The sequence below is a fragment of the Ursus arctos genome, unplaced genomic scaffold (genome assembly GCF_023065955.2).
Source record: "Ursus arctos isolate Adak ecotype North America unplaced genomic scaffold, UrsArc2.0 scaffold_22, whole genome shotgun sequence".
NCBI lineage: Eukaryota > Metazoa > Chordata > Mammalia > Carnivora > Ursidae > Ursus > Ursus arctos.
The window spans coordinates 43,909,497-44,053,675 of record NW_026622897.1 but is presented as its reverse complement, the minus strand read 5'-3'; the positions used below and the strand labels follow the sequence as shown (position 1 = coordinate 44,053,675).

General features: G+C 36.0%; 1 protein-coding gene across 1 annotated transcript; it reads left to right on the top strand.

Annotated features, from left to right (window-relative positions):
* Window positions 1-61,862: 61,862 nt before the first annotated feature.
* LOC113269470 (ferritin light chain 1-like) lies at window positions 61,863-116,604 on the top strand. The gene is given in 4 exon segments (XM_044390884.3): window positions 61,863-62,210; window positions 62,212-62,308; window positions 74,919-74,982; window positions 116,268-116,604. Coding segments are annotated over 4 exon segments (846 nt in total).
* The last annotated feature ends 27,575 nt before the right edge of the window (window positions 116,605-144,179 follow it).

The following is a 144,179-nucleotide window of genomic DNA, read 5'->3' as shown; positions in this document are numbered from 1 at the left end:
AGTCTAAAATATTTGTGCATTACATGATAGAAAAATAAAGCAAACTCCAAGTTCATTGTTAAGAAAGCACCTTTTTGAAATATAAATTGTGGATAGGAATAGATGTTATATGAAGGAGAAAAGAATAAGTCAGCTAGGGAAAGATTCAACAGAAGGCATTAGATTTTATACATATAAATGTTTTATATATTTCATTAAAAATATGTATTATATATAAATTCTTTATATAATGTAGATATAGATCTTAATTTTATCAAATTTCAAAAAATGGTATGTCTTAGCTCAGATCCCCTAGAAAACAAAGCTTGAGAAAAATTAAAGTGCTCATTTTTTTTTCTTTTTTTTAGAAAATAGAAGCTATAGGGAAGAAAATTTTTTTCTCTGTCATTCTAGGTTCTTTTGCCTGGTCTATTAATTAAATATGCTAAGCAATGCAGTGCAATGTATAATTACACTAGCTTCATGAAAAGCCATGAAGAGCTCCAGCAGGTTTCTCAGTACAGGCTACTGTTTGGAAGATTTGCAAGGAGAAACTGTACCTGGAGCAGTTCATGGAGGGGAAAAAGGAAAACCCCATCTCCCATCTCACTCCCATGTGGAACTAATTCCCCCGTATTTTGGTCCCTAGTGGTTACTTCAGAAGCCATATCCCACACTCCCTGTGTATCATTTCATCTAGGCTTGGGAAGTGAGAGATGACTCAGGGTACTCGGGATTGGCACATGAGGCTTACAGACGTGTAGGTCTGGGGCTACATTCTTTTAGTGTTGTTGTGAGGATTTGAAGCATATATAAAGGGTATGGATAAAACATGCAAAATATAAGACTTCCAATCTGGAAAAGACAGGGGAATTAGAGTAATTTATCACTGGCAACAAAACAAGTCCCTGGTAGCACTATCACTGACCTACCACCTTTCAAAGTGCTTTCTTCTACTCCAAAATATCCCACAGCAGCACTATTTTTTCTTAAGTTTTTATTTAATTATTTATTTAATACAGTGTTATATTAGTTTCAGGCATACAATACAGTAATTCAACACTTCCATACATCATGCTGTGCTCATCACAACAACTGTACTCTTTAATCCTCATCACCTATTTCACCCATCCCCCTACACACCTCCCCTCTGGTAATCATCAGTTTGTTCTATATAGTTATGAGTCTGCCCCTTGATTTGTCTCTCTGTCTTATTTTTTCCCTTTGCTTGTTTGTTTAGTATCTTAACTTCCAAATATAAATGAAATCATATGGTATTTGTCATTGACTGATTTATTTCACAGAGCATTATACTTCTAACTCCAATCATGTCATTGCAAATACCAAGATTTCATTCTTTCTTTATGGCTGAATAATATTCCAGTGTGTGTGTGTGTGTGTGTGTGTGTGTGTGTGTGTATCTCATCATCTTTATCCATTCATCTAATGATGGACAGTTGGACTGCTTCCATATCTCGGCTATTGTAAATACTGTTGCTATAAACGTAAAAGTGCATGTATCCCTTTGAATTAGTGTTCTTGTATCCTTGCGGAAATAGCCAGGAATATGATTGCTAGATCATAAAGTAGTTCTACTTTTAACTTTTTGAGGAAATTCCATACTGTTTTCCACAGTGAATGTAAATTTACATTCCCACCAACACTGCACAAGTGTTCCTTTTTCTCTACATCCTCACCAACACCTATTGTTTCTTCTTTCGTTGATTTTCACCATTCTGACAGGTACAAGGTAGTTTATTGTAGTATTTTTTTGTTTTTTAAGTAGGCTCCACACCCAGGTTGGAGCACATTGTGGAACTTGAACTCATGATCCTGAGAGGGAAACCTGAACTGAGATCAACTGACTGAGCCACCCAGGTGACCCCGACTGTAGTTTTGATTTGCATTTCCCTGATGATGAGTGATGCTGAGTATCTTTTCATGTGTCTGTTGGCCATCTGTATGACTTTTCTGGAGAAATATCTGTTCATGGCTTCTACTCATTTTTTAAAATTTTTTTAAAGATATATTTATTTATCTGACAGTGAGAGACTGTGACGAGGGGGAGGGACAGAGGAAGAGGGAGAGAATCTCAAGTAGACTCCCTGCTGAGTGTGGAATCCCCCCCACCCCCACCCTGCAACTCAGGGCTCAATCTCACCACCCTGAGATCATGACCTGAGCTGAAACAAAGAATCAGACACTCAACTGACTGAGCCACCAAAGCACCCCAGCCCATTTTTTAATTGGATTTTTTGTTTTTTGGTGTTGAGTTGTATAAGTTCTTCATATATTTTGGATACTAACCCTTTATTGTTTATGTCTTTTGCAAATTTCTTCTCCCACTCCCACTTTTAGTTTTGTTGATTGCTTCCTTCACTGTGCAGAAGCTTTTTATTTTGATGTAGTATCAATAATTTATTTTTGCTTTTGTTTTCCTTACCTCAGAAAACATATCTAGAAAGAAGCTGCTACGGTCAATGTCAAAGAGGTTACCACCTGTGTTCTCTTCTAGGTTTTCTAGTCTCCCATTTAAGTCTTTAATCCATTTTGATTTTATTTTTGTATAAGGTGTAAGAAGTGGTCCGGTTTCATTCTTTTGCATGTTGCTATCCAGTTTTCCCAACATCATTGGTTGAAGAGACTATCTTTTTCCGATTGGATATTCTTTCTTGCTTTGTTGAATATTAATTGGCTGTAGAGTTGTGTGTCCATTTCTGGGTTTCTATTCTGTTCCATTGATCTATATGTCTATTTTTATGCTGGTACCATACTGTTTTGATCACAATAGCCTTGTAATAAAACTTGAAGTCCAGAATTGTGATGCCTCCAGCTGTGCTTTTCTTTTTCAGGGTTGCTTTGGCTATTTGGGGCCTTTTGTGGTTCCATACAAATTTTTGGATTGTTTGTTCTAGATCTGTGAAAAATGCTGTTGGTATTTTCATAAGGAATGTGTTAAATGCATATATTGCTTCGGATAGCATAGACATTTTAACAATATTTATTTCTCCAATACAGGAACACGGGATGTCTTTCCATTTCTTTATGTAGTCTTCAATTTCTTTCATCAGTGTTTTATAGTTTTCAGAGTACAGGTCTTTTGCCTTCTTGGTTAAGTTTATTCCTAGGTATTGTATTGTATTGTATTTGGTGCAATTGTAAATGGGATTGATTTTTTATTTTCTCTTTCTGCTGCTTCATTATTGGTGTATAGAAATGCAACAGATTTCTGTACATTGACTTTGTGTCTTATGACTTTACTGGATTAATGTATCAGTTCTAGTAATTATTTGGGGGAGTCTTTTGGGTTTTCTACATAGAGTATCATGTCATTTGCAAATAGTGAAAGTTCTGACTTCTTCCTTGGATGAAGGATGTCTTTTATTTCTTTGTGTTGTCTGATTGCTGCAGCTAAGATTTCCATTACTATGTCAAGCAACAGCAGTGAGAGTGAACATCCCTTTCTTGTTCCTGATCGTAGGAGAAAAGCTCCAATTTTCCCCACTAAGAATGATATTAGCTGTGGGGTTTTTGTATATGGACTATATTATGTTGAGATATGTTCCCTCTAAACCTACTTTGTTGAGGATTTTTATCATGAATGGATGTTGTATTTTGTCAAATGTTTTTTCTGAATATCTTGAAATGATCATATGGTTCTTATCCTTTTTTATTAATGTGGTTGATTGATTTGCAAGTACTGAATCACCTTGGAGCCCAGGAATAAATTCCACCTCATCATAATGAATGATTCTTTTAATGTATTGATGAATTCAATTTGCTAGTACTTTATTGAGAATTTCTGCATACATGTTCATCAGGGATATTGGCTTATAGTTCTCTTTTTTAGTGGATTCTTTGTCTGGTTTTGGTATCAGGAAAGTGCTGTCCTCATAAAATACATTTGGAAAATTTCCTTCCTCTTCTACTTTTTGGAATAGTTTGAGGAGAATAGGTATTAACTCTTCTTTAAATGTTTGGTAGAATTTTCCTGTGAAGCCATTTGGCTCAGGATTTTTGTTTGTGGGGATTTTTTTAAATTTCTGAGTCAGTTTCTTTGCTGGTTATTGGTCTGTTCAAATTTTCTATTTCTTCTTATTTCATTTTTGATACTTCATATGTGTCTAGAAATTTACCCATTTCTTCCAGGTTGTCCAACCTGTTGGCACATGGTTTTTCATAATGTACTCATAATTGTATTTCTGTGGTGTTGGTTGTTATTTCTCCTCTCTCGTTTCTGATTTTATTTATTTACTTGGGTCTGTCCTCATTTCTTTTTGATAATTCTAGCTAGAAGTTTATCAATTTTATTAATTTTTTCAAAGAACCATCTCCCCATTTCATGATGTGTTCTATTGTTTTCTAGTTTACTTCTGCTCTAATCTTTATTATGGCCTTCCTTCTGCTGGCTTTAGGCTTTGTTCATTGCTCTTTTTCTAGCTCCTTTAGGTGTAAGATTAGGCTGTTTGAGATTTTTCTGGCTTCTTGAGGTAGGCCTGTATTGCAATAAGTCTACCTCTTAGGATCACTTTTGCTGCATCGCAAAGATTTGGGACCATTGTATACTCATTTTCATTTCTTTCCATGTACTGTTTTTTATTTCTTCTTTGATTTCCTGGTTGACCCATTCATTCCCTAGCAGCATGTTGTGTAACCTCCATGTAGTTGTGGTCTTTCCAGATTTTTTTCTTGTGGTTGACTTCAAGCTTCATAGCATTACAGTCAGAAAAGATGTATGGTACGATCTCAATCTTTTTGCATTTGCTGAGGCCTGATTTGTGACCTCATATGTGATCTATTCTGGAGAATGTTCCATGTGCATGTTAAAAGAATGTGTATTCTGCTGTTTTAGGATGGAATGTTCTGAATATATCTCTTAAGTCTATCTGGGCCAGCGTGTCATTCAAAGCTATTGTTTCCTCATTGATTTTCTGTTTAGATGATCTGTCCATTGATGTTAGTGGGTGTTAAAGCCCCCTACTGTTATTGTATCATTATCAACGAGTCTCTTTAAGTTTATTATTAATTGTTTTATATATTTGGGTGCTCCCATGTTGGATGCATAAATATTTACAATTGTTTCATCTTGTTGTTGGATTGTCCCCCTTATTATGATATAGTGACCCTCTCCATTTCTTGTTACAGTCTTTGTTTTAAAGTCTATTTTTTCTGATATAAGTACTGTTACTTCAGCTTTATTTTGACATCCATTTGCATACTAAATGTTTCTCCACCCCTTCACTTTCAATCAGCAGGTATCTCTAGGCCTAAAAAGAGTCCCTTGTAGATAGCATATAGATCAGTTTTGTTTTTTTTTCATCCAGTCTGACACCCCATGTCTTTTGATTGAAGAATTGTCTGTTTACATTCAGAGTAATTATTGACAGATATGTGTTTATTGCCATTTAATTATTTTATTTACAGTTGTTTCTGAAAATTTTCTTTAATCCTTTCACAACTTTCTTTCTTTCATGTTTTACTGATTTTCTTTACTGATATATTTGGATCTCTTGCTCTGTATTCTTTGCATATTTATTGGTGTTTTTTGATATATGGTTACTATTAAGTTTGTATATAACTTCTTCTGCAAAATGCAGTCTATATTAAGTTGATGGTTGTTAAAGTTTGAACCCATTCTTCTCTCCTCTCCTCTCTAGATTTTATTTAAATGTTATTTTTTTATCCCTTTTTTGTGAGTTCCTTGACTGATTTCTTAAAGAAATATTGTGCAAACTGTCATTGTTAATTTGCTTCTCCACACCAGCTGCTGTCTCTTTAAGGGCAGCAACCCAGCTATCCCTCACCCGCCCTGGCTAGCCCAATGCTGAGTCTCAGTAGACTTTTAATGCTCCAGGTTCTAAGTACCACTGGTTTCATAAACTACAGAATTAAGCCCCTCTGGTTTTTAAAGTCAAACATTATGAGGATTAGTTTTCCCCATGTGAACTCCCTGGTGTGAGGGTCCATTTCTCTGCCTTCTCTGAGCACACAGCTCCATCCCTCCTGTGGGCAGCCTCCCTCTGCCTTTCTGACCTTCCTAACCTTTACATTGCAGCTTCTTTATATTTAGTTGTGGAGTCTGTTCTGCCAGACATCGGATTGCGCTCCATTTGTTGGCTTAAATGTGGACAATGGGGATGGGGTGAGTTCCAGGTCTTCCTTCTCTACCATCTTCCCAAGCTCCCACTCAAATACCATTTTAAATCATTAATTATGATGTCTGAGAAGTCCCAAGATCGATGGCCAATAAGCTGGAAACCAAGAAGAACTAATGGTGTAATTTCAGTCAGAGTCTGAAGGCCTGGGTACCAAGGGAGTCAGTGGCATAAGTTCCAGTAGAAAGTCTACAGGTTTGAGACCTAAGAACAGGCCAGAAAAAACCCAGCAGCACTACTGATTCTGCCAATTTCTAGCTTCTCCTGTCTTAGTATGTTTTGAGTCTTTCCTCATCCAACCCTGTCTTAACATCATCCTGCTGTGTTTCACAGCATCTTTGGTCAGGTTGGTAAATCACTACAGCTGTGATGACTGCCAAGGTACAATCAATTCTGAGATAGCATCATAAAAGTCTCTGCTCTGCTGAATATTAGGAATGGGGCCAGTAAAAGGACTCAGTAGTGTCATGACGCTGGAGTCTTAATAACCTGGGATAAGATTACAATACACCACCACTTCATATTCTTGTGCACTACACTAATATAGGCTCAGCCTCCAACACACGGACCAATAGGGAGCACCATATATCAGGCCACGCAAAGGAGATGTCAGCATCTTAACCCAAGATAGGGACAGACACCTCACTAAGGCAGCTCTCATGTTTCTTTAAAGCCAAAATTGCCTAACTGAGCTTCTTGCTCTACAGCTACCTTATTAGGGTGCCAATTCTCTAAGCCTCAATCCACAGAAGGGTGAGGCCATTTTGTTTCCTATTTCCTCCAGGAGGCTACACAGAATATTTGCAAACTGGCTCCTTCCACAATCAGAAGAGCAGTGCCAGACTTTTAAAAACATAGGGGTTAATAAAATGTTCCCAGTCACAGAGTGGAAGGCTCTCCTGCTTCTCTTCAGCTTATATCCCACTTGACTTTTCTGTCAATTCCCAGTGTCCCTTCCTCTCCAAGAAATATTTGGCCCCAATGAATACAAGAAAAATCTTTTAAATAAAGAATCAAGTTACTATTCATCACTTATTAGCTTGGCTAGAGCTATGAATAGGTCCAATAAGAAAGGGCATATAAAAAAAAAAAAAAAAACCTCTGTGAATCCAGTCAGATACACCTATAAATAGATTTAAAAAACTATTATTATTTATCAGATAATTGTTTTTTATTAGTTGAATCTTTGTTCTAAAATGGCTATTCTCAATTCACTAGCACAGTTAATTCAATGTCACTACTATTTACAAATAGTTCTTCATAAACTAGAAGAGTTGACTTCTAAAATCTAAGTACACTCCCCTACCCCTCAGCATAAATACAGAGCCACCTGAGAGAAGCAGCTCAGTGCAGACACTGGTTATCTAACTTGCTTACACCAAGTCCCACCCCACTGTGATCTGCCAGGGCTGCCCTTCTCAGTCAAGCTTGCCTCAATCCTAAGGCAGCAAGACCCTCCCCCAGAAGATCAGCAGAAACTGCTGCCCACACCATGTCTCCTAACCAGAGAGTTCTGTAGGGCCTCAGTTCAGGTGGAGTTGGATATCAGGTCTCATTTCACAAGCAGACCAGAGCACACCTAGTTAAAAGTCACAACATACAGGCTAGCGACCAAACACTGTTCATAGCAGGCAAAGGTCTCTGCAGATGACTGGTCCAAGGGATAGAGCAGCCAATACACAACAGCAGAGCACATGCAGCACACACCAGAGACACTTCCTGAAGTGCCAGACTCTGGCCAATACATGACCTCTTCTTCATAAGGTCATTACCTTCAGGAGCAGGAGACATAACAGGCTTTCCCAACACAGAGAAGAAGGCACAGAATTAGACAAAAATGTTATGATGGAGGAATTTCTCCCAAATGAAGGAACAACATAAGGCCACAACAAGAGATCTAAGTGAAACACATAAAAGTAATATGCCTGATGGATAATTTAAAGCAACAATCATAAGGATACTCATTGCACTTGAGAAAAGAATGGAAGACATCAGGGAGACCCCAAAACAGCAATAAAGGAGTTAAAAAAGAATCAGAGATGAAAAATACAATAAATGATATTGGAAACAGGCTTGATGCAATGGATAGCAAGCTGGAAAAAGCAGAGGAAAGAATTAGTGATTAAGAACACAAAATAATGGAAAACAATGATGCTCAACAAAAGAAAGAAGAAGAATTATGCAGCACTAAAATAGACTTAGGGAATTCAGTGACTCCATCGAATGTAATAACATCTGTACTATAGAGTCCTAGAAGAAAAAAAAAGAGAGAAAAGGTGGTAGAAAACTTATTTCAAGAAAGTAATAGCAGAAAACCCCCTGAACTGGTGAAGGAAACAAATATCCAGATCCAGGAGGCACAGAGAATTCCCATCAAAATCACCAAAAGCAGGCCAACACCAAGACATATTATAATTAAATTTCCAAAATACAGTGATAAAGAAAAAGTCTTAAAAGAAGCAAGACAAAAGAAATCTTTAACTTACAAGGGAAAACCCATAAGGCTAGCTGGAGATTTCAAAACAGAAACGTGGCAAGTCAGATGGGAGTGGCACGATATATTCAAAATGCTGAATGGGAAAAATCTGCAGTGAAGAATACTCTATCTAGCAAGGCTATCATTCAGAATGGAAGGAGAGATAAAAAGTTTCCCAAATAAACAAAAACTAAAGGAGTTCATGACCACTAAACCAGCCCTGAAAGAAATAAAGGGGACTCTTTGAATACAAAGGAGAGAACAAAAGTGACAAAGAAAGGATCAGAGGAAATCTCCAGAAACAATGACAAAACAAGTAATAAAATGGCAATAAATATGTATCTACCAATAATTACTTTGAATGTAAATGGACTAAATGCTCCAATCAAAAGACAGATGTCAGAATGGATTTAAAAAAAAAAAAAAGAAGACCCATCTATATGCTGCCTACAAGAGACTCATTTTAGACCTTAAGACCCCTGCAGATTGCAAGTGAGGGGGTGGAGAAACATTTATCATGAAAATGGATGTCAAAAGAAAGTAGGAGTAGCAATACTTACATTGGACAAGCTAGACTTTTTTGTTCTTATATTGTTTTAGTCCTGCTTTGATATCAAGGTAGTATTGGTCTCATGGAATGATTTTGAATGCATACCCTCTGTTCCATTATTTGTAAGATTTTTGATAAAGATTGTCATAATTTTTTTTTAAATGTTTGGTGTGGTTTGCCATGAAATCCTGTGGTCTTGGACTTTTCTGTGCTGGGAGATTTTTGATTCTTAATTCAGCTTTCATTCTTGTTATTGGTCTAAGATTTCCTACCTCTTGGATTTAAGATTTATGATTCATTCTTGGTAACTTGTGCATTTTTTAGGAATTACCTGGATTTTTTCCTAAGTTATCTGATTTGTTAGTATGTAATTGTTTATAGTTATCTGTTATGACACTACGTATTTCTATGGTTATCTGTTAATCTGTTTTCTCTTCCATGTCTCATTTTGGTTTTTGAGTCTTTTTTTTTTCTTAGTTAATGTAGTTAAAGCATTACCAATTTTGTTTATTATTTGTAGAAAAAGTGGTCACTACTTTCAATGTTATGTTACTGTTGATTCTAGTCTCTATTTTATTTATTTCTGATTTTTCTTTGTTCCTTTCCTCTACTTAATATCACCTACATTTCAGCTGAGTTTCTTCTTTTTCTGGTTTCTTGTGGTGTGGTGTTGTTTATTTGAACTTTTTTTTTCTTAATACAAGAATTTATAACATAAATGTCACTCTAACATCTGCTTTTGCTGTATCCCATAAATTCTGTAATAATGTGTTGCTGGCAATCCAAATGTTGATCACTGGACAATTTCTCATCTATCACAGGGATATTTAGTAAATGGTTTCTCCCAGGATCCAATCCATTCACTCCTGCTATTTGTCCTGAAAAGTCTGGGATGCCTGGGTGGCTCAGTCAGTTAAGCATCTGCCTTCAGCTCGGGTCATGATCCAGGGTCCTGGGATCAAGCCCCATGTCAGGCTCCTTGCTCAGCAGGGAACCTGCTTCTCCCTCTTCCTCTGCCTGCCACTCCCCCTGCCTGTGCTCTCTCTATCAAGTAAATAAATAAAAAATCTTAAGAAAAATTTTGAGCTATCCTGATGTTCATTTATTTGCACTTGAAGTGGTCAGAATTGTTAAGATTTCAATATCAAAATATCTGGTAATGTCTCCCACCAGGCGGGAGCAATATTGGAGTTGGGACATTAACTTGAAGCCTCAAAGTGGCATAATTACGGAGCAGAATAGATAGTAGATAGTAGACAGTAGATAGCAGGAAAGAAGAGGAATAAGTGAAAATTATAGATGATGCAATAAATAAGGAAGAAAAAATATTTCTTCTTCCTGTGCCTATTTGCTGCTTGAAGCTAAGGTCTCTGACATGCAAAGATTAAAGCAGATACAGCTAGGGATTTGGAAAGAGTGGCTGGAATGAATTCAGCTCTGTCTTTATTTTTTTTCACATTTTTTAAATTATATTATGTTAGTCACCATACAGTAGTTCATTAGTTTTTGATACAGTGTTCCATGATTCATTGTGTGTAACACCCAGTGCTCATTGCAATACGTGCCCTCCTTCATACTCATCACCAGGCTAACCCATCCCCTCAACCCCCTTCCCTCTGAAACCCTCAGTTTGTTTCACAGAGTCCATAGTCTTTCATGGTTCATCTCCCCATTTGATTTCCTCCCCTTCATTTTTCCCTTCCTTCTCTTAATGTCCTCCATGCTATTCCTTATGTTCCACATGTAAGTGAAACCGTATGATAATTGTCTTTCTCTGCTTGACTTATTTCACTTAGCATAATCGCCTCCAGTTCCATTCATTTCTATGCAAATGGTGGGTATTCATCCTCTCTAATGGTTGAGCAATATTCCATTGTATATATGGACCACATCTTCTTTATCCATTCATCTGTTGAAGGGCTTCTTCCACAGTTTGGCTATTGTGGACATTGCTGCTATGAACATTGGGGTACATGTACCCCTTCTTTTCGCTACATCTGTATCTTTGGGGTAAATACCCAGTAATGCAATTTTGGGGTCACAGGGTAGCTCTGTTTCAACTTTTTGAGGAACCTCAACACTGTTTTCCAGAGTGGCTATATCAGCTTGCATTCCCACCAACAGTGTAAGAGATTTCCCCTTTCTCCACATCCTCGCCAACATTTGTTGTTTCCTGCCTTGTTAATTTTTGCCATTCTAACTGGTATAATGTTGAATCTCATTGTGGTTTTGATTTGAATTTCCCTGATGATAATGATGTTGAACATTTTTTCATGTGTCTGTTTCATATGCCTTCTTTGGAGAAATGTCTGTTCATGTCTTCTGCCCATTTTTTGACTGGATTATTGTTTTTTTGGGTATTGAGTTTGAGAAGTTCTTTATAGATCTTGGATATCAGCTCTGTCTTTAGAGAGGGCTTCCCCACTCATATGAAAAATATAAAATCTGCTTTTCCAGGAAAAAAAAAAAAACAAAAACAAGACAAAACAGGTAGGCCAGAACAGATTTTATTTTTTCAACAAATTTTGGTAAGTGTTTCTCCTGGGCCAGAGACTAAGCAAGACACAGAGGATACAGTGATAAAATAAAGCATAGTCCTCACCTACCTGGAACTTAAAGTATTGTGGGAGAAACAAAAATAATCAAATACATATGTAAATAAATAACAAACATAGTAAGTGCAATGAAGAAAAGATAAAACAGCACAACTAGGGAACAGGACCTCTTCTGGGCCATCAGGAAAGGCTTCCCTGTTCCCAGATGAGATCTGAACAATGAATGTCAGTTACCAAGGTAAAGGATAGCAGGATGGGGAGAGTGAATACAGAAGAATTATATTCCAGGCAGGGGCAATAGCAAGGACAAAGACTGTGAAGGTAAAAGGTACACAGTTTATTTAAGGACGAAAAAGAAGGCCAGTGACCTAACAGCAAGTTAGAAGAGCATGGAGATAAAAGCTGCAGAAGTAGAAGGAGCCACATTTTGGCCTTTATTGTGAAATTATGTAAAGCCAAAGAAAGGGTTCAGTATTAATCCTTTACTCTAACTAAAAATCACTGAGCAAACAATATCCCACTTTCTCCACTTTTGAATTATAGGTGCTACAAAGAACTGACAAGGATCACCATCCACGAAACTTCTAAAATAAATCATAGGAGCCCTGTGTCAGGAGGTAGAAAGGATCATAGCATTGAAGTAAGACTGATGATATAGCTTTGTGCTTTAAAAATATTTGTTTCTTTAGTATGTAGCAGACCCTGGATAAGAAGAAAATGAGTGAAGGAGAATTCAAGGATCTGCTCTCAAGGATTTCATGGCCTGGTGGTAAAGATAGGCTCTTATTTGAAGAAAATATTGGGATTGCAAAAATAGTGGTATGTAGTGGATCCTATGAAAATACAGTCTCTTCTTTTTCTTCCTTTTTCTTCTTGCAGGGGGAAGATTACATTTGGGAAGCTCTCATTCACTTCCCAGTACTTCTAGAGACTCAACAAAGAATCAAGTAAATAAACAATAGTGGAAGCATGATTTAATTCAAATGGATTATCAATAACTTTCCAGTTTTTTAAATGTATAGTTTTAAGATCATATGAACTAAGCCAGCATGTTGGCATCCCTAAATTATCACTGAATCATAAAACTAATTCTTCCCATGCTACATGGAGTCCTAGTAGACTTAAAGCTAATGCAGGTTTTCAGAGGAGCCAAATAAATCCCCCAAAATTATAGTGTGAGAACCAGAAGCTCCTGATCAACATTTATCAAGTGCTTAAAACAAACACATACACAAGAAACAACACATAATCAAGCACCAGAAACCCAATAGACTTGTGATATAAATAGCTCACAATGCCAATAACTAGGGAAAGAATGGAAGTACATTCTGGATACACTGGAATAACAGCACAGAAGTTAGGCAGCCTTACCTTGGCCAAGTTTTCACTTTTCATCATCTATGAGCTCATAAAATGTTTCCTAAAAGGCTTTGTAGCCTATTCTTGGTTGAGATACAAGAACAAAGAAAAGGGGGATAAATATGAAGTCAACTGAACTAGAAAAAAATAGAGAGGAGGAAGTCTGGCAGAAAGCAAATGGAAGAAAAATTTCTAAGAAAAATAATTTCAAGATTGAGAATGTAAGGGGAGACCATAAGAAAACATCAAAGTTGAACACTGTTGCAATGTCTTTACCTTCCACCTCTTTCCTTTCTCCCTTTTCTCCTCCTCCCACCACCCCATCTGGCAACCCTCTAAATCCTTCTGCCAATTAAATACATTGTTGAGGTTAAGAACCCATGACAACTTCAGATTCAAGATATTAAGGTTTATCACATTATGCAAATGATTACATAATCATTTACCACTGTTTATTTTACCCACAAATAAAGCCAGCATGAACAAAAGCAATACAAGCTAATCTCCACCATTCTGTAGAGGGTATCAAGTTATTTTAAACAAGGAACATCTCAAATGACTAATTACATTTAATTTTTTAATAAAAATGTTATTTTTTAAATGATTCTATCTGTAACTTAATGATCTGTTTCTTTCAGGATAATGCACAGCTAAGCAATTCCTTTAAGCCCAAAATAAAACCATATAATATGTTATTTCTTAATAGTCACAAACAATAAAGGCTTATAACCTTAAAGAGTAATTTAAAAAAATCAAGAATGTCTTAAAATCTTTCCTTTTACCAAAATTAAGTTAGAAATAGCAATTTCTCATCCAAACCCTGAAACTGTTAATATTGAAGTTTCAACAATAGTGAACTTGAAGCATATTCTTATGGGCCACTAATTCTATTAAATGTTCTAATAAATGCTTCCTTCATTGTGATTTTCTCCACTGCTTTATAAAAGTACAAATATTTATTCAATAATTCTGGGACTGTTGCTATATAAATGTTTTTATTAGGGCTACAAGATACAATCTATTTAAACACTATCCTCTGAATCTCAAAGAAAAGCCTTTTAAGGTGCAGTTTCAATGGAACTTTACATCAAAAACTAGGGATGTACCATATGTACTGTATGGTGACTAACATAATATAATAAAAATGAGGTGCAGTTTCAGCAATTTATATTGAATTATGAAGCTCATATAAGAAGATATCATCTGTAAAGTGCTGTAGACAAGAGAAATGGAACACGGTATCCAAGTGGCTTGAAAATTGTTAAGAAGCAACCAGCTTGCCAGGAGAGTTCACTGAAGCACCTTTGGAGAAAGTCCAATGTGGATTAAATAACATATTCAACACAGTTTAACACTACTTGTACTCTCTAGCTCTTCAGGTGTTAGGGTTTTAAAATTTACGCCTTTGATGACCTTCTCAACTTGAAATCTAGAGAGTTTACACTATCAATTTTGTTTATTTATAAGTAGTTGTGGTTTTAAATCATTCCTAAGTCAAAGTGCATAGCTTGGCAATATTAGTTGTAAAACAAAAAAAGGCATCGTTTTTGGCACATTCAATCATGTTTCATTCCTTCATATCAGGAAAAGCCCATGACACTGATGTAGGTACAAAATGTTTTTAAACCATGTTCTGAGAGCTCCTCATGTATTTTACAGATGCTTGAACAAAGAAGCTGTGTATTACCAGCACATGCCACCTTACAGAGTGCCTCCTTAACCTCATCCTGCAAACATCTCACCATATGCTATGACCAAAACATCTAAGAAAGAACACAAAGAAAAGATTTATAGGATCATGGCTATTGTTTGGGCATAGAAAAGTCCTTAAAAATCACATATAGTCTAGCTGCCATGTTTTACAAATAACAAAGCTGAAGCTCAGAGAAATTAAATGGCTTATCTAAATTTCCAGAGCCATAAGTACCAGAGCTGGGCTGAGAATTCAGACCCATCTTACTTTGGGTTCAGGATTTTTACTTTGGTATGATGTAGCCTAGCCTCTCAATAAAAAGAGACATTTATCCATGCAACAAAAATTTATCGAGCAGCACAGGGATTATAGCAGTGAATGAAAAATAATAGATATTATTCTATTCTAATGGACCTTACCTTCAAGTGTCAGGGAAAAAACAAAAATTACACAAAAAATAAATATATGATATATGTCAGGTGGTGTACTATGGAGAAAAATTAAGTACGGTAAAGGGATAAAGAGTAAAGAAAGACATTATTTCATATCAAGTAATCAGTAGTGAGGCGAAACTTAAGCAGACACCTGAAAAAAGGGATGGAGCAAGCCACGTACTTATCCATGGATAAAGTATTCCAGGAAAAGAGAACAGAGAGTAAAAAAAAACGTCTTAAGGAAGGAATGTGCTATACGTGTTCAAGAATCAGCAAAAAAAGCCAGAGCGGAGTGAACAAAGGTGAATTCTGATAGAGGATGATGTTGAAAACATAGTGTGGGGTATATTATTTAGGACTTAGGCTTTTTTTTAGAGAGAGGGAAGACACTGGAAGGTTTTGAGTAGATAAATATCATGATTTAGCTCCATTTTAAAGTGTCCTTCTGGCCACTGTGTGGAGAGCAGGAAACTATTGAACAGTCGAGGTAAGAGATGATAGTGGCTTAAATTAAGGTAATAATAGACAAGGTCATAAGAAATTGTTGGATGTATTTTGAAAGCAAGAGATTTTGCTGATGTACTAAATGAAAGCTATGAGGAAAATAAATTGGGATGTTTTTTAGCCTAAGCAATTGAAAAAATGGAGTTGCTATTTATTAAAATGGAGAGGATTGCAGGAGAAGCAGACTTGGAGCACAGCATAAAGAATTCCGTATGGAATGTGGTAAATTTGAGATGTTTCTTAGATATCCTATGGTAAATATTGGGTAATATTCGGTTTTGTAAGTCTAGATTTCAAAGGAAAAGTCATGGATGGTGAAAGGCAAATCAAAAGGCTGTGGCATCCCTGAAGCCAAGTGAAGTTAAGTGTTTCAAGGAGGAAGAAGGGATCCACCATGTCAAAGGCTGCTGAAACGTCAAGTACTGTGACGTCTAGGACTAGGTCAATGCATGGTCATTGGTGACACAGATGGGATCCTGCAGGACCGCTGTGGTGGAGTGGTAGGCAAGAAGACTGAGCTCAAGAGAGGGATTGTAGGAGAGGAAGTGTAGACGGTAAGTGTATATAATTCTTTTCATGAGTTTTGAATGAAGGAAAGCAGAAAACCAGGATTGAAGAAGTGAGAGAAGAAAAGGGATTAAAGAAGATATTATTTAAAAAAAAGAAGAGATTATATCAAGATTGTAAAAATGAAACAAGTATAGCAGCGGTTCTCTATTTTCCACTATATTGCACTTCATTATATTCAACAGTATTCTTCCTCCACTCCAGCTCTGTACTCATTCCCCAAACCCTGTCATCCCCAAAAACTGCTCTATTGTGTCAAAAATAGATATACTCTATCCTCTGGCCACAATATATCTGTACTTTGACTCCATGGGCACCTGCAGTGCATTGATTCCTCTACTTCACTGCCACCCTTAAGCCCCTTTTTATATTAACTTTCCTCTCCATCCAGCTTTTATTTCTTGGTTCATCACTTCAATCACGCTCTTGTCTATGAGATCATAAAATCTTTCCCACATTATCATTCCATCAAGTTCAGAAAATCTCCAACACTGGATAAAAATTATTTGCCTAACCTATACCAGCATCTTGGCTACTGAACAGTTTAAGTAAAATCACACAACAGGAAAGATTTGCATTACTATAGATTAGCAATTGGCTCAGGTGGGCCCTCAACACTAGCTGGTAATATTTCTCTATCCAGATTGTGTTCCCATTTTACAAAGGAAATTTTTTAAAATGCCCACTCTTCAATTTGTTAACAACAAATAAGCAATCAAAAAAACAAAGCCCCAACTTAACCCCACTCCTTACCCTTCCTTACTCTTGAAATAGTAAACGGTTCCACCACCAAAAACAAAAACAAAAGCCCTCTTTTCCTCCACCAGTGTTTCCTATGTCTGCAAATATCTCCACCAAACACCCAGTTGGATAGTCAGATGCTGGTGAGTCATCCTTTGACACCTCCCTCTCTGTTATTTCTGAATTCCAATCAATTATCAAATCTATAGATTTGATATAATAAATATCTCTTGATTTATAGATTTCTTTCCATTCCCACTGTCACTAACCAAATCCAAGAAACCGACATCTTGCATCTGCTATGACCACCAGAGCCTTGGCTTCTGCTCCTACACTCTAGCCAGAATGATCTTGCAAAATTGTAAGTTTGATCATGGCACACAGACAGACACCACTTTAATTTAACCTTTTAATTACTGTCCATTGCATTTCAAATAAAGTAGAAAATTTGTACTACGGCCTATAAAACCCCCAGTAATCTATTACTTTTACCTTACCTGCCACTATCCCCTTTATTCTGTATCATATTGGGCTCTTCAGTAGCTACAGGAAAATTTCTCTCTTTTGCCTATAGGCCTTTGACCTAATATTAGCATTATACCCTCTCCCCACCATCACTGACATCATTAACAGTCTTTTAAAATATATACAGGTACCAGGACTATCATATGTACAATATAAAATGCTTAAAACAATACAGGATGGGTAGAAAGTATAATGAAAAACAACAGGACTAGCAAATGCTCCAAGGCAGATTTTCAAGAGAACCAAGTAGAACATCTAGAAATATTAAACATAACCATTAAAACCAAAAACTCATCAAATTAAACATCAAATCAAATATAGCTGCAGAAATAATTAGTAACATGGAAGATTGAGCTGAAAAAATCACCCAGAATGAAACACAGAGTAAAAAGTACTACAATATACAAAAGAGAGATTAAGAAACAAAAAATGATACATCAAATTGGAGCTCCTAAAGGACAGAACAAGAATAAAAGAGGCACAATTTGAAGAGTTAATGGTAGAGAATGCTTTCCACAAATGCATCTTAAATGAAAATTATATTTGAGAGTTCATTCTAAAAAAGAGAGAGAATGTGAAAAGGCATGACAGACACAAGAAAAAGTGGCAGCTAAGTATCAACAGAACAGCAGAAGAGAAAAAGAAGCTCATAAATTAAAAGAGAATCCATTTGACCTCGATACTTGGAACAGAATTTGTGTACAATTCTTTTGGTCTTCAGCCTTGCAATATCCTATCAAGATAGTTTTCATAGTTACTAAAGTTAGTTGTTTCCTTTCCCATTCATTTCAGTGTGAGTAGAGTTCATTAGTAACACAGTTAAGTTAATTTGTTGATATTTCTATTCCATTTGGGGGGTTGATCATATTCTAGTTGGTTTCAATGGTATTTTGGGGTAAGTCAGTGATAGCTGAACTATTACTATGGTTCTAAGAGTCAGAGTTACACAAAAAGATGTACTCAAGGTAGTATTTCATATCCCTGCTACCTGAATCTCATTCCCTACATCTTTCGAACCCTTTTCCACTCACCCTCTAAATAACCAATCTCTTATGTTTCTGATTTAGCCTACCTATATTTCTTTTGCACAAATGAGAACATACTGTGTGTTTTCTTGGATCCCCTTCTTTCATATATTAAGCACAGAATATTATGCATACTCTTTTGACCTATGCTTTTTTTTTAACTAAACAGCATGTCCTAGAAATCAGATCACATCAATTCATAAGTATCTCCCTCATTTTTTTTTGAATAGATACATGATATTCCACGTATAAGCACCATAGCTTATTTAATCACTCTCCTATGTATGAACATTTTAGTTATTTCCAATATTTTATAATTACAAACTATTCTGTGACAAATAGCTTCTGAATATATATTTTTGTTTTGTTGTAGGTATACCTTCAGGGTAGATTCCTACAAGGAGATTACTGGATTGAAAGATATATGTATCTGTAATTTTGTTAGGAATTGCCAAATTTCCCTCCAGAAGTGTTTTATCAATTTGTATTCTCACCAACAAGGTGCCTGTTTCCACACAGATTTGCCAACAGAATATGTTGTCATGTTTTTTAAATGTTTACCAGTCTTAGGAGAGAAATAGGATCTCAGTACTGTATAAATTTGCATTTTTCTAAATATGAGTGAATTTGAGCATTTGTTCATATATTTGATACATTTATATCTTTTTATATCATACATTTATATCTTTTTAAATGAATTTTCAGTTCATGTCTTTTCCTCATTTTTCTGTTGGAATTTCAGTCATTTGTCCCTCAATTTATTAGAGTCCCTTATATTTTAGGACCATTAGCCTTTGTCTGTGGTACAGATTGTGAATATTTTATCCCAATACATCAGATGTCTTTTAACTTATGCTGTTTGTTGTAATATGTATTTCGTTTTTATGTAGCCATATTTATTAATCTTCTTATTCTTTCTAGAATCGGAGTCATAATAGAAAGTCCTTCCCCATGTAAGATGAAAACAGAATTCATATACATTTATTTCATACTTACATGATTTCGTTTTTTACATGTAGATGCTTAATCCATTTAGAGTTAATTCTTTTGTATGGTGTGAGATACAAATCTAATTTTACCTTTTTCCAAGTGGCTACACAATTTATTAAATGTCCATCTTTACACCACTTTGTGTAAAGTGGTATATGCCTTTGTCATATACTAAATCTCCTTATGTATTTGGGGCTAATTCAGGAATTTCTATTGTATTCCACTTGTCCATTTCTCTACTTATGCACCAGTAGAACACTGTTTTACTTATATAGGTTTTATAATAAGTTTGAATGTCTGGTAAGTCTAGTTTCTCCCCACACACACAATTGTTCTTTTCCCATGTTTTCCTACCTATTCCTGCAAATCTGTTTTTCCATATGAACTTTAGCATCAAGTTGTTTAACTCTATAAAATAATGTGTTGGAATTTTTACTGAGATGACATGTGTTTTATGAACTAACTTAGAGAAAACTGAACTTTTCATAACTTTAAACCAACCTCTTCAAGAATTAAGACGTCTTTTTTCCAAAGAAGACATTCAAATGGCCAAAAGGTACATTAAAGGTACTCACCATCACTAACCATCAGGGAAATATAAATCAAAACCACAATGAGATATCACCTCACACATTGTTAGAATAGCTATTACCAAAAATACAAAAAATAATGTGTTGGTGAGGATGTAGACAAAAGGGAACTCTTGTATACTGTTGGTGGAAATATAAATTGGTGCAGCCACTATGGAAAACAGTATGAAGTTTCCTAAAAAAATTAAAAACTATATAATCTAGGAATTCCACTTCTGGCTATATATCTGAAGGAAATAAAATCAGAGGTACATGCATCCCCCATGCTAATTGCAGCATTATTCACAATTGTCAAGACATAGAAACAATCTAAGTGCCCATCAGTAGATAAATGGATAAAAAATATATACATACACACATACACACACAATATATATTTTATGAAAATTATTCAGCCAAAAGAAAGAATTTCTGCCATTTGTGACAACATGAATGAACTTTAAGGACATTATCCTTAAATAATGTGAAATAAATCAGAGAAAGATAAATACCTATAATCTCATTTATATGTGGAAACTAAAAAAAAAAAAGCCACCAACTTGTAGAAATAGAGAATAAATTGGTGGTTGCCAAGGGCAGATGTGGGGAAGGGAGTAAAGGTGGTCATAGGGTATAAACTTTCAGTTATAAGATTAATAAATTCTGAGGATTTAATATGTAGCATGGTGACTATAGTTAAAACCGTCTGTATTATATGTTTGAAAGTTGCCAAGAGAATAGATCTTAGAAGGTCTCAACACACACAAAAAAAATAATTGTAAGGATGTGAAGTGAGATGTCAACTAACATTATTGAGTTAATCATTTCACAATATATACATATATCAAATTATGTTGTATACCTTAAACTTATATTACATTTCAATTATATCTCAATAAAGCTGGGGAGAAAAGAATATATGATGTTTTTCATTTGTTTGAGCCTTTCTCAGTATCTCTCTGGTATGTTTTAAAATTTTCCTTGTATATGATTTTGTACATTTCTTAAATTTATTCTTATGTATGTAATCTTTGCTGCTAATCATAAATAGTGTTTTCTTTACATTATGTTTTCTGTTTATTGCTTGTGTATAAGAAGGCTGCTTAATTTTGTATGTTAATTTTCTAACCTGTATTTGAACAACTCTTTTGTTGTTGAGTTAGTTTTATCATTGATTCTCTGGGGAATGGGAGCATTTGACATAACATTGTATCAACTGCAAGTAAAGAGTTTTTTTTTTCTTCCTTATCCATTCTTATACTTCTAATTTATTTATCTTGTCTAACTGCACTGGCTGATAACTCTAATACAATGGTAACTAGTAGTAGAGATAGTTGGCATCCCTGCCTTGTTCCTCATCTTAGTGAAAATGCCTCTAGTGTTTCTTGGTTTAAAAAAAGATCCTGGGGGCAGTGGGGGGATGGGGTTACTGGGTGATGGGCATTAAGGAGGGCACATGATGTAATAAGCACTGGGTGTTACATATATATACAACTGATGAATCACTGAACTCTAACTCTGAAACTAATAATACACGATATGTTAATTAATTGAATTAAAATAAAAATAAAATAAAATTTAAAAGATCCTGGTTTAAAAACAAAGGTATATATATATATATATTTTATCATTTTGAGAATGTATCCCTCCCTAAATCTTTTCCTTAAATGTTATCATGAATTGATGTGGAATTTATTCCAAGGATTTACCCAATCTATATAGAGATAATTATATAACTTTTCCTTGGATTTATTAATGTGTACATGATATTAATGGATTTCCTTGTTGCTTTCCTAGAAAAATCCCATTTGATCATGGTATATTATTTTCTTAATATGGTATTGGATTTCATCTGATATTTTAAGTTTTTTACATCAATATCCATGAGAAATATTGATCTGTAGTTTTCTTTCTGTTTGTCTTTATTTGGGTTAGATATCTATGTTACATTTCCTTCCTTTTTAATGCTCTGCAATAGCTTATAGAGCATGAAATATATCTGCTCTTTGAAGGTTGAATAGAATTCCTTTGTGAAACCATCTGGTCCTCATGTTTTGTTTTGTTCTGTTCTGTTTGTGGGGCAGTTCCTTGATAACTTTATCTTTTCTGTGAAAATTGGACTTTTAAGACATTCTAACTCTAACAGGATCGGTTTTGATAAACTTGAAAATTATCCATTTCATTTAGGTTTTCAAAATTGTCTACAAATTTGACTCATATAATCTTTTTCATTTCTTCTGTTTAAGGGTTACTTTCCTGTATAATTTCTTATTTTGTGTATTTGTATTTTTCCTTTTCTTTCTTGAACAAGTTATCTAGTGGCTTATCTGTTTTGTTGATTTTTTTAAATGGGCTTTGATTTAAATTATGCTTGATTCTTTAAACTAAGATGGTCTCTTTAATATGAGTCTGTCTTCTAAATCATATTGTTGGTCCTTTAAATAGGGTATATTTTGAAATCCCTTTCCTGTAGTCCTACTCTGATCTGCCCAGGCATCTTATGGTATTTTCAGAATTAGAGTGGATTTAATCTTTCTAGTGGTTGCTCCAACTCTCTCTCTGGCTCCCTCTTTGCATCCTGTATCTGTCTTCCCAGTGATTTCTTCACTGCCTTTGTTCCCAGCAAAGGCACAAAGGTGGATGGCTAGAGGTGAGATTTTATAGAACCCTGGTGCTAGGATTTTTTTCTCTTTCTCTTTTTACTCATAGTGTTTAAATAATAGCACTTATGTAACAGAAAATAAATAATACATAATTTCAAATAAATACCTATTTTTATATTTTTATACTAAAACAATAGAATGTATGTGTACAAAATATAAGTAATATTTAATATGTATATGTAACATGTGATAAAGTAACAGCATACATGCATAAATATGTAATACATAAAAATATGTGTAACATATTGTTGTGTTAAGGTAACAACACATATGTGTGTACAAAAAATTTGTATCTGGTATAGTGTGTCCTCAGTTGACTCTCTAAAAAGTTGGTTTCCCTCACATACTTTTTTCATATTATGAGCTTTTCATTTAGTACTCTCTACATTTCTGCGTCAATAAATTTCATTTCTTCTTATGCAGTCTATGTTCAAATTGTCCTAATTGTCCCAAAAATGTCCTTTGAACCGCTTTGTACAAGCCAGCACAGCACCCAGATCCACATATTGATTTTGGTTAAATGTCTGTTAGGCATTCTTTTAATCCAGCACAACTCTGTTCCCCTTCATTTTTTCATGAGACAGGTCTGCTAAAGAGACCAAGCTCGTAGTCCTGCAGTGTTTATAACTTTCAGGATTTATCTGATTGGTACTATGGGGTGGCACTGAGTTTGACTCCTCACTCTCTCTCTCTCCTATATTTCCTATTTATGTCTCTCTCTAAACGTGATGGCAAACTTCCAATGTCAAGATTGTGACCTGTTCATTTTTATATGCCCAGAAACAAAACCGTGCCTGACCCAGACCATGGTAAAGTTTATTATTTTTGTTCTTGTTTTTGTTTTTAATAAAATATGTATTGAATTGACCAGTGGAAGTTTAGTTTTTCCTAATTAATAGCCAGACCTGGCATTTGTTTCAGATTACTATGACCTAAAACGTTTTCTGTCTCTCTCTCTCTGTCTCACTGTCTTTCTGTTTGTCTCTCTCTCTCTCATACACATACACACACATACACACACCAAGAAGGAGAACAACAACAACCACAACCACAACCACTAGGAAATACCATGTGAAACTACAAAAACAGAATGATGGTACATAGTTTCTGAGATAGGTGCGAACCTGAAAGAGCAGCTAAGAAAATCTGAAGTAGAATGATAATGACAGTGATTACATAGTGTAAGTGTTGCTATTAGGAAAGAAACAGAGATGTTTCTACAGCAAATGGGCATTGAGCATAAATGTTTCTGGGAATCATGCATCATTTTGGCAGAGGAAATTAAGATACAGAGACAGAATGGAAATGATAAGCCAATCTACCGCTTATTTGAAAAAGCTGTTGTGAAGGAAGTTAACTAAAAAAATAATAGCAGCACCCTATGTTTACAAATAAAGCATGCAGACAAGTAAGCACTCAAAATAAGTATCCTAAATCCTGATTCCAGCTCTCCAACCATTATGTTATTTTCAGTAAAGCATTTTACTTCTCCGTGCCCTTCTTCCATCTATAAAATGTAGAGGATACTTTGTTATTGCTTTAAGAAGCAATGTTGTCTTCCTTAATCTGATCAAACCTCATCTTTCGTGGTGGACAATGGAAAGAAGACTTTCTTGTGGGGCATCTTTGTGTTAGACCCCAACTCTTAGCTCCTGAGATTCATCTTTTCTATGAAACTTTCTCAGGTGACTCCTGAAGATGGTCCCTACATTCCCATCTCAGAGATGCTGGGCTTGGTTTTGTTACAGAAGTTGGTGAGTTTCTTTAGAGCCAAATGACAGACAAAGGCAAAAGCAAAGCTCAAAGCAAAAATAAGGGTGTAAGAATTTTGCTTCCTCTAAAAGTAATTATCACATATATTTATTCTATTCTCTTTGGACAACGATGAGATAGAACCTATAACTAGGTTCCCTGAACTTTCATTCAGTATAAACTGTTTCTACTGTAATTTCTTCCATTTACCCTCTTTATGGTTTGTGATATTGTTTATTCCAAGACACTGTGCAAAGTACAGTGATTTATCATTTTGATTGTCCTTTCATAATTTCTCAAAGTGCCTTCCATTTGCTCTAGTATGAATACTACAAAGTATATTCTATACCTTGAGTTCTTATTTTTATTCAATGTTGATGAGTAAGATTTCCCTTAAACATATTGTTTATTTTTCTACCCCTGCTTACTGGTTTCTTTTAACTGTTACAGAATTTATTTTAAATCGTAGAGAAAATAGGGGCACCTGGGTGGCTCAGTCAGTTAAGCAACTACCTTTGGCTCAGGTCATGATCCCAGGGTCCTAGGATCGAGCCCTGCATCGGGCTCCCTGTTCAGCTGGAAGCCAGCTTCTCCCTCTTCCTGCCACTCCCCCTGTTTGCGTGCTCTCTCTCTGTGTCAAATAAATAAATAAATAAATAAATAAATAAATAAATAAATATAAATCCTAGAGAAAATTTTTTAAAACTGACGGTAACACTGCATGTTACACACTGTTCTAAACATGGTAATAAAGTACAAAATAGACACATGATTTAAAACCAAAAGAACAAACAGTAATGAAAAGACTGTACTTAAGCAAAAATTCAATATAGTCATTTCTTTGTTCCAGAAAGTGGCCTGCAAATCCACTGTCTTCCATTATATCAAGAGGAAACAGCACACACAGAGTTGAAGTACCAAAGGCACATACCCTTTAAGTGCTTTACAGATCAGGCTGGATGATAACACTGTAGAAATAAGCTATTTCAAATCATCATGCAATGGTCTTTTTATTCTAGTTATATATCATTCTAAAAATTGACAAAATTCTCAGAAGCTTCTTAAGAGTGATTCTTTAGAAAAACATTTTCAGTAACACTGGGCTTTGTGCAAGTACTGGCATGTTAATCGTCGGTGACCATTAGGGTACGATATTGCTTACAATCCCAAAGGAAGATTCCCCCCATTTCAAAATAACAGGCAGATACATAGGATGTCACCTGAGAGAGACTTCAGAGAGAAAAGGAAATTCACATGTTTTGTAACTACTACCAGATGTCAAGTCATACATATTTTTTCATATATTATTTAAATTTTACAATGACCCTCTCTGAGAAAATTGAGGCATGAAGAAGTTAAGCAATTTTCCCAGGATCCTAGAGTTAAAAGAAATAGAACCAGGATTCAAACCAGGTCTCTATGATAAGGTTATGCTCCCATCACAGTTTATGATGCATTTGCTACAAGACTTATTCCCATAAAATATTACAACAGGTCTGTCTAAGGAGCAGCAATTACCCCTCTTCCATCCTTTTCTATTCACCTGAAATTCTTACCTCCGCTAACCTGATGATAGGATCAGAATACAAAGGCTTTAAGAAAGAAGGACATTGAGATTTGTTACCCTAAAGGACAAGGATTGCTTGCCTCTGTGGTGTCTTCTCCAAAGCAAAAGTTAGTTGATCACATATTATAAACTACTGCTCTAAAAAATATTTAATGTGGTTTATATGACTGCATAGATAAGATTTATGGGACTGCAATATCAAAAACAGTAAGGGACATCACAAAGAGAGAACAAATGGGGGTGAGGCATCCATTCTTTAATAGGCTGGAGGCAGAAAGTAGACAGTAAATGGAGAAGACAGGCTGAAGGGCAGGAATTTGTAGAAAGGTGGTGAAGGCAAGAAGACAGAACCCAGAAAATATGGCAGCTCTGACCAAGAGGACTTTACAGAAATGGAGAAAATGATCACAGAAGTGCCATTGGAAGGAAATTATTTTTAATAAAATGCCACCACACTTGAAAAGGGATTTCAGGGGCGCCTGGGTGGTACAGTCGTTAAGCATCTGCCTTCGGCTCAGGGAGTAATCCCGGCGTTATGGGATCAAGCCCCACATCAGGCTCCTCCGCTATGAGCCTGCTTCTTCCTCTCCCACTCCCCCTGCTTGTGTTCCCTCTCTCGCTGGCTGTCTCTATCTCTGTCAAATAAATAAATAAAATCTTTAAAAAAAATTATAAAAAAAAGGGATTTCAAATCATCACACTCACCCCAAAATGACCATCCTTAAAATCAATAGAAGAGTGTAAGTATACTTGTAAATTATTTACATAATCTGCCACTAATGGTTTTTCCATCAGTGGTATGGTATAGGAAGAAGCAATCTGAATTTAGGATCAGGAGGCTGTATTAAGGCATTTGACTGTCCAACTAGTATTTTAATTTCAACATGTCCAAAACTGAAGTTATCTTTTTCCTCTCCTCTAGGACTTCCCCATAACAGCAACCTATCCCTCTTATACTTTCCTTCTCTTGGAGACAAAATAACCTTTTTTTGAATAACCCAAGCCAGAAATGTAGGAGTCATTCCAGACCCCTTTCTCTTTCTGATTTATATCCAGTCAATCACTATGTCCTTTCAAATTCTATCTCTAAGCAGTTCTCCAGTCTTTCCCTCATCTACATCCCCATTAATACATCTTGATTTAGGTTCTCATTATTTTTCCTTTGAATTATTATAATGCCTCCACACTGCTGACAGTGTTGTTTCTAACATGCAGATCTGATCCATTTACTTCCCTGTTTAAAATCTTTTAGTCACTCACATCCCTTTCAAGGTAAAATTACAACTTCTGAATATGATGTACAAGGTCCTCCACCATCTAGTTTCTGCATTGCTACTTAGCCTAACTTCTGACCACAAAGACACAACTGCAATGCAGTCACACCAAATTATTTGCACTTCCTTGGGCCCAGTATATTGTTTCTTATCCATATCCCTTTAAATGTCATGTTAACTCCAACTACCCTTTCTCCTCATCCTTTATAATTCATATTCCTTAATACCTGTGCTTAGCTGTGTGTACACTAATCTTATCAAAATATAACTACTTCGATATGTATTTGTGAATAAATGAGTGACTGAAAAAATCTGAAACAAGGTCCTAATTTTCTCATTTTTAATCCCAAATCACTTAACCTGTCAGAGTCTCCATTTCCTCAGGTGAAAATAACTGCCAAAGGTTAAGCTACATCCCACGGTTAAAATAACCACATGCACATGTGGCTCAGTAAAGCACACTAGGGGGCAGTACTACTTTCCTGGGTGGCTGCTTTCGGAAATCCTTGGGAAGAATTCCTTGAGAATCCCTTTAACCAATCCTCAGTCCCTACTCCGGCCAATCCAACTCTGTCATCCTGGGAATTTCTTTTCATGCATATTGATTACTACTGCCTTAACATACTTGTTATATCAATTTCTACCCAACCTAAACATGGAAAGTAATGCTAGACAGCAATTTCAACTATCCACAAACAATAACATGGAGAAAATTGCTACAACCATCTTCAATATACAGTGTGCTAAATTCTTCCCTCTGGGAAGATAAGCAGGCCCTTCTAGAATGAGAGGACTTAGAAAATTTAGAGACCTGGGAAACTTAGCTAACTTAGGAATATTAGGAAACATGGCCCTGATAGTTGCTCTAATAACAATGCTTTTCTACAAAAAGCTCCTAGTTTTTTTGTTCCCCTCAAGCCCTTCTCTGAAATCTTCAGTCATCTTTTCCAATACAATACCTGCTTTCTTCAACGTTTAATATAACCACCATCATTTATTTTTTCAAATATCCACTGTTATACATCGAGTTCTTTAGAAGCAGAACCCAAGATGAGAATGAGTATGCATGCAATTCATTGAGGAAGTACTTTCAGGAGTAACCAGTGGGAGAGTCAGGGAAACAACACACTATGCAAGAATGTTCGATTCGGTTGAAGACCCTTTAAAGGCCTGTCAAGCCTACAGGTGATGGTAGCAGTGCTTCAAGTTGAAGCTGCCTGGGTGTGGCCGAAGGCTAATGGTCCTGAAAAGGTTGCAAGTGTGAGACATAAGCTCACTGAACCTGCATCAGATGTGAGATGGACACAGCAACCAAACTGTTAAAATAATTCCCTGATATTCTGTGTGGAGCACCAATAGCCATCCACTTTTTATTTCTGATTGTACTTCATCAGATTTTCAACATCTTTATGTATCCAGCAGATACTCAACAAGTATTAGCCAATACTGATCAAACAATAATCGTCTCAACTAATAAAAGAATAAAACCCCTTAAATAAGTTTTAGTTTCTAATAAAAATAATAATAATTAGTTTTTGTTAGCTCTAACTACATAGCGTAATCAAATAACATTTCCATTCAAATGATACTTTGAATACATGTGAATGAATACAATAATGTTAATAGTAAAGGATATATTTCTTCTCTATTGTCCTCTACACCTGAAAAGTTAAATGTTGCCCATAATATATTTCCATTTATTTCTACATAAATTAATATGATATATGGGCTTCTTGGAAGAGCTTTCATCTTGGAAACATAAAACAAATCTAAATTCTGATAAACTGAAAAGAAAAAGAGGAATTTAAGTGAATTTGAAATCATGATTTGTAATTTATCAAGATAAAGCTTGCTACTGCATCTAAGGGTTTGAATAACCACATTTCCATCCTAGAGTGTACTTACAATTTCTATTCACAGTTCTCCTATATTTACAGTTACATTGAAAATATACCTTCTTTATTGCCAAGTTTGAACCAGCTTTAAAAAGATAGATTAAAAAATAGTAAAATATTCTGTGACTCTTTGGCTCATAAATAAATGTAGTTTAAAAATTCTTGAACTCATTTGTAACCTCTATGCCCAAAAATTCAAATTAAAGGGACTATTAATTTAAACAATGCCTCAAGGAAAGGCAGTATCAAGACATTCACTAGAGCTTCAACTGATGGATAAATAAAAGCTTAAAGGATCATTGCTCTGATAATTGCCTTGAATTGTGGAAAGGGAATAAGTAAATCAGAATCTGGTTGTGGTTATTAAAGATATAACTAATAAATTTAATTTTAGATATATTAAAAAATTGAATTCTTCCCTCTCACTTATCCACTCTCAATTTCCAAACTCTATCATAGGCTTGGCATATAGTGGTACCTCACTACATATTTGTTTAACTGATGTTGTAAAAAAAGTGAATATCTATTGGAATGCACTATACACAGGACTATGCTAGTCCTCTAGGAACCTGTACATTTGTTAATGAGACAAGAGGTGCAGTACACACACGCACAAATAGTATCAAGTTTGCAATTATATGTAATCAAGTGCTACATTAAATAATTCATATTTTAAGAGTCCAAATTAAAAGAGATGAGCTCACATGCTAGAACAGATGAGAAGGCCTTCATAAAAAGGAGTGGACTTGGGGCATCTGGGTGGCTTAGTTGGTTGAGTGTCTGACTCTTGATTTCAGCTTAGGTCATGATCTCATGGTCATGGGATCAATCCCTGCATCAGGCTCCATGCTCAGTGGGAAGTCTACTTGAGATTCTATCTCTCCCTCTGTCTCTGTACCACCACCCCCTGCTTGTGGTCTTTCTCTCAAAATAAATAAATAAAATATTTAAAAAGGGGGGGATGGGACTTGAGTTGGAACTCAAAGAGTAAGCCAGATTTGTAATGAGGAAGAGCAATGATATGGGCATCCATGAGAACTCATGACTATGGCATACTGACTAGAAGGAGCGGCCATGCAAACTACCTGCCTCATTGCTACAAAAGTGATGTTTCTAAAGAACAAATATCAACCTCCTTGGACCCACCCTTCATTGTCCATCCTCATTACTCTTGCATTTCCCCTAATGCACCAAGATCTTTTGCACATGCCCCTTCACCTTCCTTAAGCAATATATGGAATGTCTGTCCGCTCACCAAATCCTAGCTTTAGGGCCTCCTTGAGACTACCTTCTAAGACTTAAGCTAAATTTCTCTTATTAGTAAGGCTTTTTCTTACATATGGAATTCTCTTACCTCCCCAAATGGCCACATTATTCTGACAGAACTTACAGCATATGTACTATGTCAGAGCATTAAATTGTTTTCATCTTATCTCTCATTAGATTGCAAGTATCTCAAAGAAAGGGATATTATCCATTTTTGAATCTTTAATGACTGGACATATAGCAAGGGTTTTATAGATGTTTGCTAAACAAAGAAATAATTGGAAGGAAATGAAAGGAAGAGGGAAAGGAGGGAAGCCAGACTAACTACAGAAGAGGATTTATACTAGGGAGAGAAAAAAATACAAAGGCATATATTATTGAGAGCTACAAATGCCAGGCTCAGAAGATTAGGCTATTTAAGGTTCTGCATCAAAGATATGGAATAATAAAGGGGAAAAAAAGTAAAAAGGTAGCAATGCACTGTGAACTGTAGGAAAAAATCACTGATGGAGGCTGAGAGAGGAGGCCAATGCAATTGAATTTTAAAGGCTTATGTGGGGAAAGATTCCCCTCCCCCCATAGACCACTGGCTGTGGTCAAATTAATTATATCATTTGTGAGCTGAACTCTAGTTTAAAAAGTCAATGGTACTTCTGTGGGGAAAATAAGACCTGCATTTTATCTCACTCCTTTCTAAAGTAAGACACTGGCAATGAGTTTTACAAAACCCATAAATTCACAGAGACAAGGAGAGTGGGAAATGAGGCAACAGACACAAAATTGTAGATGCCAGAAAGCAACTCAGATAAACAGTAACTGATCTAGAAGACTTAACAAAGGGACAAAGTAAAGAAATAACCCAATTTACTTTACAAAACTTCCAAAAGCATCAAAAATTGCCAGCACTAGGTACCTCTTGAAGTAATGGTAGATATGGGCAAAAATAGAAGAACTTGTTGAAAATCTATCCAAGAAGTATTCAGAAACGTAGATCCCCCACACTGTGTACCAGAAGACTATCCTTCCCCAGCACAAAATTGGAGATTTCATCTCTGCATGGAAAATATGGGTTTCTGGACTAGGGGACACAGACAAATGTGAGAGGAAGATCACATAAAGTAAAAATACAGCGATTAAATAAACATTTATATACTTCAGTCCTCTTGCCCAACTTAACTACGAGAACACTAAATAAGAAAAATACTGGAAAGTCTTCTGTGCAGCTTCATCAGCTCCAAAAAGCAATCAGAAGATGCAGACACTGGAGTTTCCCCAATTAAACAACTCAGCCAAGTCACCTTACTGTGAAGCCCATGATTGGCAAGTCCCATTCAAGGTCTCTACCAAGGTTTTAATGCCTCAAATTTAAATATGAACAAACAATCAAAAGATCCCCAAGCATCTGATGAGTGCTTCTAAAAGACAGAGTACAACATAAACACAAACTTGGATGAAGCGGGGATAGAATAGGGAAAAGAAAACTTCAAAAACTAATTAGTAGCCTCAGATGAGAAAATATTGCATTAATGAAGAAGATGCTATAAATTTAGTTCAAAGGACAAAAATGATCTAAAATATGATGGCAAAAATGACAAGCTGAGTAGAAAGATTGTAAGATGAAGTAAGAAAACCACTCAAAAATTAGAGCAAAAAGACAGATATGGGATATAGAGAGAAAACCCAAGGAAATCAGATGACCCATTCAGCAGGTCCAATATCTGGGTAATAGTATTTCTAGAAGGGTAGATCAGAGAAAATAGATGAAAATAGATCATTAACAAAATAATTTAAGGCACTTCTCCAAAGACATGTGTCTCCAGACTTAAAGACCTCATCAAGTGCTCAGCCAATGGATAAATATACATACCAAAGAACATCCTCATAAAATTCTAGAATACTGATGATAAGGTAATATTTTATAAACTTCCTGGAGGAAAAGTGAAAGACTTGGGGAGAGACAGGCCACATACAAAGAATCAGAAATGATAATAACACTGAACTCAACAGCAATATTTAAAGATAGAAACAGTGGGAAATGTCTTCAAATTTCTGAGGAAAAATACTTTCAAACCTACAATTGTAGATCCAGCCAAACTATCAAGCAAGTGTGGAGTCATTTTCAGACATAAAAAAAATCTTATGGAATGTATCTCATGTGAATCTCTTATAAGGAGTTACTAGCAGGGTGCCTTGGTGGTTCTGTTGGTTTAGCACCCAACTCTTGATTTCAGCTCAGGTCATGATCTCCAGGCTGTGGGATCAAGCTCCGTGTTGGGCTCGTGCTCAGCGGGGAGTCTGCTTAAGAGTCTCTTCCTCTCTCTCCACCCACCCCCCCACACAGCTAGTGCAATCGCCCTCACGCTCACTCTTTCTCTAAAAAAATAAATAAGTAAATCTTTTTTTAAAAGTTAGTGGATGCCCCACCAAATATCAGAATAAACTAATAAGGGAGAAGAGATAATATACAGGAAATAACAGCTCCAACCTAAGAGATAGGTAAAGAGAATCCCCAAGATGATGGTAAAGAAAGATACCAGGAAAAGAACTGTACAACAGGGATAAAGAACAACCAGTCTACCTTGGAACAAATAAGAAAGCTAGTAAGATTTCATCTAGCAGGTAAAATTGACAGAATATCTGATGAATCTGAATGCATTGAAATGAATTTCACACTGTCAGAGACTTTAAAATTAAAATAGCACTTGCTACATTAAAAAATAAGCAAATAAAAAAAGTCAAGTATTAATAACAGGGAAAAGGAAAACATTAGTGGAAATATTAATAATAATTAGATTAGGGATGCCTGGCTGGCTCAGTTGGTAAAGCATGTGACTTGATCTAAGGGTTGTAAATTCAAACCCCACGTTGTGTATAGAGATTACATAAAATAAAATCTTTTTTGAAAAAAATGAATAATTATACTACATAGTTTGGCTGTGTATAAAGTTTACATAGATGCATTTCACACATACATACAGACACACACACACACAACATTGATCTAACCAAACATAACATATCCTTATTCAGAAGAGGACAGAAAGTAAAAATGAGCTCATATGTTTGGGGTTGGCAGGGAGAGTACCTATCAAAGACCAATATCTCCATGTTTCAAGCATAGGAAGTTAATAGATAATTCTTTTAAAATACTCAAATAATATTACTGAGTAATAGACATATACAAAAATTAAAAGAATCAGCTATAAGAATTGAAACTGGCTACTTCTGTGGAGCAAGAAATGGCAAGAAGTATCAAAAGACTGCTGAAGACCTGAACTTACAGAAATATCTGAATCATTATGCGGTTATAACTCAGGATGTATAGGTAAAAAATAAATTTAAAATGATTGACAGAAACAACTATATAGCTAAATCCATAACAAAAAAATTGCTTGTGCATTGTAACTTTAGAAACTAAATCATAATAATCATTGTTTCACTTGTAGGAATCAAAGATCAGCTTAGGTGCTCTCCTTTTATTCCTTTTTTCCTTTTCTTCTCTGCCCACTATCCTAAAGGCCCAAAAAACGAAGGAGAAAGAAAACTGAGTCCCAGATTTTAATACTTTACTATCAGAACTTTAAGGCCAAAGCAACCTCATGTCTGAGAAAATTATTCCAAGACATAAAGTAAAAACAGATATAAATTAAAACTAACTTGATGAAATTATTTAAGTGTTTTCTAATTCCTATATATCAACCACATTAATCAGATATCTGTATATGTAATTATTAAAATTCCTGTATACGTAATTACTAAAAATTCCTATATATCAACCACATTAATCATATATTTGTAACGTAATTACTAAAAACCCAAATATATGAAGGCCACTCTCTTACATGAAGAGAATAAAAGGGAGTTCTACAAAGCTCCACAGCACCACCTTCTCATAAAGTCATTATTTCTTTTCTTTAGTTCCATAGGGGCATTCCACGTCTCTAGCTTTTATAATTCCTGGGTTTTATCTCATGGAGGCACCAACACATTTTGCTTTCATGACAGCCATGTGCCAGATTCATTATCTGATTTGGGTCTAATTACTCCAAGGATTGAATGTTGAATATCATCTTGGTCTTTGGCTATTGGTATGCTGGCACTTTGTTTAGTAACTGCTAAATCATTCCCAGAAGCTGCCAAATTTGACTGGTTTAAGGTCACTGTTTCCATGTCTGCCTGTCTCTTTCTCTCTCTCTCTCTCTCTGTCACATACACACACACACACACACACACACACACACACACACTTGTGAATATTCATTCCTCAAATAATTTTAGCTAGTCTCTCCCACATTTCACAGATGTCTTGGAACAAAGGCCACTACAAAACTGAGACATAATTAACTCCTGTTCCTTCCTTTTACAAATAAGAAAAACAAACAGATGAAAATTTTTGCTGAAGTATTATAACCAAGGACTTTGGATTCAGTCTAGCAATCTACATCATGCTACCTATTCTGTTTTTTGCACAGAGATTTTGAGAACATGTTTTCTGCTCACCATCCACCATTAAATAAATGAGGCTTTTTCATATTATACATGAAATTTTTGTATATGTATGCAACATATACCAAACATTTCAGTACTCAAAACATAGGAGATGCTTAATAAACACTGATTAAATGGAAGAATGAGGGGCGCCTGGGTGGCACAGCGGTTAAGCGTCTGCCTTTGGCTCAGGGCGTGATCCTGGTGTTATGGGATCCAGCCCCACATCAGGCTCCTCTGCTATGAGCCTGCTTCTTCCTCTCCCACTCCCCCTGCTTGTGTTCCCTCTCTCGCTGGCTGTCTCTATCTCTGTCAAATAAATAAATAAAATCTTTAAAATAAATAAATAAATAAATAAATAAATAAATAAATAAATAAATGGAAGAATGACTATTTCTATTCCATAAAAGGTATTTTTCTAGGCACTGAAGATTTGATCAATGCTTCATTAAAATTACAATCCAATATATGGAAAATGATCACCCGATTTAAAACATTTTGGAATCAGGTGGAGATTATTTTGAATTTTTTGCCTTTTATTTTTCTTTACTATTTTGTTTTCTTTTTTCCAAAATACTTTTGAAAAGTGATAGTCAAATATAATCCTGTGAATTTAATATATTAAAGAGTATTTATCAAGATCCATTCTACATTTTGAATAGTTTGTTGCTCATGTTCAAAAGAAATAACTGGTCTAATCAACTTTAAATTATACTAGGTTTCTCAGAACAGCTTTGTTACTGATGCAATAAAAATAGCTTTTCTCCTGGGAGATGCTGATGAGATTTATGTGCTTAACCATAAAGGAAAAGCTGTATTTCTGTTTGAAGCATGTGCTTTAAAGATAAAAAAGCCTTGTTTTTTTCCTTTTTAATGAAATATTTATGATAGTTTCTAGATAATACACTATCAACCCAACCCATGCCGCAAGTAAGGCAGTAGTAGCATAAAAATTCTCCATGATGTCTTGTTAATGTGGCTCTCTTTGTTGACCAAGACTGAGTGTGTCACCTCCACATTAAGTGACCCTGGGATTTCTCTAAAAATCAAAATTGTTAATGATCTAGCTAATGAGACTGTACTTTCTTATCATGTATCAGCTTTTTATTGATCTGCTTTTGAGAAGCTGGGCTGTGACCCATCTTGCAAAAATCACCAAACACCCACCAGAGAGTAATAGCTTTGGAACTTTAGGACCAGACACTTAGATATGAAAGAATCTGAATTTCATTATAAACTGCCTGAGCTACCCATTTAGTCATAGCAAAGCCATTCATATTGCAAACAAGTTATAAGAAAAAGAGTTAGGAGAGGCACAGATTCCCCATTGGATGTCTTTCCCTGGGAAACCATGGTGTAAATACACAGAGTTCTCTGTCTTTGTCTGCTGTAGCTCATTGTAATTTTAAATTCTTTTTTGCTCTTGTTTATGTAATGCCCTTGCTGAATAATTTTTCCCCTTCAGAAGTGTTTTTTTCCATTAACACAGTATGATACTTCATAGTTTGAATTGCTTCAAACTGTGGAGTAACAGAATTGGTCCTTTTTTTTAACATACTGACGAAGAAAGGGAATCATACTTGATACTGATAGATGAGAATTCAAGAAGAGAATATAAGCTCCCAGAGAACAAAGAAATATTTATGGAAGTATTATGAGACAGAGGCACAATTTGGTAAGTCTGAAGTAGACCTATTATAGTGAGCCATTCAGAACAAGAAAATCACAAATTGTTTATTCATGACAAAAAAAATGTTCTATAGGAGCAATTTATTCTTTGGGCATGTCCTAGTAATCAATCAATAATCTCAAACTTTTATTTACATTTACAAAAGAGAGAGCATTCTTTCTTCTGTGTCCATGAGCTCCTGGAGGGCAGGAATCATGTCTACAGTGCTCCCCCCTTATCTGTGGGGAATACATTCCGAGACCTGAGTGGATGCCTAAAACTGCAGATAGTATCAAACCTCATAAACACTATATGCTTTTTCCTATACATACATATCTATGATAAAGTTTAATTTATATATTAGGAACAGGAAGATATTAACAACAATAACTAATAACAAAGTAGAACAATTATAATATACTGTAATAAAAGTTATGTGAATGTGGTCTCTCTCTCTCTCTCAAAGTGTCTTATTATTCCATACTCACTGTTCTTCAGGAGATGATGTGAGATGATAAAATGCCTACCCAATGAGATTAAGTGAGGTGAGTGGTACAGTCATTGTGACATATTGTTAAGCTATTACCAACCTTCTGAAAGAATTCTGAAGAAGGATCATCTGCTCCCGGACTACAGTTGACCGCGGGTAACTAAAACCATGTAAAGTAAAACAACCAATAAAGGGGGGGACTGCTGTATGCTTACTATGGAGTACCCTACATCTAGAGCAGTGCCTAGCACACGGTGGCCCCTAATAAAAATTCACTGAATGTATATTCATTCATCAAGGCACTTGAAATTTTTTTGAAAACAAAAGCATACATATATATATATATATATATATATATATATATATATATATATATATATCTTCATCTTGTCCAGTAAAATTTCTTTCACTCTCCCTACCTATTCCTGAACAGTGTGCTTCCACAATGTGGCTAGGAACTTAGGAAGTGGGGATATTTTCTGGGTTAGGTTTTACTGGAAATTTTCTGGATTAGGTTTTAACCTAAGTTTAAAATTCCTAAGTACGACATTTGACAATCTATAGAACTTAATTAGGCCTCAATCTCCTGTGAAAAAATGGCATCTAATAGATACTCAATAAATTGTAACTGTTAGTATTATTTGATGATGTTTTTAATGGGCAGGTGGGAAGACAAGTTGCAGAACAGCCTGAGTTTCCTTTTCCCTAAGTATTCTCACAAAAAAGACAAGGTTTTAAGGGCAACTTTTTACCCTCCTTTCCATCTCCCCTCTCCTCTAATTGGAAGTAGCACTGTTGTAATCGTTTATATTCTTGTTTATGATTATACCTCTTCCAATCTAGTTTACTGACTTCCTCTTTCCCTGATACTCTTAAAAGGTCAATTATGGCTAAGTCATCATTCAGCCAAAGGCTCTCTTTCTTATCAGGATTTGAGGGCTATGTAGCTACTCTATGTGCCATCCTTACCATAGGCATTGTTCTACATATTATTTCATTCGATCTTCATAACAACCCCGGGAGGTATTATTACCACCACCACCCCAATTTACAGAGGAAAATATTGAGGCACAGAAAGACCCATGATTCAAAAGCCAGCAAATTGGGGTGTTAGGATTCAACCACACAGTCCAGCTCAAAATTTTGTCTATCTTCTTAGCTACTCAAAGTTATCTCCAAGAACTTAGATATAAAGGAAAAAATCAGCCTCTGAGTATTAAACTCTAAAGTGGAGATGAATGAATCAGAAATAAATATGAAAAATCACCTAAAAAAGAAGAAATAAAGGAAGGAAAGAAGGGAAGGAGGAAGGAAACAACTTCTAGACCATGGCAATTGACTATAAACTTTTTTTTTTCAACCATGAAAATCAAAGTCATTAGCTAAGGAAATATTCTAGAAAGGAATCACAGAAGTAAATATTGGTAACCACCAATTTTTACTTTGCTTAGATGATCTTCATATGACATGACGGATGTATCAAGCTATTTTAGCCTAATGCCATTAGACATTTCTTCTTTCAGGAGTCAGTAGAATATAGTGGTTAAGACCTTGATCTTTGGAGTTGAACTGCCTAGATCTGGATACCAGTTATACCAAATATTATCCATATGACTGACTGTGTTAATTCTATGTAACTTTAACTTTCCTCCATACAATATGGAAATAATGATGATATATACCACATAAGGATGTTGTAAGAATCACTAAACATAATCATATATTAACACATATATGAAATTATATAACATATGTAAAGCACTTAGGATGGTGTCTGGCTCTCAGTAAGCCTTATATCTTATTTCCTCATACCTCTCAGGACTTCAAACTTTACCTATAATCATAGGGAGGCAATAAGGGTTTTTAAGAAAAGGAATAACTTGATCGGGTTTTTGCTTTACAAAAACTATTCAAGCGACAGGATAACTGAAATGTTGGGGGTTATCAGACTAAATTAATGAAACATCTTAGAGACTATTTTAAGAAAAAAGAGTTATTATTTTCATATATGTGTAACTGAAAAGGTTAAGAATCATAAATAGACATTTTTAATAAATACACTAGAATTATTTGAAATTAGCATATAGCTTACAATTTTTTTTCAGATTTCAAGTCATTTGACTAAAACAGCTTTCTAGTGGTTAGCTAAACATCTCCTCTCTGATGGAAAATTTAGCCTGGCTCTATATGAACTCAGAAAAATCTCTGAAACCAAAATAAATATTTCTTTATTAATGTAGACATCCAGTTCTGAGAAAAATCTCTAAAATCTCTAAAACCAAAATAAATATTTCTTTATTATTTGTAGACATCCAGTTCTGAGAATTTTGACAGACAGCCACAGCTCCCTCATTGTGTTTGCCCTCCTTCTACCAGGTTTCCCATGTGGCTTTTATTTTTTTGTTTGTTTGTTTCAAGTTTTTATTTAAATTCTAGTTAGTTAACATATAGTTATTATTGCTTTCAGGAATAGAATTTGATACTTCATCATTTACATATCACACCCTGTGCTCATCACAAGTGCCCTTCTTAATACCCATCACCCATCTAGCCCATCCCCCTGCCCACCTCCCCTCCAGCAACCTTTAGTTGGTCCTCTATAGTTAAGAGTTTTATGGTTTGCCTCCCTCTCTTTCTCCCCCCTACGTTCATCTGTTTTGTTTCTTAAATTCCATGTATGTGTGAAATCATGCGGTATTTGTCTTTCTCTGACTTATTTCACCTAGCGTAATATACTCTAGCTGCATTCACATTGTTGCAAATGGCAAAATTTCATTGTTTGGTGTCTGAGCAATATCACATTATATATATACACATCACATCTTCTTTACCCATTCAATAGTTGATGGACATTTGGGCTCTTTCCAAGTAATTTGGTTATCGTTGATCACGCTGCTATAAGCAGGAGGGTGCATGTGCCCCTTCAAATCAGTATTTTTCTATCTTTTGGGTAAATACCCAGTAGTTCAATTGTTGCATTGCAGGATAGTTCTATTTTAAACTCCTGAGGAACCTCCGTACTATTTTCCACAGTGGATACGCCAGTTTGCATTCCCACTAACGGTGTAAGAGATTTCCTGTTTCTCTACACCCTTGCCAACATCTGTTGTTTCCAGTTGTTAATTTTAGCCATTCTAACAGGTGTGAGGTAATACCTCATTGAAATTTTGATTTGTATTTCCCCAATGATGAGTAATGTTGAGCATCTTTTCAAGTGTCTATTAGCCATCTGGATGTCTTCTTTGGAAAAATGTCTATTCATGTCTTCTGCCCTTTTCTTTTCTTTTCTTTTTTAGCCATATTCCTGTTTTATGAAGGGAAAGAGAGATCCAATAATAACCTCCTCTTTTTGAATAATGGCTACACTGTGGCCTATCTGCACCCACTAGCTTAAAGTTCAGAATTACAGACATTACGGACATCATCAATATCTCCAGCAAACAGTAACTGACCACTGTGATAGGCTGTCTTCTGCCCATTTCTTAACTGGATTATTTGGTTTGTGGCTTTTAATTTAAGTAATATCTTCTATAGGCAGTCTTTACACTGACTACTCCAGAACCTTTTCTTCCCCTCTAATTTTCTAAAGTCTTCAGATTCTGGGTCATTCACTTACTTAGATGACACTCCAAGCTTAAATGTTATCACAATATTCAAAGCAAGAGACAATGAAGTGCTGAACCAGGACGGTTAAAGGAACAATATTTTCAAATGATCAGGAAAAGGTTGTAGATGAGAGCAGTACAATGTAGCACGTTCTATGTACTGTATTACAAAGCTCACTGTTGCTTCGAGTGTATCAGTAATGTCTTCCTAACCAGATTGTAAACTCCCTGCTGGGACCAGACACTGGATCTTTAATTCCTTCTAAGACTCAGCATAGTGTGGCCCTTACTTAATAGATATTTGATCAATTGTTAATTGAATGGACATAGATGTACTCTAGGAGGGACTGCCTTTCTCTTTGTGAGATAATGGTTGAATATTCACTACTTGTGTGCATCCTCATTTTTAAAAAATGGCATCTATTTTCTCATAGCTAATCACTTTTTTCCTTTTCCTTATCTAAGTTTCTGCTTCAGAACTCACTACGCTGCACTTTATCTGAAATTTATACTAGATTTGCCATTTGTTCATATACGAATCAAAAATTTAAACAACCTCCAGGAATGCAATTTCAGCAAGTTATTTAGTGAGAAGCAGATGAAACACCAATCTTCTTCAGACTGTGGAAAGGCGTTGTTATCACACTAATAATTTACACAGTCTCATTAAGTTGGCTTTTAACCTGATGTCCCAATGAGTGAAGTTCACTTTAGAATCTCTTTAATAAATAAATCTTCAAGCTCTAGATAGTTCAATGATGGGTCGTAATTAGCATTAGATGAACAGAAAGAATCCTCTTCACTCAACAAATGACTTTTCACCCTATAAAATTTCACCAAGTACCAAGTATAAGCAGATTAATTTAAGCCTACTTTTCAACAAGCAATTAACAAACCATAAGTCTTCAAATTCAAAGAGGAAAATAATTATTCTTCTCAGAGATGAGACCAAGATGAGATTAGAAAAAAATACTTTACCAAAATCTGTGCCGTTTCAATATCAATCTGGACAAAATAATTTGTTCAAGACATATTTAATCACAACTAATGTGTGCACAGTGCTGTGCTGAGCACTGGGAAAAACAAGATCAATAAGACATAGACCCTGCCCTTAAACACCTCACAATCAACTAGAGGTGACATGCACAACAAACAATTGCTTAACATAGTTGTAATTAAGCTTGTACTGTAATTAGAGAGTTGACAGCTTAGACAATACTCTTCACTAATAAAGGACATAATATGAAAGAGGAAATATGGGGGAAAGAGAAACAAAGTAAACAGAATTAGAAACTCTAATGACTTTTGAATTGGGCCAGGGTGGGGAGAGTAGTACAGAGAAATAGAGTAATTACAGAAAAAAAAAGGAAAAGGTGTCCCCTACTTCCCCCACAAATGCACACAAAACTTCTTTTTCTCAGGGCGCCTGGGTGGCTCAGTCGTTAAGCGTCTGCCTTTGGCTCAGGGCTTGATCCGGGCGTTCTGGGATCAAGCCCCACATCAGGCTCCTCTGCTGGGAGCCTGCTTCTTCCTCTCCCACTCCCCCTGCTTGTGTTCCCTCTCTCGCTGGCTGTCTCTCTCTCTCTGTGTCAAATAAATAAATAAATAAAATATTTTTAAAAAACCCACTTCTTTTTCCTCTTTCCCCTATTAAGTTTATAGGCAAAGTAGAAGATTTCAAATTTATCTAGAGAGGCAAGTATGTAGACAGGATACACTCAGGGGCCTAGAAGGATCACAGATGATACCCACATCTGAACTCCCAGGGAAGATGAGACAGTCAAGGCTCTATACTAGCTGACCCACAGCATAGGCCACTGGGGAGACCGACCAAATACAGACACCCTCTCTCTTAGCTTCAGTTTGGATTTCCCAGAACTAGACCCTGAGAATAGGATTCATGTGAAGGTTATGTACTAGAAAGTGTGTTCCTAGAGAAAAATAGTAAAGGAGTAGAAAGTGGACTTGAAAGGGGCCAAGCAAAGGTGCATGCAGTGTTTAGCACAATCTGACAGAGCATATCTTTAGTTGAAATCCACCCGGTGCTCTGAAAACAATACAGAAAACATGGAAGAAGTCCCTGTAAGAGGACCAGGGGGCTGGAGTATTTATATTTCCATGCCCGTTAGTCAATGGTTAAGAGCTGCCCACAGTGGGAGCTGGAAACGGAGGTAGGATGTTTCCAGCAGCTGAGTGCAGTTCTTCAGAGTCACACAGGTGATGCCTGTTGAACATGAATAACAGGAGCACTAATGATTCTGTTACACTCTAACTGCTGTGAGTATGAGTAGGACAGCCAGCAGAGTTGGATTTGTAGAGAAGGAGGAATCCATTTCTATGTTTAGTTTTTCAATTAAAAATACTACTATCAGTTTTCATATGTATTTTTGCTATTCATTAAATTTATGGGGGCTTTTTTGTTTTTGTTTTTACATTAAGGTAGAATTCACTTAGTGATGTGATTTTTATTTTTATTTATTTATTTTTTTAGTGAAATTTTTAAATTTTTTTATTATGTTCAGTTAGCCAACATATAGTATATCGTTAGTTTTTGATATAGTGTTCAACGATTCATTAATCACATATAACACCTAGTGCTTGTCACAACACATGCCCTCCTTAATACCCATCACCCAGCTATCTCACTCCCCCACCCCTTTCCTTCTGTAATCCTCAGGTTTGTTTCTCAGAGTCCAGAGTCTCTTATGGTTTGTTTCCCTCTCCGATTTCTTCCCCTTCAGTTTTCCCTCCCTTCCCCTATGGTCCTCCATGCTATTCCTTATGTTCCACATATGAGTGAAACCATATGAAATTTGTCTTTCTCTGCTTGATTTATTTCACTTAGCATAATCCCCTCTAGTACCATCCATGTCAATGAAAATGGTAGGTATTCCTCTTTTTGATGGCTGAGTAATATTCCATTGTATATATGAACCACATCTTCTTTATTCATTCATCTGTTGAAGGACATCTCAGCTCCTTCCACAGTTTGGCTATTGTGGACATTTCTGCTATAAACATTGGGGTGCATGTAACCCTTCTTTTCACTACATCTGCATCTTTGGGGTAAATACCCAGTAATGCAATTTCTGGGTCATAAGGTAGCTCTATTTTTAACTTTTTGAGGAACATCAACACTGTTTTCCAGAGTGGTTATATCAGCTTGCAATCCCACCAAAATTGTAAGAGAGTTCCTCTTTCTCCACATCCTTGCCAACGTTTGTTGTATCCTAATTTGTTAATTTTCACCATTCTAACTGGTGTAAGGAGGTATCTCATTGTGGTTTTGATTTGTATTTCCCCGATGGCTAGTGATGGTGAACATTTTTTTATGTGTTAGCCATTTGTACGTCTTCTTTGGAGAAGTGTCTGTTCATGTCTTCTGCTCATTTCTTGACTGGATTATTTGTTTTTTGGGTATTGAGTTTAAGTTCTTTAAAGATCTTGGATATCAGCCCTTAATCTGTAATGTCATCTGCAAATACCTTCTCCCATTCCATGGGTTGCCTCTTAGTTTTGTTGACTGTTTCCTTTGCTGTGCAGAAGCTTTTTATCTTGATGAAGTCCCAAAAGTTCATTTTTGCTTTTGTTTCCCTTGCCAAATTTATGTTCTAATAAAGGCACTGATAAGAAAATTGAGAACCCAACTGAGATCCTATTTCTAAAGTTCCCAGGATGGTGGAGAGGTAGGAAACTATGTTAGCAAAAGCAATTCTATTTATTCACTCATCGTTCATTCATTCAGAAAATTCTTATTGAACACATACTAAATATCACATGCTTTCCTCAAAAAGAAGAATTTAGCCATGAACAAAACAGATAATATTCTTATCCTCCTGAATCTTACATTCTATTTGTGAGACAGATAACAGAAATACAAATGCATTAATATATGGCATAACATCAAACCATGATACATATTTTTTTAAAAAACAGAGCAAAGTTTTGAGAGTGATTCTGGGGCTGCTATTTTGATACAGTGGTCAGAGAAGATGATATTCTCTGACAAGTAACACTTAGTGAAGGCCCCAAGTAAAGCAAAGGACCAAGTCAAAAGGATATCTGAAGGAAAAGTGTTCTGGGCAAGTAAAAAAGCCTTCACCACAAGAATACTTGGCATGTTCAAGGAAGAGGAAAAAAACAAACAGAGTAGTCAGAAAGCAGTGAGGTAGGGAGGAAAAGTAGGAGGTGGGTTCTAAGAAACAGTAGAATTGGAGGTAGAGATTGTTGATGCAAGTTATTCCAGTCCATGGAATTTATAGAACTCTCACTGAGCTGCATGTTATTACTTAATGTGCAAAGTGGAAAGTGATTATCACCACAGGGGGTCATAAATAAGAGCAATTACTTATGTCAGGGGATGAAAAAGACCCCAGAGGGGATAGGGCATTGAATTGAGGTTTCTAATAAAAGAATTTGTATAAACAGATATAGTACAAGGAGCCATCACAAGACAAGGAACTACAGGAGCAGTGACAGAGAGGCACAAAAAACATTTAGGGTCAAGAGGGAACGAGGTCAAATTTAAATTGGTAAGAGTGTGGAATACCATAAAAAGAATTTTGAATTCCATCCTAAAGACCACTTTCCCAGTGCAAACAATTCAGCACATTTTAAAAACTTTATAACATTAGTATACTATCATTGCAACAATCTTCCATAATGACTATTGTATTAGTAAACTTTATAAAAGAATTAATAACACATTAATTAGAAGGAAATGTTGGTTGATTGAATAAAACAATAGATGTTTTCACATCTATTACATGCTAATTGCTCTATTATTTGTTCCACAGATGAGGAAACTGAAGCACAGAGAAGCACAGGAAAAAAAAAACCTGATTGTCACACAGCTAGTAGGTGGTAGAGCTTGGATTGTCTGATTCAATGTTATGTGGCTCCCAAGCCTACCCTCTTAATTGTTAGATATACTGCCTTTCACCGATGGCTGGCAATTCATAACTGAACATACATGTATAAGGACAGTGAATAGCCTAAGGTTACTGGAGAAATCTGGATTTGCTTTTGTTTACCAAAAATAATAATAATAATAATTCTGATTGAAGAAATGAAAGATCTGACTGAAAACTCTTATGTTAAAAGAGATCTTCAGTTCAATTCACTGAGAAGATGACAACAGATAAAAACAGATGCCTCAGCTCAATATGAGGAAAATTTTCAGGGACCCATTCTTTCTATACTGAGCTCCTGTCACATAGCCTGTGCTGAAGCAGAACAAGACTATTCACAGGGCATCACTCACAGGGCATGCATTGATCACAGGGGATCACTGCACTGGAGAGAAGGATTTTGTTAAATGGACAAAATCTCCTCCAACTCAAAGATCCTGTGATCTAATTTTTAACAGTTTTTTTAATAATTTTTTATTATGTTATGTTAGTCACCATACAGTACATCCTTAGTTTTTGATGTAGTGCTCCATGATTCATTGTTTGTGTGTAACACCCAGTGCTCCATGCAATACGTGCCCTCCTTAATACCCACACCACCGGCCTATCCCACCCCCCCCCCAAGCCCTCAGTTTGTTTCCCAGAGTCCATAGTCTCTCATGGTTCATTTCCCCTACTGTTTCCCCCTCCTTTCTTCTTCCCTTTCTTCTCCTACCGATCTTCCTACTTCTTTTGTTCCATAAATGAGTGAAACCATATGATAATTGTCTTTCTCAGTTTTTAACAGCTTCCACATAAGGTCAGGAAACAAGAATTTTAGAATAAAATGAACAGTACTGTACAGTGATTAAGAATGTAGACTGTGAAGTCTGAAATACTTACATTCTGCCACTTACTATGTGTATAAACACGGGTCAATTACTTAACCTTTTTGAGCTTCTATTTCCTCATCTGTAAAATGGAGGTAATACGAGAACCTAACTTTCATAATTGTTCTTAGGATTGAATGACATAATACATGTAAAGTTCTCAACACAATGTCAAATAAGTATTTAGTACACAGTAAATTCTGTTATTAGTTGGGTCTTACTTTCACTGCTACTTTCCCATGACGTGGTCCACCCTCCTCATAGCTATGACTCTTATTTTTGCTTCAAATCATTCAGGGCCGCCATGTTACTAAGGAATTCAGTCTTAACTGCTTGGTTTGGCCTGATCCTCCCTGTGGAACCTTATCATTAAGACTCACTCAGAGAGTCTCCTGCCAAATTGTTTGCAATTCCAAATCACCAGACTATTTCAGCTTTGCTCACACTGATAACTTTGCCTGAAATGTCTGTTCTCCCTTTCTCCAAAGCTAAAAATGATTCATCTTTCAAAATTTTCTTCTAGGATGTCTTCCTCAGTAAACTCCCTCCTGATGCTGAGGTAGAACTGAACACAAAAGCTGTCTTTGTATAAATGAGGAAATGGAAGCTTGGAAAAGTTAGGTAACTTAGCCAAGGTCACCAACTCTTACATGACTATGGTGGTGGTAGTAACCGTGGTAGCAATAATAATAGCTTACATACATAGAATACCTTATTGTCTACAAAGCTGTTTCCTATAGTATCTCATTGTATTTTCACAACTCTAGGAAAAAGGAATCATTCTCTTTTCTATGAATCAGAAAACCATCACAGAAGATACAAAATTTCAGAAGTGGCTAAATTGAAACCTAAAACAACTAGCAAACATAAGAACTTAGTGATTTCCAGAGCAGTGAGGGTAGGAGTCCTTGGCAAGCATAAAATTACCACAGGATTGACAATTTCGGAACATCTAAAGAACGAGTGAAACCATGACAGTACTCACTAGCCTCAAACTGATCTATCAATTAAATGCAGTGTTCTACTAAGAAGGCAGGATAAGTGGAGACTACCACTCTGTGTAATTGTCTGTTAAGTTCTCAGGATTTTTAGTGAGCTGTTCTCCTATAAAAGAAGCTGCCAAACAGCTAGAATAGGAAATGGCAATGGGGAGAGAGAAAAGCTTAAACAGATATAGGAAGAGTTTTAGAAAGACAAACAAGTCTCTAAAATTTGCATTAAGGGTGAAGATTTCTTCTGTATCTGGGGACACTTCTAAGGTTAAATATGTTGTATAACATTACTAAAAGACTCAAGTTTTTTTTCTCTGACAAATAATATATAGATCCATGTAGGTAAAATTCTAAATTAGCACTGTGCCTGATGTGGTGTAGATACTCAATGTTTGCAGAATAAATAAAAGAATGGATCAATTTAATCCAGAAATCTCAGTACTAATGGTAATTGAGTCTGAAAAAATATCTTTTAAGTGTCTACTATGTATCAGACATGCTAGGATCTAGCCATTTGGAACAAATTTTAAGTGCTTTGATATTTTAATGCTTATAAGACATGGAAATGTTCATTAATCTTTTCATACAGTTGTCAGAATGTAACCATTGTAATTGAAGATAAATTCAGAGTCCCTCTTCCCATGCAATGGAAGAAAATTATAGTTTGTATATTGCAAGTTGACAGCATCATTTCTCATACAGTTTGCAAGATGACTGGTTCACAGGATTAAAATAAGTCTAGTCCCTTCTGATTTTAAAACAGAAATCATGTTCTCTTTTATTAATAGAAGATTTGCCAACAAGCAGATGTAATTGTATTAGCACTTGTTTCTGAGCACCAATATTTTATAGATGAACTGGATTATAGCAAGTTTTTTCATTTCTTCAGTAAATAAGCCCCTTAGTTGAGGTCCAGTTAAGCTTTTTCCAAATTCTCCTGAACAGACGGGTATTACGATGAGATTCTGTTCTTGTCATTCTACTTACAGAGAAAAATTAACTCCTAAAAAGTGTGGATATCAGTATCAATATTCAAAAAGATGTTGTTATGATGGTGCAGCACACACTGTCAATATCCCAGCCTCATTCCTCCCCCCAGCCCTCACCACTATGGTGCAAGCCAGACTTCCAACTGCCTTAGGACTTTTTCTGGAGCTAGAACCCTCTCTTTGAGTGTGCTGGGCTGGCTGAAGTGCCAGAAAATCAAATATCCTCTCTCTTCAAGGAGTAACCTTTAACTCGTCCTGAGCAACAGAGGTTGTTATATAAATATTCTAACTCCCTTTTGTCCCTGGAGGTAACTGAGATTAACTAAGGCTGGCTGATTCTATACTGACTCCCAGAGTTCCCTAGTAAGATTAATTCACTAGTTTGACAACGCACCCTTTACTAAGTATCTCACCTTCACTTTCTTACTTCTTCACTGCCGTTCTGGTGCTTTCTGGGATCATCTCCCAAATAAACCACTTGAACTTGAATCCTTGTCCTAGGGCCTCTTCTAGGTGAATCTAAATTAGACCATATTATTAGGCCCTTACAATATCCATTATTTCACCCTACCTTTACAAATACCACTTCTATCCTTGCCTTTTTTTAAAAACAGGTCCTTTGATTTTTTTTTTATTAAGCAAAAAACCATTGTTTTATTTAGCTTTCTGACTCTGTGCTTGTGCCTTTAACACTTTCACAATGATTTTCTGCTCTTCGATAAAGAAAGCACGCTGGATCCTCTCACGAACACACTTATTTCAGCCTGCTCCATAGCTAATGCAAATGACTTATGTTTCTTTTTGCAAAAACAAATATTTAAAAGAAAATTATTAATAAAACTATGACACTAGAGCCAGACCCAAATAATTATTTTGCTGTCTTTCTTTCTGGGTTGATGATTATTTGTAATAGCGTGCCTTGATTCCCTTCTCTTCATCTTATGAGTATCCACTATAGGTTTTTACTTTGCAGTTGCCATGAGGTTTATATAAAACATCTTCAGATATAACAGTCTATTTTGAGCTAATACAAACTTCAGTCATATACAAAACTCTATCCTTTTAGTCCCCCACATAATTTATATTTTGATGTCATAACTTATCTATTTTTTATATTTTGTATCCATTTAAAAATCATTGTAGCTACCATATTTTTAATATTTTCCCTTTAGACCTTTATACTAGGTTAGCTGATTAATTTGTCACCTTTTTACAGTATTAAAATATTCTGAATTGACTATATACTTACCTTTACCAGCATAATAGATCTTCATGTATTTCCTTGCTACTAATCAGCATCTTTTCATTTCATCTTGAAGAACCCTTTTCAACACTTCTTGTAAAGCAAGTTAAGTTGTGATGAACTCTTTCAGCTTTTGTTTGGAAAAATCTTTATCTCTTCCTCATTTCTGAAAGACAACTTTGTTGGGTAAAATATTTTTGGTTGGCAGTTTTTTTTTCTTTCAGCACTTTGACTATATCATTTCACTCTCCTAGCTTGAAAGGTTTCTGCTGAGAAACCCACTGACAGCCTTATGAGAATTTCCTTTGTTAAAAAGAAAACCACAGAACTAAAATGGCATCACTTAGGCTGAGTCCCCAAACCAGGACTTAGTAATCTAATTGCAGTTCGACCTTCCCAGAAATGAAGTCTTAACCTGTCAGGAATTTTCTGATGGGCACCAATGAGTCTGTCACATGGGCCCTCTCAATCCCCCCAAGGAGGTAATCTGCATGATAAAACCTCCTGTTCTTCCCTTTAATGTTAAGTAACCTTGCCTGAAACAATACTTTTCTTTATTAATAACTTTCTTGCCCTACCGTCCTTCCTATAAAACCTTCCATTTTGTACAAGTGCTTGGAGCTCTCCTCTACTTGCTGGATGGGATGCTGCCCAATTCACGAATTATTTAATAAAACCAATTAGATCAAATTTACTCAGTTGACTTTTGTTTTCTATATCTTTTATGTGAGAATATTTTTTCTCTTGTTGTTTTTAAAATGTTCTCTATTAGAGAGTTTTATTATAATATGTCTTGGAGAAGATCAATGGTTTGAAATTTTGACCTATTAGCTTCATGGACTTGGGTATCTAAATCTCTCCCCAGGTTTGGGAAGTTCTCAGCCATTATTTCTTTAAATGAGGTTTCCGCTCCTTTCTCTCTCTCTTCCCCTTCTGAGACTCTAAACTGCATAGATTGTTTCTTTAAATGTTATCTCATTTCAAATGGCCTCTCTTCTAGTTCATTATTGCTTCTGCTTAGTCAAGTCTGCTTTTTAAGACCTCTATTAAATCCTTTGGTTCCATCATTATAGTCTTTAACTCTCAGATTTCTGCTCATTTTTTTAATGATTTTTATTTCTTTGTTGAACTATGTGTTTTATTGATGCATTGTTTTTCATTTAGTTGTCTGTGTTTTCTTTTAGTTCACTGAATTTCTTTAAGAGGATTCTTCTGAATTCTTCATCAGATAATTCATAAATCTTTATTTTTTTACAGTTATTAAAATTTTAATAAAATTGGTGATATCATGTTTCCTTGATTATTCATGATATTGGCCTTATGTTGATGTCTGCACATTTGAGGTCATTAGGACTTCCTCCAGTCTCTGCAGACTGGCTTCAACAGGCAGAACCCTTCATCACTCAGCCTGTCCACAAATTCTAGGTAGGCAGACTGGTGGTGTCTGTGGGCAGGCTTGTTGCTGGAGTACTTGTGTGGCCTAATGCTGGGATGGGCTGAAAACCTGGGTAGCTATAGTCAGTCTGGTGCTGGGCCTTGCCAGCATTCTGGGTTCACAGGTGCCCCCCTGGAGCCTAGGTTTGCAGGCATTGATTAGGAGCCTGAAGCCACAGGAAATACATAGAGCCACAAGAACCAGCCAGTTCTGAGTGGGCCAGAATCTGGGTTCGCAGGAGTCCATTGGGAGGCTGGAGCTGAAGAAGTTGCCTGGAGCTATGAGAACCACCTTGGGCCACAAGCTGTCTGGGGCTGCAGGAGCCAACCAGCATCTAAGTGGGATGGAAGCCTGGATTCAGGGGCCCTCTGAGAGCCTGGAGCCATGGGAGCTGTCTGGGACTGCTGGATCTGGCAGGCATCATGCTGAGTCAGGGGCTTGGTTCATGGTGGCCCACCAGCAGCCCAGCCCTCAAAGTTCCCTGGGGCCACAGGATGTGTCTGGGCTGCTTAAGGAGGCAGGCTCTGGGGTGAGCCAGGGACCGGGCTCTCAGGAGCCTACATGAAGTCACCTAGGGCTCCAGCTGGCAATAGGGCGTGCTGGCTCTAGGGTCCATAGTAAAGGTAAGCACTCACTTTATTCCCCTTCTCTCTCTGGTCTAGGCTGCTCAGGCTTGGGGTAATAGCAGTTGTGTGAATCAATGTTTCCTACCCTTCTCAAAGCATCCTTTCTTACTTCTGTGCTTCATCCAGGTGCTACAATGGTGCTCAGGTTCTCACCTGGGATCCAGGCTCTCATGAAGGTATTTCATTTATAGATAATTATTTGACATTTCTGGGAGGAGATGACCAGCACAAATTCCTATGCCACCACTTTGCTAATGTCCTCAAATATTCTCGAATCAAATTTATTAGTACTTTGACTAGGGTTTTTAATCTATATTCCCAAATGAGATTAATCTGTATTTTCTTCTTGTAGTGTTATCAGTGCTCAGTTTTGATATCAGGGTTATGCTATTTTCTTAAAATGACTTAGAAAGATTTCTCACTATTTCACGCCTTTGGAAATGGATGTTTATCATAAGAATTACCTATCTTTGAAGTTTAAAACTATTTGAATTTAATCCTGAGTTTATTACATTAAAGATAATTATTTGACAAAATTTTAATTTATTCCAAGGTGATGAGTCTATTCAGTTTTTAAACTTCTAATTGGATCAATTGAGGCAATTTCTATTATAGGAACAGAAAATTATAAACCCATATTCTTTAATGCAGCTAGAAATTGTAAATGAGATAAGAGCTTAGTTACATTCTTCAGTCAATACAGCTGCTTTAAGACAAAAATCTTCTGCTAGCCATCATTTCTCATTAAATTAATGAGGCAACTTTATTCTTTCAGTTGTTCAGACCAAAAATCTTTGAAGATATCCTTGATTCCTCTCTCCCCTGCCATCTAATCCATTAGCAAATCCTTTTAAATATATCCCAAATCTAACCACCTCTGACTACCAAGCTGTCATTATCTCTCACCTGAAATATTTTATTGACCTTTGGATTAGACTATCTGCTTTCTCTCTTACCTCTTCTAGTGTAGGCTATGGTGCACTGCCCAAATTTCTGAATTAGAACCAAAGTCATCAAATCCCTAGCTGCTAATTTTGTTGGCTGCTGACAGCTCATATCTGAGTCCCTACCTAGTAACTGCTTTCAGCTCGAAGGGAGCTCCCTCACTAGAAGTTACACTTCTACCACAAAGGTAGCCTATGAGATCTGGTCCCCTTGCTGCAATTTAGAAAAAGTCTGAAAGGTTGTCTAAGCTCCAAGGTTCCTATAGATCAGTTGAGGACTTTGTGGTAACCACTTTGCAGCTTAACTCATCATTTTGCCCAATCTTGCATCCTTACACCCTTACAGGTATTGTTCCTGATAGCATTCCCAATGAAATTCTCATACACAAATCCTTCATCCCAGAATCTGTTTGCCAGGACCACTGACCTAAGATAGTTGGCGAAAGGAGTGGTCTGAAAAAAAAAAATTCTAAAATGGGATTTTTGAGCTCCAGCACTCATCAGCCAGCTGGCAATGAGAACCTCAATACTAGTACTAAGTAGAATACTGATAATAACTCCTGGTATGTTGATGGTGCAGTTTGTTACCACTTTCACCTGTGGTGAACTGGAATGAAAAACTGGTAGGAGGGAATATATTGTCAGGTACAATATCTCAGTCATGCAAGAGGTTTAGAGGAAATAATAATTATAAAGACAAAAGATTTGAATGAATGTTGCTAAGAGTGATCAAAGTTTTGGACAAAGACAATGCAACACCAATTTAAGGCAAATTGTGAAAGTCAGAAGAACTCCTTAGCAATATATAGAGACTCTCTCATCTCCTGCAGTCAAAAGGCAGAAATTGTTGAGTATCAAACTTCAGGCCTTAATTACAAAGACAGAAGAATTCTGGTCTTCACCAGAATTGAACTGAATTGAATTGAATCTACTTTGGAGGCAGAGGAAAAGAGAGAAGGGCAACCTGGAAGGGAAAATCTCTTGGAAGCTGTTAGTGAAAGGAAAGAAAAAAGCAAGTAGTTGAAATTAAGAGCCCTGTAGAAACAAACAAAAAGCACAAAATCAGAAGTATAAAAACCCCACCTCCACCCCAAGGCACCAGATATTTTTTAAACGCGCCTTAATATACCAACAAAAGGGGGCATTCAAACTAAGAAATCTAGCAAGCCACCTAAGCACCTAACACTGCTTCAAAGAATCCTCTGTGATCGCTGGTCCAAGAAAATATACAAGGTTTCAAAAATGAAAAGAAAACTATAAGCAATAATTATACACATCCATAATAAGAAGGAAACAGAAAATGCCATTATGTAGGAGACTTTCCTTGTTCTTGGGAGATACGTGCTGAAGAATTAGGGTATCACAATATCTGCAGTTTAATTCCAAATTACTCAACAAATATATGTATATGCAGAGAGAGATCACATAAACATGGCAAAATATCAACAGCTGGATAAGCTCAGAATATATGGATGTCTTTGTAATATTCTTTTAATTTCTCCATAGGTGTTAATTTTTTTTTAATTCAAAAAACTCAACACCAAAAAAAACAAATAATCCAATAAAAAATGGGCAGAGGACCTGAATAGATATTTTTCTGAAGACATACAGATAGCCAACAGACACATGAAAAGATGATCAACTTCACTAATCATCAGGGATATGCAAGTCAAAACCATAATGAAACATCACTTCATACCAGTCGAAATGGCTAGTATCAAAAAGACAAGAAATAATAACTGTTCGCAAAGATGCAGAGAAAAGAGAACTTGTGAACTTATGCACTACTGGTAGGAATGTAAGTTGGTGCAACCACTGAGGAAAACAGCATGAAGTTTCCTCAAAAAAATAAAAATAGAATACCATACGATCCAGTAATTTCACTACTGGGTGTTTACCCAATGAAAATGAAAACACAAATTCAAAAAGATTTATGCACCTCTATGTTTCCACGTCCATTGCAGCATTATTTACAATAGCCAAGATATGGAAGCAACCAAAGTGTCCATTAACAGATGAATGGATAAAGATGCAGTATACATATATAATGGACTACTATTCATTCATTCAATCATTTATAAACATTTAAACCTCACACATAATATATACTTACAGTTTAATACCAAATATTTATTTATATTTATAACAGATATTAACACCCAGATCTTATTTTCAATTCTTTTCACTTTCATTTCTTTTACTTTCCCTTTGTTTCCTCTTATTTTTTGTTTCCTTTCTTCTTTTTTACTTTTATTTTTGTATCCTGGAACCATTTTCTACATTCACAAGGTCTTGTTTCTCTAACTGTAATGAAACTAAAGAAAAACATCCTCATATCACACCAGGTTTGGTGACAAGTGCCACAGAAGGATACCTTTATGACCTTGTAGCATACTATAGGAGAGGAAAAATGCATTATATAACTTCCAGAAACTACATCAAAAACTTTTGAAAAGTTTAATACACATAGATTTTCCCTATTAATAAAAGGTGATATGAAGGTTTCTTGCCTAGTGGACTTAGACCAAACATCCAAATCTAAAACTGCCTATGTCAGTCATAATTCTCAACAAAAGTTGTTATATATTCAGTCAGTGTGGTTTTATTTTATTTTTTTGTTTGTTTGTTTTTTATGGTTTTATTTTTTTAAATAGTTCTTAGTGTCTTTCATAAATGTATTCACACAAGTCTTTCTCCCTTACACTCCAAGTCAGAAGTCACTGATCTAATTATTTAATTCAATTTAAACAGTACTAAGGACAGCATAACTTGCATGCAGACATTTGATAATGATTTTCGACTGTGCTCTTGTAAAGCAGAGACCATGACGATTTGATTTGGACAGCAGTTAGGACAATACAACTTGCATTCAAGAACTTAATAAAGACTTTAATTGTGCTCCTGGTTGACTCTCCCCAAGACAAGGTACTTGGAGATGCAGAGTAGAGTCTGATTAAACATAGGACGGCAGAAGTGAATTTAAAAAAGACTATGAGAAAGATTAAGTGCCAAGTATAAGTGGATATGGATAATAATTTCCATTTGTACATATTTCAGTTACAAAGCACTACTGCACAAATTCATTTCAGTTCAGTAAATATGTACGGAGCACATATTTAAGGCAGTATACCAGACAGTGTACAGGAAACAAAAAAGAATATTACTCACAAAGAATTTACAATCCAGTGGGAAGATATGGTCATTTTGACTCAAAGAAATGAAATATTGTAGAGATACAAATTGCTATCAGAATATAAAGAAGAAAGAAGCAATCTAACTGGAAGAGTTAGGGAGGGCTTCATTGAGCAGGTAGTATTTGATATGGGCCTTGAAAAAATAAAATATTATTTGATAAATACCAAACATTACAAGACAATCAGAGCAGTCAAGAGGGGTATGAACCTAAGTTTTCGGATTCTTATGTCCAGTGCTCATCCATTGTATCACCCTACAAGAAGTGTCTTAATTTTAGGCAAGAGAATATACATTCTTTCAAGATAACATTAAAAAAAATGATTACCCATTCCTGCTCTAATAATAAATGTGGCTGTTCTTTGTATGCCATATGAAAATAAATATTGTTATCTTCTAAGTATTCATTTTATTTCCTGGTCTAAGTACAATAAATTTCTTGTAGTATTTTAAATATGAGTACTGGGGAAATCAGATCTTTACTTAAAGATTAAGAAACCTGGGGCATCTGGGTGGCTCAGTCATTAAGCGTCTGCCTTCAGCTCAGGTCATGGTCTCAGGGTCCTGGGATCGAGCCCCGCATCAGGCTCCCTGCTCAGCAGGAAGCCTGCTTCTCCCTCTCCCACTTCCCCTGCTTGTGTTCCCTCTCTTGCTATCTCTCTCTCTCTCTGTCAAATAAATAAAATCTTTTTGTTAAAAAAAAAGATAGAGAATAAGAAACCTGTTAGAAAAGAGTAAAAACCTTCATCATGAGGGGCGCCTGGGTTGCTCAATTGGCTGAGCATCTGACTCTTGATTTCGGCTCAGGTCATGATCTCAGGGTCATGGGACTGAGTCCTGCATCTGGCTTGTGCTGAGTGTGGAACCTGCTTGGGATTCTTTCTCTCCCTTTCCCTCTGCCTCTGCCCCCCACTCTAAAAAAATCTTTGTCATAATAATTAGAGACTGTAGCATGCAATGAGGGTGATGCCCTATCAGTTTTTGTGTCCCTAGAAAACAGAACAAGAGAAGACAACAGGATTAAGCTTCACTGTCTATTAAGATAAATTTTTCCAATGGAAGTGTACAACCAGGAAATAATAGTAACACATGAAGCTTACTATATGTCAGGCACTGTTCTAAACACCTCATACTTACTTAATTCTCAAACAGCCTCCCATGATATAGGTATTATTATTATCATTTGTGGCTGATGAATCTGAGCCACAGAGAAACTTAGCTGAAGTCATGTAAGTGGTAGAACTTAGATTTAAACTTTCTCTGGCTATGGAATCCTTATTCTTGACCACTCGGTTCTAATGCCTGATAAAAACAGATTACATATTTTCTTTTTTGAAGAGGGCTTTAAGACACAAATACAAATTTCATTCATATGATGTGAGTACTTGTTCTAGGAAGCTGCAGTTTACAGGGCATATAAGAACACCAACTTAACATCAAGAAGAGTAGACTTTAAGACCTTATACAGCCCTGGCCTACCTGTGTGAATTTGGGCAAGTTATTTAAATCTCTCAGAGTTTTGATTTCTTCCTTTCAAAAGGAGAAGGCAATTATTATTTTGAGATAGGAATGCAAGCAGCCCATTATGGTAGGAAAAACAACAACTTAAATATCAAAAGACTCAGGTTATAACCTCAGCTACTATTGGCCATGTGAAATTGGGCAATCAATCCATCAATCAACAAATATTTATTGAGCTTTATATATATAGCTCTGTTGCAAGTACTTTGGGGATATAGTAATTTAAAAAACATTGTTCCTTACTCTCTCAGAGAAAATTCATCCAAGTTTGTTTATTTTCCTTAAGGACTGAACTAAGGCTCAAAGGAGGTGCTTTCTGGCATCATCATTCTATGATTCTGAAAGAGAACTTGAATAACAATATCATGGTGTTTCTGTTTCTTTGCTAAGTACAATTTGTGTGTGTGTGTGTATTGCAATTCTTCCTTTTGATACATGAAGGGGATATACGCAGAAAGAGGAAGAAACTGAACTTTCAGGCTTGTCTCATGTGTTCATTAGCTACAGCTGCCATAACCAGCTGTTCCCACACATTCTCTCCATGGGGCATATTTTTCTGGAATGCAGATTAATACATGATGTCACTGTCGAGCCGCTATAAAAGACAGCAGAATCAACATGATATATAGAAACTTGCTGGAAAATGTTGTCTTTTCCTCACTTCCTCTGAGACGAGCTCAGTGACAATTCTAAACAATTTAGACAGAAATTGAAGAAACAATTTCCACATCTTGAATATGTTTCCATTCCTCTGGTTGATATGAACTGGCAATACTACTGTGTGCTGTGTGATTATTTATGGAATGAAGTCTAGTAATGATTAACAGCATCAGCTTTGGGGTCAGGTTGACAAGCACACATATAGATATAAATATAGAGAGATATAAATCCTACCTCTAGCATGTAAAAGCTTGGAGACTATAACTGCTCTGATCTTCAATTCCTTCGTACATAAAATGAAAATGATCATACTTAACTCCTAAAGTTACTTAATGAGACAAAACATACAAAATGCTTGGTATACAACATTTTATTTAATGACCAGTCACTAATTAATGATTAATAGTCCATTAAATTTATCACTATCCTTAGCTATATTAAAAATCACTACATACGTACTAGAAGGAATAAATGAACTAAGCCATTTTGGTACAAGGAAAACTAATGTTTGTAGCTATTTCACTTTAAATCACATAGGAAACACCACTTAGGGAACAAAGAGACAATATTTTCTTCCAGTTCCTAAGTAGGCAGATCAATATTTAATATATTCCATTAAGATATTTTTCAGTCTAGCATTTAACTACACCAAAATGGCAAACCAAATTACAAGTTTATTTTCAGCACTTACAAAGTTACAAACATAAGGGTTTGAATACATCTCTCCATGCACTTACTAGTCAAATTACAATATAGGCATTCTGACAGGAGAAATACACACACAACTTTAAAGTAAAGTTCCAAGTAACTAGACAATTTGGCAGCCCTTTGTCAGCACACGAATCCCTGGTTTTATAATCATAAATGTAGAAATGGCTTTAGTAGTAAAGAGAACAAGCAAAGCAAAGTAAACAATATATCAGAGCTCTTAGAATTGAGTATTTATGAACAAATCATAAGGAAATATTTCAGGTCACCAGTCATGTTTCATTCACCATAAGTAGGTCAAGAGGAAAGCAAATTAACTTACAGTGAACAAGAACTTCCTTGGACTCCATGAAAATGTTTAGAAGAGCAGCGTGAACTTCTACTTCTAAACACAAATGTCTGCTACTAGTTGGTAGAATCCTCAGCTCTGTCTCTTGCTCATACTATCTCACCAAACAGATGACCACAGACACTCCTTCTCAACAGCTGACTTTTAATCCTGTCTTTAAGTTTAAAGAATTATTGAACACTACATCTGAAACTAATGATGTACTATATGTGGGCTAATTGAATTTAAATTAAAAAAAGAATATCTTTTCAAAATTATATTGTATGTAATAATGAAATTACCAAGAAGAAAACTGTTTTAAAAATTATCCTCTAGAATGAAGCATGAGAGGCTATGGACTCTGAGAAACAAACTGAAGGCTTCAGAGGGGAGGGAGTGGGGGAATGGGATAGGCTGGTGATGGATGATGGGGAGGGCACGTATTGCATGGTGCACTGGGTGTTATACGCAACTAATGAATCATCGAACTTTACATCAAAAACCAGGGATGTACTGTATGGTGACTAACATAATATAATAAAAAAACATTAAAAAAATTATCCTCTAGGTCTATCTCCCTATACATGTTCCTCAAAAAAGACTGGCTTAATTTGTGAGTTTAACTACATAATTTGCCTTCACATCCATTGCTCCATTGAATATATTAAGACTACCCAACACAATTCTCTTCTTTGAGCTGGAAGATGTGCACTCTGGGATATAACACAAATGTCAAAGCCATTTGAGTGCCACTGAAGATGAAACATTAATGTTATAAAGGCAAATGATACAATCAGTATGCTACTTCCAGGAAGTAAATAAATACTATCTAATTCAGGCTTCCCTACAACTTAAAAGCCTAGAGCCAGTGGTTGGCAATGATATTATAGACTTCCCAAAGATACCCCCTGGCTGCTGTTTTTCTCTGCAATATCATGTAGGACATGAAAAAGTTATTTTCACCTAACTCCCTAAGATGCTAAAAATCCATGGCCACAGATTTTACTCAGAGAAAATAATTTTAATTACAAAAAATCACTAGCTAGCTCTTTCTTCTTTTTTATATGTCACAAAATGTCAAGTTTTCTGCTTATTAGCCTTATCACTTACAAATTACATTTGTAGAATAATTACATAAAAGAAGGTAAACATTATTTCCTACTACCTATATCATCAAAACATAAAAGTACTACATTTAATTTTTCACAAAATATTGCCCCTGAAGTTTTACACACATAAAAAAAATCCTCATATAAATATTTCCAACAACTAATATTCACTTAACACAAATTTAGTGAGCCTACCATGTGCCAGGCACTATGCTAGATTTTAGAGATACAAAAAATGATAAGACACGGTCTCTTGTAAACAAAATTTACAATAAGTGTAGTGGTTCTTCCAGTGGTATCCAATAATGTTACTGCCCTCAAATTCTCCCTTTAAAATAAAATTTTAAAGACAATTCTATTTCTATAGAGTGTCTTTTTAATTCTTGGGAATAAACTTAACAAAAGTAGTGCAAGGCTTGTACACTAAAAACTAAAAAGCCTACGGCCATATTCATATAGCCCATATTCATGAATTGGAAGACAGTATTGTTAAGATGGCAAGCTGATCATATAATTTATAGATTCAACATAACCTTTATAAAAAAACCCAACTGTTTTTGCTTTCTTTGCAGATATTGACAAGCTGATCCTAAAATTTATATGGAAATGCAAGTGACACAGAATAGCCAAAACAATCTTTGAAAAGAGAAACAAACATTGAATAATTTATACTTTCTGATTTCAAAACTTATTACAGTAATCAAGACAGTGTGGTACTGGCATAATGATAGGATATAGATGGGTGGAATGGAATTAAGAGTCCAGAAATAAACAGTCACATCTATAGTTAATTGATTTTTAACAATGGTGCCAACACAATTCAACAAGGGAAGGAATAGTCTTTTCAGCAAATGGTTTTGGGACAACTAATTATTTACATGCAAATGAATGGATTTGGATCCATACCTCACACCATATATTAACTCAAAAATTAACTCAAAATGGATCAAAGTCCTACATGTAAGAACGAAACTAAAACTCATAGGAGAAAATAGGTACAAAACCTCCATGACCTTGGGTTAGGCAATGGATTCTTACATATGACATCAAAAGCACAAGCAACCAAAGTGGAAAAAAATAAATAAAAATCCATGCCTCAAATGAAACTATCAATAAAGCCAAATAACAACCCACAGATGGAATATTTACAATGAATGTGATAAGGGTCTATTATCTACAATATATAAAGAACTATCAACAACAGAAAGACAAACAACCTAATTTAAAAATAGACAAAGATTTAAACAAACATTTCTCCAAAGAAGACATACAATTGGCCAATAAGCACACAAAAAGATGTCCAACATCATTAGTCATTAGGGAAATACAAATCAAAACCACAATGAGGCAGTGTACCCAGCAGTCCTGCAGATCTGTCTCTTGCTTCAACAGTGTTTGGATGGAACAGACCCAGAGACGCCCCTTCTACCAGCCTCTAACCACCCTCCAGCCTTTTCTCTAGTCATAACCTTCAGAGCCATCTTCTCAGCCTCCAGGACCAGTGAACACCTTATTTTGAGCTTAGCTCCTTATTACTAATCGACCATGAACTTCCAGATTCATCAGAATTATTCCACCAAGGTGGAGGCCTCCATCAACTGCCTGGTCAACATGCATCTGCAGGCCTCCTATACCTACCTCTCTCTGGGCTTCTATTTTGACCACAGTGATGTGGCTCTGGAGAACATGGGCCAATTCTTTGAGTTGGCGGATGAGAAGCCCAAGGGTGCTGAGTGTCTCTTGAAAATGCAAAACCAGTGCAGTGGCCACACCCTCTTCCAGGATGTGCAGAAGCCACCCCAAGATGAGTGGAGTAAAACCCTGAATGCCATGAAAGCCACACTGGTCCTGGAGAAGAACCTGAACCAGACTTTGGATCTGCATGCCTGGGGTTTCTGCACATGCAGATCCCCACCTCTATAACTTCCTGGAGAACCTCTTCCTAGGTAAGGAGGTGAAGGCAGGCACCAGGCAGCTTTTTAACCACCCTGGTGCCCTCTCCCAAGCTATGGACCAAATGGAAACAATAAAACTTTTCATAGCAAACAAACAAACAAACAAAAACCTACAAGGGGATACACTTCCCACCAGAAAAAGGTTGTGGTCAAAATGGATCCAAATCCTACAATAAGAGACAGACAATAACAAGTGTCAATTAGGATCTGGAAAAACTGGAATACATTGCTGGTATGAATAAAAATTTGAAAAATTTTGACAGTTCCTCCCATTTTATAAAGTTCTGTATAAAAATGAGTAAATAGAAAAGAGAATCAGAATGAAAAACACCAATGAATTTTTTAGAGCAAACCTATAAGTAGGAAACTTCCAACCTAATGATGAACATGAGAAATCCAGAACTGGTCTATATCTCTCACGTAAGATTCAACCATGATGAAAACAAATAATAATAGTATTTTGACCTGCTCACATTAGTACACTCTTCATATCTTCAATCCTATAATCCCACTTAGATAAGCTGTGCTAAGGCCGTGAAACTGGTGATTTTACAAAGCTATCCCCACCACTACTGCCACTAAGGCCAAAAGGGATTTTTGAAGGAGGCCAGAAAAAAAAGAAAGCCACAGAAACAACAGGTGCTCTGAACAACTGGGGAGAGAGAGGAGAACTCCTCCTCAGGATGATCCTAAGAACTAGCAAATTTTCAAATCCCTGTTGGAGAGGAGACCCAAGTTAATTTACCTCCAAGTTCCTCTTTATTTCACCCCACAGTCCCTGAAAAGTGACATGTACACCACTGTTTAGTACTAATAGGTTCTGAGATGCCAGAGTTCACTTCCAAGGCAAAATAGCCTTTGAATTAAGAATCCTTTGTGTATATGTTTCCTTTGAGGAACAAACAGAAATTTAGTTGATTATTGACAAATTCATTTTTTAAATTCTGTGATCCGTAAGACTTGGATATGTCTTGGAAGCAACATGGAATTGTGAATGAAGCACAGGCTTTGGAATCTAGAAAATCTGTTCTATCATTTTCTAGCTGTGTGATTTCAGGCTTGTAATAACACTTACATATCACTGGTTATTCTAACCAATTGAATAGGTTAACTCATTTAACCTTCAAAATAACTCTATATGTAGGTATTATTATTGATTCTACTTTAAAGATGAGGACCTGGGGCGCCTGGGTGGCACAGAGGTTAGGCGCCTGCCTTCGGCTCAGGGCGTGATCCCAGCGTTACGGGATCGAGCCCCACATCAGGCTCCTCTGCTATGAGCCTGCTTCTTCCTCTCCCACTCCCCCTGCTTGTGTTCCCTCTCTCGCTGGCTGTCTCTATCTCTGTCAAATAAATAAATTAAAAAATCTTTTAAAAAAATAAATAAATAAAATAAAGATGAGGAACTGACGTTTAGAGAGATAAAGTAGCTTGATCAAACCCCACAACTAGTAAGTGACAAAACTAGGATTCGAATGTGGTCACCTTAGTTCCAGAGACAACACTCCTATCTCATCATATTGACTTATGTGCTGTTCCTGATATTTTTTTTTCTTCATTGCTCTTTATTCAACTATAAAATAGAATGAATTCATAGGGACATCGTAAAGATTAAATAATATTTATGAAGCACTTTTTCTAGAAATATAGTAGGTACATGATAAATAGATTCTACTATGATGGTTATTAACACAGATTATGCTGTAGGGTCTAAAAGCAGCCCCATTATCTCTCCCAGAACTCAGTATTTCCAGATAGATATAAAGATAGATAGATAGATGATAGCTAGCTAGCTAGCTAGATAGATAGATAGATATAGATAGATGATAGATAGATAGATGATAGATAGATAGATAGATAGATAGATAGATAGATAGATGATAGATAGATAGATAGATAGATAGATAGATAGATAGATGATAAATCTGTCAATATCTGGAAAATACACAAGTTCATGAAACTTTGGATAACAATGTAGAGAATTCTAGTATCAATTGCTCTGTAGTTTATGTATATGACTTAGCATTAACAAATATTATAACCACCTATGTTTTAACTTTTCTGAGTTACAACTCACAGAGTAAGAATAACATAAGAATACTTAAGGGTCATTTAATTCAAATTGCAAGCCATAGTAGAAATAGATTCTACAAAATCTCTGACCTCAAATTTCAAATTCCATTTTCATACTTCCATCTTCTTCATTATGTTACTTACCCATTGTTACAGAGACTTAATTTTTCAGAAAGTAATATCCTCTATTGAAATAAAATGAGCTTACCTTCATCTAAAAAAATTTTTTAAATAATTAAATTAAGTTGAATCAGCCCTTCCATACAATTGTTCTAGTTTGAAATATTGATGTTAGGGGAGTTTTAAACTCAACTCACATTTAAAAGTCTCCTTGATGCATTGGTCCCCACTGTGTTCACTCCTCTGAATGATTTGTATACACATCTTTTTTTTTCTTCATTAAGTTATTACACCACTTGAAAGGAGGAAGCTTATCTTTTTGTTTGCCCTTGTAACTGTTACAGAGTCCAACACCATGCTTAGTATAAAGAAAATGTTTACTAAATATATATGCAAAAGAAAGAGGGAAGAACTAGAATAGGAGGAAAGAAGAGAAACAGAAAGCAAGGAAGAAAACAGAAAGGCAACTAAAAACTAACAAAAAAACTAAAAGTTAGAATGAAGAGAATTCTGTCTTCGTGAAATATATTTTATCTTTGTGAAAAACATTCCAGTATATATCAACTATTGCAAAGTTTATTCCACAATCTTTTTCATAACATTTTACTAATTATTTTAGTTTCTAGTAGTTGTTCTGGTAAAGAAAATATAAGATGGTATTTAGTCCATTTTCCTCAGAATTAACTAGCCTGAAAATTGGGTGATACTTTGGACTAGGAGGAGTTGTCAATTTTTCTGAAAAATCAGAAAGTGTTAGGTTTAGTTTTCCCATTTAAATACAAGTACTACTAGTGAGCTCTCAATGTAATTACACTCAATGCATAACATTTTCAAAACTAAGGTTTAAGGAAGGCCCACTATATGAATCCAAGCTTTGCCAGCTGCCAAGTAACCATTCTACGTCTGGCAGCTGTGGATGGTGAACAAAGCAACTAATGTAGCTGTCAGAAAGCCAAGTATTTTGTTTATGACCTCAATAGTGAATCATGAATACTGGCTAATTTCTGGCTAACATGTGCGAAGGGCATCCTCTTACTTTCTGTCAAGTCAGTAATGTTTAAAGGGGGCCATGTTACTCTGAGTTCAATAGATCTAGAATAATGGGTAAAAAAATCTAATGATCTTAAAAATGGAAAGTCTAGAAAGAATTCAATACATCTATATAAGATAGATTATTTGCCCTACTTTTGATTTCTTTTTATCTGTTGCTTAAAAGTTCATAAAACTATAGGACTTGTATACCTGAAAATAGTTTAAAAACAAATGAAAACAATAGATTAAAAAGCATTAGTCCATCTAAAATTTTTTACGAACCAGTGAGCATGGCAATAGCCAATTTCAGATAAAAAGAGGGAAGCTCCGGGAGCTAAAGCAACACACAGCAGGTGAGTGACAGCAAAAGACAACACTGATGTCTGTGCCACCCATAGCAGATGTCAGGCCCTGACCCTGCCAAAACACACTGAAATGTGTGACCATCTCTGGTTTAGCACGAAAGATGGTTAAACTAATTGCTAAATTCTCAAAAAGTTGAGAAAATATAACTGAGCTTTCAGTCATTATTTTATTAATTCAGCAGACATTTATTAAGCAGTGAATCACAGACTAATGTCCAAGCATTCAAGACTAGAATAAGACAAGTTCCCTATTCTGACAATCTATTGTGATACAGATTCATAAACATAAATGGAAAAGGTGTTAATAAAGAACAAAGCATTAGATTATTTAGGAAAGGCTCACAGAAGAGGTAACATTTAAGCTGCGTACAAAAAACTGAGAAGGGCATACCAAGCAAATGGGAGGGCATGGATAGAGGCACAGAACATAAAAGGACCTAGCTTTGGAGAAAAACTGAATTTGAGTGTAACTAGAGTCCAGAGTTTCTGTTGGGGGTATATGGGAAATGCAACTGGAGAAATATATTAGGATTAGATTATGAAAGCAGAGAGTGAAAACCTATAGAGGAAAGCAAGATCATGGCATGAATCTACTTATTTGGGGGAAAAGATGCCTCAGGTAGACATGTGGAAAAAGACTGCAGTGGGAAGGAGCTGGTGGCAAAAAGACAAATGTGGTAAGCCATTGTAATAATATACCAAGCAAAAGAACATGGAGGCCTGAAATAAGACACTGGCCATAAAGATAGCCAGGGGTAAATGCAAGAGATGTTTCTAAGGTAGAAGTAACAGGATCTGATGATTTATAGGATACAGAGGGGAGAAAAGAACCACATAAACTCCAAGCCTCTAACTTGTACACTGAGATACTTATGGATCTGTACAGAGGAGAAACAAATGGAAGTGTAGCTTGAATGGTTTTATGAAAGGAAAAGCTCTGGAGACCCTAACCCACCCTAGATTAAAGACAAGGGTAGGATCTAGGTGAAGATACCTAAAAGATAGAAATACAAGCTTGAGCTCAGAAGAGAGATCAGTATTAGAGGTAAATATATGGGAGTCATTGGCATATATGTACTTAAAATAGGAAACAATTAGATGACTCAGGGAGAGTGCACAGAAGTGAAGTGAGAAGACCAAAGATGTGGGACCTGGAAACACTATCACTGAGTGAATTTCAAAAAGTATAGCCATCAAAGGAGACCAAAAATAAATAAGAACATATTCATTCCAAATTGTCCAACTATTCCCATTATTCTACTACTATTGATCACCTGCTATGGACCAATCATGTGCCAGGGAGTAGAGATTTAAAGTGAACATGATAGAGTTTCTGCACAAGGATTGCTGATGAGTTTCATAAACAAATAGATTCTTGCAAAACTGTTGTACAGGTACTATAATACAAAACTTCACAGGCTGAAAGGAGAGCAAAGGATGGCACCTATTTAAAGAGACTCTGGACTCTGCGAAACAAACTGAGGGTTACAGAAGGGAGGGGGGTAGGGGTGGGGTAACTGGGTGATGGGTATTAAGGAGGGCAAGTGTTGTGATGACCACTGCGTGTTATACGCAACTAGTGAATCGTTGGACACTACATCAAAAACTAATGATGTACTATATGTTGGATAACTGAACACAATAAAAAAATTTAAAAATGAATAAATATAAATAAATAAAGGAGAACCAAGAAAAGTTATATCGTGAAAGGAAAAGAGATTCACAAGAAATAGCATTAGTACTGGCACATGTCATTTCATGCAGACATTACTAAATTTGAATGTTGGCATTTACAGTCTATATCTAGTTGCTCTTTTCAATAAAACATGCTAACTCTTCACCCCCAAAATATTTTCAGTGGTCACTTTATACATTCTGAGAGCATCATACAGCAACTGAGGCATGTCTAAGAGGCCATGAAAAGGAAAACAATTGTTATTATATAGGTTCTACACCCAAATTAACCATATTGAGACTATAAAGAAATCCTCCAATAATCAGAGGACTCTAGAAAGTCCTTTGAAATTACATAGAAATTATGTATTTTCCCCTAGATGGAAAAGAGTGCTAGAAGAGGGAAAAGAATAACTATTATAATGGATTGTTTTTTAAGTTGCTGAACGACATTTCATTTGATCAGTCACTGAGAATTCTGCATGCCAGCAAGATAGTGTAGCATGGTTTGACACTCCCAAGCATCATGAAACTTGTGCTCATTCCCAGGTCTGCCACTTGCATGCTGGATTTTAACTTTTCCCTTTGTAAAATGAGTGATTTGAATAGAACACCCGAACATTCTGTGGCTCAATGAGTCTAACTCATATAAAGAAGAGACACGGTCTCGTAGAAATAAGCAACTAATATGCAAAAATATACAGCATGGCCAAGAAGTCCATATGTATAAGATTTTCTCCTCTGTGAATTATTTTTTTAATAACAATTCTACCTAATAACAGAGACCAAAAAACAACTAAAACATGCAGGAAATTAAAGTTTATATGGAGAATGGAGGAGAGCATACAGATCACTTCTACTCACCACACACACACGTACATTTTGTGTGTATTTTAGAACAATTAATATGCACTGAATTCTTAACATCTGCCAAACACTAAGTATTTCATACATGCTATGTTACTACTCCATAGCAACTCAATAAGGTAAAAAGTATTATTATTTTCATTTTACAGAGAAGGAAACTGAGACAAAGAAGTTAAATAGCTTGTTCAAGATTACAGAACTAATCACTGACAATAATGGGTTCAAACACAATTTATCTGAATCCACAGCCCATGCCCGTCACCATCCCACAAAACTAAATCTATAAATTAGGATAACTACAAGGAGGAGTCAAAGGAAAAGATTGAGTCCAGAATTGTATCAACAGATTGAAAATTAAATGCAGTGAGTCAGAGAAAGCCTCATGAAGGAGATGGATCTGAAGATGTGATTTAAAGAAGTGCTACTACAATATTGATCTAAATGATCCAAATGTGTTTCGTTCTCATGAAAAAACCCTAAGTTGAATATATTCATTTAAAGTCAACAGTTATCATCTAATCACCACAGTAAATTGTACTTCATGGGTCATAAGCACTACCAACTTTCCACACAATTTATTCTTCAATCATAGGGTTGCACAGTGCATATAAAGAGGGTAGACTGATGAGGGTCAAACCTCAGGTTCTAAATGGAAAACTTATGCATGAACCATTAGACAATTATATCCAAATATCTGTGACAGGGTATGAAAAACCAGACTGAAGTGTAATAAATCCTCTCTGACAGCGACAGCAGGAGAAAAAAGAAGGAAAAAAAATGAAGGTGTCTGTGTAAGTTGAGATAAGCATCACTGAGAAAAGAGTCAAGCTGCATGGGAGAATCTAAGAGTCAGCATTCTAGGGAAGTGGAATAAATTCTCAAAGGAATTCTTAAACCCAAAACAAATTAGAATACTGAAAGCACACTCAACAGCATTAGACAACCTATCAAAACTGAATTCTCTTAAGTCCAAGCAGCTGCTGTGATGTGTCATCATGTCGCTAAGACAGAAAACCCAATTACAACTTTAATGGCTACACCATAAAGACACTATGACTGGTGAGGTCCAGCAAAAAAAAAAAATGCTGAGATTCAGAAAAACTATGGTAGGGAGTCTCTACTCCTCTGGCATTCAATAATAACACTAATCAGCATGAATCTCATTCATTCATTATTCAACAAATATTTATTGAGGCCCTGTTCTGAGCACTAGAGACACATTAAGATAAGTAATAATGTTCTTGTAGAGCTTTACATTCTGGTCCAATAAACAATTTTTAATGAAATAAATAGCATATCAGATGATGTTAAATGCTATGAAGAAAAATATAGCAAGGAAGGGAAAATGAGGAACATGGGAGACTAGCACTCATGGGAAAATAACTTTAAATAGGATTGAGAGTAAAGGCCTCACTGAGCAGTTAACATTTCAGCAGAAACCTAAAGGAGATACAGGGACAACCCACATAAATATCAGGGTAAGAACACAGAACAGCCAATGCAAAGGCTCTGAGGCAAGAGTGTCCTTAGCATCTTATAGGGAAAGCCCACAGACTAGTATACTTGAAGCAAAGGGAGAGGAAAATATCATGGGAAATGAGGTCAAAAAGTAGTGGAGGTGGAGAGGCCAACTCATGTATGATCTTGTAGGCCATTATATGAACCTGGCTTTTATAATATTTGTAAACTGGAAAACTTCTACAAAATTTTTAGCAGAGAAGTAACATAACCTCATCTACATGTTCAAAGATGGTAGAAGCAAGAGCAGAAGAGGACCGGTTAGGAGGCTGTTCTTATGAGTATATTCCTGGACACATCAGAATTGCTATCCATTCTTAAAGAATAATGGTTAAAGCTCAGTCTCTGAAGTGAAATCTGTGGGTTCAAACTCTGGCTCAACTACATACTCAAGGCTTGATGTCCTCCTATGTAAAATAAGAACCCAAAAAACTGTACTGAACATCAACTCTGCATCAGACCCTATTCTATCATCTCTACCTTTGAGTTTCTTTCAGAAGCAGACCCAGAGACAAGAATTTGAGTGCAATTTACTTATTAGGGAAGTACAGAAATAACATCAGGAGAGTGGGGAAGTGACATAGGCAAGGAAAGGAAGCCTATAAAATGTATGTTACCAAACCAACCACTGCAGTGGATAGCTGGAACTTAATCACATAAGGAAACACTGGGAAACAGACTAGAACACAGTACCAACTGTTCCACCCAAGGAGCAAGGGGGATGGAATCATATTTATACTCCAAGTCAGGTCAGTCATGATTTAAAGGCTGCTCCTAGGAATTGTTCATTTCCAGGCACTTCCAGCCTGCCCCATCTGTCTTTCATGAGCAGAATGGCCTTCTTTGGTTCTTGAAAAAGCCCTCAGGCACAGAGGGACACACACTGGCAGTTAGAAATCTTCTGGAGCACAGTGCCGTAGTCTGATCTGAGGGATACAGGTGGGGCACAGGAAGCAACTGCTGCATATCCATAAGAGGAAAAAAGACTGATAGCATATACCACAAAATGTTAACAGTGATTATTTCTGAATCATAAAATTATTTGTGCTTGTTATTTTCTTCTTTGTGAACTACTCATCTTTAAGATTCTGCAACAAATATATTATTACTTATATAATAAGATACCTGATATTATAATATTATGTCAAATATAGATATCTATAACAGCATGTTATCTCTTTTCCTACTGAGTTTTCATAATAACTTGGTGAAGAGTAGGGATTATTATCTCCATTTTATAAAGAAAACTGAGTCTCTGAGAAATTGAATGGATTGCTCAAAGTTGTATCACTAATTATCGGTCAAGAGGCCTTGAGCTGTAGATGTCCTGTTTCCATGACTTTTTCCTCTCTATAGACTTACCATCTTGACTATAGATCTTACCTAAGCCAAACTCTTTATCTTACAAATGAGAAAACTAGGATATAAAGTAATTAGCCCAAGATTACATAGCCAGTAAAAGAGAAGATTACAGGCCTTCAGAGTCCTGGTTTACATGAATCTGATTCATCCATAACACAAAGTTTAAGCACATGGAATCTGCACCTACACTATTTGGCCACACTACATGGCCACTTTAGCTGTATGACCTTCCCCTAAAACAGGGGATATGAAAACATCTAAATCAAGTTGTAAGTACTAAATAATTAAAATCCAAATAGTATGGTTAGGAGTAAGTATCATATAAATGTTTGCTCATTATTATCAGTATAATGTTGCATTGAAGAAAGAGAAAACAAATGGAGAGAGGAAAGAAACTGCATAGGAGTAAGGAATTGAATGCATCTTGGAGGGAAAGGGTTTTAACAATTTTAGTATAATCGTGTTCATATGCTAAAGAATCCTGAAAGTGCTTTCTACAGGTTATCAAGAATAATGCCAGTGGGAGGCAGGATGTATTTTTGGAGAAAAATACAGGTTGCTGGGTTTGAACTCTGGTTCTGCCACCGCGACCTGAACTTCAGAAAATTCTTAAACTCTCTGTATCAAGGTTTTCTCACTTACAAAACAGGAACAACAAAACTACCTAAAAATTCTTAGAAAAGTGCCTACTACATAGGAAGTAATCAGTAAATGTTATTCGTGTTATTATCGGATATACAGAGCTGCTTAATTAAATCTATTTTAAATTGGAAGAAGAGAACTGTAATGAAACATAACAGGATTCTATCTTGGAACCAAAAGGTACAATTCAATGCTAGGTAGGGATATTTACGTGGATGGGCTTGGGTACGGTACAGTATGGTGTTAGCACTTAATATTCTCCGCAACTTTGATGTGTACATGCTAAAACAATTACTACTGCTATATTGACTGACATATGAGAAAGAAATAAGAAATTGGCAAGTCAGTGAAAATAAAGGAGAGGAAACCATATATGAAAAGGAAAGGGGTAGAAAAGTCATCTCTCCCTTTAGGAGAATCAGCACCTAATTTTTTATATTAAAGATACACTGCATTTCACCTTCTTCAAAGTGAAAGCCCTGCCTTTAGCAAAATAAGCCAGATGCAATCTGCAGGGAACGGAGTATTAATATATATAAATCAAATACAAATCAGGGCCACCAGCAGCCCATAAGGCATTTCTGAATAAACTGGGAAAAGGTGCCCCTTCCTCAAAAACAAAAAAAAATTAACCTTCATCTGTTGAGAAACTGTCATAATAAAATGATTTTCTTAGAACTAGATACTTTACTGCCATCTGCCAGAAAACTGCAATGAATATACAAATTTTAAATTGTGTGATATGTATGCTGTCCCCTAGGATTGTATAGTGCAAACATGTACAACTGTGCTACAATGGCTCTGTTTGAAGTGTGCTTAATGAATGAAGTATTTGTCATAAAAATGCACTGTGCTAAATGCTGAAAATATAGATGGTTAGAAAATACAGTCTCAGCCTTCACGAAGCTCCCAATCAAATAAATAGTTACATTGTGGTGGAGGAAGTGCTGCGCTTGAAAGTGATACAATTTGTTAATGAAAACACAGGGGAGGGATTCCTAATCCTGTCTGAAGGAGTCTGTGTTAACAGATTTGCCCATACATTACTGGCAGTGATTATAAAAACTAAAACAGCAAGCCCCAATCATGCAGAGCAGGTTGATGTTCATCATTGTCACTCTCTGCTTCAGCTGAGAGATGCATGTTCATCACTGTCACTCTCTCCTTCAGCTGAGAGATGCTCTAAACTGAGAAAACAAACCAGGTTTGCTTCCAGACACAAACTCTCCTCACAGTGAGTAGAACTGTTAGACAGGCAGAGATAATTCATCCCACTGGAAAGAGAAGGTAAAGAAGGAAAGTGGAAGGGAATAAAAGAGAGTTGATAAAAATACTCTTCAAAGAAGAAAACAAAAAAGTAGAAGTCAGAAAGAATTAGTAAAAGGGGGATGAACAATGGAAAAGAAGAAAAACAAGTGACATAGGTAGTATGCTGTAGGGCACAGTGTGTGACTGCAGAAAATTAAAGAAAAAAAGAGGGAAAAATAAAACCAGAAAGCATAAAATGACAAAGGAAAAAGAAACCTGGGAAATGGAGAGGAAAAGTGGGATTTGGGTGGACTCCAAGACATTTGCAAGAGTAGTCTAGGGGCTCTCGTAACACAGAACAGAGATACTGTAAAAGACAGCACAAGTACAGACGTTGCGGGCAAGAAAGGGAATGGAAGAAAAATAATGATGGATCAACTTTAGATGAGTAGATGTGACAACTTGCAGAAATACAGTGCCGTATGCTCTATAATTAATTATATACTGTAATTTAGCTAATTTAGGAAGTGTGGAATTATATTTATATTGTATACACTGAATTGTTTTTAAGAAATGTCCTGTTTTTCAAATTAGAATTCAAGAATCCTAATAAATCCAACCATCTCTTCCGTGAGTTGATGTAAGGCAGGAAAGAACTCTCCCTGGTTGAGATTTTCTGTACCCCCTTTTTCTCCTGACAGTAAACATAGATGAAGATAAATAAGAAATAACATCAGCTGTGGCAATTTTCAAAAAGGAAATGCCGTCTCTTAGAACATTTGAGAAATGTCACAAAACCTACTTTTTACTTGTAGTCAAGCTTCAATTATCAAAGTATGGCATGATAATTTCAAAATGACTTCTCATGTTACATTAAGAAAACAACTAAAATACTGATTTTAAATTCTCAAATTGCATTTGATTTCAAGTTTATCATTTGAATTTGCAAGCAACAAATTTGTTGAAATATTTGGGTGGCAGGTTTGTTTAAAGGTACAATATACTGCTTCGTTACTACTAGTTTCTATTGCTTCACAGATGCAGCAAATTGTGCCTAATTGTGACGGTCAATATCATTCAGTCATATGCACACATCCACATTTTGAGCATGGGAAACTGGTAATTACTCTGTCCTTAGATACATCTAAATAAGGATAGAAGATAATTTTATTTTTCGATTGGTGGGAGTGAGAAGTGGTGTTGAGGGAAACAGTGATTTCAGCCTCATGCAAGGAATATCTAGGTAGAAATATGAGAATTCCAAAATAAAAGACAGCTCTTATTCTAGTCTAAAATAAGGAGAATATGGAACAGCAACCAGCTTCCTTATTCCTACTGCAACACATAAGAAAAACCCTTCTACTTCTACACTTGTGCCTGCAATGCTCTTTCCAATTCTCCAAATTTTCCTAAATTTAAGTATTTATGGTTTAAATAAAAAGCTTCTCCCTAAATCCATGTCATCTTCCCCCATGGCATGACACCAACGGGCTTTCAGTAATTGAACGCAGGTCCAATTTGAACTCTGATTAGTCTAAACCAACTACGGTAACCATATCCCCTTTTCCAGGCCTGAGCTAATCAACATAGTTCATTCTCCTGGTGACATTTTGAAGTTAGGAGTGTAATCTAAGTTGGCCCAATGAGACTGAGAAATTTTTATTTGTTTGATAGCTTACAGGAGGCACCCATTCTCTCATGTTCGATAGAACAAGGAAGCATGTAACCCACATTACTCTTGGCAGGTAGCCCACCCGACTATGAGAAGGAACAGTCTCAGGATGACACAACACTGGGGATGACAAGGAGGTAAGACAGAAGGAACCTGGATTCCTGATGACATCCTTGATTCATTGAATAAAACAACCCTGAAACTTGCCCTACTGGATGTCCAGTTAGAGGAGTCAGTACATTTCCAGTTATTTAAACCAGGGATTTATACTGGGATTTTTGTCACATATCTGCTGAAATAAATAGCAGAAGTTAGTCATCATTATCTTCCTGTACATTACAAAGAGTAAAGCACTAAGTGTTATTAACCTCGGAGAGGTTAAGTAATTTGCTGAAGGTTGATGAGGTAGAAGGAAAAGACCTCAGATTCAAACCCTATTTTTTTTAACTCTAGTCCTATATTCTTTCTACTGTGATAAACTACCAGATTTGTCTTTTCCTACTAGAGAGTAAATTTTATGACAGTAAGAGAGGCAGGTCTTATACATTTTAGAATTCCATTCAAAAATGAGGCCACAGAATGATTTAGAGTGTAGGCTTTCAAAATATATGTTATTTTTTCATCGATACCCCATGCCTTTTTTGACAGAATAGCAACAAAGTAAAATAGAAGAAACTACAGGTTGAAAATGGACTTTATAAGTATCTCTGCAGCAATCTATTTATTAATCAGCAGACTATAACCTCTATAAGGCCAAGGGCCATATCTATTTTGTTTTGTTCACTGTTGTATCTCCAATATCAAACATAATATTTGGGATACAGTAGGTGCCAATGTACACTTTTAAATTGAATAATAAGTGAATGAAGTAAATTTCTTATTTTATACTTCTTCATAAAAATTATTTTCTTCTCTTGAAAAAGTCTGTAAGAGACTTTCTTTTGGCTCGGTCTTTGTGAAAAGAATAATTGGACTTGTGTTTAAAAACACAAAGAAAGAAAAACAGTATGTCCTTCTGTACACCTGCAGTTTGTTTTAATCATGCATTCATTCATTCACTCATAAAGTATTTATTCATCATCTACTAGGTGTAAAACCCTGAAGAGCACAAAAATATTTTTTCTTTTTTTCATTTAAATTCAATTAGCCAACATGTAATACATCATTGGTTTCAGGTGTAGAGTTCAATAATTCATCAGTTGCGTATAACACCCAGTGCTAATTACATCATGTGTCCTCCTTAATGCCCATCACCCAGTAACCCCAACCCTCACCCACCTCCCCTCCAGCAATTTGTTTCCTATAGTTAAGAGTCTCTCATAGTTTGTCTCCCTCTCTGATTCCTTCTCTCCCTTCCCCTATGATCTTCTTTTTTTTTTTAAGATTTTATTTATTTATTTGACAGAGAGAGAGGCAGCCAGCGAGAGAAGGGACACAAGCAGAGGGAGTGGGAGAGGAAGAGGCAGGCTCCCAGTGGAGGGACTTCGGGATCACACCCTGGGCCGAAGGCAGATGCTTAATGACTAAGCCACCCAGGCATCCCTCCCCTATGATCTTCTGCACTATTTCTTATATTCCTCATATGAGTGAAACCATATGATAATTGTCTTTCTCTGCTTGACTTATTTCACTCAGTTTAATATCCTCCAGTTCCACCCATGTCAATGTAAATGGTAAGATTGCATCCTTTTTGATGGCTGAGTAATATTCCATGATATATATATATATATATACACCACATCTTCTTTATCCACTCATCCGTCAATGGACATCTGGGCTCCCTCCACAGTTTGGCTATTGTGGACATTGCTGCTATAAACATTGGAGTGCAGGTGCCCCTTCAGATCACTACATTTGTATCTTTGGGGTAAATACCTAACAGTGCAATTGCTGCATCATAGAGTAGCTGTATTTTTAATTTCTTGAGGAACCTCCACACTGTTTTCCAGAGTGTCTGTACCAGCTTGCATTCCCACCAACAGTGTAAGAGGGTTCCCCTTTCTCCGCAACCTCGCCAGCATTTGTTGTTTCCTGACTTGTTAATTTTAGCCATTCTGACTGGTGTGAGGTAGTATATCACTGGAGCATAAAAATATTTAAAATAGTCCTGCCTAGGGACACCTGGGTGGCTCAGTCAGTTAGGCAGCTGGCTCTTGATTGCAGCTAAGGTCATGATCTCTGGGTCCCGGGATAGAGCCCTATGTCAGGCTCTGCACTCTCCAGGGAGTATGCTTGAGGATTCTCTCTCTCCCTCTCCTCTTCTTCTGCCCTTCCCCAACTCGTATTCTCTCTCTCTCAAATAAATAAATAAACCTTAAAAAAAATTCTTGCCTACAACTGGAACATCTTGCTATGGCAGAAAGTAAGAAAAGTATTGAAATAACGATAAGGATGTGTCTAAAGGACATAGAAGACCATTTAAAGGCACTTGCAGTTGCAAATCTGGGACAAACTGAATGCAATAGTAGATAAGGTTAGTAACTCATTACATAACATAGACTAAAATAAGAATCCATAAATAATACCTAAATAAACTGGAAGGAAAGTGAAAGTTTTTTCCATGCAAGAAAAGCTAACTAACAAATGTAGAAATAATTATGGAATGAGAGAATCTCCATTTCAACCACTGTAGTAATACCTGTTTCAGGCAAGAATAATTAATGGTAGGTTTGATCACAAACAGGATATTTATATAGTCTCAAAGTATCTCCTCACAAAATACTCCTTAATAAGAAAGGGAAAAATAGTAACCCTACAGAAACTTGACACCATTTTAACTAAGTGATCAAAGTTAACATTATCAGTAATGGCATAAATAGATATCATGTGCCTCTTGATATGATGCGCTGGGAAGGATACATCATTTTTGCTGTATAAATGCATAACCTAAATTTAATCATTAGGAAATATCAGACAAAAAAAATTGAAAGAATTCTACAACATAAATGGCCTGTACTCTTCAAAAAATGTAATATGTGATCCTGGATTGGGTTCTTTTTCTTTTTTTTTATTTTTTTTATTTTTTATTACGTTATGTTAGTCCCCATACAGTACATCATTATTTTTTGATGTAGTGTTCCATGGTTCATTGTTTGTGTATAACACCCAGTGCTCCATGAAATATGTGCCCTCCTTAATACCCATCACTGGCCTATCCCAATCCTCCACCCCACTTTCCTCTGAAACCCTCAGTTTGTTTCCCAGAGTCTGTAGTGTCTCATGGTTAAGATTTTTCCCTTGATATAAAGACATTAGTGGGTTGATTGGGAGAATTTTAATAGGAACTGTGAGTCAGATATTAGTGTTAATTTCCTAATTTTGATATTTGTACTGTGAATATATTTTAAAATGGCCTTGTTTTTAGGAAATAAATACTAAAGAATTCAGGGGTAAAGAAGCATTATGTTTACAATTACAACCAGAGAAAATAATAGGTATATATAGAATGATGAAGTAAACAGGGTAAAATGTTAAGATCTGGGGAATATGGATACACAGGAAACCCATATACTATTTTTGCAATTTTCTGAAGGTTTAAATTTTATTTATTTATTTATTTATTTATTTATTTATTTATTGAGAGTGACAGCTGGGGGAAGATGGGAGGCAGAGGGCAAGGGAGAGAGAGAACCTTAAGCAGCTTCACGCTCAGCATGGAGCTGATGTGGGGCTGGATCCAGCGACCCTGAGATCATAACCTGAGCTGAAACCACGAGTCAGACGCCTAACCAAATGAGTCACCCAGGCACCCCTAGGTTTAAAATTACTTTAAAATAAAAAGGTTAAATAAAATAATTAGAAAAAATAAAAATAAGATATAATATAGTGTCTTCCATAAAACAGTTCATAGTTTGATAGATAAAACATACACTGCATGTGATGCTCCCATCTAAAACTGTCACTTAACTCCTTGATCAGACTTCAAGTCCTCACACAATCTGATCCTAATCTAGGCTTCCAACCATATATTCCTATTTCCTCTTTCTTGCTCACTATATTCCAGTCAAACTGAAGATTATACCTATTTTTTCCCTCTCATTCTGTTCATTCTCTGCCTAGAATTCCCTTAGCTCCATTACCCTAATTCTAAATTATGCTCATAAAAAACCCTCTTCACCAAGTAGATATAATTCCTCCTTCCTTTAATTTCCTATAAACTTTCATATTTCTCCTGTGATACAATCACTTTCTAATTTCTATTATGAATATGTGTTCACATTTATTTATCTCTTCAAGTAGCCTAGAAGATCTGAAAGGATAGGATCTAAGTTTTACTTATGGAACTAGTACAGTGACTTAGACAATAATAGAGATTCTATATTATTGATAACAATGATAATAATAATGGCAATGAGAGCAATAATAAAAATAGCAGGCATTTACTGAATGCTTAGCACATGCCAGGCACTGTTAAGTGATTTACAAGCTTACAACAATCCTGAGGTAAGCACTATTATTTCCATTTTACAAATGAGGAAATAGAGACTTACAGAGGATAAAAACACGGATCTAATATCATGTAGTACGGGTTAAACATGTAAATAAAGCCTATATTCATTCCATTACGTCATGCTGCTAGTTGTTTTCCTCATTTCCCCTAGTTTCTTCCTAAGGATGCCTTTATCCACTGGTCTTAGATCTTCTGGAGAATGAAAAAACATAAACCTATGCCTTACCCCATAAAACAGGGGGGAAAATGTAAGTGAATAACAAATTATAAATTACAGAAAACAGAATAGACTACTTCCAAGTCTTTCAATAGATGTTGATTTTTTAAGTTTTGAAGCACAGCACCTAACAAGGAAAACATTGTTAAATACAGAAAATTTGAAACTTCAGTATTAAAAAAAATACTCCAGCGAAAAGGAAAGCAATGGAACTGGAAAATATTTACTCTATAAACTATAAAAGATTAATATCTATAATTTCATAAGAGTTTATTTAAATACTGCTGACTCAGTCTGCTACTGTAACAAAATGCCATAGACTGGATGGCTTATAAACTGCAGAAATGTATTTCTCAGAGTTCTGGAGGCTAGAAATCCAAGATTAGAGTACCAGCATCGTCAGGTTCTAGTGAGAGCAGACTGCCAGGCTGCAGGCCACCAACTTCTCATTGTATCTTCACATGGCAGAAGGGCAAGGGAGCTTTCTCACCTCTTTAATAATAATAGCACTAATTCCATTAATGAAGGCTCTGCCCTCATGACCTAATCACCTCCCAAAGGCCTCACCTCCTAATACCATCTCACTGGCATTAGGATTTCAACATATGAAGCTGGGTGGGACACAAACATCCAGTCTACACACCAACTGTATATTAAAACAACATAAAGACAATTATCATATGATTTCTCTCATCTATGGAACATAAGAACTAAGAAGATCAGTAGGGGAAGAAAGGGATAAAGAAAGGGGGGTAATCAGAAGGGGGAATGAAGCATGAGAGACTATGGACTCTGAGAAACAAACTGAGGGCTTCAGAGGGGAGGGGGGTGGGGGAATGGGATAGACTGGTGATGGGTAGTAAGGAGGGCACGTATTGCATGGTGCACTGGGTGTTATACGTAACTAATGAATCATCAAACTTTACATCAGAAACCAGGGATGCACGTATTGCATGGTGTACGGGGTGTTATACACAACTAATGAATCATTGAGCCTTACATCGGAAACCGGGGATGTACTGTATGGTGACTAACATAATATAATAAAAATCATCAAAAAAAAAAAAAAAAGAAACCAGGGATGTACTGTATGGTGAGTAACACAAAAACATTAAAAAAAATAATAAAACAACATAGATGACTATCAGTTAAATGAACAAGGATATAAATAGAAAATTTATCATAAAATGAACACCTGATTTTAGTGAGGTTATGGTAAAATAAGTACACTCATACATTACTGGTAACACTTTAAATTGGATGGAAGAGCCATGAAAATACCTATTACCCTTGACCTAGTACTCCTACTGTCTAGAATTAATACCAAAGAAATAATTCAAAAGAGGGGGGAAAATGTATATGATTGAGAATGTCGATTATGGTGTCATTTTTTAATATGAAAAATTGGAAAAATTCTATCCTGTAGCAGCAGTCTAGTCATGAAAATTATTATATATTTATTGAACATAATACTCTGAATCTATTAAAAATCCAATTTTAAAAAGTTTAACAACATGGAGAGATGTTCATGATGCAATATGAGCTAAATTATAAAAAGCAAATTTTAACAATTCTGGATATATTTTCTTGGTAGCTCAGATTTAACCTCACGTCAGTGTTTGCCTGCAAATGGAACAAAATTGTAGAAGTATAATATTTGTCATTAAAAGCTGTTTTTTGGGCAATTCACACATATGTAACTGCAGCCAGCTTTTAATGGGACTGAACACAAAAGCACAACACTCAAGCAGAAAAACATTCTGCATCTTCATAAGAGCAAAGCTATTCAGTCAAGAAAGAAAGCCAGTGTAAAAAACCTTTTTGTTGTTTAGAATAATTAGCCTTTGTAATTTTTTTTTAATTTCTCAAAGTCAAGCATACAGAAAGACCCAACTCTGCTGCCCTAAATACTCAAAACACATTAACTACATGGTTGCTTCTCTTAGCTATACTATAGTATGGGGCTTTTTTCCTTATTGAATATTTATTTCCTTATCGATTTTTCTTTCCTTTCTATTTCCTTATTACTTTGAGTCTGCACAGAACAGCGGTTATCTTGCTCAGAAAGTGGCACACTTCGATCTACATAGTATAAGTATATATAATCACCCACTCATTCATTGATAAACACGTTTGAACGTCACTCTAAAGCACTGTGATAAGTACTGGAAGTACATAGAACAAAACATGGTTCACACATTCTTAAGTACTCATATTCTAAGAAAAGGTAAACATTTTACAAACAGTATTATTCACTGGGATAAATACTAAACTAGAAGTTGTGCATGATGTGTTACGCGACTATAACTGGAGGAAGGACTAATTCTAACCAGCATAATCAATCAGGAAAGTTCCATTTGGTAAGTGAGGAAGGTAACGTTTGAACTGGATCTTGAAGTACAGATGGTTTTTTATTACATAGAGAATTTCTGTTCATCTCCCTCTCTTCTTTAAAAAATTAAAAAACTGTCATTAAGTGCCATCATGTTCAGAATTGGTCCCAAGTGCAGGGCTATTTATTGGCATATTAGTGCTTTTTGTAATTGTTATAAAGACGAGAAGGTGATATTCTTTAAACTTTCTAAAAAGGACCACATCTTATGTGCATTGGCTGCCAAGAAGGTCATGAAATGAAAGCATTAATTTATTTGAGTTAATGTGGCAACATCACTCTGTAAAACCAATTATTCACTGAGCATCTACTGTGTGCCCAGGATCTTTGCTAAATATTAAGGATAAGAGACAGACAAAGCAGTACCCCTGTCCTCACTGATCTGGTAGGTGAAACAAATACAAATGACTCAAAAAAATTTAGCCTATATATTTTAAACTCTATTCAACCATCTAGTTATTAATTTCCTCACATAATACCTAAGACCACATATTTTAGAGCGAACCAAACCTAGTTTGTTTTTTATAAACAGTACAGATGTGTTTATTTTTTTTACAAGAGTAATAATACAAATTGATTTAGGAAAAAAGGAAGATATATAGTTAAAAGCAAAAAGAAAGTGAAGGAAAAAAACCTACTCATAATCCTTCATTTGCAGATTACTATCGTGAATATTTTGGTTATATAAGCATCTATAGAGCGAATACTTTTCTATAACATATTTTTCTTATTTAACTGTTGTACTTCTTGTTTTTCTTTCTTTTCTTTCTTTTCAGGTTTATTCATTCCCTGAAACATTTTTAATAAAAATTTTAATTAACATAATTATAGATTGACATGCAATTTTAAGAAATAACAGAGAGAAATGCCATCCATTTTCCTCCAATGGTAACTAAAATACTATATAATACAATATTACATACAGTACATTGTCACAATCAGGATATGGCTATTAATAACACTCACTGATTTTATTCATATTTCCTCAGTTTTACTTGTATGTATGTGTGCACGTGCATGCATGCATATTTAATTCTGTACAATTTATTACATGTGTAGGTTCCTGTACCCACCACCAGAGTCAAAATACCAAACACTTCAATAACTGCAAGGATCCCTCTGGCCTTTTTATAACCCCACTGACCTCACCCCATCCCCACTTCCATCCCTAACTCTTAGCAAAAACTAACTTATCCTCCATTTCTAAAATTTTGTCATTCCAAATACGTAAATGAAATCACATACTATGTAACTTTTTGAAATTGGCTTTTTTCCAACTCAGCATGATTATTCCTCCAAGTTATTTTGTATATCAATAGTTCATCCCTTTTCATTGCTGAGTTCCATGGTATGAATGCACTATAAATTGTTTAACCATTCAGATACTGGCTACTACAGATACTGGCTACTACAAATAAAGCTGTTGTGAGTATTTGTGTATAGGATTTTGTACGAACATATTGTAATTGCATGTTTATTTTATAAGAAGGGGTTAAACCCCTTCCCAGAATGGTTGTGCCACTTTGCATTTCCGTCAAGAATGTACGAGTGATCCAAATCTAGTTTGAGTTTTGAATGTGCTGCATGTTTACCACATAAACTTTACACCTTTGTTTCCTCTGCTTTTAACACAAGGAAGATAACTGTTCAGAGCTGTTGCTGGAATTAAAGGAAACAACATGTGTGAAACAAAAAGTAACAAGTAGTAACAGAGAGTGTAGAGTAGTGGTTAAGAAGAGAGACTGCATATTAAAAAGCCTTGCTTTATGAATAAATGCTTGAAGAATGAAAGATAAGAAGTTAGGGCTAGATATCAGAAGGAAGGAGAATAGGAACTACGGATTAGTTAGCTCTTCTCTTAGTAAGATCATAAATGCTCAGCAAAGGCATTTTATCATAGTGGATAAAAAGCACAGGCTCTGAAATCAGATTATGCATTTGAACTCCACTTCTGTCGCTGTATGACTTGGGTAAGGCACTTATCCTCTTTGGGCTTTAATATCCTCATCTGTAAAATTGTGATATTACTATTTACTTCATCAAGCTGTTGTGAAGATTAAGTGTTGATACACATAATGGAATTAGAATCATGTCTGCCACAAAACTGTTAGCCATTATTATTTTTAAACATCTGCTTTGTCTCCATTTTATGTATTAGTTGTGTGACCTTGGGCAAATCATATAACAGTTGCTGAGTTTAGTTTCCTCATCTGTACAAAAAGAAAAAACCTTATAGAACTGTCATAAGGATTAAGTGAAATAACATATTTAAGATGACTGGCACATAACAAATATGAGATAAATGTTAGTTCCCTTCCTTTCCTAATCACCAATTATTTTACTATATTGTTAAGACTGACATTTCTCTCATTTCTCCTATGAGTCAGGCTGTCATCTGTCATTTTCCTGGGAATATGCCTTCGTACAGTTGTTTAATTTGCTACATAAAGTTTTGAGTGCAGAAGCTTTACAGCAAACTATATTTTATTAGCCCATAAGTGCCCTTATGCTCAATTTCTGGTTACAGATTATTTTTGAAAATTGAGTCTTAAAAACATGGCTCTCTAAATTAGGACAAAGTTATTATAATGATGATTATTCTCTTTTCAAGAGTGAAATATATGAAGTAAACACAATCATATACTCATCATGCCTAACAATATATTAGGATTGAACTTGTACTGTCTATGAGTGGGTATAAAAGCAGAGCAGAAAGAAAAGGGGATTCCTGGGAGAAGCTACAGACACTGACATCATAAAGTCTGTTGAGTTTAGATGACCCTATGAAGTAGATAATTTGATTCTGTAAACTCAAAACTATTAAGATCTCATGTAGACCCCCCTCAGAAACACAATACCACCTTGACATGTCCATTTAACTCGGGAGATTTGATTCAGGGACATTTAGGTATTGGGGCATCTTGATACCTCCTAAAAGCTGAAAGCTTTTATGATTACTGTGTACCATGTGTTAAGACAGGCACATCATCCCTAAGTCTCAATCCTTTGAAATGAGGTCAAGGAGGGGTGGGGAAAGGGTGGGGATAGAAATTGGTTAAAATACAGATTGGTTTAAAGATGGAGATAGAATGAATGAAGGGGTTGCTTAAGAATGAAATAAATCTCAGTTAATGGGAGGAGATTCAGAGACGAAATGAGGGACAAACAAAGATGAGGTGAGGGTAGGGCACCATCTAGTAAATAAGTCACAAAAATTAAAGAAAATCATGTGTTTACTCTCTTTGGACATCTCACAAAGGGCTACCTGCCATTTTAAGCAGAGTCTATGCATACTCTGAATTTTACTTGTTTCTTGAACAGTATGCACTTGCATCTCAAAATTTACTATTTCTCCTTTTTATTTGAAAGGATCATTTATAGTTACTTTAATTTCAAAGAAAAATCTGACTGCTTAGTAATGGGATTCTTTCCATCTTCCATTTGAAACTCTAAATGATAAAGTGAAAGTCTCCCTACTAGGTTAGCAGTCAGAAAGAAACACAGAGGGGCGCCTGGGTGGCTCAGTCAGTTAAGCATCTGCCTTCAGCTCAGGTCATGATCCAAGGGTCCCAGGATCGAGCTCCACATCAGGCTCCCTGCTCAACAGGGAATCTGCTTCTCCCTCTGCCTCTGCCCCTCACCCTGCTCACGTGTACTCTCTCTCTCTTTCTCAAATAAATAATAATTTAAAAAAAGAAAGAAAGAAACACAGAATATAATGAGGGCAATAAGGTCAAACAAAAGGCAAGTTTATACTGTGCTGGAGGAGGATCAGAACAGACATCATGCAAGAAGCAGCATTTGTGACAAAATTTGAATGATGAATTCTACGCTTGTCTTATCACTAAGTAACTCAATCACTCAACTAGAACTGCTCTCATAAGATCACCAATGGGTTTAATTTTTTTTAATTCCACGAACACTTTTCAGTTCCTACTATTAAAACCTTCTATATCATTTGATACCATTTACTGCTCTTTTATTCTTGCCATTTCTCCTTCAGCTTTTGTGATATATTCCTTCTCCCTTTGTTCTCCTTCTACCACAGGAGTCTGCTTAGTCTCCTTTGTGAGCTCCTTTTCCCAAACTCACCCTTAAATTTCCCTAGGAATTATGCCCTTCACCGTCTTCTATTCTCAACTCTAGACACTCACTATTCTTTCTGTGTATCAGTCAGCTTTTGCTAAGTTATGCTGCAGCAATATACAATCCCCAAATCTCAGTCGTTTATAATAAAAGCTTATTTCTCACTCATGTGGTATGTCTCTTATAGGTCAACACTGAAACTTGGCTCAGCATATTGTTCACTAAAGGAGTAGTCCCTACCTGAAAAACACCCATCTCATAGCAGAGAGAAAGATAGTGGGCCACAAGATCTTTCTTAAAACTTATTCTCATAAAAGGTACATCACTTCACAATTCATAGCCCAAGGAAAGTCACACGGCCAAGCCTGATGTGAGCAAGGTAAGAAGTTTGATCCCCTCTCAATAATGGGCCAGCAGGGAGTTGCCAATAAGGAGAAGCATGGTCTGACATTCAGACAATCACAATTTCTTATATGCCCAAATATTACCTATATATCACAATAATCCATAAATCCAGCTTAGACATCTCTCTTGGGCACCAAAGTTCATATCTTATTAAAATTTCTGCCAGATATCCCACTTACTGAGTTTGTGATGCCAGATGTCCACATTGCCAGCACCACAAACTCACATAGTTCAAACCTAAACTCACGCCTTTCTCCCTCTATCTCGACTCACTTCTTCCCCTTATCCCACTCTGCTGAAAACCTGCTTTTCTTTATCTTTGTAAATGGTACCGTTGTCTTCACTTTCACCCAGACTTTGACCCTTCCCTTCTCATAGTGAAACCTTTATAATAAGGGCTGAGTATTCTCTAGTTTATTTCCTTTGGGTTTCTTCAATCTCTTACTTCCTATTTGTCCCTTCTGCCATTGGTTCTGTTAATGACCTTATTATCTTTAAGTGACCACCTCAATAGTCTCCAAACTGTCCTCTCTGACTCCAGTCTCAATCAATGAATTAAACATGTATTCATCCAGTCAACAAATACTTAAATCCCTATTATGTGCTAAGCTCTGAATATACAATGATGAGCAAGGCAGGCATGCTTCCCACTCTTCTCGAGCTTATAGTCTCTAGAGAAAGAGAATTAAGGTATTGATAGCACAAAGTGTGGCAAATGCTATAATTCACTTACTCATCTAAAAAATACTGTTGATCACCTAATAGAATGTGAAGGCACAGTTTTAGTCCCTAAGAATGTAACAGTGAACAACAGAAAGGATCCTGCTCTCAGAAAAGAAAAAAAAATTAAATGTAAATGCCAGGATAATTTCAAATAGTGATAAGTACTACTAGAAACATAATAAATAGTGATACAATAAAGAATATGTGGGAGAGGTAAGGAGGCCTAGTTAGTCTGGGTGGTTGAAGAGGGCTTTTCAGATCTGAATTAAGACCACAATGATGAAAAAGAACCAGCCATGAAAAAAATCTAGAAACAGAGTATACTATGCAGGAGAAAAGAACCAGTATAGAAGCCCTCAGAAAGGGACAAGCTAAAGCACAATGAGCAAGGAAGAAAATAATAGGAGATAAAATCAGAAAAATCAGTAATCATGTAGAGTTTTATAAAACATGGTAAAAATTTGAATTTTATCATAAGTGCACTGGAAGTCCATTGGAAAGTTTGAAGCAGGGAAATGACATGATCGAATTTACATTTTTAAAGTAGACTTCTAGGGGCTGTTTAAAAAATGGATTCCAGGAATTAAAGTATAATCAGGTAGACCAGTAAGGCAACTATGAAAGCAATCCAAGCAAGAGATGAAGGTGGCTTAGAACTAGAGTAGTCACAATGGAATAAGCAAGAAAATATATTTGAGGTATCTTTAGAGGGTACAGTCACTGAGACTTGAGAATAGTTTGGACATGGGGGTGAGGAAAATGAGGAATCAAAGAGTGTAGCATAAGAAGCCTAGGTGTAGAGTGCTGCTGTTAAATGGGATGAGGACGTGAGAAATAAAGGTTTGTGAAGGATAGCAAGGGGGAAATCAAGCGTTTCTTTTGGACAGGTCTAAGTTGTTAGGTGAAATACAGTGATATAACAGCATATTATAGGAGCAAACAATATAAACTGATGGTACCAGGAAAGACTTCCCATAGGAAAAAAAGACCTTAAATGTTCTGAACAAAAAAAAAGCAGAACGGGATAAAATCTCCATAATACTATCAGTATAATCTTTACAAAATATAAACTGAATTAGAAAATTCCCCTGCCTAAGATCCACCACTGACTTTTGATCAACTATCACACAATTTCTCTGAATACACCTCATGATGTCAGTCTCCTCCATCAGACTATGAGTCTCTTAAAGGCAGGATTCACTTTCAGAATTTAGCACAATAACTAAAACTTAGTGCTCGTTACATACCCATGCATTAAATGGGTGAACTAGCTGTGTAATAGTCAAGTTACTTAGTCTCTCCGAGCTTCATTTTCCTCAATTATAAAAGGCAGACCCTCTTCAAGATCACTTTCAACCTTAATAGTCTGTGATTAAAGTTTCTCTGATACATGGAAACATTAAGCTTGAAAGTCAGAAGCAATCAATTAGAATTCCAGTCCAGACTTATGTGAACCTTAAATGTGCTACACAGTCAATACCTCCATTTCTTCATGTGTGAAATGCAAATTAAAATATGCTCTCCTTCAATGAAAATCTCATTGATGATGCACACCATATTTAAATGTCAAATGATTAGAATAGTAAGCAGAATGCTGTAAATGAGGGAATTTTTTTCTAACATGATTTGTGATAAGAGATGAGGCTCGTTACCTGCTAAATTATGCCATACTGCATTTTGAAAAGATACGCTCATAACTAATGATTTTTCTTTGTTTCATCTTCTATCAAGCTGTTCTTTTGTGTGTGAATCATTACAAGGACAACAAAGTATGTCCTGATTTTTTTAGGAGTGTATTTATAAGATATAACTCAAGTCTATAACCTCCTCTGGATCTTTATATTTCTTTAACCAACCCACTCTTTTATCATTCTGTCAAATCTCTAATTATTAATATCTACCAATGGCAAAGTTTGATTTTATTGGGAAGCAACTTTTCAAGAATGTATCTCCAATTACACAACATTCACCTTATGTTCAATGGTTCTGTGTTATTTAACTTCTACTTCAATTTGTTTTTGCAGTGAAAAAAAATTTTTTTAATGATTTTTTATTATATTATGTTAGTCACCATACAGTACATCCCCGGTTTCCGATGTAAGACTTGATGATTCATTAGTTGCGTATAACACCCAGTGCACCATGCAATACGTGCCCTCCCTACTACAAAAAATTTTATCCCAATTTAAGATATACCAATATAGAAAATGTTTTAAAATGCAAAAATATGTGATGAAACATAAGTAAACATAATTTTTAAAATATGAAACATAATTTAGACAATCTAAAAATACTGGAAGAAAATAATGAACAGGGGTGGGGGTGCAAGCACTGGTAGAAAGTATGCTTGACCAAACATTTGCAGCTATGGAGGACCACAGGGGAAGGGAGAGAAAACTGAATGGGAAGAAATCAGAGAGGGAGACAAACCATGAGAGACTCTGGACTCAGGAAACAAAGTGAAAGTTACAGAGGGGAGAGGGGAATGGGGTGACCGGGTGATGAGTATTGAAGAGACCACATGGTGGGATAAGCACTGCGTGTTACACACAACTAATGAATTGTTGAACATTAGAACAAAAACTTATGATGTACTATATGTTGGCTAACTGAACATAGTGAAAAAAATAAAAAATAAAAAATAAAGAGAAGTAGGCATGCTGGAATAGATATATTTCAAAGGCCAAAGGACCTATTTAACTCCCCAGAGAACACATCATTAACCAAGGCCATAAGGAACATACTGGTGAAGAAGGGCACTGGAATCACTAAGAAATTAGGAAGAGACTCTTCTTTGTAGGCCCAAGATGATGGAAGGAGAGATGGTCACAGAGTTAGAAAAGTGGAAGAATTTAACTGCCAAAAGCCAGGAGGCCATAATTACTGTTATGAGTGGCAATGTCAGAGGAACAGCCAAGAGCTGACACAGGGGGAGTTTTGGAGGTGATTAATAGAGCACAGTGTTCCTCACGGCAACATCCCAAATCACAAAAAGCAAGAATAAAGGAGCAGGAGGCTGAAGGTGGGTGTCTTACTCAGCATCCAGATCTGAGCCGATTTTCAGATCCAAACCCACTAGCTGAAGAGATAGCTCAGGGTAACACTCCACCATAAGGCTTTTGCATTTGCTATTCTCTCTGATTGGAATACTCTTGCCCAGTTAGTCACTTGCTTTGTACCTCCCCTCTTTTAGGTCCCTGCTCAAAGGTTTCCTTTCAGTAAGACTTTCCCAAACCATCCTATTTAAAATTGCAATATTCCTCTCATCCTGGCACTCTCTCTCCCCCTTCCCTGCTTTATTTTCTATAGCCCTTATCACCATTGGACATTTTATATATATTATTTATTTTATTGTCTCTCTTTACTCACTAAAACACAAATTCTATGAGAAATCATGTATATGCTGTTCACTGTGCCTGATCAACATGTAAATAAGAGGTGCTCAAAAATTTTTTGTTGAATGAATAAATTCAGGGAAGAGGTTTAGCTACAAATAAAATCTGAGGTGTCATCAGTCTATAAGTAAACTCTTAACTCATGAAAACATATGCAATCAGCTGGGAAAAGTGGAGAGAGAAGAGAGCACCAAGACCAAGAATCACCAATATTTGGAAACAGAGCAGAAGAGCAGGAATCTGCCCAGGGGACTAAGAAGAAACCTGTGAGGCAGGAGAAAATCCAGAAAAATTGTTGGAAATCAAGAGAAGAAAGTGTTTGAAGAAACAGGAAATTGTCAACCTTGTAAATGTTTCTGAGGACACAAGTTAGGTGAGAATCAGCAAATAGATATTTGATTTGGCAACATGGTGGCCTTCAACGAGTCTTGCAAGTGCAGTCTTGCTGAGAAAGGCAGTTTCTTTCTCATACACTTATCAGAAGCATCCTTGTGTAAAGTCAAAGCCCGAATACTCTAACAGTTGGCCGTTGTGTCCCTTTCCAGCAGGTTTCTCAAGAAGTTCAGACCAGAGATGTTTTCCAGCAAATCACCTCCTGCCTACCATCTCCTTCTAGATTAAAGCATGCCATTGGCAGCTTCCTCAAAATTTAATGATTATATACGTCACATAGCTGGGATTTCACAATGTCCAATTCGCAGTGAGCAGTCCAGAGTGTGTGGGATGTTGGAAAGTGGCATTACTACAGAAAATCAAGTGTGCCTTCTGGATGGAAAGAATAATTCCTGCAGTGAGGAAAGTAGACCCCTGTATCTGATGAGCCACCTGAATCTGATGAGTCACATAGGAGTGGTGTTTTTCAGGAGTTTCCTTTGAAAGTGATGAAATATCTGTAGGAGAGCCAGGGGACAACAATAGAGACCACCAAGAGGAAGGCAGATTGTGATCATTTCTCTTCTTTGTGCAGTTTCCTCTTTTTACCACCCTAAACCCATGCTTCATGACACTTAATAAACAAATCACAAAATAAAATATAAAAAGAAAAATTAAATAAATTATAGAAATTCAATGTTTAGGGGAAAACAGTGAATGAGAATAAAGTGGAAAAACTTCAAAAAATAAAAGTGAAATCTAGACATGAGGGTTTTTTAAATCAAACAAAAAACCAAAAATTTTAAATGAAGAGACAGACGCAATAAATCTGATTAACTTAAAAGAGATTAAAAGCATAAAAACCAATGAAATAAAAATTTTAAAGTTACCAAAGATAACGTATTAAAAGTAATAAAGAAAATGAAATTTACAAAATAAAATACAGTGAAAATTAATAAAAATGCAGTTTGATAAGGAGATTCATAAACAAAGGAAAAGAACAGATAAAACATAAATCCAGGTAATCTACATACACTAAAATAATGATAGATTAACCTTTACCAATTTCCCCAACAAACTTGCTATGTATTAAACAGCATGTTGTTGAGGAATTCAGTATCTTGAAAGACTCTATGTAATCGGGTACACTGTACGCATTGTACAAATGAGCACAGAGATATTCAACAATTTGTCCAAAGCCACACACACATTTGCTGCTTCAAAACCCATCCCTTATAACTTGTGGCTTTGTTTTTTAAAGGATCCCTTACCCATTAAAAAAAATAACAAATTTTATCTTACAAACTATAATATTCTGAATTTATCAGTTTGAAAAATAAAGTGTTAGCATAGTGTTTTTCAGTTACTTTATTTTTTTGTTTAAATTCAATTAGTCAACAGATAGTACATCATTAGTTTCAGATGTAGTGTTCAATAATTCATCAGTTGCATATAACACCCAGTGCTCATCACATCATGTGCCCTCCTTAATACTCATCACTCAGTTACCCCATCCCCCCATTCACCTTCCCTCCAGCAACCCTCAGTTTATTTCTTATAGTTAAGAGTCTCTCATGGTTTTTCTCCCTCTCTAATAACTTCCCATTCTGTTTTCCCACCCTTCCCCTACGGTCCTCTGCCCTGTTCCTTATATCCCACATATGGGTGAAACCATATTATAACTAGCTCCGATTGACTTATATCATTCCGCATAATACCCTCCAGGTTCCATCCACATCTATGTAAATGGTAAGTATTCATCATTTCTGCCGGCTGAGTAATATTCCATTGTATATATATGCCACATCTTCTTTATCCATTCATCTGTTGATGGGCATCTTGGCTCTTTCCACAGTTTTGAGTTACTTAAAAGTGAGACATACTGGGGAGCCTGGGTGGCTCAGTGGGTTAGGCAGATGACTCTTGATTTCGGCTCAGGTTGCAATCTCAGAGTCATGGGATCAAGGCCCAAGTGGGCTCCACACTCAGCGCTGAGTCTGCTTGTCCCTCTCCCTCCCCCTCCCACTCACATTTTCGCACTCTCCCTCTCTAAAATAAATCAATAAACTCTTTAAAGTGAGACACATTAAAGATAAAATGAGGACATTTGAAGATCTTTTAACTCCACTAGGCATTTCAAGTCTGATTGAGTTAACATGCCTCCACAAAATGCACACTCTACTGCAATCATGCTTACAGATCAAATCCAAAATAAGTTCTGTTAAATAGCATAATAAATAATAGTGCCATTTGTTAACTTTGAAGGAAATTATTTTGTTACATATTTCTAAGGGAAATAAGTGGGATTTTACTTTTGTAACTGCAAAGTGTTGCTCATACTTTTTAAAAAAATAACAACTTATGATAATAATGATAAACTTTTGAGATTCTTATGAAAATGAATTTGTTAAATAATAATCAGTCATAATATTTAGTAAATTATTGAGTAGGTAAATGTTCTAGGCACTTTACAAACATCTAATCCTGACTTCAACTCTGTGAGACAGCATACTATTTTTCACATTTTACCGTCTTATAAGGCTTAAATACTTAACTAAGTCATACAGCATGAATAATACAACCACAGTGCAAACCCACATGGTTCTAACTCTAACACCCACGCTAACTCCTCTATGTCCCAATTAGATCCACCTTACAAAAGGTATTACTCAGTGGCACCTTCAGTTTGGGGGGAAGGGGTATATACGTGTATGTGTGTGCATATGAATATATATTTTTTTCATTCATACTTCAAGAGAAATTTAATATTCATAGCAAAGTTGAGGGAAAGGTAGGTACAGGGATTTCCCACATACCTCTTGCCCTCACACATGCATATCTTCCTCCATTATCAAAATCTTCCACCAGAGTGGTCCATTTGTTACAACTGAAGAACCTACATTGACACATTATAATTACCCAAAGTCCATAGTTTACATTACTGTTCAGACTTGCTGCTGTACATATTATGGGTTTGGACAAATGTATAATGACATGTATCCATCATTATGGTATTTTACAAGTATTTTTACTGCTCTCTCTCTCTCTTTCTCTCTCTCTCTCTCTATACACACACACACACACACACACACACACACACACATATATATATATATATATATATATATCCTTTTTAAATTTAGAATATAAAAAATTTTTTTGGTTTTTTTAAAGATTTTATTTTTTTGAGAGACACAGAGCAAGCTAGAGAGAGCGTGAACGGGGTGGGTGGGAGAGGCAGAGGGAGAGGGAGAAGCAGACTCTCTGCTGAGCAGGGAGCCTGACTTGGGGCTCGATCCCAGCACTCCAGGATCATGACCTAAGCTGAAGGCAGATGCTTAACCAATTGAGCCACCCAGGCGCCCCTAGAATATAAATTTATTTTTAAATGATAAAGTTTTAATTAAAAACATTTTTATATTAAAGAAAAATACATTCTGTTATTTTAACAAAACCTTTTAGTCTAATGAATCACAGTTATGTTACATTATTTAGAAAGAGAAAAGACAACAGAATGTTCACTGATTGTATAAAAAGTCAAATTGTAATGTAATTATCAGTAAGTAGCTGTTCCACTTAATCTTTTATGTGTAACTAAATTGGCTTCTAAATTTAACTATTCATATGAGAAATCTGCCCCTTTGTTTTCTTATTTCAGGTAATTTCACTTTGCTGAATAAGATGGCTACAATTTTGACAATACATCAATTAGGTAGGATAAAAAAGTGAATGGCTGAAGTGAGAAATGGTTACCCCAAAAGTTTGAAGATCATCCTAAGCTATCAGCCCTACACGGAGAATGAGTCCCAGTAACTGACAGTATGTTGACTGATAGTAAATCTTAAGTTTATGATGATTTCAAGTCTTCAAACTTCTCCCATCCTGATAATTTAACTTCCTTTTTTTAATTCAACAAATACTAAGTTTTAGAAACTATAACAAACTGTAATAACTGTAATAAACTCCAGAAATATGATAAACAATATATCTGTTACGGGCTAAATTGTGCCTCACCCCCCATACCAAAATTCTTATTTTGAAGTCCCTGACTCCCAGTACCTCAAAATCTGATTATATTTGGAAATAAAGAGGTATTTAAGTTAATTAAATGAGGTAATTAGGGTGCACCCTAATCCAACATGACTGGTGTCATAGAAGAGATTAGGACACAGATACACTCAGGGGAAAGATTATTTAAAAACAAAGACAGAAGACAGCCATATGCAAGCCAAGAAAAAAGGTTCAGAAGAAACCTACTCTGCTGACACCTTGATCTTGGACTTCTACTCTCCAGATTTGTGAGAAAACTAACTTCTGTTTGTTTAAGCTATGCCATCTGTGTCATTTGTTCCAGCAGCCTTAGAAAACTAAAAACACATTTTGCTTTTATTATTAGGATAATTATTATGTAATGATTATTTATTATTACATACATTTTTTATTACATTTATTTATTATAATTATTACAATAATGACCCTAAACACTCATGTGAAAATTTGAAGCTTTAAAGTTCCCAAATAAAACTATGAACATGGTGAAATCCCAAGAATCAAAGAACGCTTGGGAATTTTCATTTTGGAAAGTTAACTGAAATTAGAGTTGTATATCAATAAAAATGGGGAGGGGAAAAGAACGATTTTGAGATAAACAAAACAAAACACACAATCATTTCCCAAATTGATATCAACCCCCCTCCTTGCAAATTTCTTCCCAAATGTCTAATTCTTAGGAATTCTTTCAACTTGAAGGCAGCCCAGAGCAATGGGTAAATCATGTACCTTAAAGACAGATAAATCTGCTACATGACCCTGAGCAAGTTCCTTAGCATTTCTTAGCCTCAATTCCTAATATGAAAATTAAGAAGTTCATAGTGAGAATCAAATGAGATAATCAAAATTAAAATAATTTGTACATTTGGAAACATATTAAAAAGATGAGGAATAATTTTCCTAATCTACCAATTTAAAAAACCCTATGAGAAAAGGATATCAATGACTTTCTAATCTAAGAATACTGACAAGCAACATCAAGTTTACTAGTTTCTTTTTTAAAACACTATATTTGATATTCTAACATTTCCTCAATTCTCCTTGAAATTTCAAATGTTGAGCAGAGGCCCTGAGACCAGATTTGTGCTGAAAAAGTTAAAAAAAAAATTGGACATAATAAATCTGCCCTGTCATTCATAAAACTGGAATATAGACCCAGATAAAGCCAGCTGCAAATTTAATAGGAAGCAATATTTCTTCCAAGGACATGCTGTAGCTATAAAATGTCATAACAACGCCTTTTTTTCAATGACTATTGCTTTCCATTCACTGAGAAACTTTTTACTCTAAAATCATAAACGATCAGAGACTGCTTTTGAAATTATATCAGTAAGAATAAAATATCCCACTCTTTCCTGGAGGATCTAAGTCACTTTGACACAGATAAGCAGCCTTTATTTAGGACCCAGGCAAATAGTTTCAGATAAGGGCACGGTTTTTAGGACACTGTATTCCAAATCTATCTTGACTTTATTGCTTTCAAGGAAACAGGACCATAAGTACACATTGACACCAATACTTGAATCACTTACACACGGCCTTGATCTTTTCTCTCCTTTTAGCTTATCAAACACTGACACATTTAAAGTAGTTCCCATTTTTCATTCTTAATTGTTCTTTCCTCCCTCGCCACCCTCCCTCCCACCTTCTTTTTCTCATTCTCTCTCTCTCACTCTCTCTCTCTCTGTTATCAAACTGGCCAGAAGCTGATTTACCTTAACGTTCTCTTTATTCTGTTTATTTTCTCTTTCAGTGTTTTTTCCACTGTGTTATTTTCTTCTTTACTATTAATTGCGTTTATTCTGTCCTTTTTCCAACTTTCTAAATTCCCAGGCCATTAATTTCCATCCTTTCTTCTTTTCTAATATGTTTATTTTTCTTGGTTGGGATTTTCTGTGCTTCCTGAAACAGAGAATTTTGTCCTTCACCAATTCTGGAAAATTCTCATTCAGGTCTTGCCAATTGCTTCTGCCACATGATTTCTAATCTCTTCTGCAACTACTACGAGAGGGACAGGCTTTCTCATTCTAATGCCTCTTAATCTCTCTTCAACGTTTTTTCATCTCTTTGTGACAATTTCTACAATTTCATCTCTTATCTCATTAACATCTAATTAACTTTTTTATTTCAATTATTGTAATCTTCATCTTTAGAAGTTCTATTTTGTATATCCCTAACCTGCCTCATCTCTTACTGCATCTCGTTCCCTTCTTATACTTAGAGAGTCCGCTCTTTATTTAAACATTTTAAACATTACCCAAAGAGTTTAGGGATATTTTCTTCTGAGTCTCACTCATGGTGACATATTTCTCATGAATTTTGTAATCTGGATTCCCAGTTCATGTTTTCTTGAAGTTTTTTCTGAGGAAATTGTGAAGCCTGGATTGAAGCTGCATTCATTGAAGGATGATAGGTGTTTGCTTCTGCCAATCACCCAAAAGTGCTATCAACCCAGAATTACTTAAAAACTTTATTTTTCTCAGCTCTGGATTACTCAGACCACAAAAATGACACAAATTCTAAACTAAAAGTCACATGAGGGTAGGCCTTTGTGGTTATCAATTCTCAAGGCAGATATGTATATTGTTTTCTACTCAGGGCCAAGCCCACAAGACACGATTTGCCTTGTTATCATCCTTAATTGACAGAGAGATATAATATTTTCAACTCCACCCTCACATGAATCATAAAGGTAAAGTCATGGCTTTCTGTGGGTTTTCAGAAATACCATTCCACCTGTGTGAGAGGAAGGATCCTTTTTCTCCAGCCCTGCCATTGTCATTAGAGTCATTAAAATCAGCAAACGCTCTCAGGGACAGCCATGATATCAGCAACCACCTACAACTCTGATTTCCAATTCCTTTTTTGGCCCCCAGGGATTTCTCCTACTTACTTGCGCGCTTACCTGTGCAAATAACATTACTGTTGCTCTTCTATCTAGTATTTCTAGGTGTTTTACATCAGGGGTTTTCTCAGGACATCTTATCTGCAATTTTGCTGGTAATGGAACTCAATTCACTCTTCAGCCTACTCCAGACTGGCTTTTACGTCCATCACAACATTAAAACTACACTCACAAAAGTAAAACTCATCTGCCGTTTTCCATGAGTCATTTTACTTGACCTTTCAGAAGCTTTCAAAGGAGTTGAATTCTCTTTCATTCTTTTATTTTCTTGGCTTCCATAATATGACTATAACTGAGTTACATTCTAAAACTCCATAACCTGTTTCCCTCCTATTCTTCTGGTTTTTCTTTTTGTAACCCCTTTGTCTGTTCCTCCTCCTCCCTATTTCTAAATACTGGAGCTGTTCAGAGTTTGTTTCTAACCCTCTTACTCAATTCTCTCCTCTCCTAACTCACTTCTTAGTGATGAAGGATAGTTGGAAGGCAGGCAGATAGGGACAAGGGGCCTCCTGCCCTAAAAGGAAACCACCCTTAAAAGGATTTTACACCATCCTGGAAAGAGTCCTCCACCCTTTCCCATGTGACAAAAACCTGATTGGATGACAAGTGTAGGGAGGGTTAATCAGATTAAAAGCCTGCCAACAAGCCCATAAAAACCCCTAGACTTAGAAACTCTGGTGGCAACCCTCTTGGGTCCCCTCCCTCCTTGGAATCTTTGTACTATCATTTTGCTATCACTCAATAAACCTTCCTTTGCTGCCCACCACTCTGTCTGGTCTACCTCTTTATTCTTCCAAAAAGGCGTGACCAAGAACCACAGGAACTGACAGAGAAAAAATCCTGTAATACTAGGAAATATCAATTATTCTCATGGCATTAAATATCATATACCAACATCTCCCAAATGTGTATCGCCAACCCAAAATTCTCTTTTAGGTTCAAAAATCTACATATCCAACTCCCTACATGATATCTCCAACTGAACTTCTAACACGCATCTTAGACTTCATCTTTCAGTCTAACCCATATCTGCAAATGATACATCCATCCACCCAGTTATTCTTGCAAAACTCCAGTACTTAGCCTTGATAACTTCTTCAACCCCTCTACCATTAACCCACAACTAACCCATCACCAAATCTCAAATATACTACCTAAAAATATATGTATCTTGAATCTACCCACTTCTCCATCTTCACCACCAGACTATGTCACCATCATCTTTTACTCACATTACTGCAACAGATAATTGATTTCACTCTTCACTCAGCAACAGCCACACACCCACCTGATCTACAACAGCCAGAATGATCTTAAAATATTAAACTGGATCATGTCACTCTCCTGCTTAAAGACTTCTTAACGCCCATGGATTAAAAAACAAAATTCTTTACTAGGCATAAAAGAAAGGTCAAGCTTATCTAGCCTTGCCTATCTCATCAGGGTCATTATTGAACATCAGCCGCAATGGCTATCTTTCAAATACACAAACATACCAAACTTTTCCTGACCTCGAAGCTTTAACATTTCTAGTTCTACTGCCCAGAACTCTTTCCACGGCTCTTTGCATGGTTCTGATTCTGATTCTGATGCTACAACTTGCTACTATTTATAACTTCCTTTAAGCTTTTAAACACCCTTCAGCCACAATTCCCACATTTATTAAATCGGACAGTAAAAATATCTAACTCATAGAATTATTGTGATAATTTAATAGATGAAATTCAATAATATTTATATCGTATATAAGACACTACCTGGCATGCAGTAAGCACCTAGTGCATTTTTTTTTACTGTTTTACTTTGTTTTTATGTTGTTCCCTATAGAAACTGAAAACAATTGGTGATAATTCCTTTTATATCATACAAATTCACTCAAGATCTTTGCATGTTGGAAAAGTCATTCTTTTATTTTACAAAATCATCCTCCACTTTTCAATATTTTAATCAATTTGCTTTGTCTCTGCTCCAATTTCTTCACAGCTGTTCTCCATTAGAAGATCCTCAAGAGAAGCTCTAGTTCCCTGCTCTTTGTGAAGAGTCTTGTGAGTTAAGTTCCTGCTTTTATACATTGACAGCATGATTAGGTGTGTTATAATTTATATGTATTTGGGAGGTTTGTTGTTGGTGATGCTGGTGGTTAAGTTTTTATTTAGGAGGGGCAGTTGGAATTTTAGAGTTTCATGCTTTTAGAGTTTCATGTTTTGTGCTTGGATTATTTTGCTTTGCTCTGTTTTAATTTTTGGTGGTGCTTATCTGTTAGCTTTCACTAGAAAATGAAGGGTAATTTTTCAAAGAATTGCCCCAAAGATATTTTTCTTTTAGCAGCTTCTATTCCTAATGTACTCTTCATCAAGAAATAGCAATTATTTTAGTTGGTCTTGGGTTCCTGTGGAAGTTATACACACTACAGAATCCAGCATATATAAAGACAGAAAGGCTATAGAATAGATATATATTAAAATCTGTTCTCCCTGCTTGATGTAAAACACCTTTCCTGTCATCTTTCCTCTCTTGGTTTCCTTTTTCAGCCTCAAGTTTATTATATACTCCATTTGAATGTCAGGATGCTTGCCAAAATGAATAGAAGAGAGAAAAGAATATAGTTGACGGGGAAAACAGATTATTCTCTCCTTTCAGGTGTATTGACAATTGTGACAAAACTTATTTTTATAAGGAAAGGGAAGACAAGAAAACATGACACTGGTCAAAAAATAGCTTAGCAGTTTCCTGGGTGATGTCTATTACACACAGTTTCAGTGTGTAGTGACTGCCACTTTCGCAGTTCTGCACAGCAATGCTGGGAGAATAAGAGAAGTCCTTGAGCTCCTGTGACTGGGGAGACCAAAGATGGAGGGACTCAGCCAATATTTCAGTGCTTTTATTGTGTTTACTTAAACCAGAGAGAATATTCCCTGGTTTTGACCTCCACTGTCTCTACTGTCTTCACTTTTCCAAGCCACACACAGCCTCAGGACATGGACACTGCAGAGGGGAGATGTCAGCCAAGCATGTGATAAACTCCTGGGATGAACTGAATGTTTGTGTCCTCCTACAATTCATATGTTGAAGCCCTGAACCCCAGTAAGACTGTATTTAGAGATGGAACTTCTAAGGAAGTGATTAAGGTTAAATGGTCATAGGGTGGGGGCCTGATCAGATAGGTTTAGTGTCCTTATACGAAAAGAGATGAAAGAGCTTGTTCTTTCACATGAACATAAAAGGGGTAACATGAGCACGCAGCAAGAAAGCAGTTGTCTACAACCCAACAGGAGAGCCTTCACCAAACATCACTTCTGCTGGCACCTTGATCTTGGATTTCTAGCCTCTAGAACTGTGCGAAAATTAACTTCTCTTGGTTAAGCCACCCAGTCTCCAGTATTTTGCTATGACAACCCTAGAAAACTAACACACTCCCCAAAATGAAGAAATATGTTTTAATCTTCTTTGCATCCCCAAGAGTATTAGAACATTCAGTAACCAGTAGGTTGATTTTGATCAAAATTGAAGGTTGATTCAGTCCCTCCTCTCCTCTTGTGTGTTCCCATCATACCACATTTCAACTATTATTATCAATTTGTCAGTATTATATCTTTTCATAATAATTTCTTTCCATGTTTTCTCCCTTGACTGTGGAAAAGAAAAAAATTCTGACTTATTTATCTTTATATTGTCCCAGTATTAAGCAAAACACAGATGTGATAAACACTGCCAGCTGCCTACCCAAAATCCCTTTTCCCATTTTTTTTTCTGCTAAAATATTCACTTTCTTAGACTGCCTTTCAGGTAGTAGAACTATGTAACTGTGACTCAGTTCTGAGCAGTAAGCACAAGGGAAGATCTTATTTTTCCCTCATTTAATGCTCCCAATTATTTTTTTTCCTTATTTCTTACACTTCCAACCTGGCAATTTGCATGTGTGGTAGCTATCTTGCTATAATGAGATGACAACCATGAGGACAAAAGCCACATGTTATGAGCAGTAGAACTGAAAGACAGTAGGAAGATGAGAAACTGATAAACTAATAGAGTTACTGCATCAGTACCAACCTGCTTTCCTCTGGACTTCTTGTTTCAAAAGAGAAAAAAAAACTCATTTCATAAGCACAATATTGAGGTATCTATTACTTGCAGGTGAATGTAATTCCCAACTGGTACAGTAGGGACCCAATAAATGTTTGTTGAACTAAACGAGAGCATATAGACAGTATTGCCAAAGTTGACGGGGGAAACTATTCTAGTTAGATATGTTCACCTTATACAGAATTTGGGGCTGGAGTGGCTCACGCTATAGAGCAATCCAGATGATCTATGGAATACTTCAGATTGGATATATTCTTTGCTTCAAGGGCCTCATACAGAATTAGTCAATAATAACTGAAAACTGGTAAAAAATGAAAATTTAGTCAGAGGAAAAATAGGCAATACTGTGCTTTTCTTGAACATCCTTCAGAATTGTGAGGTATCATTAACAGATAATGTTCACGGAGAGAGAAAGCATCAGAATATTCACAGCACATTAATACACCATGTAAGGTTAAGGAGAGATAAAAGGACGATAAGTGAGATGAGAAATGTGGGAGCAGGTTAAAAAAAAATCATCCCCAGGTATTGGTATTTACTCCATGAGAGAGAACCATACCAGAGACAGTGATGATAGAAAGCACCGGAGCATATAATAATAATGGCAGGCTCTATTATCTTGATACTTTCTGTAAGGAAGCATTATACTATGTACTTAATATACTACCTTATTCAGTTCTCACAGGAACCCTTCGAGATAGTAGATTTGTACCTGTTTTTTCAGATAAGGAAAGCGAATCTTATAGAAATGAATAAAAAAGCCTGGTAAAGAAACTGTAGGGCTGAGGCACCTGAGTGACTCAGCTGAGCATCTTCCTTCAGCTCAGGTATGAACTCAGGGTCTCAGCAGGTAGTCTGCTTCTCCATCTCCTTCTGCCCCTCCACTCCTTCCTCCCCCACCCCTGCTCATGCTCTCTCTCTCTCTCTCTCAAATAAATAAATAAAATCTTAAAAAAAAAAAAAAAGAGGGGCGCCTGGGTGGCACAGCAGTTAAGCGTCTGCCTTCGGCTCAGGGCGTGATCCTGGCGTTATGGGATCGAGCCCCACATCAGGCTCCTCCGCTATGAGCCTGCTTCTTCCTCTCCCACTCCCCCTGCTTGTGTTCCCTCCCTTGCTGGCTGTCTCTATCTCTGTCAAATAAATAAATAAAATCTTTAAAAAAAAAAAAGAAATTATAGGCCAGGATTCAAGCCATTGTCCTCTACTCCATCATCTCCTTGAGTATGTCACAGATCTCTCTGTAGAACACAAAGTGCTTAGTCTTAAATGCTGGTATTAGTACTACTACTACAACTGGTTAAGAGGCAGAAACCTTTAGGTGAATAGCTACAGACTCAATTTAAATCCTGGCATCATAGCTTACTAGTTCTGTGATCTAGGTCAAGTTATTCTTCTGATCTCAGATCTTCTTAGCTAAAATAATGATTAATAATGCTCACCCTGCCTGCCTCATACAATTGTGAATATATTCATAAATTCATAAATTCTAAGCAAGTTTTTAAAAAGATAAAGAATTATTATTACCAGGAGAAGAAAAAAAACAGAGTGATAATTTCTAGCTCTCTGCAGCATTTATACAGTAAAGTTCCTCTAGACAAAAAATATTTGCCATATTAAATATTGAAAAACTAATTTCATTAAGTTATAATGCTATGGTAAGATCATAAGCACAAGTACAAGTGCAAAGCTTAAGTCTCCATCAGTCCCAAAAAAGAGACTTAAACTGGCACCAAGCAAGCAGTATTCATTGTGAAATTTCTGCAGCACCTAAAAAGCAAAGCATGTTACGTGCATCCATCTCTTTATTCCTATATTCCTTCATTTAAAGTGTGTGTGTGTGTGTGCATGCGTGTGTGTGCATGTGTGTGCGTGCATGTGTGTGTGTGTGTGTGTGGAGTGAGAGAGAGAAAGAGAGACATATGTATAAATACATATATATATATATATATATATATATATATATATATACACACAGAGAGAGAAAAACAGAGTTACAGACAGACAGGTTGCATTATATATACAAGCTACTATATTAGCTGCCAGATATACAATGGTGAATACAATAGTCCCTGCCTTGCTGGACCTATACTTTAGTTACCAAAAGCATGCTGATGGTACAGGATCTTTTGTTCATACACTTTTTTTTAAATCTTCTATTCATTTTTTCCTTCATACTTCATTAAACATGTAATTATCGCATGTGCATATTCTTCCCACCTCAATAAATGGAAACTCAATTCTTCTAAGTAGGAAAAACAAGAACTATGAAACTATTATAAATGATCTTTTTCTCTCACATTCAATCCATCAGCAAATCCTATCAACTCTCCCTTCTAAATATAGCTCAAATATGACTGCTTCTTACCAACTCTATCCCACCACCTTGGTCAAAGAAGCCATCATCTCTCACCTGAGTAATTTCAATAGCTACTTTTTCTCCCTGCTCCTACCCACACTCCACCTCCTAGCCTAACCTCCAGCCCCCAGTCATGAAAACAAGAGCAAACAATGTGACACCATGCTTTCTGGAACACTTCTTATTGCAGGAATTTCATAGTGAAAGGAGTAGTAGCATGTGTCTGAGTTGCCCTTTGCCCACTGAGTTCTGAAGTAATGAACAAGGATCTAACAGGATTGGACATCAAATTCCAGCCATTGGGTTGTAGGGCTTTTAAGCTACCTAATTAGGGAAGCACCAATCTCTACCCTGGTATGATTACAAAGAGATCCAACTATAGTAATTATGTCATGGCAGAAACTTGGTCTTCAACCCTCTTCTACCATGTTAGCATTCTTTAATTAGGAGAACATACTTTTTCCCAGGGTGTAGCAAGCTTGTAGTTGCTATCATATGATGTTACAGACTAGTGACCTATTTTGCTCTTTGGCGTTCTACCAAGATTGATTGCCTTAAGTATTTGGTTTCCATGGAGCTCTAAAAGAAGTCACCTTCTTTCTCAAAGGCCAGGTCGAAGAGAATCAGTATTGAATATGATAATCCGACCAATTATGCATCTATATAACCCATCCTTAATACAACCATTTGTGTGAAAGTGACCCATTTAAATCAAAAGTCAGATAATAACCCTTTTCCATTCCAAGCCGTCCAGTGGTTTCACATATCACTTGGGGCAGAACCCAAAGCCCTTACTTTAGCTCTAATTCCCAACACACCCCTAACTTCATTCTTGCCATTCTGCCCATCACTGATTCCCCCTCCAGCCACATTGCCCAATAACCCCATCAAGTTTCACATTTGCTATTCCTTCTGCTTGAACATTTTCACCCCACAAGGCAGATACCCACAAGGCAAAGAAAGCTCCCATTCTCTAATGGGAAATTATAAATGTATAAAAACCAAGTTAAACTACCCATTTTTTATAGAAATCCCCAATCCAATAATTTAACATAAAAAAATAATAATCCTGGCCTGGTGATATCCCTGGGACACTGGGGAGAAGAAAAACAAAACCATTTCAGATGAAAATTCTTATAAACTAGGCCACATGGGGTTCCCATGAGACGGAAAACAAGTTCCACTGAAGATGTTACTGTCAGGAAATGAGATTTTTCATGTTTATACAGGTTTAGGACTTTCCGAGCAAATTTTACTGGACCCTGAGTTAGATTACAGCCAGAAATTAAATGATGACTGAATAGATAGACAGTAAGAGAGCTCCTAGAGATTTACTTCCTGAGAAGTTGTGCTTAGATTTCAAAGGTGGTTAAAACAGAGAGACATACCAGGCATTCTAAACCCAGAGACAATAGTCTTATTTTCTCCTTGGAGATGTGTATTCACATTCCAAAGAGTAAGAACCCAGAAACCTTTCTTTCCTCTTCCCTTTCTTGTTTACATTAGATAGATGAGGTTTCTCTTCCTCTCTCTACCAGAGTGCCGGGAGTGCCAGGAGTGCCACAGCTGTTTAAACAATCCTATATAAACTGCCAGATTCATAATTCCAGGGTCCCTCTCTTGTAGTACAGACAGAGTAGAGTGACTTTGACTCTCAACATACCACCCTGGAAGGAGGAAACAATTAGGGCAAGGAGAACTAACTGATATAAGAAATAATAGCTTTAATCTCTGCTGCAGAAATCTCATGTTTACATTCACAATAATAAAAATAAATTTTATTTTTTTATTTAATAATTTTTTATTAAATTATGTTAGTCACCATACAGTATATCCCTAGTTTTTGATGTAAAGTTCCATGATTCATTACTTGCGTATAATACTCAGTGCACCATGCAATATGTGCCCTCCTTAATACCCATCACCGGCCTATCCAATTCCCCCACCCCCCTCCCCTCTGAAGCCCTCAGTGTGTTTCCCAGAGTCCATAGTCTCTCGTGGTTCATTCCCCCTTCTGTTTACCCCCCCTTTCTTCTTCCCTTTCTTCTCCTACCAATCTTCCTACTTCTTATGTTCCATAAATGAGTGAAACCATATGATAATTGTCTTTCTCTGCTTGACTTACTTCGCTTAGCATTATCTCCTCCAGTCCCGTCCATGTTTCTGCAAATGTTGAGAAATCGTTCTTTTTGATGGCTGAGTAATATTGCATTGTATATATGGACCACATCTTCTTAATCCAGTCATCTGTTGAAGGGCACCTCAGCTCCTTCCATGATTTAGCTATTGTGGACACTGCTGCTATGAACATTGGGGTGCATATGGCCCTTCTCTTCACCACATCTGTATCTTTGGGATAAATACCCAGTAGTGCAATGGCTGGATAGTAAGGTAGCTCAATTTTTAACTTTTTAAGGGACCGCCACAGTTTTCCAGAGTGGCTGTACCAACTTGCATTCCCACCAACAATGTAGGAGGGATCCCCTTTCTCCACATCCTCTGCAACATTTGTTGTTTCCTGCCTTGTCCATTTTTGCTATTCTAACTGGCATAAGGTGGTATCTCAATGTGGTTTTGATTTGAATTTCCCTGATGGCTAATGATTTTGAACATTTTTTCATGTGTCTGTTAGCCATTTGTATGTCTTCATTGGAAAAGTGTCTGTTCATATCTTCTGCCCATTTTTTGATTTGTTTATTTGTTTCTTGTGTATTGAGTTTGAGAAGTTCTTTGTAGATCTTGGATACCAGTCTTTTATCCGTAGTGTCATTTGCAAATACCGTCTCCCATTCCGTGGGCTGCCTCTTTGTTTTGTTGACTGTTTCCTTGGCTCTGCAGAAGCTTTTTATCTTGATGAAGTCCCACAAGTTCATTTTGTCTTTTGTTTCTCTTGCATTTGGAGAGAAATTAGGGAATCCATTCCATTTACAATAGTACCAAAAAGCATACGTTATCTCAGAATTAACTTAACTAGAGACGTAAAGGATCTATATTCTAGAAACTACAAATAACTCTTGAAAGACATTGAGGAAGACATAAAAAGATGGAAAGATATACCAAGATCGTGGATCGGAAGAATTAACATAGTTAAAATGTCTATGCTACCCAGAGCAACCTACACTTTCAATGCCATCCCGATCAAAATACCAATGACATTTTTCAAAGAACTGGAACAAACAGCCCTTAAATTTGTGTGGAACCAGAAAAAGCCCCGAATCGCCAAGGAATTGTTGAAAAGGAAAAACAAAGCTGGGCGTATCACGTTGCCGGATTTCAAGCTATACTACAAAGCTGTGATCACAAAGACAGCATGGTACTGGCACAAAAACAGACACATAGACCAATGGAACAGAACAGAGAACCCAGAAATGGACCCTCGGCTCTTTGGGAAACTAATCATTGACAAAGCAGGAAAAAACATCCAGTGGAAAAAAGACAGTCTCTTCAATAAATGGTGCTGGGAAAATTGGACAGCTACATGCAAAAGAATGAAATTTGACCACTCTCTCACACCATACACAAAGATAAACTCCAAATGGTTGAAAGACCTCAATGTGAGACAGGAATCCATCAAAATCCTAAACCAGAACATAGGCAGCAATATCTTTGACATCGGCCACAATAAATTTGGATTCTTAAAACTTAGCATTTAAAATCTAAATTCACAAAAACATAGGAATATAATTTACCATGAAAGATAGCAAATATCAAACAGAAGGATGAGCACCCTAGGAACTTGAGAAAGGAGAACAATTTGAAATAGGCCATAAAATAGCAGTATTTAAACTGTGTAAAAAGATAAAATAAGTCATAAAACTATAAGGAAGAAATAATACAACATGAAGAAAAAAATAGGCAAATTTGAAAAAGAATCAAAGAAAAGTTCTAGATATGAAAATATGTAGTCACTGATAATAACTCAATGGACTCAATGGCTTTGGTTAAAAACTGGTTAGACAATACTGAAGGAAGCACCAGTGAATAGAAAAAAGAGATTTAATATTCTTACCCCAATGCAATACAAAGCAATAAAGACGAGAAAAAGAACAAAGAAGGTTAAGAAATACGAAGGTTAGAATGATAAAGTCCAATATATACCTAAGAGAAGTCCTAGAAAATAAATAGCAACAATGTGGGAGAGGTAATACTCTTAAAGAAACTAAAGGCAGACATTTTTCAAGAGTTTATGAAAAGATATAACTTTTTATGTTGAATAAGCACACAAAATTAAAAATAAACACATAAATGTAGGCACCAATGGCAAAGAATTATTAAAGTAATCTTAGATTATAAAAAATAAAATTACCTACAATGAACCGCAATACGACATTTTTTTAAAAATCCAGTTAGTTAACATACAGTGTTATATTAGTTTCAGTGGTACAATATAGTGATTCAACAATTCCATATAATACTCAGTGTTCATCAAGATAATTGTACTCTTGATCCCCTTCACCTATTTCACCCATCAATCCACCCACCTCCCCCCTTTGGTAACCACCTCCCCACTCTGGTAACCATTGTTCTCTATAGTAAAAGAGTCTGTTTTTTGGTTTGTCTCTTTTTTTTCCCTTTGTTTGTTTGTTTTGTTTCTTAAATTCCACATATGAGTAAAATCATATAGTATTTGTCTTTCTCTGACTGACTTACTTCACTTAGCATTATATGTCCTAGATCCACCCATGTTGTTGCAAATGGCAAGATTTCATTCTATTTTATGCTTGAGTAATATTCCATTATATATATACCACTTCTTCTTTATCTACTCACCTATCGAAGGACACTGGGCTGCTGCCATAATTTGGCTATTGTAAATAATGCTACACTAAAGCATAGGGGTACATTTATTTTTTTGAATTAGTGTTTTTGTATTTTTTGGATAAATACCCAGTAGTAGAATTACTGGGATCATATAGTAATTCTATTTTTCACTTTTTTAGGAACCTCCATACTGTTTCCAAAGTGGCTGCACCAGTTTGCATTTCTACCAACAGTCCATGAGGGTTCCTTTTTCTCCACATCCTCACCAACATTTGCTTTTTCTTGTGTTGTTGACTTTAGCCATTTCGACAGGTGTGAGGGGATATCTTATTGTGGTTTTGATTTGCATTTCCCTGATGATGAGTGATGTTCAATATCTTTTCATGTGTCTGTTGACCATCTGGATATGAAGAAATGTCTGTTCATGTTTTCTGCCCATTTTTTAATTGGGTTATTTGGTTTTTGGGTGTTGAGTTGTATAAGTTCTTTATAAATTTTGGATACAACCCTTTACCGAATATAACATCTTAAGAGCAACAACAGACACTGGATGATAATAGGATAATATCTACATAATAAGGTAAAATCATTATCAATCCTGAATTTTATGCCCACTTAAATAATGATTCAAAGGTACAGAAACAAAGGTACAGAAAAACAGTTTCAAACAGATTTTAAAAAGGTATAGTTTACCATTAGTATATATTTGCTTTAAAAAATCAACTATTAAAGAAAATACTTAATGAAGATATAAATTGAACACCAAAGAAGAGCCCAAGATGAAGAAATAAATTAGTAAATATGTGAGTACATTTGAAAAAGCTTTGACTATAAAAGCAAAGTATTAAAATAATGAGCACTTTTTAAAGATTTAAAAATCAAGATGAAAATAATATATTAGACAATGTATGGAAGATAGAAAAAATAAAAAAGATAGTGTTCTATGATTAAGAAAAAGAGTAGAGATATTGGTTGAATTTAGAGTTTATTGAGTCAAATTGGCATGTTAAAATATAAGGATAAGTCTTACAAGAATAGAAAATAAATCACAACTTCTAAATAAATAAAAGGAAGATTGAATAAAGAAAATAATCAATCTAATACAGTGCAAGAAAGAAAAGGAAACATAGGAAAATTAGTAAACAAAAAAAATAAGATGGTTGAAATAATTCCAAACAAATGGGAAACGTCAATAAATGTAAAAAGAACAATTAGATACTTAAAAGATATATTAAATTGTTATATTTTTTTACAATCCAACTATATGGTGCTTACAAAAGACATACCTAAAGTATGATAATGAAGAAAAGCTAGCAGCAAACATGTGAAAAAGGCAGTTCATGAAAAAGTTAAATAAAAAAGTTGTATAGTTACATTGGTATTGGTATGAGCTAAAATAGACTTCAAAGCTAGGATTATTATTGGTAAAGAATGTGTTTTTAAAAAATTAAAGTTATAAATAAGTTTTTTAAAAGAAAGTATGTAATCATCAGAGGAAAAATTTACCAAGAAGATAGAACAAGCCTGAACCAATATTTATTTTACAACATGATCTCTCAATGCATAAAACAAAAACTGAAAAAATAACCTGATTCTATATATATCTTACAACAGCCTCAAAATGCATAGAGCAAAATTTGACAAAATTACAAGAAAAAATTATCAAGCTCCCAATCACGGTGAGGTTTTAAAACCCATTTTTCTCAGTAATTGATAGGTGAACCAGGAAACAAAGATGGGCTGTGCTGTTCTAAAGGGTAAGACAGATTTTTAAATTCTAAAGAATTTTCTAAAAAATGAACTCTTCTAAAAATCCAACTTACAAAATATATCAGGGAGGAAACTATGCTCTTTTGAGTTCTTTTCTCAATTACAATTACACAGATATAGAGCAACATTGTCTATAAAAAGTTCTACATAAAAGTTCTGTAGAACTGGGGCACCTGGGTGGTGCGGTCAGTTAAGCACGCCTGATTCTTGGTTTCAGCTCAGGTCATGATCTCAGGGTCAGATCAAGTTCTGCACTCCATGTGGAGTCTGCTAAAGTTTCTCTCTCTCCTTCTCCCTCTGCCCCTCCCAGTGCTCACTCACTCTATCAAATAAATAAAAATTTTTAAAAAGTTCTATAGAACTTTCTGCAGTGATAAAACAGTTGTCTATCTGCTCAAATAGACACAAAGGCTATAGACACATGATTAATGCAGGTAAGGAAATAAATTTTATTTAATTTTAATTCATTTAAATTTGAATAGCCCCATAACTACCATATTGGACAGTGTAGAGCTAAAGTAGCACTAAGAAGAAAATTTATATCTTTAAATGCTTATATTAGAAAAGAAAAGAAGCCAAATATAAACTAGCAAAGTATCTTCATTAAGAAGGAAGAAAAATATAAAATCAAAGAACACAGAATGAAAGAAGTAATAAAGAGCAGAAAACAGTAAAACAGAAATCAAAGCTACAGAAAATTTTTAAAGGATAAATTTACAAAACTAAAACCTGGTTTCCTGAAAAGACTAACAGAATAGACAAACCCCACGTTCCTATTTCTCTTCAAATCATAAATAAATAAATAAATAAATAAATAAATAAATAAATAAATAAATAAGGGGTAGGGAATAGACAGGCTTTTAGCAAAAAAGATCATGGAAAAGATGAAAATAAAACACATAAATATACAATTTGGAGAGTGAAAAAGAGACAATAAAAATTAGCATTTTAAATCTTAAACAAGTAACAATCCCCTTGGATAACCAGGATTGATCACCTCTACCTGGAATATATCATTTTCACCAAGTGATCTCTGTGCTACAGGAAAAGCTTCAAATCATGCTATGTATATCATTTAATACTATTCAAGTGCCAAAAAATAGTAATATGGTAGATATTTCAAACTTCAAACTCCAGATAGCTCAATGAGCCTTACTCAACAAGATCATAAAAGAACAGAAAAGTATTCTTAAAGTCTATCTCCAGCACTAATTTAATAACTTATTTATATTGTTTCTTTTATTCTTTCAAAAATATTATTAATTTACTCTGCATAAGGCACCTACCATGCATTAGGACAAGTAAAATATTTAACAATCTAACATATAGTTCTCTGACCTGGAGAAGTTGGAGGGGGGCTGGATAGAATAGAATGTAATAGAAGTGAGTGCTGTGATACCATAAAGAAAAGAAAAATTATGCCTGAGAATGGAAGGATTATTGTTAAGGGCTCCCAAATGGAAGCATTTGTACTGGGTCTTTTTTTAAAATATATTTGACATTGTATAAATTCCACATATAAGTGATATCACACAGTACTTGTCTTTCTCTGACATATCTCACTTAGCACAATGGGCTTGAAATCTACCCATGTTGTCACAAATGGCAGGATATTCTTCTTTCTCATGACTGAATAATATTCCATTATATAAATATATATATATACACACACAATATAATATCTCATTAAGGTGATATCTCATTGTGGTTTTGATTTGCATTTTCCTGATGATGAGTGATGTTCAACATCGTTCTTTTTTTCCAACATCTTTTCATGTACCTGTTAGCCCTTTGGAAATCTTTGGAAAAATGTCTATTTAGTTCCTCTGCCATTTTTTTAATTGAATTGTTTTTTGTGTGTGTTTTTGTTATTGAGTTGTATGAGTTTTTTTACATATTCCAATATATGGTTTGCAAAAATTTTCCCCACATTCTGTAGGTTACATTTTCATTTTGCTAATCATACTGGGTCTATTTTTTTTTAATTCAATAAGCCAACATATAGTTCATCATTAGTTTCAGATGTAGAGTTCAACAATTCATCATTTATATATAACACCCAGTGCTCATCACATCACGTGCCCGCTTAATGCCCATCACCCAGTTACCCCATCCCCCCACCCTCCTCCCCTCCACTAACCCTCAGTTAGTTTCCTATAGTTAAGAGTCTCTCATGGATTTTCTCCCTCTCTGATGACTTCCCACTCAGTTTTCCCTCCCTTCCCCTATGATCCTCTGCACTGTTTCTTATATTTCACATATGAGTGAAACCATGTGATAATTGTCTTTCTCTGACTGACTAATTTTGTTCAGCATAATACCCTCCAGTTCCATCCACATCGATGTAAATGGTAAGATTTCTTTTTTTATGGCTGAGTAGTATTCCATTGTAAATATATACACCACTGCTTCTTTTTTTTTAAATTTTTTATTATGTTATGTTAGTCCCCATATAGTACATTATTAGTTTTTGATGTAGTGTTCCATGATTCATTGTTTGCATATAATACCCAGTGCTCCATGCAATATGTGCCCTCCTTAATACCCATCACCAGCCTATCCCAATCTCCCACCCCCTCCCCTCTGAAGCCCTCAGTTTGTTTCCCAGAGTCCATGGTCTCTCATGGTTCATTCCCCCTTCTGATTACCCCCCCCTTCATTCTTCCCTTCCTTCTCCTACCGATCTCCCTGCTATTTCTTATGTTCCATAAATGAGTGAAACCATATGATAATTGTCGTTCTCTGCTTGACTTATTTCACTTAGCATAATCTCCTCCAATCCCGTCCATGTTGCCGCAAATGTTGGGTAATCGTTCTTTCTGATGGCTAAGTAATATTCCATTGTATATATGGACCACATCTTCTTTTTTTTTTTTTTTAAAGATTTTATTTATTTATTCGACAGAGAGAGAGACAGCCAGCGAGAGAGGGAACACAAGCAGGGGGAGTGGGAGAGGAAGAAGCAGGCTCATAGCAGAAGAGCCTGATGTGGGGCTCGATCCCATAACGCCAGGATCACGCCCTGAGCCGAAGGCAGACGCTTAACCACTGTGCCACCCAGGCGCCCCTGGACCACATCTTCTTAATCCATTCATCTGTTGAAGGACATTTCGGCACCTTCCACATTTCAGCTATTGTGGACAATGCTGCTATGAACATTGGGGTGCATATGGTCCTTCTCTTCACTACGTCTGTATCTTTGGGGTAAATACCCAGTAGTGCAATTGCTGGGTCATAGGGTAGCTCTATTTTTAATTTTTTTAAATTTTTTATTATGTTATGTTAGTCACCATACAGTACACCCTTAGTTTTTGATGTAGTGTTCCATGATTCATTGTTTGCATACAACACCCAGTGCTCCATGCAATATATACCCATATATATATACCCTCCTTAATACCCATCACCGGCCTATCCCAATCCCCCGCTTCCCTCCCCTAAATGGTCAGTAAGAGATTTCAGTGTGGAAGTAAGTGGAAGGCAATGCAGGCTGTGAGGACAGCACAGTCCAAGTCAAAGAGGCATGAATAAATGAAGCATATTCCAAGGAAAGGCATGAGGATTATTATAGTTGATATATATGTTGAGCTGAAATGAAAAGAATGCTCAAAACACTTCTGATTGATGAACAAGCCATTATATATGCATTCAACACTCTATATTCATTCATTCAGCAAGTTCTAAATGCTACAGATATGGTAGGAACAAAACCCCTAACATTTTATTGGGATGCAAAGATGCAAAATATGGACTGTCAAATATGACAAATACTTTAGAGGAAAACAAAGCAGGAGAAGGGAATAAGAAGTGCAATGAGGAAACAATGCAATTTTAAGTAGGATGATCAGGGATAGCCTCATAGCAGTCATATTTGAAGACTTAAAAGAGTAGAAGGAGCAAACTATACTGCTATCTGAAGGAAGAAAATTCTAGGCAGCAGAAATAAGTCCAAAAGTCTGACATATAAGAAGAACAAAAGAAGGCTAATGTGGCTAGAGGAGAATGACTTAAGTGAAGAGAGAAACAAATCAGGTCAGGAAGGTAACAAAAGTTGTATAGGGTGCTATAACCCATTGTAAAGACTTTGTAAGTTTTGAGCAGTGGAGTGATGTGACTTACATTTTAACAGAGTCCCTCTGTATGCTCTGTTGAAATTAAGGGAGGCAAGACAGGAAGCAAGGAGACCAGGCATAAAGATATTACAATAATACAAATAAGAGAGAATGATGACTTGGACCAGGGTGGAACTAGTTGAAGTGGTAGAAATAATCAGATTTTGAAGATACTTCTAAACTACTTCCTGATAGATTAGATGTAGTTTGTATGAAAAAAAGAGCAAAGAAAGAGTTAGCAAATACAATGTACTAGATGGTAAGTTCTCCGTAAGTACTGAATTAAAATGAACATCCAACCTATATTCCCAGTCTCAATTCCCATAATTATTCTATACTAAAGCCAAATGAGTCTTCAATTCCCTCCATCCTTAATGCCAAATTAGTTTTAAAATCTCTCCACCTATACTGCTTTGGCTTATTAACCCTTTTGATATTTCTGTCAATCCTTACCTCATTCCATCCTACCAGATTCTCCCATTTTTTTCAAGCTTCATCTCAAGCCCCATTTCCTAGATGGAAGATTCGAACTTACAACACAGAATGAACTTTTCCCTTTAGAGAAGGGAACTTCTGTACTCCAAGCCCACATGTGATGATAAATAACAACAACCTACCAGGACAGTTGCTAGGCTTTAACAGAATATATAAGTAGGGCATAGTACGATGGTATGATGGAACCTGGTATGATGTTGGTTCCATCTCTCTCTTTTAGGGAAGGAATTATATCTCCTAAAGCATACATTGCACTGCACACAGCATATGCAATAAAAAATTGATAGTGGATTGTTCGACCAATTAAGTAAGTCAACACAAATTTTCACTCCTTAATGCATTAAAACAAATTCCAAATAGATCTAAGACATAAATTTTGAAAGCAAAATTTTAAGATTTTTAGAAGAAAACATAAAAAGCTTTATCTTTACAATCTTGAGAGGGAAAGAGTTTGTAAATAGGACAGAGAAAGCATTAAAACATGAAGAAAAAGATTGGTTAAGGTAAACTATATAAACCTTCTAATTTATGCATCAAAGGCCATCATTTAAAAGAGAACAAGCAAACCACAGACTAAAATATACTTGTTCTATACACGTCCAACAAAGGATTTAGTATTGAGAATATTTAACTGAGTTATGTCACCAAAATGGTGGCGAAGGAGACCTCAGCCTCTATCCCCCTACAGAGATCAATAATCACACAACTATTCAAGACTGAAAATAGCTCCAGGAGAGCTCAGGAATCCACTTAAGAAACCTCAATACCTTGGAGCAAAACACCTGAAACTAACTATACACAAAAGCAGAGGAAAAACAGTTTCACTTTGCCGCATCATCCCGTCTTCCAGGCCAGCACTGCTCAGTAGTAAAAGGGAACTCTCTATAGCCCAAAAGAGTTACCTTCACTGGGAAAAGGACAGCATGAGAATGACCAGCTTCTCCAGCCTTTTAGGGAACTCCATGGAGGACCTGCTTTGGTTTGATACTACCAACACCAGCAAAGCTGAGATGTCTAGATATAGATATGTTTGGGAAGCAGAAAAAATGTCAGGAGCTCCCAATAACAGCCATGGAGCAGACATGACCATAGGGCTGAGTGGCCTGCTCTGCAGAGGACCTCAACAGCCCTCTTCGACACTACAGATTCACACAGCTTTTATCACTGAACCTCATCACAGACTCTAGCAAACTGCTCCACAGAGGACCCCAGCAGCATTCACAGGTGAAGAAAACAACAGCTATCACAGCTGCCACAGACCCCCGCAGATTCTGTTGCTGACATTCCACTCCACAGGTTTTCACAGTTGCAGACACCAGACACTTGAACCTCTCCCCTACTTCTGCCTGAGCTCAAGACAAAAACCCCACAGCCAGCCCCAGCCTCTACTGCTACACATGTGCAAGACACCAGCCTAAACCCCTGGCTGACACCCACTATTGTTCATATGCTTGTGGCTAACCCCTGTAGCTGTGAACCTACCCACCAATGGCCCAACTCACACTAATGGCCTCTACTACTCTGAACGCACCCACAGTTAGCCCCTACACCCACACAAGTGCGCACCAATGACCAGGGCCTCTACAGCTGCTATTGTGTCTAAAGTTGTCCCCAGCCTTAACCACTACATGTGTGTCTGCTGCCACCCTGCCACTACTAAGGCACCTGCAACCAGTCCCTCGAGCCTTGTGCACACCACCACCTCTGGCTACCACTGCCACCTGTGCCTATGCAATAGACATGAAAGTGTCACTGAGGACCCCAACAGCCCTTACAACCACTGACGAGTCCCCACAACCCTCAGCAAGGATCACACAGTTGTCAATTTTGTGGATCCCAGAAGCCTGAGCCAAGAAGACACATAACCCTGGCACTTGGTGCCTAACACCAGTAGTCTTGGGATTACAGAATGTTCCAGAATGCTCCCACCTATAGGTGAACATCTTGCCTTGCCAAAATTCATCCATAAAGTTTTGAAAAGATTACTTTTTCTTTACAAGTGAAGATACCAGAGTGCCTAGGTGGCTCAGTCAGTTAAGCATCTGCCTTTGGCTCAGCTCATGATCCCAGGGTCCTGGGATCGAGCCACACATCAGGCTCCCTGCCCAGCGGGGAGCCTGCCTCTCCTTCTCCCTCTCCCTCTGCCACTCCCACTACTTATACTCTCTCTCTCTGTCAAATAAATAAATAAAATCTTCAAAAAATAAAATAAAAGTGAAGATATCTATGCAAAGTTACAGAAATCTCAAAGAATTAGGGAAACATGATCCCACCGAGAACATAGTAAACTTCCAGTAACTGACCTTAAAAAAAAAAGGGAGATACACAACTGCGGGGCAAAGAATTCAAAATAATTATTCTAAAGATGCTCAAGGAGCTACAAGAGAACATAACAGAACAATTTTTAAAAATCAAGAAACAATACAAGAGCAAAATGAGAAGTTCGACAAAGAGATCAAAAACTTAAAAAGAAAGACAAATTGTGGAGCTGAAGAATTCAATAGAGAGCTTCAATCAGACTTGACCAATCAGTAAAAAGAATAAACTAAAGACAGATTATTTGAAATTATCCAACCACATGAGCAAAAAGAAAAGAAGTATGAAATGGAATGAAGAAACTCTGTGGGAATTATAGGATATCATTAGGAGAAACAATCTATGTATCATTGGAGTATTAAAAGAGAGAAAGAGGCAGAAAGTTTATTTTAAAAAGTAATGGCTGAGAACTTCTCAAATCTGGAGAGATTTGGATATCCAAGTTCATGAAACTAATATATCCCCAAACAAATTCAACCCAAATAGATCTTCTCCAAGACAAAGATAATAAAACTCAAAAATCAAACACAAAGTAGTAAAAGCAGCAAGAGACAAGAAATGTTCCCTGTCACATAATTACAAGAGAACCCACTTAAGACTGTCTGCAAGTTTCTCAGGGAAAAGTCTGCAGGCCAGGAGAGAGTGGATGAAATACTCAAAGTGCTGATAGAAAAAAAAATGCCAACCAACACTTTACCCCACTAAGTTGTCCTTCAGAAACAAAGGTAAGATAAGTTTTTCCAAAAAAAAAAACCAAAAGCAGAGGGAGTTCATCACCACTAGGCCCACCTTAAGTGAAATATTGAAAGAAGTTCTACAAGCTGAAATGATAAGATGCTAATTAGTAGCATGAAGACATACGAAAATATAAAACACACTGGTGAAACGAAGTATATGGCCACATTCAGAATGTTCCAATGCTGTAATGCGGTTGTGTATTAATCTCTTAACCCTAGTATGAGGGTTAAAGAACTGAAGCACTAAAAATAACTACATCTATAATAATTTGTTAATGGATACACAATATGAAAAGATATAAACTGTGACATCATGGAAAATGAGGGTGGTGGTAAATACAGTTTTTACACGCAATTGAAGTTGTTTTTAGCCTAAAATAGACTCTTATATCTGTAAGATGTTTTCTGTCAGTCTCATGGTAATTACAAAGAAAAAAACTTACTGTAAATATACACAAGATAAAGAAAAGGGAATCAAAGCATACCGTTAGAGAATATCACCAATTCACAAAGGAAGACACCAAGAGGAAGAAACAAAGGAATCACAAAAGAGCCAGAAAACAATAAGATTGCATTAGTAGGTCCTTCCCTATCAGTAATTAATTTAAATTTAAATGGACTAAATTCTCTATAAAAGGCATAGAGTGACTGAATTGATTAACAATTTTTAAAAAGACCCATCTCTGTACTTCTGCTGGAGATACATTTCAGCTTTAAGGACACATACAGACTAAAAGTGAAGACTAAAAATATATACCCATACAAATGGAAACCAAAAGAGAGCAGGGGTAGCTATACTTAATCCAAACAAAACAGAGTTTTAGTAAAAAAAAAAAAAAAAAAAAAAAAAAGTAACAAGAGGGATGCCTGGGTGGCCCAGTCAGTTAGCGTCTGCCTTCCGCTCAGGTCATGATCTCAGGGTCCTAGAATCAAGTCTCACATCTGGCTCCCTGCTCAGCAGGGAGCCTGCTTCTCCCTCTACCTGCCACTCCCCCTGCTTATGCTCTCTTTCTCGCTGACAAATAAATAAATAAAATCTTTAAAAATAATTAATTAATAATTAATTAAATGTAAAAAAACTGTAACAAGAGACAAAGAGGGTCATTACATACTGATAAAGGGGTGGATTCATCAAGACAGTACAGCAATTGTAAATATATATGCACCCAACAACAGAGCACCTAAATATTTTTTTAAATACTGACAGATCTGAAGGGAAAAATAGACAACAATACAATAATAGTAGGGGACAACACAGGATGGATTGCCCAGATATAAATTAATAAGGAAACATTGGACATGAACTATACTTGAAACCAAATGGACCTAACAGGCTTATATAGAACACTCCATCCAACAGCAATGGAGTACACGTTCTTCTCAAGTACACACAGAATATTCTCCAGAATAGGTCATATGTTAGAACACAAAACAAGCCTTAGCAAATTGTAAAAGCATGAAATCACACCAACCATCTTTCTAACCACAATGGTATGAAACTAGAAATTAATAACAGGAGGAAAATTGGAATATTTATAAATATGTAGAAATTAAACAACATACTCCTGAACAACCAAAGTGTCAAAGAAGAAATTAAAAGGGAAATCAAAAATATCTTGAAACAAACAAAAAACAGAAACTTATGGGATGCAGGAAAAGCAATTCTAAAAGGTAAGTTCATATTAGTAAATGCAAAAAAACAAAAATGATGTCAAATAAGAAACCTAAATTTATGCCATATGGAACTAGAAAAACAAGAACAAACCAGGCCCCAAAGTTAGCAGAAGGAAGGAAATAACAAAGATCAGAGTAGATATAAATGAAACAGAGAATAGAAAAACAACAGAAAAGATTAACGACATTACAAATTTGTTTTTTAAAAAGATAAACACAATTGACAAACCTTTAGCTAGACTTCTCAAGAAAAAGAAAGTACCCAAAAATTAAAATTATAAAGAGGAAACATTAGAACTGATACCACAGAAATACAAAGGATCATAAGACGCTACTATCAACAATTATACACCAACAAATTGGACAATCTGGAAGAAAAGGAAAATTCCTAGAAACACACAACCTACTAAGACTGAATCATGAATATTGATTCATGAAACTGAACAGATCAATTACTAGTAAGGAGAGTGAATCAGTAATCAAAAACTTCCCAACACAGGGGCACCTGGGCGGCTTAATGACTGTTAAGCATCTGCCTTTGGCTCAGGGCGTGATCCCGGTGTTCTGGGATCGAGCCCCAACATCAGGCTCCTCAGCTGGGAGGCTGCTTCTTCCTCTCCCACTCCCCCTGCTTGTGTTCCCTCTCTCACTGGCTGTCTCTATCTCTGTCAAATGAATAAATAAAATCTTTAAAAAAAAAAAAAAAACTTCCCAACAAAGAAAAGCCCAGGACATGATGGTTTCACTGGTGAATTCTACAAAATGTTTAAAGAATTAAGCCATTCCTTCCCAAAGTCTTCCAAAAAATTGAAGAAAAGGTATTACTCCCAAACTCATTTTACAAAACCAGCTTTACCCTGATACCAAAATCAGACAAGAATACCACAAGAAAAGAAAATTACAAGGCAATATCCCTGATGAATATAGATGTAAAAATCTTGAACAAAATATTAGCAAACAAAATTCAACAATATATTTAAAGGATCATACACCACGATCAAGTGGAACCTATCCCTGGGATGCAAGGGTGTTTCAACATATGCAAATCAATCAATGTGGTAAACTATATTAATAAAATGGAAGATAAAAATCATACAACATCTCAATCAATGCAGAAAAGGCATTCAACAAATTTCAACATCCTTTCAGGCTAAAAATTCTCAACAAACCAGATATAGAAAGAACACACCTCAACATAATAAGGGCCATATACAACAAACACATACTAGCATAATAATGGTAAAATGTTCCTTATCTCTAAGATGGGGAATAAGACAAGGGTGCGTACTCTCACCGCTCCTATTCAACATAATACTGGAACTCCTAGCCAGACCAGTTAAGAAAGAAAAAGAAATAAAAGGCATCCAAATTGTAAAGGAAGAAGTAAAACTGTCTTTTATGAAGATAGCATAATCTTATATATAAAAAAGTCTAAAGACTCCACTAAAACATTAGAACTAATAAATGAGTCCCCTAAAATCACAGGGATACAAAGTGAACATAAAAAAATCAGTTATGCTTCCATACACTATGAACAATCTGAAAAAGAAATACAGCAGTCCCACCTCAATACACAATTTTGTTTTTCCCAGTTTCACTTAGCCACAGTCAATCACAGTCCAGAAGCAGACGATCTTCCTGTAGACTTATCATCGGATGGTCAATAGCAGCTTAGTGCTACATCACAAGATGCAAATAAATGGGAAGATATCCCAGGTTTGTGGATTTAAGAATTAATGTTCTTAAAATGTCTATATTACCCAAAGCCATCTACAGATTCAATGCAATCTCTATCAAATTTCCAATGGCATTTTTCACAGAAATTTTTTTTACAAAATGCAAAAATTTGTATGGAACCACAAAAGACCCTGAATAGCCAAAGCAATCTTGGGAAAGAATAAAGGTGGAGTAATCACACTTCCTGATTTCAAACTATATTATAAATCTGTAGTAATCAAAATAGTACCGACATAAAAACAGACAGACCAATGGAACATAATTGAGAGCACTGAAATACACCATGCATATATGGTCAATTAATATTTGATAAGGGAGCCTAGAATACTCATTAAGGAAAGGACAGTCTCTTTAATAAATAGTATTGGAAAAGCTAGATATTCATATCCAAAAAAACGAATTTTTTTTCATTACCTTACATCACTCACAAAAATTAACTCAAAATGTATTAAGGAAGGCCTGAATGTAGACCCTGAAACAAAAGACTCCTAAAAGAAAACACAGCGATAAAGCTCTTGATATGGACTTGGCAACAATTTTTTGGAAAGATATCAAGAATATAAGCAATGAAAGCAAAAGCCAACATGTGGGACTAAATCAAACTGAAAGGCTTCTGCACAGCAAAAGAAATAATCAACAAAATAAAAAAGCAAACTACAGAATGGAGGAAGATCATTGCAAGCCATATATCTGCTATGGGGTCCTCTACAAAATAGTTAATTCCTACAACTCAATAGCAAAAATATAAAAAAAGAAGAGGGGGGAAAAAAAGAAAGAAGGAAAGGAAAACCCACAAATGATCCAATTAAAAACAAGCAAATGGCCTGAATGGACATTTGTCCAAAAAAAAAGACATATAAATGGTTAAAAGTGCATGAAAAGGTGTTTAACATTGTTAATCATTAGGGAAATGCAAATCAAAACCACAATGAGGTATCATCTTATACTTGATAGTATAGCTAGTATCAAAAAGACAAGAAAAAAAGGGAAGAGAAAAAGAAACCCTTATATACTCTTGGTAGGAGTGTAAATTGGTACAGTCTCTTCAGAAAACAGTATGGAGGTTCCTCAAAAAATTAAAAACAGAAGTACTATATGATCCAGTAATCTCACTACTGGATATTTATCTGAAGGAAATGAAGTCACTATCTTGAAGAAATAACCTGCATCCCCATGATCACTCCAATAGCCAAGACGTGGAAAAACCTAAGTATCCACTGGTGGATAAATGGATAAAGAAAACATAGGTCCTGCCTGCAGCCCTGGACATGCGAGAATCCAAACCTCATTCCCTCCAGACGTACTGGGAATATGTGGGCTTCAGACTAGTAGAGGCTGCATTTGCAACAGTTCAAGCACTAAGCAGGCAAACCTAAGGATGGAGAAAGAAGCCATGAGACTCCAGTCCTGTGCACAATTTCCAGTCATGGAAAGCCCCAAACCCTCACCTGGGTATGACCTCCACTCTAGCCATCAAATATGCAGTGCACTCTACCAGAAATGCAGAGGACTCACCTCCTCTCCCATGGTCAAAAGTAAGAAGACTATGACTACAGTTGTTAATAAAAAAACATATAAATATAGATATCTTATGGATAAGAACATCAAAAGTATTGAGTTTTAGATGTCAATTAGCCCACAGCATCCAGAGTTATTTAATTTCCTTCCTGATTCCAAAGCATAGAGATCCTGGACCTGTGCCACATGTAGACTTTGGTTTCCATCTGAAGTAAACACTATGGAATTCTTCAGATTTCATTATTCTTCTCTTATACACTAACAATGGTTCTCCAACATCCATAGCAGTCTTCTGGAGCTACGTTCCCTTCCTGCTCTTCCTCAACTCTAACTTTTAGATTTCTCTGCCATGGACCCGGATATCAATCAACTAAAAAAAAATCTACCTCATAATAGGGTTAATCAAATCAACGACCTATTCCATTTGAAGGGATCGAGGGCACCCATCCTGACAGTCTAGTCCTTAAAATCCCCTGCATCAGAAAGGAGGAGTATATGAGTCTTAATGTTTCTCCCATGTACTGTCCCAATCTTCAAGGTCAAAGATGTTCAGATCATATGAAATGGCTGGGGTTCAGGAGGAATCTAGTTGCTATATCTGATTATTTTAATAAAATGGTACCTGAGAAAAAAAGAAAACATGATACGTATATGTTTATGTGTGTGTGTGTGTGTATATATATATATATATATATATACAGAGTAGAATACTATTCACACACAGTAGAATACGATTCAGTCATTAAAAAAAAAAAAGGAAATCCTGCCATTTGTAACAACATGAATGGACTTTGAGGACATTACTCTAAGTGAAAAAGTGAGACAGAGAAAGACAAATGCTATAGATCTCACCTAAATGTGGAATCTAAAATAAACTGAACTCATATTAACAGAGAGAGTAAACTGATGGTTGCCATGGGCTGGGGTATACAGGAAGAGTTGTCTGTCAAAGAGTACAACCTTCCAGTTACGAGAGGAGTAATTCTGGGGATCTAATGTGCAGCATGGTGACTGTAGTTAATAACAGTACATTGTACATGTGAAAGTTGCTAAGAGAGGGTAGATCTTAAATTTTCTCACCATAACACCAACAGCAAAAAAGTGGTAATTACATGAGGTGAAGGATATGTTAACTAACCTACTGGATTACCATTTCAAAATGTAAAATAGACATTATAATCTAGTAATTCCACATCTACGCATTTAGTTTAGAGAAACACAGACAAATATGTCTCAAAGCACATATGAGAATGTTCTAGTCACAATTAAAAAAAAAAAGAAACATCCTAGATATTCATCAATAAGACTATGGACAGGAAAGTTTTGTAATGTTCTTATAATGAAATACCATGAAGCAGAGGGGAAAAAATCAATAAAAAGGAGTTATAATTATCCATAAGGATAAATCTCATAGACATAACATTAAATGAAAAAGGCAAATTATGGCAAGGCAAATGCAATGCAATAACATTTAAATATAGCCTGAAATATGCAAAATAAAACATCTTATTTATGGATACACATGTGTAATGAGAGCATAAATAACACACACTTAAGTATTTTTAAACCAATGAACACAAAATCCCCAAATGTAACTGCTTTGCCACTAAAACATTCAAAGGTATAAATTCATAATGAGGCCAAGAGGAATGAGTACTTTTACCAAGAACACACATAAGCTGATTAGAAAACAAGTGGACTATATAAATGGTAATGATGACTAAATAAAAAGAAGTTATTCTGAAGTCTTAAGAGTTTTTTTAACTGCACAGAGAAATAAAAACTAAATGTCATGTTGAAATACTATTAAACTATACTGCACAAAGGTAAAAAATGCCATGTGCACATTTAAGTTAAACTTCTTTGAAACAGGCAAAATGGATAGTATAAATAGAAAGAGACTAAATTTTCTCAGACCTGCATTGAAATCCTGACTCTGCCTCACTGTGTGGTCTTAGCAAGTCATTAACCTCTCTCTACCTCACTTTTTGATCTGTGAAATCCTCTGAACTTCAATTTCCTCATTTGTAAAATTCCTATTCAATCATATTTTCAAAAGGTTTGTGCTTCTATTTGATGTCTGGCACATAGTAAGTAGTGCTCGATAACAGTGCCTCTACCAGCAGTCTGATATAGACAGAACAGACACTGATCAATAGAGTAGAAATTAAGACAAAAACTGACATTGATGGTTGGTTAAGCTATTTACTCTTTTATTATTACAATTTATAACTACTGAAAATGAACCATCCAAATGGATGAAGACATAGTGTGGTGTTCTAAATATACTACACTATAGACCTTCATATTCAATTTGGGAAATCATGACTAAGGTACCCGCCCCCCACACACATTTATTTGTATTCTCCTTTTCCTTTAACATTGATATTCTATTTATACTTTGAAAATGTTTTGAAAACAGACAAACACAGGGGAAAGAAAGAAAAAATAAAAGAAGATAAAAACAGAGAGGGAGGCAAACACAAGAGACTCTTAACCAAAGGAAACAAACTGAGGGTTGTTGAAGGGGAGAAGGACGGGGAGATAGGGTAACAGGGTGATAGGCATTAAGGAGGGCACTTGATGTGATGAGCACTGGGTGTTATATGCAACTGATGAATCACTAAATTCTACCCCGGTAACTAATAATACACTATATGTTAACTAAACTGAATTTAAATAAAATTTTTTTAATAAAAAATAAAATAAATTAAAATTTGTTTTGCTTTTTTGTATTCCTATTTTCCTTTAATATTGACATTCTTTTATAAAATTGTTTTGCTTTTCATCATCTCAAATTCCTTTTAGAAAAGTACAGAAAATAAATACATATAAATAAACTTAAGTTTCTCTTTGCTTTTTTCCATGTCATATAAAAGTAACAAGATGCATTTTCACCAAAATTGGAGGGTAGGTTTGGGATAATATGGCTTAAATTATAGACTACAAGGCATACTAAAAGTCACTGAGTGGCCCTGGGGAGGTACCTCATAAAGATAAATAGTCATTTTTTTGCATTTGGACCTGAGGTACAATAAGTGGCTCAACAGCTTCTGATAGTGAGAAACATGCCATATTGTTAAGGTGTAGAAAGAAAAAACAAACTCCGATTCCAAGTATGTGCCCCAAATTAAAAGTCACAAGGTCAGATATTCCAAATGTTGATTTTTGACGGAGTGGCTTCACAAGGACACAATTCTAAGTGTCATCCCCCAAGGTCAACAAAACACAGGCATTAATTTAATTAACTATGGTTAATGATTTTCCTGAGTCACACTGACAGGCCAATTATAAATAAATGGATCAATAAATAATCAGAAACAACTAGTAAACAGGAGGTTTATGAACAAGCTACTGACAAGCTGGTAGAAGTACTTGAAAAAATTATATGGTGGCAGTATATAGGTGCATCACAGTGGATTAAAACCAGCAGATTGAGGACTGGCTTTGAAAACTTTTCAAGTACAGCTACAACCTGAATAAACATACAAGTGCACTCCACACTAGCCACACTATCTTTGCTCACTTTGATCTTACAGCATTTGTGGTTGCTGCTCTCTCTGCTTGGAATTATTTTCTCCAAGATTCTCTTCTTGGGCCTTAGTCCTCATTTCACTCAGTTTGTGCTTAAATGTCACTTCTTCAGAGAGACCTCCTTTAACCTCATCCAAAGTATCCCTATCATTCTTTTTTATCTTACCATGCTTTATTTTCCTTTATAACATTTATTGATATTTTGGTAAATTATCCATACTCCGAAAGGAGACACTTAATAATTTTCTGAGCAAAATCGCTTACTCTGTTTAATTATGTCATAAATTTGCAGCCTAAAATCTAGGTTGATGGGAGTACCAGGAAAATCTGAACCATGATTTTTATCTCATCCACTTCCTTGTTTAAGTAAAAAAGCATATGTAAACAAGAAGGAAAAAAAAAGCAGTGTTTGAGTTTGAAGGGTTTTTTATCTTAAAAATCAGACAGTGTCCTAGATTAGGCTGCTGACATACTTTTTCTGTATCATATAAGCTTACAAAATACTCCTGGAAAATGTCTTCAATGTGTTTTATCTTTAGAGAGTCATAAGATTAATGAACCTCATAAAAATGATAAATTAAGTATCCCAGAAGCACATTTGCAAAATAAACCCTTAAAGAGTATGAGCTTAGAAAAAGTTAAGGCTAAATGTAAAAGACAAAATTATGAAACTCTCAAAGAAATACAGGAGAATATATTCATGACTTCAGGTTGTGGAAGATTTTTTTTTTAATCTAGACACAAAATGTACCAACCACAAAGTAAAAGTGATACCATAAAAATAATGAAAAAAATACCATAAAATAGGATACCTATATTATGTATAAATAACAACAAAGAACTTACTCACAGATTTAATAACCAACTCCCACAAATCAATGAGAAAAAGGCACCCTAGTCAAAAAGCTTGAACAGGCATCTTAAAATATATATATAAATATATGTAGCCAAAAAACATATGAATCGATTTTTAACTTCATTAGTAATCAAAGCAATGCAAATTAAAACCACAATGAGCCAATGCCCATCCACTAGACTGACAAAAATACTAATAATATAAGTTTGGGCAAAAATATGGAGCAATGTGAAATCACAGCTATTGGAAGTCTAAATTGTTACATTTTGGAAACAGTTTAGCAATACCTGCTTAAGTAGAAGAATCACATTCTCTGAAATCAGCAATTCATCTTTTAGACATATACCCTATAAAAACCAAGGTGCATCATAAAATCCAACATGCATCAGGATACACATATAAAAATGTTCATAGCTGTTTATCAGCTGAAGAATGGATACATTATGGCATAATCATACAATGGAATACAATACAGCTATAAAAATAAACAAATTAACTCTTAACTATTCCTTACAACATAGATGAATCTCACAAATATAATCTGGTATGAAAGAATAAAGACCCAAAAGAAATACATCATTTTTTCAATTCATATAATGTTCATAAGCAAGCTAACTAAACTATATATTTAGGGATGCATACAGAAGTGATAAAGCTTTAAATAAAAGGCAAAAAAAATGACAACCATAAAACTCAAGACAATAGATGCTTCTAGGACCAAGAAAAGTTAGAAATTGGGAAGACAGGCAACCCTGTCGGGACCCCTCTCACTCTTGAGAGCTTATTCTGTATCTTCACTTAATAAATTTCTATCACTTTATTCAGAAAAGAAAAGAAGAAAAGAAAAGAAAAGAAAAGAAAAGAAAAGAAAAGAAAAGAAAAGAAAAGAAAAGAAAAGAAAAAAAAGAAAGAAGGAAGGAAGGAAGGAAGGAAGGAAGGAAGGAAGGAAGGAAAGAAGGAAGGAAGGAAGGAATTGGGAAGACAGAGTGAGGCTTTGGGGGTAGTGCTGGTGTTCTACTCCTTAATTTGCATGACAATTACACAGATGTTTGCTCCATAGGTATTAATTATACTTTACAGTTATATTATATACTTTTTTGTTTTCAAAAAATGTTAAATTTTAAAAGACTGATAAAAAATAATAGTTTACTTGACACTTTTTCTCTCATTCCCCCATTTATGATCCATCAGCAAATCTTAATGCCGCTGATCACAATATAGCCAACATCTACCCACTTATCACCTCTTTGGTCTAAGCTGATATTCTCTTTCGTGTTCCATTGCAGTAGCCTCCTAATTGGTCTCCCTACTTCTACCACCTTCCCCCACTGCTTATTTTTCATACAGTATCCAGTTTGGGTCTTTTAAAACATTAATTAGATCACATCATTCCTCTGCTCAAACATTCTGTTGCAGTCATACTATCATGCTTGCTGTTTCTCCAATATGCCATGCATACTCCCACCTCAGGGCCTTTGCTCTTGCTAGTCTCTCCCTGATCCACTCTAGAATCAGATATTTGCTCAGAAATTCCTGGTTTGGGCAAGAATGTCACTTTGTCAGAAATGTCTTCTCTCTACCTTATATAACACTCTTTATCTCCCTAGTGTGCCTTATTTTTTTATGGTGCATTAGCTGACATATTTAATATTTTATTTATTTTATATCTCCCCTCACTGAGTTACAAGGACCACAATAATAAGAATTTCATCTATTTTGTGAACTGATGCATCTCTAGCTTCTAGAATAATAAATAGCATATAATATGCACTCAGTATTTATTGAGTTGATTAAAAAATTAAAACAAATAAACTGAAGTTTTAACAGTATTTATATCTGGGTAGAGGGTAAATATCTTCTTGTTCTCTATATATTACAAATATTCTACTTTGAATTTGTATTTTTATAATCAGAAAAATAAGCTATGGTTCTAAGACAGAAAAATAATACCTAGCTTAGTACCTGACAAATAGCAATCAATAAATGTTTATTAACTTGTTAATTAATTTAGATGAGGAAGGTTAACAATAACTGACTTTACTCATATATGTACACTTACTATCTCTATTGATGTTGACCCATTTAAAAAGTAATATAGTTTATTTAAGATCTTCATACTTTCCCACTGTTTGTTTTGCTTCCTCCTAAAACACAAGGGTAAAAGTGGGTTTTTATTATGAAATGCTGTCCAAGAAATCTTGAATCTGTATCAGTGATTTTGAAGCTTATGGTTTCACTTACACAAAAAATTTTGGTGATTTTTCAGGGTTTACAGAGATGGATTTCTTTTACTCATGGTGCAAGGAATCCTGAATCTGTCTGCACCTGAGTCCTAGAAAGAAACAAGAACTACAGCTTTTCTTTAAAAGACAACTTATATAGAAGTTAATTAAACCAATGCATGTAAAATGAACCAAAAGCCTAAAATATCACACTCAAGAGACTAGTTTAGCTCACAAAAGCTATTTCTTATTCTAACATGAATTTCTAAAACCTGGAAGCATTCTCACAATTTGGGAGCATTATTTTCAGAACTAACTGCCTCAGTGTATGAAGCACATTGACTACCTGAATGCATGCAGAGGACAGCAAGCAACCAAGACGCGAAAAGCTCTGGTTTATCATAGAAAGAATTTAAAGACAAGATATGTGCAACCTTTTCTTCTGAGAGAAAAAAAAATCTAGCTGTCTCAAAATTTTTGAAGCATTACCATGTAGAAGAAGTAAAATTTTCCTATATATCCAAAAGGCAGACCTATGATCATTTCATTCAATAAATATTTACTTCAGAGTTGCCATGTGGCAGGCTCTGTGCTAAGTCGTAATAGCATATAGTGAACAAAAACACTGGAGTAATGGATTAAAAAGCCATTTGTCTATTAATCATTGATTAATTAGAATCACAATTGTGATGTAAGCTAAAAGAAAAGGTACAGAGTACCACAAGTGTATATAACAAGATGATTTAATCTATGTCATAGAAGAATTAACTGAAATGATTCTGCTAAAATCTAAAGATAAAGGTTAGTTTGGTGAAAGATGAGCGGAGATTGGGAAGAGAGCTTTCTGGGCTGAAGATTAGCACATGGAAAGACCCTAAAGAATCAAATAAAGAAAGAAAAACTAAAAAACCAGTGTAGCTAGAACTGATTGGTTAAGAAAAGAATCATATAATATAAAGCTGAAGATACAGGCAGGGCCAGACCATGAAGAACTAGTAGGCCATAATACAGAATTTGTTTTTATTCTAAGAACAATAAGAAGCCAATAGGTTGGAGTTATTAACTTCAAGAATTCAATGACATCTATCTAAGAAAGAAGATTATAAGAATTTAACCACTAAAGCCATCCAACAAAATGGGCTACCTCAGAGACTGAGCATCCCATTTAGCTAGTAATCAAGCAGAACCTGAATGATCACCTTTCAAGAATGGTATATAAGGAATTATACACATTTTAAAAAGTTACTCCTAAAGGTTTCATTCCCGAAATTCAATGATTCAATTACTTAAATGCCAAACACGGATTTTACAAAAACACTCTAAAACCTGAAGCTTCAAAATGGAGTATTTATTGTTCATACCAACATGCAGAATTAAAATATTCAACTGCTGTTTCCTGGTGTTTCTCCAGAAGGAACACAATGTTACACAATGGGAGATCCATTTTCAGTCTGGACTGCCACGGAGGAATGGCTCTTTCTCCACGTCCACTGTCAAGACACAGGCAGACCGTAAGCCTAACGGAAAGAAAGAGTGCTCAAGCAAAGGATAGCGGCTGAGACAAATTGGAAGGGATTAGAGAAACAGAGATAGCAAAGGACTCCACCCTGGAGCAGAACAAAGATTATTTTCTTGGCCACAGGGCTAAAGGGTTCTTATCTCTCCCTTAGCAAAGTAAACAGAAGAAGATACCAGAACACACTATGTAAGTATTTTACTTGAAGCAAATATATACACTGAAATTATCTGAAGAATAAATGCATAGAGTTCTTATTCTAGAATATAGGTTCAGATATGAAAAACTAACATTTTATTGTCTTCATTAATAATTGAGTTAAGTGCCTATGGATACCAAATCTATAAATAATATAATCTGATTTGTTATCTATCAATAATATAAACGTATCTATCAATAACATAAATTAAACAGTGCCTATTTTACTATCGCTATAAAAAGTGGACAAAATCATCACTTAATAAAGCACTATCTTCACCAGGCTCATTTCTGCTGAAAGTGATATGTGTTACACTAGTACCAACTTCTTCATATCACATTGTTAGAGTAGGCAGGTGATAGTTGGTGCACAAGGAAGTGTATGTGACATTCACTTACAGGGCATTCTCCGATTGGCATATTACCACCCCCAGCCCCTTCTCATTTCAACGTCTAATTATTTTCTATCATATATCATGTAGTATCATACATATTCCATCAAAATTTGAATTCTTTCCATTTTGAACTCTCTTTTCTATTTAGCTGGAATCATTTTGAATTCTAGCCCATTGCTTAAAATGACAGTCCAATGCTATCTGTAAGTTTGACGTTCATGGTCTCTGTTCCATCACTTAAATCACTGAGGAAAATTACAAAGAATCCAGCCTAGGACCAGCTTTTTGCTTTCAGAAGTCCATTTATAAAAGACTGAATCACTAAAGAATATGTATCAATGTAATACCGGTGCCATGAATACAGAATATATGGGTCAGGGATATTTGCTCCGCACATGAAAAGAAGTCACAGAAATGAAGCAGGAAGTAAACACTCACCAGCTCAATTATAGGTGTAGATTGAGAATAAGCTTATCTTTGTTACTGTCTATTCATCTGGATAATGATGGAATTACTTTTGTTCTGAAACACCCACACACTACAACCACAGTGAACGTCCTGGCTTATAGATTTAATATGTCTATAGAAAACAGATATTCAAATTCAGATCTCTTTTTCCTTTTAAGTACATCTAACATTTTATATGATCATTACTAAACACAGTAACATTGACATAGGTCAATGACTCTTAAAGTTTACACAAAATAACTTTGAAAGTATAAAGTCTAAAAATTGTGGCGGGTAAAATGGAAATTACTGTTTTATTACTAACTACAGTATAATTTGACCTAAAAACTCACATCCATTAAGAAATATTGACTCCCTTATATAGAGCTCTTTCTTCTTTCCCCCTCTCATCTTTACTTCCTTCCTCCTTGTCCGCCCAAGAAACAAAAAAATTCCATAAGTAGCAATAGTGTCCTAAGGTGGAAAGTTGAACTTGACACAACTATGTTAGGCTGAGCTGGAATTAATATTGAATAAAAATCCATCAATCCAGGCCTACCCTTTCTCAAACCTCTAAAATACACGTTCCTTTTTTCTCTTTCCATCTCTCTCAACTAATAATTCCTTACATAAAACACTCCGCATTGCTTAAGCAATTTCAGTAAAAAATTCTCAGTCTGTCCACTCCTCTACACAGTCACTGCCTTAGAAAAACTTCTATTAGCTCTGAGTTGTGCTCGTTAAGAGCCTCATAACTGGTCTCCATGATACCTTTCATTCTCATCCCACTTTCATTCATTCCACACAGTCCAGCCAACCTCTTAAAAAGCATGCACTGATGATATCTTGCCCTTGCTTAAAATCTATCAATAGCTTCTTAATGTATTTAGAATAAAACCAAAACTACCGGACATTGTAAACAGGAACCTGCATAATTTTTCACTTGCACACCTCTCCAGTCAGTTCCCAGGCCTCTGTCCTCTTTCATCATTTCACTCTAATCAGGCTTTTTGTCACTTCCTGGAATATCCATTCAAAGCTTACCAACTGCAAGACGTGTGTATTTACTGCTCTCTCTGCCTGAAGCACATTTACCCCAGTTCATCTGGCTACTGCCTGATTTAATTGTTTTGCTTTTAATGGATCCAAACTGAATTCATTATAATTTGTGGTTCATGTCATATTCTCATTATCGGTCCATGCAAAGCCTTCTTCATTCATTTGAGTTTGTTTGCTTGTTTGTTTATAATATAATCAATACCCATGAAGGCATAATTTAACATGAAAACTAGAAACCTGACAATAACTTGCATCCACCTGTATGAGCCTACCATATTCTATTCCTTGCCAGTCGCCATGCAAGATAAAACCACTATTCTACATTTCTATTCATCACTCCTTGCTTTTTACTGTATTTGTGTCTGTATTCTTAGAAAGTCTACTTTAACTTTAAAAACGATGTATCATGCTGTAAGTAATTTTTTAAACTTTTTTCATTCAAAGTTATATTACTAAGATTCATCCATATTGACACATATGATACATAACACATTGACAGATAAGACTATGTAGCTACAGGTAAATCATTCTGAATACTGAATAATACTCATTGTGTGACTTGAACAAATTGTCCTTTTCTTAACAATATGTAAGAATTCTTTATATATCTTGACATCTGTTCATCTTTTCAAATTTATAGCTTCACTTTTCCATTTTATTTAATATTTCTTTTGATGAAAGGAAGGGCTTGATTTAAAACTCTCCTTTTATAATAAATACTCCTTACAATTTGCTCAAAATAACTTTTCATATCATAAGCTTCAAATAACATTCTCCAGTATTTTTTTTACTAAACGTATTAAACTTTGAATTTGACATTTAAGTCCTGATGAATCTGGAGTTTATTTCTCTGTATAGTAGAAGGACACTATTCAAATTTTTTTCCATGAAGTAAAACAGTTTTTTTCTACCTAGATTTATTAAATAGTCATTTCTTTCCCCATTTATCTGCCATACCACTCCTATTGTACAGGTGTGTTATTTTGTTCTGGACTTCCGATCATATCCGATTGGTCAAATTGTCTATCTCTGTATCAGTACCATATTAACAATTCTTTAAACTAGTCTCTTAATAAGTCATCACATGTAATAGAGCAAGTCTTCTTCAAGAGTACTTCTTCAGGAATACCTTGGTTATTCTTAGCCCTATAATTTTTTTTTTAATTTTTTTTATTATATTATGTTAGTCACCGTACACTACATCCCCGGGTTCCGATGTAAAGTTCGATGATTCATTAGTTGCGTATAACACCCAGTGCACCATACAATATGTGCCCTCTTCATCCCATTCCCCCACCCCCCACCGTTCTGAGGCCCTCACTTTCTTTCTCATATTCCATAGTCTCTCATGCTTCATTCCCCCTTCTGATTACCACCCCCCCTTGCTTTATCCTTTCTTCCCCTACCGATCTTCCTAGCTCTTAAGTTCCATAGATGAGAGAAGTCATATGATAATTGTCTTTCTCTGCTTGACTTATTTCACTTAGCATTATCTCCTCCAGTGCCATCCATGTTGCAGCAAATGTTGAGAACTCGTTCTTTCTGATTGCTGAGTAATATTCCATTGTGTATATGGACCACAACTTCTTACTCCAGTCATCTGTTGAAGGGCATCTCAGCTCCTTCCACACTTTGGCTATTGTGGACAATGCTGCTATGAACATTGGGGTGCATATGGCCCTTCTCTTCACTATGTCTGTATCTTTGGGGTAAATACCCAGTAGTGCAATGGCTGGATCATAGGATAGCTCAATTTTTAACTTTTTAAGGGACCTCCACACTGTTTTCCAGAGTGGCTGTACCAACTTTCATTCCCACCAACAATGGAGAAGGGATCCCCTTTCCCACATCCTCTCCAATTGTTGTTTCTTGCCTTGTCAATTTTTGCCATTCTAACTGGCATAAGGTGGTATCTTAGTGTGGTTTTGATTTGAATTTCCCTGATGGCTAAAGATTTTGAACATTTTTTCATGTGTCTGTTAGCCATTTGTATGTCTTCATTGGAAAAGTGTCTGTTCATATCTTCTGCCCAATTTATGATTTGTTTACTTGTTTCTCACGTATTGAGTTTGAGAAGTTCTTTGTAGATCTTGGATACCAGTCTTTTATCTGTAGTATCATTTGCAAATATATTCTCCCATTCCGTGGGCTGCCTCTTAGTTTTTTTGACTGTTTCCTTGGCTGTGCAGAAGCTTTTTATCTTGAAGAAGTCCCACAAGTTCATTTTATCTTTATCTTGCCTTTGGGGATGTGTCATGAAAAAGGTTGCTTTGGACAATGTCATAGAGGTTGCTGCCTATGTTCTCCTCTAGGATTTTGATGGATTCCTGTCTCACATCGAGGTCTTTCATCCATTTAGAGTTTATTTTTGTGAATGGTGTGAAAGAGTGGTCAAGTTTCATTCTTTTGCATGTAGCTGTCCAATTTTCCCAGCACCATTTATTGAAGAGACTGTCTTTTTTCCACCACATGTTTTTCCCTGCTTTATCAAAGATTAGTTGCCCAAAGAACCAATGGTCCATTTCTGGGTTCTCTATTCTATTCCATTGGTCTATGTGTCTGTTTCTGTGCCAGTACCATGCTGTCTTTGTTATCACAGTTTTGTAGTATAGTTCGAAATCTGGCATTGTGATGCCGGCACCCAGCTTTGTTTTTCCTTTTCAACAATTCCTTGGCAATTTGGGGCCTTTTCTGATTCCATACAAATTTAAGGGCTATTTGTTCCACTTCTTTGAAAAATGTCATTGGTATTTTCATTGGGATAGCATTGAAAGTGTAGATTGCTCTGGGTAGCATGGATATATTAAATATGTTAATTTTTCTGATCCATAAGCATGGAAAATTTTTCCATCTTTTTGTGTCTTCTTCAATGTCTTTTAAGAGTGATTTGTAGTTTCTAGAATATAGATCCTTTACGTATCCGGTTAAGTTAATTCCAAGGTAACATATGGTTTTTGGTGCTATTGTAAATGGGATGGATTCCCTAATTTCTCTTTCTTCAGTCTCATTGTTCGTGTATAGAAATGCAACTGATTTCTGAGCATTGATTTTGTATCCCGCCACGTTACTGAATTGCTCTATGACTTCTAATAGTTTGGGAGGGATTCTTTTGGGTTTTCCATATAGAGTATCATGTCATCTGCAAAGAGAGACAGTTTGACTTCTTCTTGCTGATTTGGATACCTTTTTTCCCTTTTTGTTGTCTGATTGCTGTTGCAAGGACTTCTAGTACTATGTTGAATAATTGTGGCGAGAGTGGGCATCCTTGTCATGTTCCTGATCTTAAGGGAAAGGCTTCCAGCTTTTTCCCATTGAGAATAATATTTGCTGTAGGCTTTTCATAGATGGCTTTTATGAGATTGAGAAATGTACCCTCTATTCCTACACTCTGAAGGGTTTTAATCAGGAAAGGATGCTGTATTTTGTCAAATGCTTTTTCGGCATCGATTGAGAGGATCATATGGTTCCTGAGTCTTTTCTTGTTGATATGATGTTTCACGCTGATCGATTTGCGAATATTTTTTTATAATGATTTTTTATTATATTATGTTAGTCACCATACAGTACATCCCTGGTTTTCGATATAAGGCTCGATGATTCATTAGTTGTGTATAACACCCAGTGCACCATGCAATATGTGCCCTCCTTACTACCCATCACCGGCCTATCCCATTCTCCCACCCCCCTCCCCTCTGTAGCCCTCAGTTTGTTTCTCATAGTCCATAGTCTCTCATGTTTCATTCCCCCTTCTGATTACCCCCCCTTTCTTTATCCCTTTCTTCCCCTACTGATCATTCTAGTTCTTATGTTCCATAGATGAGAGAAATCATATGATACTTGTCTTTCTCTGCTTGACTTATTTCACTTAGCATTATCTCCTCCAGTGCCATCCATGTTGTAGCAAATGTTGAGAACTCGTTCTTTCTGATTGCTGAGTAATATTCCATTGTATATATGGACCACAACTTCTTAATCCAGTCATCTGTTGAAGGGCATCTCGGCTCCTTCCACGATTTAGCTATTGTGGACATTGCTGCTATGAACATTGGGGTGCATATGGCCCTTCTCTTCACTACGTCTGTATCTTTGGGGTAAACACCCAGTAGTGCAATGGCTGGATCATAGGGTAGCTCAATTTTTAACTTTTTAAGGGACCTCCACACGGTTTTCCAGAGTGGCTGTACCAACTTGCATTCCCACCAACAATGTAGGAGGGATCCCCTTTCTCCACATCCTCTCCAACAATTGTTGTTTCTTGCCTTGTCTATTTTTGCCATTCTAACTGGCGTAAGGTGGTATCTCAGTGTGGTTTTGATTTGAATTTCCTTGATGGCTAATGATTTTGAACATTTTTTCATGTGTCTGTTAGCCATTTGTATGTCTTCATTGGAAAAGTGTCTGTTCATATCTTCTGCCCATTTTTTGATTTGTTTATTTGTTTCTCGTGTATTGAGTTTGAGAAGTTCTTTGTAGATCTTGGATACCAGTCCTTTATCTGTAGTGTCATTTGCAAATATCTTCTCCCATTCCGTGGGCTGCCTCTTAGTTTTTCTGACTGTTTCCTTGGATGTGCAGAAACTTTTAATCTTGATGAAGTCCCATAAATTCATTTTATCTTTTGTTTCTCTTGCCTTTGGGGATGTATCATGAAAAAGGTTGCTTTGGCCGATGTCGTAGAGGTTGCTGCCTATGTTCTCCTCTAGAATTTTGATGGATTCCTGTCTCACATCGAGGTCTTTCATCCATTTGGAGTTTATTTTTGTGTATGGTGTGAGAGAGTGGTCAAGTTTCATTCATTTGCATGTAGCTGTCCAATTTTCCCAGCACCATTTATTGAAGAGACTGTCTTTTTCCCACCGGATGTTTTTTCCTGCTTTATCAAAGATTAGTTGCCCAAAGAGCCGAGGGTCCATTTCTGGGCTCTCTATTCTGTTCCATTGGTCTATGTGTCTGTTTTTGTGCCAGTACCATGCTGTCTTTGTGATCACAGCTTTGTAGTACAGCTCGAAATCCGGCATTGTGATGCCCCCAGCTTTGTTTTTCCTTTTCAACAGTTCCTTGGAGATTCGGGGTCTTTTCTGGTTCCATACAAATTTAAGGACTATTTGTTCCAGTTCTTTGAAAAACGTTCTCGGTATTTTGATCGGGATAGCATTGAAAGTGTAGATTGCTCTGGGTAGCATGGACATTTTAACTATGTTAATTCTTCCGATCCATGAGCATGGAATATCTTTCCATCTTTTTATGTCTTCCTCAATGTCTTTTAAGAGTGATTTATAGTTTCTAGAATAAAGGTCCTTTACGTCTCTGGTTAAGTTAATTCCAAGGTAACATATGGTTTTTGGTGCTATTGTAAATGGGATGGATTCCCTAATTTCTCTTTCTTCGTTCTCGTTATTCGTGTACAGAAATGCAACTGATTTCTGAGCATTGATTTTGTATCCCGCCACGTTACTGAATTGCTCTATAACTTCTAATAGTTTGGGAGTGGCTTCTTTGGGTTTTCCATATAGAGTATCATGTCATCTGCGAAGAGAGACAGTTTGACTTCTTCTTTGCCAATTTGAATACCTTTGATCCCTTTTTGTCGTCTGATTGCTGTTGCCAGGACTTCTAGTACTATGTTGAATAATAGTGGCGAGAGTGGGCATCCTTGTCATGTTCCTGATCTTAAGGGAAAGGCTTCCAGCTTTTTCCCATTGAGAATAATATTTGCTGTAGGCTTTTCATAGATGGCTTTTATGAGATTGAGAAATGTACCCTCTATTCCTACACTCTGAAGGGTTTTAATCAGGAAAGGATGCTGTATTTTGTCAAATGCTTTTTCGTCATCGATTGAGAGGATCATATGGTTCCTGAGTCTTTTCTTGTTGATATGATGTTTCACGCTGATCGATTTGCGAATATTTTTTTTATAATGATTTTTTATTATATTATGTTAGTCACCATACAGTACATCCCTGGTTTTCGATATAAGGCTCGATGATTCATTAGTTGTGTATAACACCCAGTGCACCATGCAATATGTGCCCTCCTTACTACCCATCACCGGCCTATCCCATTCTCCCACCCCCCTCCCCTCTGTAGCCCTCAGTTTGTTTCTCATAGTCCATAGTCTCTCATGTTTCATTCCCCCTTCTGATTACCCCCCCTTTCTTTATCCCTTTCTTCCCCTACTGATCATTCTAGTTCTTATGTTCCATAGATGAGAGAAATCATATGATACTTGTCTTTCTCTGCTTGACTTATTTCACTTAGCATTATCTCCTCCAGTGCCATCCATGTTGTAGCAAATGTTGAGAACTCGTTCTTTCTGATTGCTGAGTAATATTCCATTGTATATATGGACCACAACTTCTTAATCCAGTCACCTGTTGAAGGGCATCTCGGCTCCTTCCACGATTTAGCTATTGTGGACATTGCTGCTATGAACATTGGGGTGCATATGGCCCTTCTCTTCACTACGTCTGTATCTTTGGGGTAAACACCCAGTAGTGCAATGGCTGGATCATAGGGTAGCTCAATTTTTAACTTTTTAAGGGACCTCCACACGGTTTTCCAGAGTGGCTGTACCAACTTGCATTCCCACCAACAATGTAGGAGGGATCCCCTTTCTCCACATCCTCTCCAACAATTGTTGTTTCTTGCCTTGTCTATTTTTGCCATTCTAACTGGCATAAGGTGGTATCTCAGTGTGGTTTTGATTTGAATTTCCTTGATGGCTAATGATTTTGAACATTTTTTCATGTGTCTGTTAGCCATTTGTATGTCTTCATTGGAAAAGTGTCTGTTCATATCTTCTGCCCATTTTTTGATTTGTTTATTTGTTTCTCGTGTATTGAGTTTGAGAAGTTCTTTGTAGATCTTGGATACCAGTCCTTTATCTGTAGTGTCATTTGCAAATATCTTCTCCCATTCCGTGGGCTGCCTCTTAGTTTTTCTGACTGTTTCCTTGGATGTGCAGAAACTTTTAATCTTGATGAAGTCCCATAAATTCATTTTATCTTTTGTTTCTCTTGCCTTTGGGGATGTATCATGAAAAAGGTTGCTTTGGCCGATGTCGTAGAGGTTGCTGCCTATGTTCTCCTCTAGAATTTTGATGGATTCCTGTCTCACATCGAGGTCTTTCATCCATTTGGAGTTTATTTTTGTGTATGGTGTGAGAGAGTGGTCAAGTTTCATTCATTTGCATGTAGCTGTCCAATTTTCCCAGCACCATTTATTGAAGAGACTGTCTTTTTCCCACCGGATGTTTTTTCCTGCTTTATCAAAGATTAGTTGCCCAAAGAGCCGAGGGTCCATTTCTGGGCTCTCTATTCTGTTCCATTGGTCTATGTGTCTGTTTTTGTGCCAGTACCATGCTGTCTTTGTGATCACAGCTTTGTAGTACAGCTCGAAATCCGGCATTGTGATGCCCCCAGCTTTGTTTTTCCTTTTCAACAGTTCCTTGGAGATTCGGGGTCTTTTCTGGTTCCATACAAATTTAAGGACTATTTGTTCCAGTTCTTTGAAAAATGTCCTCGGTATTTTGATCGGGATAGCATTGAAAGTGTAGATTGCTCTGGGTAGCATGGACATTTTAACTATGTTAATTCTTCCGATCCATGAGCATGGAATATCTTTCCATCTTTTTATGTCTTCCTCAATGTCTTTTAAGAGTGATTTATAGTTTCTAGAATAAAGGTCCTTTACGTCTCTGGTTAAGTTAATTCCAAGGTAACATATGGTTTTTGGTGCTATTGTAAATGGGATGGATTCCCTAATTTCTCTTTCTTCGTTCTCGCTATTAGTGTACAGAAATGCAACTGATTTCTGAGCATTGATTTTGTATCCCGCCACGTTACTGAATTGCTCTATAACTTCTAATAGTTTGGGAGTGGCTTCTTTGGGTTTTCCATATAGAGTATCATGTCATCTGCGAAGAGAGACAGTTTGACTTCTTCTTTGCCAATTTGAATACCTTTGATCCCTTTTTGTCGTCTGATTGCTGTTGCCAGGACTTCTAGTACTATGTTGAATAATAGTGGCGAGAGTGGGCATCCTTGTCATGTTCCTGATCTTAAGGGAAAGGCTTCCAGCTTTTTCCCATTGAGAATAATATTTGCAGTAGGCTTTTCATAGATGACTTTTATGAGATTGAGAAATGTACCTTCTATTCCTACACTCTGAAGGGTTTTAATCAGGAAAGGATGCTGTATTTTGTCAAATGCTTTTTCGGCATCGATTGAGAGGATCATATGGTTCTTGAGTCTTTTCTTGTTGATATGATGTATCACGCTGATTGATTTGCGAATATTGAACCACGCTTGCATCCCAGGTATGAATCCCACTTGATCGTGGTGGATAATCCTTTTAATGAACTGTTGGATTCTATTAGCAAGTATCTTGTTGAGGATTTTGGCATCCATATTCATTAGGGAAATCGGTCTGTAATTCTCCTTTCTGAGGGGGTCTTTGCCTGGTTTGGGGATCAAGGTAATATTGGCCTCATAGAATGAGTTTGGTAGCTTTCCTTCTGTTTCTATTTTTTGAAATAGCTTTAGGAGAATAGGTATTATTTCTTCTTTGAATGTTTGGTAGAATTCCCCAGGAAAACCGTCCGGGCCTGGAGTTTTGTTATTTGGAAGGTTGTTTATCACTGACTCAATTTCTTCATAATTAATTGGCCTGTTTAAGAAATCAATTTCTTCCTGTTTCAATCTTGGTAGTTCATAGGTTTCCAGGAAGGATTCCATCTCTTCCAGATTGCTTAGTTTATTGGCATATAGCTGTTGATAAAAATTTCTAATAATCCTTCCAATTTCAATGGTGTTCATAGTGACCTCTCCTTTTTCATTCATAATTTTAATAATCTGGGTCCTTTCTCTTTTCTTTTGGATAAGTCTTGCCAGTGGTCTGTCAATTTTATTGATTCTCTCAACGAGCCAGCTTCTAGTCCTGTTGATCTGCTCTACTGTACTTCTGGTTTCTGCTTGATTGATTTCAGCTCTAATTTTGGTCAATTGCTTCCTCGTGTGTGGATTAGGCCTGTCCCTCTGTTGCTGTTCCAGCTTCTTGAGGTGAGAATATAAAAACTGCATTTTAGTTTTTTCTATTCTTTTGAGTGAGGCTTGGATGGCTATGTATTTCCCCCTTAGGACCGCCTTTGCAGTATCCCATAGATTTTGGACTGTTGTATTTTCATTCTCATTGGTCTCCATAAATTGTTTAATTTGATTTTTGATTTCCTGGTTTATCGAGTCATTCCTGAGCAGGATGGTTCTTAGTCTCCAAGTGTTTGAGTTTCTTCCAAATTTTTCCTTGTGGTTGAGTTCCAATTTCAGAGCGTTGTGGTCTGAGAATATGCAGGGGATAATTTCAATCTTTTGGTATCGGCTGAGACCTGTTTTGTGTCCCAGAACATGGTCTATTCTTGAGAATGTTCCATGGGCATTAGAATAGAATGAGTATTCTTTGGTTCTGGGGTGTAGTGTTCTATATATATCTAAGAGGTCCAACTCGTCGAGTATGGCATTCAAAGCCTTTGATTCTTTGCTTAGTTTTTGCCAGGGTGTTCTGTCTATTTCTGAGAGTGGAGTGTTGAGGTCCCCTACTATTAATGTATTTTCATTTATATGTCTCTTTATTCTGGATAAGAGTTGGCTTGTGAATCTTGCTGCTCCCCTGTTGGGGGCATATATATTTATAATTGTCATATCCACTTGTTGAATACTTCCTTTAAGAATAATATAGTGCCCTTCTGCGTCTCTAACTATAGTCTGTAGTTTAAAATCCAGTTTATCTGATATGAGAATTGCTACCCCAGCTTCCTTTTGAGGTCCATTTGCGTGAAAGATGGTACTCCATCCCCTTACTCTCAGTCTGAATGCATCTTTGGGTTCAAAATGAGTCTCTTGTAGACAGCAAATGGATGGGTCATTTCTTTTTATCCAATCTGCAACCCTTTGGCATTTTAAGCAAGAATTTAAACCATTAATGTTAAGACTGAGTACTGAGAGATATGCTTTTAATTCTGCCATGTTGTCAGTAAAGTCTTTGTATTGGCTGTGACTTTCTGTTTTGTGTCACTCTTGGGGCCTTTTTACTTTTATAGAACCCCCCGTAATACCTCCTGTAGGGCTGGTTTCGTGGTTACAAAATTGGCTAGTGACTGTCGATTCTGAAATGTCTTTATTTCTCCATCAATTCTGAATGACAGCCTTGCTGGATAAAGGATCCTTGGCTGCATGTTTTTCTCTGAAAGAGCTTTAAAAATGCTCCCCCAACCCTTTCTCTCATTCCAGGTCTGTGTAGACAGGTCTGACGTAATTCTGATGCCTTTGCCTTGGTACGTGAGAAATTTCTTTGCCCTGGCCGCTTTCAATACTGTATCCTTGGATCTCATATTTGCGAATTGCACTATGACGTGACGTGGTGTAGGTCTGTCATGGTTGAGCTTGGGAGGGGTCCTCTCTGCCTCTTGGACACGAATGTTTGTTTCCCTTGCTAGATTAGGGAAGTTTTCAGCTACAATTTGTTCAAATATCTCTTCTAGACCTCTGTTTTTCTCCACC